Source organism: Haemaphysalis longicornis, unplaced genomic scaffold (genome assembly GCF_048455015.1).
Source record: "Haemaphysalis longicornis isolate Haplotype H1 unplaced genomic scaffold, Haemaphysalis longicornis Haplotype H1 scaffold_6, whole genome shotgun sequence".
Lineage (NCBI taxonomy): Eukaryota > Metazoa > Arthropoda > Arachnida > Ixodida > Ixodidae > Haemaphysalis > Haemaphysalis longicornis.
The window spans coordinates 10,035,135-10,179,313 of record NW_027526407.1 but is presented as its reverse complement, the minus strand read 5'-3'; the positions used below and the strand labels follow the sequence as shown (position 1 = coordinate 10,179,313).

Here is a 144,179-nt window from a genome sequence, read left to right as displayed (position 1 = left end):
ATATTTCGAACAAAAAACTCTAGTTAAATTTTTTGCATCCTAAATTTAGACAGTCAACCTGGGAAATTTTAGAGCAACCTGTTCAATATGCCTTATGCGAAATTCAGAAAAACGGGATGAGAGGAATTTGTAGAACAATCTACACGCAGTTTCAGAAGGCGTGTTAAGATGTCAGCAATGCGCCACTTTTACATTTCGTACATAACAAAATGGCAGGGGTGTTCTCCGTTCTTTGTGTGATGTGCGTTCACGTGGTGAAGTATAAACAGAAATACAATTCGTCAGAGTTGAAATAAATAACACCAATATTCCGCTACACATTACATAACCATTCAAAATTGTGAAACGAACCATTTATTGTAATGCGTCTTCAACATGCCGCATGCTGTTGTGTCGCACTTCCAGAAAAAAATTGTGACCTGCGCATCTTTCAAAAATACCCGCTTTGCTACGATGCTGTATCTTCATTGCCTAATTTTAAAAATTGTAGTTTTATCAACTATACCGTTTGTCCACTCGGGAACCTCAGAATGCATGGAAGAAGCTTCCGCGGGTGGTCGCCGCAGTTGCTCTTCTGGGGAGGACCAGCGCCATGGCCCACGCCGTTGGAGATGGAGAAAAGCGCTTGGCAGGCTGGCTGTTGTTTGATCGAGTGGGCGTGCGCTCACAGCTCAGGGTGTCGAACCAGAACCGGAACCGAACCGAAAACCGGAACCGAACCCGAATTTTAGCCCTGAACCGGAACTGAACCGGAGCCGTATTTTTTACGCCATTTTGGAACTGAACCCGAACCGGAACGAATTGAAGGAACCGTTCCGAACCGGTTCCGGGGCCTCAAAACGGTGATTTCTATTTTTCCATTGCGGTACCCTACCTTGCATCCGAAGATATTTTTACCATTCGCCAGACGGCACCACGCATTATTTTGCATAGTCTGCAGTTCCCAAGGCCCATAAGGTTCGCATCTTATTATTACCCTAAATTTAATGCAAAGTCCATACACACTACTTGTTTGCTTTAGGTATTGCCCATCTCCCCAAATTATCTTTTTGCATTCACAATACCATAAGTTAGAACGCATATTCCGTGGCAACATATCATGGGGTATTCTTTGAGGTTTTTATCTGCAGTGTGTTTAAGATCATGTGAAGTTTTCATGTTGTAATTAGAATGCATGCGTGTCCGCTTGCGAAGGCCTTAAGGGACACAATCAACAATAAATCGGTATCTTCCACTTATTTTAGTTTGAATGGGCACTTATATAAATGCAGCACTGAGACACAAACACTCAAAGTTCTCTACGTCACCTTCACTTTTTCTTGTACAGTGCCGTTGTGTCCTTTGCTTACTGCCCTAGAGAACATGAGAATTGAAACAAAAATGGGGGCCTTGTCAATTTCACTTTTAAGTAAATGCGATAGCATTTCGATGAATGGATTTATATCGATTAACGCGGATTAGCGGGTATACTAGGGTGGTTTAGTGATATGAGAGAATGAACTAATGTGAATCAGTGGGACTGCGGTGTTGATTATTATAAATATGAGGAATTCGCGGGTCAGTTAAGGCGGATTAGAGGGTTGGACCAAATGTCATAGATTTGGGGTCCTTGTAATTTGTAAATTTTACAGCGTTCTTTTTCTCGACCAATCAGGAAAATTAGTAACGCACAAAATAGCCGGAAAGTTATGTGTCGACCACCTGAATGCTATAAAAGACCTTTTTATGCACGTATTACGCTCTTATGTTATTTCTCGCGTACGATGTACATCTCGCACTGAATTTAAAAACTAATTGCCTAATGCATGTCTTATATTCACCAAAAGGTTCTCAAAATGTGTATATATATGAGGTAAGACTAGGAAGCAACTAAACTGAAAGAAAAAAAGGAACGATCCACTGGTTTGATGCGAAAGACACCCGATAGTATTCTCCGATACCTTCTCTTTCTTCGTGCTACCGTTCTGCAGCCTTCCACAGGTGTAGCATCTCAACCCCCGAACACAGCCCCTTCCAAGCTCAGGAAGAGGCGATATCACGTGCGCTTAGCCAAAGGGCCGCCAAAAGTCTCATAACAGACTTTTATCAGGCGTGGGGCGACTTTGCCAACAGCCTATTGCATGTTACAACACTTCGAATAAACAAGCAGAGACCACCAATGAGACCAGGCAGAATTGTATGGGCACCAGCTCATACTGCCATCGCAAGCAGACAAAATCACCAACCTCGTGGCTGCAGATTTGACCCGCTTAGCCAGCGCTGATAAAGCCGAGCCCGAGCGCATGCATCCGGTATACATACCAGGAAATTATTTAGCACTATAGGCTCTCGCGTAGAACGTATTCCTTCCCGCACAGATCACTAGCGAATAACCAGGAAAGATTATTCCGTACACTGCGGATTAACACCTTCCCACACATCACCAGTCTTCAACTCGGAGGCATCGGAGGCACCCGCGAGCTACCTACTGGTCAGGAGGCTACCTGTTTGCCTTCCAGGAGACTGTGGCGAGAACGCATTATTTGGAGACGATGTGCGGCCCGTCACTTCTCGGCGAAGGGAGTGGATCACATGGCTGCAAAGCGGCTACGTAGTGCCATGCGTTAGAACGCAGCCCTTAAGCACCCTCCTCTGTGGTTTCGCGTAGTCCCTTAGCGTTGGACTCGTTGTAACCAAAAGAGCGAAGACACCACCGAAGATAGAGCTAGCAGGAAAACGGAGGTGGCAAGTATCACGAAAGTGTAAGGGGGAGGGCGTAATTCCGTTACCGTGCGAGACGTGATTCACAGTGGCGACCCCTTACAACATAACGACAGAGTATGCAGTGCACTGTCCGGCATTAACTGATGACGCGATCACTTCCTGACGCACAGCATCTATGCGCCGTCGCCTAGAAGACTACAGTTCGCGGTGCACTCAAATTTCGCATTAGCGAGTGTCGTAATCGTCCGTCATTTTCTTCCTCAAGAAAACAACTGCGGGGTATAAAACTGCAGCGTTATGATCCAAGAATAAGTTATATAAAAAATATAAAAATGAAAGAAACTCAATCAATAAAAATAAACTTGCGGCCATAAAAAGCAGGGCTTTCACATTCATACAAATACGGAGTCCTATGTGTCCAGGCAAATTTTGTTATTTCGCTTCAGGTAATGTTGTAATCGTGGACCTACTATAGAAAACATTTTGCAGTACATTTTAAAGTTGAAGGAACTATCAACACTTTAGATAAACGCTCTCACTCTTATCTTCGCATCTGGAAGCACTGAAAAAATTACAGCTATTCCCAGCACAGAGGAGCAGTCCGGGATTTTCTCGTCCCAGCAGAGACGCCTTCAGTTTCTTCTTCGCTATTGTGGTTTGATGTTAATGTGGCAACTTAAGGAAAGCCGGCAAATAGCCGCTACGTCGCTGTAATGACGTCATTCCAGCGGTAGAAGAACGCTAAGACTTGGGAAGAGAGAAAAGCAAGTTTGTAAGTTATCTGATGGGGACAGAGCAGTGCTTTTTGTCTGAGGGACTTTGCGATTCCCTGATCTAAGTACTGGATGTCTTGGTTGACTACTTTCTGCAAGCCTTCAAGATTTCGAACAAAGTTGGAAAAAGGGTTGCAGGGTTGCTTATTTTTGGCCAAAACAAAACTTTTGCACAAAAAAAACCTACATTATGGCTTCGTTTTTGACAAAGAAACCTGACAAGAAAAAGAAAACCGAACACAAACAAATTAACAGGAAAAAACACGCCTGCTTTTTTTCTTCGAACCGGAACGAAATGGTGCGCCGGAACTGAACCCGAACAGAATCCGAAAGCCTTGAACCCGAACCCGAACCGAACCGCCAAAAATTTCAGTTCGACATCCTGTCACAGCTGTTTATAAAACATTGTCAATCAAGGCTTAAGAAGCTTTTAGGTTGTCGTGAACAAATTTATTTTCTTTGAAAGCCACCTCCTGAGTTAGCCGCCGTGGTGGCTCAGTGGCTAAGGCGTTGCGCTGCTGAGCACGAGGTCGCGGGTTCGATTCCCGGCCGCGGCGGCCGCTTTTCTGATGGAGGCAAAAAGCAAAAACGCCCGTGGGTATGAGATTTCGGCGCACGTTAAATATCCACAGGTGGTCTGAATTATTCCGGAGCTCTCCACTACGGCGCGCGTCATCGCCTGCGTTGCGTCCGCGCGTTACACCCCACAATCAATCAATCAACCTCCTCCGTTGAAATTTTCAACCAAGCGCCAATCGTTCAGGTCTCATGCGACTACGTTCATTCCTGCACAGCCGAACTAAAAAAAAATTCTATTTACCTAAGCAGAGACAGAACATTTCAATCGTTTGCGAAGGGCGCCCTTTGTTTATTAACCCAAACATATCGCTTCTAATGACAACCTATCTCCAGGACATAACGATAAACCAGAAAGCTGCGCAATAGCCCCTGTGTCCCAATGCAGTTGTTTTTAAAGCATTATGTCGTTCTCATTGTATAGACAGTCTTTGTTAGATTGAGACCTGCAACCTTTCCAAATTTTAAAAACAATCCCTTCCGTCAGATGGCCGGACGTTTTTTAGAGGATTTAGTGCGTTTTCTATTTCGGGAAATGAATTGTGAGAAATGACTCATCAATAAATTTAAAAAGCGTCCCCTCAAGAGACCGTTTTCCAGTTCAGTTTTTCCCGGCTTTATACCCTCACTAGCATCTGGTTGATAACAGCATTCCCCGGATACAAAAATGTACGTATTATTGTTGCAGGTCGCGTTGATGTTTTACAGTGCAAATGTTGGAAGGTCTGCCAAAGGTTCAAAGGATGGTGTTGCCCCTCTTGACATTAAAGAGGCAAGTTTATTTCAATGGCTTGTTATTTGTTAAGGTTGACTTCAGTAGTTTTTTATATGTGATATTTGTGACATCTGTTCCTAGGATTCTACCATAGTTGCTGATCTTTCGCGCACGCACGTTTACGCTGTGAATTCTGGTTATTTATAGCTTATCTAGGCAGCTTAGAAGCCTGCACACAACTTATATTTCACTAAATTCTAAAACTCTGAATCAAGCAAATGCTTCACATTGAGCCACACTCAAGATAAGAGTGCGGTTAAGGTGTGATCTTTTCGAAATCACAAAGGCTCATGTTAGTATGTATGCCTAAACATCAAATCCACCCGTGCAGTCATGGCTATGCAAAGCATAGGTTTATAATGCAGTAAGGTTGAAGCTCCGGAGGCCGAAGCTTTGAAGGTTGCGTGAACCGTTCTACGAGTGATTCGGTTACCTAATAACGCCAGATAAAAAAACGAAAAGCAAGTTTATCTGAAAATATACGGATTGCATAAAAACTTTTCATGGATATACGTACTTAGGGGGTGAAAGGTACTCCAATACTGTGGCGAATGATTGAGCACATTGTCTAATACTGGGGTCTAATACTGCAGTATGAGACCGTTCGGCGCATCAACGTTGGAGACTGGATTACAGGTGCCGGAACATTGCGTAAATACGATATACACCTAATACACTCGCAAACCGTGCGGACGAAACCGAAGTGGTTGTCAGCGAATCATTTGGCGAAGCCTCGGTACGCTGCACCAAACGAGTGATTGTCAGCGAATCATTTGGTGAAGTCCCGGTTCGCTGCACTGAAAGGAGCATGAGTTGCGGGTCTACGGCAGTTCTGTTCGTGTTCTTGCAGAGCAACGTCCTGGTGGAGGGTCGCTTTCGCAAAGGTTCGACCTCTTCGGCGATGCTCATGGGCGTGTGTGGCAGACACCTGCGCTGAGATGAGCTCAGCTTGTGAAAAGGGAGTGGCACGGTTCGTACCTCGGAACGCGAATGCGTGAACACGCTGCGCTTCACGCTGGCGTCTGTCATCGTAACAGATGAGTCAGGAGAGCAACCTTCGCCATTGTGCCTTACGATTAAGGAATAATCGCCGATATAGCCGCGGTTGCTGCGCTGTTGCTTCGAAACGTGTTGAAAAGTGAATCTTCTCTTTGCCAAGCGCAATCTTGCAGTTTTTACATAAATATCAGTGCTTTTTGGAGGGTCTCAGAATAGTTCAATTCGAATTGGCGCAGTGTGTCAGTGTCCCCGAAGAGATGCTTCTTTACTGTGTAAAAACCAATTTTCTTAGCTGTTCTTACGATTGGAATGAAGATTTTTGTTTATGTTACACATTTCTGGCGTTGTATGCATTATTGTTACTTAAACCAACGCATTCACAAATAACACGAAGCGTAAGGTAATTAACAGACACTGTGCACAAAGCGGGCGCATCATTTAAATCCTTACGCCTCCTGTAGGTACCGCGTTGTTGGGAACCGGAAACGAAAGATCATCTTTCAGGTATACCTATCATACCCCTCTTCTGTTTGCTCTAACTATGCTTGTGGCAACCACCTCTTAGTTTTTGCAAGGTCGGTCGGCGCGTGCGTATGCATGAGCGTGGAAGGCGCTCAACGTGAAAGAATTCACGTGTAATCAAAGTTGTGTTAAACAAAAAAACCATCTAAGGCAAAGGTATCAAACGTAAACGAAGTGCAACCACAATTAAAGGATTTGGGCGCCCATGCGGGCGACACCGGACACGGGAAGCGAGAAAAAGAAGTAACACTTGCTTGCAAGGCGGCGAACGCACTCAGCCACACGTGAATCACACGAAACACAGCAACCAAAATGCGCTACTCCGAGTTCTACACATCAACAATACGTTCACTGCATCCCGGGCAAAAACTGATTAGACCGAGGTCTCATAAGTACCCCTCAAACGCAAATGCTAGGAATGTCTTTGGCGCAACAGTTCAACAACAAAAGTTCTCTAATAATACGAGTCGGTTCCGGCGGGCAGCTCTGTCAGGCTTTTGGGGCCGGAGACAAAGCCTAGATTCCCTTGCGGTCGTAGACGATGATAGAAAAGATCCTGGATCCATCAAGCCTCTCAAGCCGACGTACATGTATTGATGGAGGACCCGCTAAGGACTTGTTAACCACGCTTCCTTCAGCGACTTGCATATAATCAGAATAAAAAAAGAGTGAACCGTTGTAAGTCCTACGCGCTTCTCCGAAACAGAAGCATGCCCATTGATTGCAACACCGCTACGCCAGCGGCAATTGGCTCCAAACTCTCCTCGCTTTCTTGCGTCACACCCAGAGACATGGCCGCCAGGATTGCAGCAGAGTGTTGCCAGCACGCCACAAGTTTGTTTCGAGTACGAAAAAAATAAAAACGTATACAAGAAGGCGGGTTGATTGATTTGCTGAGGCGACCCATAACAACCCCTCCTGACGAGTTAGCCTTGCGGCTGCGCGGAACTGACTTAAAGGGACACTGAAGTGAATTTGTCAAGCTCTCGTTTTTGCTTGCACTGCATAGACTGGCTGAAAGCAGCACACTTTTCATCGTTTATGCCATTGACAAGTCGGTAATTATATTGCAAAGCGCGAAAGAAGAAAAACTACCACGCGAGAGTTGCGGCGACCGCACCAACTAAAGGCTCTGACGACGGGAGGAGACACACCGTGATTGGACGATGCCCAAGGTTAGCAACCAAACAAGTTTTGGTTTCGGTTCTGTAAAACAGCATGCTTGACATCCGACGGCGTCGTTGGATGGGCATTCTCAATACATCAGTAATCGTCGTCCGCGATTCTGCGATGTTGTCGGCGGTAAAATGCATAAGATAAGCCTCCCAGGACGGCTTGGAATCGTAGCATTCACTAGCCCATGCCCACGCTGTGGATGAACGCCCTCCGCGTCACCGCAGACGACCAAATGCCATGTGCGTTTCCCCCATATTTGGAGCTTTCCTTACTCAGGCCTGTATCGTACAAAGCGTGTTCGCACCAGGCCAAGGGTCTGTTGATTCTGGTCTGTGCCATCTGCGCGCAAGCAGTCGTTGCTTACGGCAACAGCACGCCAACGAGAACTCGCTAGCGCGCCAGTGACAGCCCACGCGCGTTCTGTGAACTAGTTCGTGGAGCAATGAACGTTGCGGCCCCCCAAAAAGGTGAACTCAGAACAAAAAACATTCGCGGAAAACAAAAAAAGTGACAAAAAACAACGCACCTGCGTGTATTCGAACTCGTGACTTGCAAAACACTTGCAATAACATACCCTGCGCTCCAGGCCACTCGGCCACAGCAGAGCGCTGCTGACAATGGAAATATAAGGTATGTAATGTGTAGCCAGTTTACCCTTTTATTTAGTTTTAGCATTTCAAGCAGCTTAGGTGACTATATGCTGTATTGCGCTCGTGCAGTAAGCATACCCCAAGTGTCCACAATATCTCAAGTCTAGCAATAGCATTTCTTAGACGCAAATGCGTTCGCAGATGCGTAGTCGTGCTGCTGACCGCTGTGCGTGTTCGCCCAGCGCAAGAACGTACTTCGCGCACCCTAGTTTTACGCTGTACGGTAAAAGTATCAGTTGATTTTCTTTCCTTAGTACCCATATTGACGTCGCTGAATCTTCTCCCGCCTTCAAGAGGCCTTATATTTTCCTACTGGCGTAGCAGTTAGCGAAACGTCGCATGTGGCCTTCTCCAGCGCTTGTGTGAAGCGACCTTTACTTGGAGCTAATTACAATGTACAAACTAACGATGTAAAAAAAGGCACGTTCTTCAATTCACAAACGTGTCCTGGCTTCATTTCAACTGAGCGAATGAATGGCGACGATCCTTCGGCGACCGGCGGACGAAACACTGGGCCGACTGACTCTGTCTGAAGGCCGGGGAGCCGTTCAATAGGACAGACAATTGGAGGCTCATCTCCTCCCGACGTAACACGAAAACGCCACAGAAAGTGGGCGAGGGTGCAGAGAGGAGGACAGCATTTCGAATTGATTTTTCTACTAAAGAAATTTGCATAAATGCGCTCAGATTGGTCGAAACAGGGCCTAAGATCTCCGGACTACAATTTGCGCTAGTAATGCCATGATGTTTACACATCACTTCAGTTTCCCTGCAAGTGCTATGGCCATACCTTCTTAGCAACTAAAAACACCCAATCCGAAAGACTACGTAAAATAGTGGCTATTTGACCGCTAGCTCATAAGAACCTGCCGACAATTTCTGGTGCCAATTGCTCGTGATTGACTAAGCAAACCACCATGGGCATCGTTAGAAGAAACACTCCCTAAAGTACGTTTTACATGCTCATCCACACTTCGTGGTATGGCAACCGGTTCGAAACTGGCATATTACGGTTCACCTCCGGGATTGGGCAAGTTCAATTTTTACTTATTTGAGAATTTGGAGTTTCCTTCATCCCAGTTTTCGTCACTATTGTTTTGTGCTGCCACGGTACAGTTACCATTATTTCAAAAATATTCCATTGATTTCTACAGGGTTAGGTGTAGAATGGGAGGTGTGCGAGGCAGCTATGTTTGCATAGGTTTGGTGGTGTTGGATTACGTTGGCTTAGATGATGATAGATTAGGTGACAATATCCTCCAGTGTTTTACAGTGCCTGATAAATATCCGGGCCTAAATATAAATTCCCGAAAAGGACTGCAAACTAAAATATTGCTTTCTTTTTGTCTCCCAGGATATCGGAAGCACGAACGCTAAAACGCTTTCCCATTGCATCATAAAACGTCTTTTTGTATCCCAATACCGCTTTATTCGAACATTTTATGTTAAGCAGCACCAAAAGGCATAAAAGAATTGCGTTGAATGTTACAGCGACAGAATATTCCTATAGAGATATATATAGAATGAAAGTTCTGCGGTGCTTTTATTGTGGAGTCTCTAAAAGGTAGCAGGTAAATACCAGTAGAAAAGTTGCTACAGGCTGTCGATATCTCTAACAAACTGAAGCTCTTACCTGTTAAACCTGAAGTTACTAAAATATAGTAAGTAGTAATTTTGCTCTACTTACGAAGGATAGAAACTCACATAAAGAAGTGGCAATACTAAAATCCCTTGGCATTCAGGCTGATCCTTCACGCTCAAAATAAAAAAAAACCGCAATAGGCAGGAGGCTTTAAGCTATTTCTTTATTCAATGCAAATAAATGTAGTCTCCTACAAAACCACGCAATCTACGCCACTGCTGTAGCCCATTTTCCGGCGTTATGGTTTGTTTGCTTTTCGTACGCGTGCTTTTCAGGGCAGTACGTTCTAACGTTTTGCTGTTTTTTCGATGTGTTTTGTGGCACTGCACAGTTTTGACTGTGTTGACAAGTATTGTTTTTTCCTCCCGAGTTCGGCCAGCATCGTTCTCTGTCTCTGTTCATGGCGTGACTTTTTTCATCAAGTGCTTTAGCAATCATTTTTTTTCCAGAGCTGGACCACAGGCTACTACTGACTGTGATCCCCGCAAACCCAGCATTATTATCAATTCTACATCCCAAAATAGTTAAAATTGTAAGCGTTTCCTGCGTTTTTGGATGACACCAACCGATTAAGACTATGTTTACTGGCTCCAGCTATGTGGTAGAAGACCAGTATCATTATTGTATTGCATCTTTGTGTCTGCTGAGGGGACTCCGTTTCTCGATTATTAAACCAGTAATCAGTGTTCTCGATCAAAAATGATAAAATTTTATTTCAAAAGTTTAACCAACCGCAGTGGTCATACCGGCATTGAATACTTGTTTTTATATTTTGGAAAATTCACTTCGAAAAAAAACCGTTTAGAACGACCATTGGGCTAGTGTGTAACTGTTCATCTTGAAGGTAGAAGCGTTTAAACAACAGGGATGAAAGTAAAAAAAACACAAACGCATGGCACTAAACCACAACTATTTGTTTTCGCAAAAGAAACAAAAATATATACTTGTACACCTCGCCTCTTGCGCAAATCTCTAACAAGATAAAACCATGAAAGTCACTTTTTACAGAGATTAAGTGCATAGCAGGGTAAACACGACAAAAGAACACTAAGGGCATTAAAAGAGCGAAACCATAAAAAACCAAAAAACGGCAACGATTGCAAAGAGTGGCACACATAAAAGTATTCGTTGTCTGTTAAGAAAATTGACGGGGCACTAACACATCTATCGCCGTAAACGGCGGTATCGCAGAACAGGGATAAACACCCAAGCGTAACGCAGTATTTCCATAGTTGGGAGGCCTGCTTTGTTTTTGCAGCGTTTTTGTGTTCTTTTAGACGTATGGCGGGGCATCGCCCTATTGGACCTACATAGGCGTGGCCACCTATAGGTGTGGCCACCGCAACAAGCTAGTACAAAAGAAGCCGATCAATGAACTAACAGTAAGGCGTACAGTTGAACAATTCGGGATCGCGCTGTAGGATCGTTATTCAGCTCTTAACGAGAAAGCAGAGGGGACGACACAGGAAGCCAGCGACCACCTTACACGCATTATCACGGAGTGCGCAAAAAACTGGAAGGCACGATGCTAGACAGGATACTGGCAAACTTTAAAGAGAGACGAAAGATCTAATTAGGAAACGAAAAACCATGACGATCTCCACCGCAGCTGACAGAAATGAACTAGCGGAGCTTTCAAAATTAATCAAGAAGCCTAAGACAGAAGCAAGTATAATATGAAGAGGATCGAATATGCTGTAAAGAACGGAGGCAGTGGGAAAGCAGTGAAGAGGTGTTTTCGTGTGGGGAGAAATGAGATTTGTGCACTTTAAGACAAGCACGGCAATGTCATCACAAATAGAGATAAAATAGTCAAAGTAGCGGAGGAGATCTACAGAGGTCTTTACTGTAGCCGGGACATCCAGGATAATGCCGAAAGAGCAAGAAGATAAGAGCAGATGGATATCCAAAGAGGAACGGCAGAAGAAGTAAGTAAGGCTTTGAAAGAAATGAAAGGAGGCAAACACCTAGTCAGATAACTGGAGACTTCTTGACGAATGGTGCCCACATTGTACAAGTAGAACTTGGAAACCTGCACACGCAATGCCTAATGACAGCGAGTGTACCGGAATCCTGAAGAACGCTAACATCATACTAATTCATAAGAAAGGGGACATGAATGACTTAAAAAATAACAGGCCAATCAGCTTACTGTCAGTCGTCTACAAGGTACTTACCAAGGTAACCGCTAACAGAATTTCTGCCACCTTATATTTCTGTCAACCTAAAGAATAGGCAGTGTTTCGTAAAGTCTTTTAAACAATGAACCATATTCACACCATCAATCAGGTGATAGAAAAGTGCACGGAGTATACTGAACCCTTTAATATAGCCTTCACGGATTAAGAGAAAGCATTTGACTCGGTCGAAAACTGAGCAGTCATTGAGGCATTACGGAACCAGGGTTTAGACGACCTTTATGCAAGACTACTAGATGATATATACAGTGGGTTCACAGCCATCATCATCCTCCATAAGGGCAGCAGTAAAGTACCTATAAGGAAGTGGCTCAGGCAAGGATACACGCTCTCTTCGATGTTATTCACAGCATGTTTTGAAGATATCTTTAGAACGTTGGATTGGAAACATGTGGCAGTAAGGGTTACTGGAGAATTCCTCAGCAACCTCAGATTGGCTGATGATGTTTCCTTGTTTAGTCACTCGGGGGAAGAATTGCAAAGCATGCTTACCACTCTGGACAAGCAGAGAAGAACCGTGGGCATAAAAGTAATTTGCAGAATCTAAGAGAAAGATAAATAACCTCGGGACAGCATAGCGGTACGAGATATGTGGCGATGCCGTGGAAGTGGTAAGCGAATATATCTACTGAGGCCAAGTTTAGATCCCGGATCACAACCATGAGGCAGAGATTGTTCGAAGGATAATAATGGGGTGGAGTGCATATCGCAGACATTCTCAGATCTTGAATGTCAGCCTGCCATTGTCTCTGAAGAAGAAAGTGTATGATGGCTGCATCCTACCGGTACTGACCTACGGGGAAGAAAATTGGAGGCTCACTTAGCAGATTCAGCTTGATATGAGGATGACCCAGCCCACAATAGAATGTAAGGTGATAGGCTCAACGTCAAAGGACAAGAAGAAAGCGGAGTGGGTCAGGGAACAAACGCTTGTTAAGGACATACCAGTAGAAATTAGAAACGAGAAATGGACGTGGGCGGGGCATGTATTGCGAAGGCAAGATAACCGTTGGTCATTAAGTGTAAGAGAGGGTATCCCTAGAGAAGGCAATCGTGGCACGGAGCCCAAGAAAGTTAGAGGGGCAGGTGAGATTGACAAGTTTGCGGGGATAAATTGGTCGCAGTTTGCGCAGGACCTGGCAATTGAAGAATAATGGGGGAGTCCTTTGCCCTGAAGCGGGCGTAGAGAGGCTGGTGATGATGCTGTGGCCACATGACATCGGTATCAGATAAACAACACACGTTGCAGAAAACACGCTGCTTTACGTCCCCTTTGTGCGTTGTGCAAGGTGTGTTGCTTACGTGATATCGATGTCGTGCGGCCACACATATAGGGAGGACAAACTGGAGGATGCATAAACATACGTCTGAAACAACATAAAAACCCCGCAAAATTAATGTAGGGCTCCCAACAAAGGGAACGCTGCACCACCAATGAGTGTTCACCCATCTTCTGCGGTGCCACTGTTTTGACTTAATATCGAGATGAAAGCACTCGACTGCTGATAGAAGCGTTTCACATTAAAACGTCTAGCGATGGACGTATTAGTTTCCTGTCAATTTTTATTACAAAGAATACTATTATCTGTGCCACACACTGCGATCGTAGCAGTCTCTTGGTGTGTTAGGGGTTCGCTCTTTTAAAACCCTTACCCTTAGATTCTCACCTCTACTGCAGTAAGTATTTTTACGCTGTAAAAAGTGACTTTCATGGTTTTATCTTGGGCACCCACCGTGATGGCTCAATGGCTAAGGCGTTGCGTGTCTGAGCACGAGGTCGCGGGTTCCAGTACTGGATGCGGCTAGCGCTTTTCTGATGAAGGCGAAAAGCGAAAGGACCATGTCTACAAGATTTGGGCGCACGTTAAAGATCCCCAGGTCGCCAAACTTCATCCGGGGCCTCATCACCTGCATTGTGTCGGCGCCTTAAACCACACAACCAATCAACCAATTTTATCTTGGGCGAGATTAACGCACCACATGAGATGTTGCAAGTACATATTTGTGTTTCTTTTCAATAAACAATTAGTTTCTCGTTAGTACCGTGTCGCCTCTGTTTCTTCAACTTTCGTTTCTGTTGTGTGGGCGCTCCCACCTTCAATATAAACAACTGTTTATAAATATAGTCTATAAAGCGTAACAAAATGCCGCGTAAATCAGTTTTCTTTTACAAGCGTGCTTTATAGGACCGTGTCATTTACCTGAAATATTTCATTTTTATATTTAAAAAAGTTGATTTTACAAGATCAAGGAAGCAGTCACAGTTCCTGAAATTCTCTTACATTACCGGCTCGTACTGTATAGGAAAGAGCAAAAACTGTGAACAGAAGAAACTGCTTCACTTTGTACGTAAATGGGGAAAATGATATGTGGCAATAATTTCTGATTTGTTACACTGATCATGTAACCTTCTTTATTATTGTATGAAACGCTGTTTTGCAGCTTTACAGCGGAAGGGGCCCCATTTGGACACTTCGTGGCACATCTGGAGATGCTAAGATAAAGTGCAAGGTAGATAGAAAGAAAAAAATAAAAAACACGCACGTTACATTTGTGCGCATGTTTTTGATAGGAACTCAAAAGTAAGTTCGCATGATTAAGTATTTTTATTCACTAATTTTGCCTAAATGACCAAAATTCTGCAGGCACTTTGAAACTCTCACAGGGACTTTTGAGGAGTACGATGCAAGCAACCACCCAACAGCGATGAACCTAAAATCAAAAGGTAACACAAATGATCTTTCTTACTTTATTTTATGCAACTGCAAAACAAATAACACAAAACTTGTAATTAAAACGAAAAAATACCTCAGTTTGCTGAAGAAGGTCTTAATAATTTACATTGAAAACCTAGCCAAGGGAAACCATAACGGTAATGCATTTTGAGCTGTCATATAATACTATATACCTTCTTACACCAAATTTGTAAAGTCCCCTTTACGTTTGTAGGGAGTCCGAGGGTTGACCAACAATATAACAACAATTCCGCTGGTTTTTACCAACAATTATTCCGTGCATGTCTCCGGATAATTGTTCCGTGCATTCCGCTGGTTTTTATTAATTATTGATTGTTTCTTGAATGGCGCGGATCGTCCCGTGCATGTCCCGTGCCGTAGGTTGTTCTCTGTTCTAACCTTGTTCTTTGAGGCCTTCAGAGAGAAAACCTTCAACTTACATATTGCCGCGAACCATGCATTGGGTTTGTTTGTTTGTGTTTTGCTTTTGCCGCCCGGCTGCGCCGGTCTGTGTTATCTCTGTGCCAAGGGAAGCGCGTGTTCCATTCTTTCTTTCTTTGCCGCGTGTGTTATCTGTTCTGATAGGGAGAGCATTCCGATCTAACGTGTACAGACTGGAATAATCTTCTTGGATCTACAATGTTCTCGATGTGAATCGACGGTTCGAGAACCACGCGCGGAAAGATAAAAACCTGCAGAGCAGACGCCGGGGCATTCGATTCTGCGACGCTCGCCGACGCAAGTCACTTTGTTGACCCCTGCTTCGCCGCCTCTGTATTCTTTTGAGTTGTTAGGGGAGCACAAGTTTGCTCCAATAAACGTGTCTCTCATTCAAGACAACTGCATCGTCCTTGTCTTCGTGACATCTGGTGGAGGTGCTGGGTACGCACCCTTCATGACCACTACAACCTCGGGAAGCCGCCAAGCCAGTCCAACAAGAGCCAGCCTCCGCCTGCCAGATTTACCACCCGAGTCCGGTCTACTACCGGAGAAGACGAAGAAGAAAAGGAACGCTGCAACCAACACCATGGTGCAAGAAACAACGTCGCCAATCGTCCTGCAGCAGCCCCGGGAACCGCCATCATTCCGGGGAGCCCCCGCTGAAGACCCCGAAGAATGGTTGGAGAAGCTGGAGCACTTCCGCATCTTCAACAGGTGGGACGACGAAGAAACTTTCCAGCATGTCTTCTTTTACTTAGAAGACGCTGCTCGAGCTTGGTTCGAGAACCATGAGAGTTTTTTGACCGACTGGACTCACTTCAAAAGAGAGTTCCTTAAGACATTCACTACCGTTGTGAGAAAAGAGCGAGCTGCGCTTTTGCTTGAAACTCGGACACAACACCCCAACGAAGGGGTCGTGATCTTCGTTGAGGAGAAGAAGTGCAACAAGCATTGGGAACTTCTACGCCATCCGAGGTACCCCGAGAGCCACAAGCTATGACATACTCCGCGGCTATTCGTCGACCCCGCCCTGCTCCAACACGCCGTCAAGAGGCCCCGCTGTACCGCCGCCCGCTGTCACCCGCCCGACCCCCGGTAGCCCGAAACCAGACGCCGAGGAAGACGGACGTATGGCGAACTCCCGATAACCGTCCTCTGTGCTACCACTGCGGAGAGGCCGACCACATCTACCGCTGCTGCCCATACAAGAGACTCGGACTGCGTGGTTTCTCCGTCGACGCACCATGCCTCCGACCCGGCCAGCGCCCTACTGAGATCGACGAATACCTGTCCAACACGAAGCGAGGACCTGCCCGCTTCAACCGCTCGCCGGCGCCCTACCGGTACCAGTCGCCAAACCGCCATACACCGCTGACTTCTCACGTGGAAGGTCCCCCAGCCCACGCGGGGGAAACTAAAAGCAGCAACTTCTGGAGGTGAAGTTGCAGTACGGCGAAAAAACGAAAACCCTCCAACCACGCATGGTCGCACCGAACACCGTACCTGTAGCCCAACGACTCGATCTAACCCGGACGTGACTCCCGAACCCGACGACGACACGACGCGACGCGACGCGTACCGACAGACAGAGCCTGCCGCTGAGAAGATGACGAGAATGACGACGCATGGTGCTCGACCGTCAACACGCACAGGCCGACATACAACGCCCCGACGCACCAGAAACTCGAGGAAAGCGGCGTCCGACGTCCAGTTGTCCATCGACGGCTTTGACGTAGTCGCCCTCATCGACACGGGAGCAAACTACTCGGTAATGAGCGGGTCATTCGCGTCTAAGCTGAAGAAAGTTACGACAAGATGGGACGGTCCACATATACGCACAGCATAAGGCCACCTCGTGACGCCAAGTGGAACGTGCACATCGCGCGTCACCATAGACGGCACGACGTACCCAGCGGCGCTCGTCATTTTGCCTAACTGCTCCCGCGACGTAATTCTCGGAATGAACTTTTTGACGGACAACGGCGCAATAATCGATCTGCAGACGAAGTCGATAACTTTTTCCTCCGATCACTCCATGACGCCGGAATCGAACCCCGATCACCGTGCTGCTGTCAGGATCGCCGACGATCACGTCACCCTGCCACCCCGAACAAGCTTGATGATCGCTGTCTACTGTGAGGATGCTGCTCCTGACATCGACGCTATCGTAGAGGGTGACCAAAGGTTGCTTCTCAACCGCGGTGTCTGCGTCGCAAGAGGCATTGCGCGCTTTAAGCAATGCAAATCCCATGTTTTGGTCACCAATTTCACACAGGAGTACCAGCATCTAAACAAGGGCGCTGCAATTGCGTTCCTCGAAGAAACGCAAGAAGCAAGTCAAGTGATCGCGGTCGCTAACTTTGAATGCGCACGCGCAGGTGCTTCCAAGCCGCCACAACCTTTCGACGTGAACCCGGCGCTGCCGCAAGAAAATCAGGACAGATTGCTGGATTTGCTCCATCGCTACAGCGAGTGTTTTTCGGCAACCTCAAAATTACGTCAGACACCCGTAGCGAAGCACCGAATTATAACCGAAGATGGAGCCCGACCTACCCGACAGTCACCGTACCGCGTCTCTTCACACGAGCGGGAAGCCATCCGTACTCAAGTCGACGACATGCTCAGCGACGACATAATACAGCCATCGAAAAGTCCGTGGGCTGCGCCGGTCGTACTCGTGAAGAAAAAAGACGGCACATTAAGGTTCTGTGTTGACTACCGGCGACTGAACAAAATCACCAAAAAGGACGTGTACCACCTGCCACGAATCGAAGACGCCCTCGACCACCTCTGCCATGCGAAGTACTTCTCATCGATGGATTTGAAGACCGGCTACTGGCAAATTGAAGTGGACGAGAGAGAACGAGAGAAGACTGCATTTATAACCCCGGATGGCCTATACGAGTTCAAGGTGATGCCTTTCGGGCTGTGCACGGCGCCAGCAACATTTCAACGAGTCATGGACACGGTGCTAGCTGGCCTGAAGTGGCACACCTGCCTCGTATACCTCGACGACGTTTTCGTATTCGCCCGGACTTTCGACGAACACCTCGCAAGGTTGGAGTCTGTACTCGAGGCCATTCGTACATCGGGGTTAACGCTAAAGCCTGAAAAGTGCCGTTTCGCGTACGAGGAACTGAAGTTCTTGGGCCACGTCGTCAACGCCGCGGGAGTCCTACCTGACCCAGCAAAAACTTCAGCCGTTGCGAACTTCCCGAGGCCGAAATACAAGAAGGGCGTGCGAAGATTTCTCGGACTGTGCGCATACTACCGGCGCTTCGTCGCAAACTTCGCACGCATTGCAGAGCCGCTCACAGGCTTGACGAAAGATAGCACTCCTTTCAGCTGGGACAGCGACCAAGAAAAAGCATTCTGCGAGCTGCAAAAACGCCTGCAAAGCCCGCCCGTCCTCGCTCATTTCGACAAAAACGCCGAAACAGAAATACACACGGACGCCAGTGAGATAGGCTTGGGTGCCATCCTCGTCCAAAAACAAGGCGGGTGCGAAAAGGTAATCGCGAATGCCAGCCGTGGTCTGTCGAAGGAGGAGAAAAACTACTCTGCCTCTGAGAAAGAGTGCCTGGCAATTATATGGGCGATTTCAAAATTTCGCCCATACGTGTATGGAAGACCATTCAAGGTTGTGAGAGACCACCACGCGCTGTGTTGGCACGCCAATTGGAAGGACCCCTCTGGCCGTCTTGGGCGGTGGAGCTTGCGTCTGCAGGAGTTCGACGTTACAGTCGTTTATAAATCCGGCAGGAAACACTCCGACGCCGACTGCCTGTCCCGCGCCCCCGTCGACCCACCAGCACAAGACTCTGATGAAGACAGCGCGTTCTTCGGAATCGTGACGGAGACCGACATAGCCACCCAGCAGCGTGCCGACCCTGACTTACGCGTCATAATCGACTATCTCGAGGGACGCAACGTTGCCGTTCCTAGGACCTTCAAACGCACCTTACCAGCATTCAGCCTGAGAAACTCCGTCCTCGTGAAGAAAAATTTCAGCCCCGGAACGAGAACGAATTACCTTCTTGTCATCCCCGCAGACCTTCGTGACGAAATTTTGGAAGCGTGCCACGACGACCCGTCTTCCGTACATCTCGGCACAGCCCGCACAATTGGAAAAATCAAGGCGAAGTACTACTGGCCCTGCCTTACATCCGACGTCACCCACTACGTCCGGAGCTGCCGTGACTGTCAGCGACGAAAAACGCCACTGACGAGACCTGCGGGACTTCTGCAGCCGATCGCCGTCCCATCAAGGCCCTTCCAACAGATTAAAATGAACCTTCTGGGCCCGTTCCCTACGTCACGATCGGAGAACAAGTGGATTGTCGTAGCAACAAACTACATGACGCGCTACGCGGAGACCGCTGCTCTTCCGAGGGGGACTGCACAAGAAGTCGCCAAGTTTTTCATAAGACAAGTTGTGCTGCGACATGAAGCCCCTGAAGTCCTCATCTCGACCGCGGAACGGCCTTTACTGCGGAGCTGATGCAAAGAATCTTACGCTACAGCAACACGGATCGTCGAAGAACGACGGCGTACCACCCACAAACGAACGGACTAACGGAGCGTTTGAACAAGACGATTGCGGATATGCTGTCCATGTACGTCGACGTTGAACATAAGACTTGGGACGAAGTGCTCCCGTATGTCACGTTTGCGTACAACACGGCTATCCAAGAATCCACGCAGATGACACCGTTTGAGCTCGTCTATGGAAGACGGCCGACTACAATGCTTGACGCCATGCTGCCGCACGTAGAACACCACGACCTGAACGCCGACGTCCACGGATGCCTTCAGCGTGCGGAGGAGGCCCGCCACCTCGCTCGAGTTCGTATAAGAGACCAGCAGCTGGTGGATACCGGCCGCTACAACCTCCGACGCCGAGGCGCCGAGTACCAACCAGGGGATCGTGTGTGGGTTTGGACTCCCATCCGACGACGCGGACTGAGTGAGAAACTTCTGAGACGGTATTTCGGACCCTAAGATTCTACGACCTGTTGGCCAACTCACCTACGAAGTGATCCCCGATGGTGACTCCGGCACATCACGACGACACACGCGGCCCGAAGTCGTCCACGTGGTTCGCTTAAAACCTTTCTACGGACGATGACGAACTTTATTTTTATTTGTTCGGACTGTCGCCTATGTTAGCATCGGGTCGATGCAGTCTTAGAGGGGCGGCAATGCCGCGAACCATGCATTGGGTTTGTTTGTTTGTGTTTTGCTTTTGCCGGCCGGCTGCGCCGGTCTGTGTTATCTCTGTGCCAAGGGTAGCGCGTGTTCCATTCTTTCTTTCTTTGCCGCATGTGTTATCTGTTCAGATAGGGAGAGCATTCCGTTCTAACGTGAACAGCCTGGAATAATCTTGTTGGATCTACAATGTTCTCGATGTGAATCGACGGTTCGAGAACCACGCGCGCCGAAAGATAAAAAGCCTGCAGTGCAGCCGCCGTGGCATTCGATTCTGCGACGCTCGCCGACGCAAGTCACTTTGTTGACCGCTGCTTCGCCGCCTCTGTATTCTTTTGAGTTCTTAGGGGAGCACAAGTTCGCTCCAATAAACGTGTCTCTCATTCAAGACAACTGCATCGTCCTTGTCGTCGTGACAATATTGCCACCACCTAACCTTGAAGATTCTTTCAATGAAATGAGGAAAACTTTCTCAATTATTTTCTTAGAATGGAAACAACAAATGTGGCTCTAGGCGGCGCATGGAAGATGTAAGCACACCACTCGATCTTCGAAATATTGGCCAAATACCTAAAATATCTCCTAACAAAACAGACAAATACACTTCTCGTAAACTCCTAAGCACACATTTCAGCGCGTGACTGATGTTCCGCCGTCCGTCTTCTGTGTTTATACCCTTTTTTCCTGTTTGTGGAATCGAGGGCGGGCGGCGGCTGCAGAATCGAGGTCACAAATAGGCTGGGGAGAGACTACTTCAATATCCTGTGGCCAGCCGTTCACAGTAAAACAACAAATGTTGCGCTGTACTTCGTGTGGCAAATGCGTGCACACAAATTGTGCACGCATTACACTGCAATATTTACACTGCGACATTTAGACTGCAACATTTGTCGGAAAGGGACACCACCCGCCAAAACTGGCAAGAACTCCATCCAGGCGGCTGATGCAACAGCTTCTGCCTCGTTTCACCTCGTTCCCGGCCTCCTGGCATTCTTCCCCTGCTTGGACTACCTTTTCAGCCAACTGTGCAGGATGAATTAACTTTTCGTCAACGCGGCGGAGGGCATTTTGTTCCTAACCGATGCGCAAAGGCAGCTACTGAAGGAGATCGCCCGTCTTTGAAGGGTTGCGACAAAGGCAATCGGAAGTACCAGTGGCCTGGACCCCGTGGGACGCCGTGGTTCGTCGGATACCGTGGCGCCACTCCGCAGTGCTTCACGCACCTGCTAAACAAAGTTTTTTTCTGGTACAGACACGGCATCTTCACCTACTGTCTATACATCCTCGCCCAGTGGCTTTGATGGCGCTTCCGCGTAGACCCCGCCCCGCCCGGGCAGCTTGTAGAAAAAGGAATGCTGCGATCGCCTCCGCAACGCTTCCCTCAGGGAGACTAAAAACATTCAGCTAGTGATCGTTCGCCGCCAGCCCCAACCCCCCTTAATAAACCCTTGTTTGCGTCCACTAGGACGCGGATACCTGTGTGTCTAGTATGACCAAACTTGTCATGGCTATTGGCAAAGATAAGAATGGTGTTTGCACGCTTCAAGTCACGTTGATTGGGAGCCATTTTGGTCTTCACCTTTTAGAGGATCTGAAGTATGACCTAGAGAATGCTTATTCTCCAATTTGATGGTATCGTGAGGGAAGGCTGTGTTCTGAAGCCCCACCAACATAAAAAATTTTGAGCATTTCCTTTTACTACCTTAGAACTTGAGTCCTACCTTCAAAAGCGCAACAGTTCTTTGATAATGTTATTGCTTTAAATATTGGTGTGTATTACCAAAACGTGGTTGTCGGACCACATTTCTACCACAGATTACTTCCTCGACGAGTCGAGTATCTTCGACAAAGACAGAAATTACGAGCGCACCTGCGAAAAGTACGGTGGAGGAGCTCATCCTCTATGTTAAAATCTATGGCCACGTTTTGCTGTGCTTACTTATAGTTTGAGAACGAACGCATTTGTGTCGAAGCAAATGCTAAACGCGGGAAACGCTTGCTGATTGGCAGTATTTTCTTTATATAAATGTACACATTCTTCCATTCGCGTTTGTTTTTCAGCACTTCTCAGAAACTGTAGACCTTTGCGAGAACAGTCTTGTTGGCAATTTTACAGTAACTAGCACTTATAGAATTCAATAGAAAATGTTGGGAATTTTACATCTCCTTATTACTCGGATACGGCACATTCTTGACTACCTCGTAACTGCACTGGAAACGCCCTAGACATCGCTTACCCCAACATCACTTCTTAGATCCTAAGCAGGCTATAAAAGAACCATGCTTGGGTCGTACTAAGTCACCAACCTATAAAGTCACGTTAATATCGGTTGTCATAGGCGGCACAGGAAGACGCAATTGTTTTTCTTTTCTGTAGTGCTATTATAACACGCTATACAGAAAGCTGAACGAGATGTACTGGTGTACACTTCGGCATAAGCTTCGAGACGCTCTGACTAATGTTAAACTACTTGCATACATAACCCTAATTAAACCTAAACTAGAGTATGCTTGCGCTGTTAGGGACCCTTCTACATTCAAGAATATTGACTTATTAGGAAAGATCCAAAGGAGAGCTATTCGGTTTGTTTATTCAAAACAGCATCGCACACATTCGGTTTCCGAGCTCATGCATGACTACAGAATTCCAACCTTGCAGTCAAGAACACAGTTTCTCCGCATTAAATTATTGTATTTATTTTATCACCGCAGACTGGCTTTGGACTGTAGTTCTTATTTGAAACGCCTTGCAACTCGCCTTACTCGTCATTCCCATTCTCTGTCCTTAACCCCAATGTTCGCTTCCACCAATCTGTTTAAATTTTATTTTTTTCCCCCACAATTAATCATTGGAACAATGCACCTGAACATTGTCTAAACTCTCTCGGTTCATTTGAAGCAAATGTTCAGCTGTGCCTTTGTAGTTGCCTCTAGCGTTCACTGTTTTATACTTCAGTTCTTGTTTCTGCTTTTTGCTGTTTACTGTTTCTATTTAAAAATATTTAAAAATAAAAAATAAATACGCGACGCGGCAGTTTAGAATCTAAAAAAATTGTCAAAACAGCATTTATCAGCACACACGGATAGCGGTTGGGCGCCTTCGCCAAATTGCCTTCATCTTTAGCAAAGAACTCTGCAGGGATTTGTGTACAAAGTTTAAAGTCTACAAGCAAAGACACTTACAGAAAATGCGTCCGCCTCCATGAGATTCAAAGAACAGCGGTCAGTTGTGAAACCAATCCTCGCACGCGCCAAAAGTATTTTGCGTGCTTGACGAAATCTTCACTTACCCGTTCCCGGGACACTTGTGGCGGAACGTAAAAATACGCGCTAGTAAGGCACCGGACCGGATATCTCTGCACAAAAGCGACAGTGCAGTGTATGAGGGTGTCGTTATCTATCGGCTTGGAAGGGGTGAAAAGACGTTTCTCGCATCTCCTCTCTGTGCCACACTTCGCAATAAAAATATCATTATATGTACATCTTGAAGCGACTAAACCTGGAAGTATTACAACTGGTACACAGGAACCGCGAATTATATTTTTATTTTAGGTGTATGGATTAATATTCGACAGCCCCAAACTCGTTAGCTCTGTTCGACAGGGGCATCATTACGAGCACTCCGTCCCCAAAAGTGCTTTGATGAACGGCCACACAGGTGTTGTCTCCAGTGGCCCGTGTGCAGCCACTGTGTAATAATGATTTTTGTGTCTCCTGGGACGTGTTTTCTGGCAATAATAAGTCATTAAAATGTGCTAATAAAATTCAAACTATATATATATATAAATATATATATATATATATATATATATATATATATATATATATATATATATATATATATATATATATATATATATATATATATATATATATATATATATATATATATATATATATATATATATAGTGATCATTCGTTAACTTATACTGGGATATCTCAAATTTTCGGCTACCTGCCCTAGGCGCCATGTATTGGCCTCATGTATCTTAAAAAGCTCTTGGTGGGACCACGGCTGTCTAAAACTGTTGGCCTATGCTGACAAAGGAAACACGCAAAAAATTCCGCTAGAGACAGCTAATAAAATCTACGTTCGGACACTCAGCTCGCACTCCTTGGCATACGCGGTCATTAGCAGCGAATTTACGCTCTTCGACGTTGATACTCCTGTTACCGAAATGCTTTCCGGCTCTTAACTAATCGAGGACAGCTGTGGTTGGTGCAGCTGATGATAAGGACGAGAAGGAGCCCGGAGGAGGGCGTATGACGACATGAACAGCAGATATTGTACGCCTGCATCGCAACGAGGTATTTCGTATCGGTGGCCGCCACCAATTGATGCGATGCACTCGGCCGCTCGAGAACAATTTTCTGGGAGCACATAAGAACGCCCAAAAGCCCAGCATCAGGCCGGTATTTTTACGGGAATGCTAAATCAGTTCAGGAATGGTTGTACTCACGCGCAAGGCTTGAATGGAATGCCTGTTTCAGGCTAGCATTGCCAGAGACAGTTAACTTACATTATCATTGTTTATTTGCAGAGTTGCTCCGCTGGTGATCTTCATATACATCGAAAGGGTCTTAGTACTCTTCGCGGCGAGTAGTAGATGCAAACTCTTCCTCAGCATTGTAGACTTCCGCCCCCTCTATCATCGACTGGAGGCAGCAGTTGCGGAATCTGAAAGTCGCCTCAGGAAAGAGTCGTGCTCTCGTAGGCACGTATCTATTTATTCATAAGGTCTTCTAGAGAACGTAGTGAACTCGGTGACGTTTGCAAAGCAGGGAGTATTTTGTCTTTAGCAGATATTTTCACTGGGGAGCCGCACGATGCGATCGCATTCCTCATATGCTCCGCCTTTGGGCCTGTGTCTCCCTTTTACATTTGCATTTGCATTTCCAAGTTGTCATTTCGTGCAAGTTGTCATTTTGGTCACACAGGTTCAGAGGGCACCAAAAGTATGACCGTGTACCCCCGCGACCATCAGTTGGAGCCTTTTGTGAATCTGTCACGCTACCAGCTGCGCTACACCTGACAGACGTAGTGACGCCGCTGTCGTCGCCAGCGCAACACTTGCAAGTGGCCGCCCCTCCTCCGGCGCATCGCCACTGAGCGCAATACCCAACCAGAAAAACCTCGTGCAAGGAGAGGGTACATGCTAAATAAAAGCGCAGAAAAACGCGGGGAAAGCGCAGAAAAACGCTCGTCCCGTGTACTTACTCTTTCTATCCCGCGTTTTTCTTCGCTTTTATTTAGCATATCTCCATACCAACATTCCCACTTGTCGGTGCTCCCAAGGAGACGGTACTGACCCCGAAGAGCTCCAGCAGCCCAGGTGGGTTATACTCCGCAACCGGCAAGATGTCTTACAGAGAGATGCCTTACATCACGTTCTTTCAAACGGCAAGAAGAATGAGCTTCGACCTCAAACACCTCAGGAGCTTCGCGTGTAACCAAGCGAGACTACAAGCCTTCTCACCGTTCGCGCCGCCGGCTTCGCCTCTCTTAAAGTGTCATATAAAAATAGTGTTTCGCCCTCAGGGAGAGAGAGGGTTAAATTTATTATTTGCAGTAGGTTTAGGGATCAGGGTGGTCGTAGGCTCCAGCAAGCCGGCGACTATCGTAACCCTGTCCTCGAGGGAGAGTTTGTCCCCAGGTCAGAACTACCCAGCGCTCCATTCCACTGCTCGTCAGAGGAAAGTCGAGGGTTAGTGTCGATAAGGCAGCCCGACATGGCTTAGGGTACAGTGAGGAGAGTGGCACTCCGGTGCAGTCTCCATGTGCATTCTTGTGCGACGATGCCCTAAGAATGGACAGGCAGATAGTCGCAGTGGGAGAGGGGGTAATGACAGACAATGTCTTTGTAACTTATCCGTCTCTCCCTGGCAGATATAGCCCCATTGTACAGAACGATGCTGGGGCCCGCTCGGATTGCCAGTCCTCGAGCGACGACGTGGGCGGCCTCATTTCCAAACAAGCCAGCATGAGCCTGGGTCAAAATTAGTTCTGTTGTGTAGGTTGGAGATTTTTGATCCAGAAATTTGAAGGCGGGTGATGAAATAAGGCCACGAGGGAAAGTCTGAACGACCATTTGAGAATGTGTGACTTTTATCAAGAGGGTCAGCCTGTGTGACAGCGCCAGCACTATGTCCGCCTCCTCTGCATTTCCGGGCTCAGCGGTGTACTCCGTGATGGGGTTAACGCGAGGGATGTAGGGCCTGCTGATCCTGGCTATCGCATAAGTGTCGTAGACGTGGCCATTGAGGAGGACGTGCATGGTAGTGGATATCGAAAGCAACTCTAGCCGACGCAGTGCAGGGCCAAGCAGTAGTGGCGCCTAAGCGTGGAGATCAGATGTGGTTACATTGCTGGGCTGGTTAGCTCCTGATTAGCACACAATAAAAAGACCATGCCATCCTGTACGCCGGAATTAAAGTCCTAATGCCTGGCCGTCAGCAACACTAAGTACCCGCTCACGTGTCCGCACCAGCTAATACCACCACGGGAGTTGTCTTCAATGTCCCCCAGGACCTCACATCGGAACGAGTACTTGACAGTATTTTGAATTCTAACCCAAACTTACCAATTCCTGACGTTAAACGTCGCGACCCTCACACATAGTTCCAATCTTGTTCGTCGGCCTCCGAGTCCCCTTCTCAGTGCTTTATAGGGCGGCCGCCACCGGTGCAATTCCTTTTCGCCTCAATAAGCAAGCATGCGTGCGTGCTATCAAGCTCGGCACAGGCACGATATGTGCCCTAACAGCAAACGCCCCTTAAAACACTCCGCTGCTCCAGTCGTGGCACTAGAAATCCCACTGAGAACCACCTGTGAACTCTCGGATGTATAGTGAGCGAGCGCCCTTACCTCACGGGCTCCGCGTACCATCCATGACGCTTTCAACCCCGCAAGCGACCCCGCTCGTCCACTCAGGTTAGATCAATACAAGGAAAAGCAGCCAAGAATCCGAATGACCACCCAGCCGATATTACTGTCCTCGACCTCGGAACCCACACGACGAACCTGAGCGCCACTCTGGAGTTCCGAAGCTGAAGACAAACTTTTAGGGGTACAGTGCATGCCTCAGAAGTATCTGCCAACTGGAGGGCGGTATAACTCATCGATATACCATAGCACATAGTCTTCTGCCTTGATGACCAACGGAAGTTATACAGCTGCAACACCCACTAATCCTCCACAAACTGGAGAAAGACCCTCAACATGTACATGCGAACCACTGACGCCTGCCTTCCGATTATGCCCCACCACCGAATGCGCCTCACTATACGCCAGACATCCTCAAACAATTACAAGCCTTACTCGCCAGCATTCATAGGTAGGCTAAGAAAATATCCTCCTCAAACAGGAAAGCATCGCTCTCTTCAGTACTTTTGCCACCACGAGCACCACGTGCCTCCCTCACTGCCCATGCCTTCCGACAACCACATGAAGCCTAAAGCATCCTAAGCCCGTCCCCATAAATGTAAAGCCCCGTAACTGGAAAACTCCCAAACTCATAACGATAACATAATGGATTACCACATCTGCTCCAATAAATTTTACCTTATCAAGGGCAGGAATATCTTCACTTACACCACAACTTCGTCTTCGCAACGAGGTCTCCGCGAAGATATACACTCTTGAATGCGGGTGCTCGCGTAAACGCTAACCTAGCCCCAACTGCGCCGGAAGACCCCCTGACCCTTCTGATTCTGAGAATGAGCAATTTTTAATTTATTATTCTAGACTTGCAGTAAAAACGCAGTGATTTTGTCCAGAAGCTTCACAATATATCTACTGACGACTCAAGTGCTACTATCATGGCGCTTCATGCACAGGGGATCAAAGTAAAACTGAAGAGCTATCAACCACACAATCTCCTAACAACTCAATTTACTTCTCTACTCACATGCACCACGACGTCTTGGGTGTGTCCACTCCCACTGATACTACCGACATTCAGCACGATATTTTTTTTCCAAATCCTCTTGGTGGGTAATTCCTGCGCATCAACGTACTGAATGTTTACAGAAGCCATATTCAAAAACTTCAACTTTCTCTTTACTCATGTTCTCCGAGCAGGATAGCCTCGCACTCTTCTAATTCTTGGCGACTTCAACGCTACCCATCTCGCCTGGAGTACCATCGCGCCACACCCAAATGCCGCCGTCACCATGTCAAAACCAAACGCCTAACTAAATAATGTGGCTCGACCACCTCCACCCGCTAGGGAAATAGTGTGCAACGCGATACCATGCCTGATCTCTATCTATCCCGCGACATTCATTCCTTACGCTGGCATAGCAAACCGCATTCGCTCGACAGCGATCACTTTATCATTGCACAGGACCTAAACCGTAGACCAATTTGCATGGAAACCACCTCAGTATATCTTGCCAACTGGCATTAGTTCTGCATAGAAATTTAACAGATCCGCCAGCAAGAAACATCGACGCCAAGTCACAGAACTCTTGAACCGCAAAACTCCTTGCAGCTAAATGAACTCAAGACAGACCCCTCTACACTGAAACTCCAAGCGATGTTGTTTACACTAGCCTTTATCATCTCTGGGAGGCATATAGAAGTATTGCGCGAAAGGGGCGATCGTGTAAACACGGCCGCCGATCGCGCCAGATTATCACACCTACAAAAAAAATATTGAGGCCCACCCCTTAAACTCGCCCCACCCCAATGGGTACAACTCTGCGATCAGATGCGAAGAAAGCTCTCTAGGTGCCGTTCCTGGTCTCTCCTTAGACACCTACTGTGCCCTAGCTTCGCCGAACGTAAGCCCAATCACTACTCACTCAGCTCCTCCCAAAATGTCGCGGCATCAATACCCAACTTCCAGATTATCTCCAAGCTGCATACTTCACACACGGCCGCACTTTTATCGCTCCTACTGCTGCAGATCCCTAAACCCTGATTTAAATAGAGAAATCCCACAACCTGAAGTACACGCGGCCCTCCTCAAGATCCACACCACCTCAGCGCCCGGCCTCAACGAAGAAACTAATCAGCTTCTACGAAAGCTTGATGATAGCTTTAAAACCACTCTCACCAAATACCATATTCACTTATTGATAACTGGCACTCTCCGCCTCGCATAGAAACGTGCTATAGTATCCTTCTTTGTCTCCTTGCATTTCTTTCAAAGCCTTCTTAATTTCTTCGGTCGTTACTGGTTTGACCTTCAGCCACTCCGAACACCTTCCTCGTGAGTTGTTATGCTCGATGTCTAAACTACTGTACAGATCGCTATAGAACTACTCTACTACTACAACTGTATTATTTTTAATGCTGATGACACTGCCTTGCTTGTCTTTGTTTGCCTACATCTGATTTCTCCCCATGCTTAGATGCCTCTTCTGTGCTTTCAGTCTGGCTTCATGATTTACAGCATGCTCAGCCCTCTCCATAATGTACTTCAGTATGTCTACTTTCCTAATCTCATTGATTAACTTCGAAAGCTACAATAGTCCTATTCTGTCGGCTGCTGGGGATATTTTACATTCTTTGCCGCTTCCTAAGTGAGCATTGCGTCTCCTTAGGAGGTTTACCAGTATCCTGTGTAACGATCGTACCTCGTTTACTACTGTACACTCTGTGATAACGTGTGTGAGAGTGTCGCTTGCTTACTGTGTCGTAAAATCTATGGCCTTGAGTACAGCTGAATATCGGTTCTACAGCGTGACCCTAAATTCTTCGACTTTACGTCTTACTGTTATCCTATTGACCAGTTTCGTAGTACTACCTTGTTACACTGCCGCCTAATTTCCAGCCTAATTCGAGATGTTACCATACGGTGTTCACTACGCCTATCCCTTCCGAGCCCTTCCACATACTAAACAGCGCCAGGAGTATTGCATAGTGTGAAGTATATTTCGTTTTTATGCTCCTTATTCGTGCTCTTCCAGGTCAACTTCCGGCAGTCATTTTTAGAGAAGCAAGCATTCATTATGTGTAGATTAGCCCATCCTGGGAGCTCTACTAATGAGTCCCATCTGTTATTTCGACCACACAAACCACAGTTCCCAACTGACTTGTCACCAACCTGCGTGTGGTTACTTAAGCAATAAGTCTCCCATAACTATGGTTTACTGTGTTTTTACTGTATCCATTGCCGATTCCACTTCTTCATAGAAGCCTTCAACTATATGGTGGTGGTTGCTCGATTATAGGAGAGTTTCTTGTACCACCTTGATTGTGTACCACTTATTATGCCAATTCAAAAGACCGGGCTACCATTTTGTCGATTATAATATTTTTCTATGTAGCGAGCTGTACTTTTGTTGAGTAGAAATCGAACTCCCAGTTTTCGTCTGTCCACTATACCATGGTAAAATAGGACTTGTCTATATCCAAGCACGCTAAAGGCTTAACCAGTACACCGAACCTGGCTAAGCGCTATTACATCTAATGTATGTCGTGCACTTCCCTCGAACAACACCTCTTCACTCGCCCGGCTAGATGATGTTCTTGTGTTAAGCATTGCCAGGTACAGATTTCAATAGCAGTCCGTACGGATGCAGGGATTCCTAGCACCGTAGAAGGGCAAAGCCGCTCGTGATGTTCAGACAACGGCAGCGCTCTTAAAGATGGCGGGCGGATTGTATTACAAAAACTGGCAAACCTGCACACGCGACACCTTATGGCCGCGTTTCCCACCAGGTGGGATAAGGGGGGGTTTGAGTCGTTACTTGACAACATTCAGTGAAACGTTTTACTTCCCCTACTGTTGGTGTAATGGAGACAGAGAATAGAGATCACTTTCCCGCATTTTTGTGCTTAGATACTAGATACATAAACATTACCAAACTGATTTTCAGGTCTTTCTGTGACCGAGATACTCGTCCCCTATCATCAATTTCTCTGACGCTCAACTTGCCTTAGACCGGTTTGGCACTGACATTAATTGTGCGGTCAATAGCTACGCTACCATATGTCAGTCGACTAGAAAATAATCTAGTCCGCGCGCCCTATGCCTTGCAAGTTCTCTCTTTCGTTCCTTGCGTTAGAAGGATAACCTACTTTAAAACTGAACGATTACCTTTTACGACAAGCTTAAAAAGGGCTTAAATAATTATGCTCGAACCCTTTCACTTGTACTCAAAAGAGGTAAAGGTAACTATTACGAAAATAGCATTCAGGAGTCAGGCAATGACGTAAACAAAAATTGAAGAATACCTAATCCTGATATCTAAATCTATTACCTAATCCTAACCTTTTCCGTTTCTAGCCGTAGTGCCATGCAAATAAACTTTCAGTCAACGTACCGAAAACCTGTTTCGTACCATTCTACACCCCCCCAAAGATAATTTCCCGACATGAAAAGGTTGTATAAAATTCTCCGCAACTTCTGATACATGAAAAAGCTTCTGTCTTGGATATGTTATATACAGGTACCTAAAAATCCGTATTCATGTCGTCTCTACCTGTCAAAATTGCTCATAGAGTAAGAAAACTTCTGAGGGCAAGGCATTTCTTTAACGCGCGATATCTCACTTGTTTGTATTTCGCGTTCATTAACAGTCATTAAACTATTTCATTTCAGCATGGGCAATCGCATCATCATTACCTTCATAAGCATCATCATCATCATGAGCCTGTTTGTGTCCAGTGCCGAACGAAGTCTTTTCCTAAAGATTTCCAGCCATGCCTATCAAACCTAGCAAACACCAGCTCAGCCCACGTTTCCCTTCCATTTTTGTAACTCATCTCGCCATCTCGCAAACTAGGGATCGCCAAAGGCGATCCCTAGTGCGTTTGTGGTCTATTGGCATCCAGTCTGTCAAATGGATGATCCACCTCTTGCCCTCATTCACATTACGTGACCAGGCCATGCCCTTATCCTTGGCCTGGAACTAGCGCATAAAATGTTCATTTTAGCCCGATAAAAACACTGAAAAGAAGTCATGTGCATCATTACTTTCTACCCCCTCTATCACCATCGTCACCTCTATTTTAAAGCAATGCGTTTTACCTCTACCCACAAGGGTGCTTTTGCGACCGTTGGTGTCAACAGAAAACTGCCGCGAAGAAATAAAAGAATTTCCTGGCACCGCCAAGAATCGAAACCTGAACTAATGGAGTAACAAAGCCAGAGCCCGCTGTTTTAACAATTTAGCGACGAGCCCACGCGGAGACGCGGAAGACAACTGGTGCACTCACCAAGCACTTCTACGGGTGTAAACCCTGAATTTTCGCTGAATGCGACGTGATAGCGTCACAGGACCTCTCGCACCGCTGTGCGCGATCGCTATGGGTTACAAAAATAAAGGAAGCTCACGCCAACACATGGAATCTCACTTCGGGTATGCCAATATGCTCAAGCCTGTGGCTTCCAGTGTTCATTTAAAAAATCTCAGCTCCTCTTCGTCCGCCCTCCCAAAACACGATGCCTCAAGAAGCACATTCAAATATTCCTTGATGGCCAGGCTATCACTCGAAGCCGCAGAATCAAATCCTGGGCCGGGATCTTCAGGCCAACACCAAGAGTGGTGTATCCTTGCAGCGCCGCAAACACAGCAAAAATAAAATCATTCACATGATCAGGCGAGTTGCTACCAAGAAGCGAGGTCTCAAAGAATCCGATAACTTTCGATCAGTTCAAGCTTTTGTCCTCTCGAGAATCCCTTACGTCAAACCCTGTCTTCTTCTCGGCAAGGAGGACATAAAGATATGTTATATAGTGATTAGAAGGGCGGTTGAGCGAGCCAGTGATCGTCCCATGAGTGCGTCCACAGAGAGGATGCTTAGTACAAGGCTGTACAATATGGTGGAAGAGCTGATAGATGACCGTCTTCCTGTCCCGAAGCTCTGAATGAGCATAACTGTGGCGGATCGCCGCAACCTTCCACAGAATGGCTGGGCAGCACAGAATCTCACTCTGCTTGATGTACTCTTTGAATATTGTCTACAATAACTAAAGATGCTCCCTTTCTTTAAGAACTATGAACCCTTCAGACGATGAGGGTCACCGACAGGCACGGGCTCAAGCGCTCAACACCACCCCCGTAGGGATCATGCAGTAATCTACACAGATGCTTATCAACATCTAGGGAAGCAGTACGCCATCATCGTGGCTACCGCCAGAACCAACCTCCTTCCTTGTGCCTCACTGAAGACCGAAGACATGACGGCAGCAGAAGAGGCTGCCATCGCCTAGGCTCTCACTTGACCAGGGGTTCAGAAGGTAGTCTGCGATTCCCAAGAAACCTGGCAAATTTAACAGTCGGGCTCGGTGTCCCGACCTTCACTCCGTGTGCTAAAATCCATTCCCCAAATGGTTTGATTCAGCTTATCTGGACATCCACTCACGCCTCCATGGAGGGCAATGAATACGGCCACCAAGCTTCTCTTTTACTCCCCGTGCTACGGAGCTGCATGAGGACAGTCACCCGCTTGTCCCGTTCAGGGACATAACCCAGCATTATCGCCTTCTGAGACAGACCCTACCTTCGCCTTCCCCTGAACTTTCCATAGAAGAGGAAACTCCCCTAGGGCTCATAAAATCAGGGTCCTTCCCACACCCGACGCGTCTTCACTTAAAGGGGCCCTAAATAGGTTAGTGAAGGTCGCCATTTAAATCGCGCAATCGCTATAGTACCCCCTCACGACAATGTGTACCAAATATTGCACCTCTGAGTAAAGCAGGGGCCGCACAAACAGGCAACAAAGGTGCCTTTTTTCTTCCTTGCTCACCTACCACTTCCTTTTAGCCACACTGCACCGCTCTGACATGTGAAAGAGCGCTTGTGACGCACCCGTGTGACGCACGATGCTCGCAACAGTACGGCTGCGCTATTGGTGGGCCCCGTTATATGCTGTAGCCAATCAGCGTACCCGGCTCTGGGAAAAAACGCGGTTGCGCGGCGCTCCTGCACCGGCGGCACGGCGTATGCACCAGTGGCACAGCACGGACGAATGTAGATCGTCGCCATCGGTTACACGAGCTTAGCCGAGTTTGTAGATATAGCGCGTCGTTTACAAGGTATGAATAGCGCTGAAAAACAAGGAGCATCTCTGCGGGCACAAACGCCCACTGCACGCGCGACCGCGGCAAGCATCTGCCTGCACGGTAGACAAGCAGCCCACTGTGCGGTGCATGCACGATAGGCATACACCGCGGCAGCAAAAACTTGTCACCGCCCGCCAGAGCGGGACTATTGCTGAAAATCAGTTTGCAAATATGTGAAAGCGAGTGATAGTGCAGTGAAAGATTGCGCGGGGGATAGTCGTCGTCACGGCCTAGCAAAGCAGTGTTCGGATAACTGCGGCGATGCTAAGCCTTTTCCCCGACCTCGTTGGGACGAAATCACCGCGACAGCGCCGCATGCCGAAACGCTAGCGAGCCGCTATAGTCGTCGGTGGCAATCTTCAATTATTATCGTAAACGAGCATGTTGAGTTTGGAAGCCCCCTATCTTGCCTTCGAAGGCTTGTTTCCGCTCGTTTCCGCCGACGCGAGCACGGCCGGCGCGAGGAGCCGTTCGATGCGGGCCGGCCACCGACCGACCCCGCTGATCGGTAGCGAATGTAGTAGGCGGAACTTGGCCGTCATCTCTACAAGAAGCGTGACGTACCGCCGTGCGGAGCCAATGGCTGCACGCTTCTCGACGCAACCCTGTTTGTCTTGGTGTCACCTACCAGGTCTTGCGCCTGATCGGTGGCGTCTCCGCTTCCTCAGTGCTTTGGAGGCGCCTTGAAAGAGCCAATGTGCCAGGCCTTGTTGCGGGCCCTTTTCAATGAACGATAACTCGGCTAATACTGAACGCTTGTAAAACATTTTGCAGCAGGACGTTCTTTCTATAGTACTCCAACAATAGCGCACGTAAAATCTCAACCTTTGGAACCCTGTTTAGGGCCCCTTTAATGCACCCGAATTGCTACGACGCCGAATGTAAATTTTGCTCAGAAGTAGGTACCCTCCGCCACATAAACTACCGAACAAGTGCAATGGGAGATGCTGCTGTGCTGCATCCCTCTGCCTACCCAGCTTCAGCTGGTGGACAGAGCACTGGCATCGCGGACTGCATATACCCTCCAGTGAAGCAGGAACCGCTCCCCTGGGTCACACTCTGTGTCGTTCAGAAATCCTAATTGAAATGTTTCCTCCTTCTCATCCGCTTCTTCATCCTCCTCCTCCGTCTGTGCCACCGATCTGGTCGCCTTCTGAGATCTTCTAACAACGGGTTTCAGATTCTTCTAATTTAAAAAAAAAGTTTGCATTCATGTGCCACACCAATGCTACTCAACCAATCGCCGTTCATGTATCATGCATTATTTAAACTTACCAAGAATATCTTTTTGAAGTAATAGAGGGTGTCGTCAAGTGCATTTCCCTTCTCTCTGGTTTCACTATTTGTGGAGCGACGTGAGGGAATTGAAGGGACGCCGCATGGGTAATCGTTCTGGGGGCCGTAACAGCCTTGCTTTAGAACCACATTCACAGGGTGCATTGGCGCGATATTTTTTTTCAATTTTATTTCTTCCCCTTTCAATATTTTATTCAGATAGCGTAGCCACCATGTTACTCTGATCACACATAAAGACCTCGTATTCGACATGTTCCATCTCATTTATTGTACAACCGTAATATTGGACATTTTGTATAACAACTTAACCAGTTATTGCCTAAAGTACTAACAAACTATGGAAAACAAACTTTCACATTTTCCGGAATAAGCTTTGGGAATACTTGAGGGATTGACTTAAAAAACACTAAATCCCAGTTCTTCTTTAAAACGTGTTCACGCATAAATTAATTGGACTAAAAGGATCTAGACTATGCCACTGCACAGCCGGCCTAGAGCGGCGGCGTGCGCGGAACACAGCGCGCGCCGCTGCTCTAGCCCGGCCGTGGCCACTCTTGCAGGTTTTGGTTGTGAAGAACACTTCAGCCAGGTTGTTTTTTTGCGTGTACATATGCATAAATTCTTTGTAATAAAAATGCAATCCCCCTCATTTTTTTTCTCAGTTTTTGTATTTTTCTTGCATGCTTTGCTGTCATTTGTTCGGTGCAGTATATGGATTTGAGCCATATTGTATGTATACTTTGCTATTGTTTGTTTTGGGGTGTTTCCGTACCGCCACTACATTTTTTTGCCATTATACGCTAAAGGATTGCTAACTTCCAAAAATGTATTTTTACATGCTGGCGATTTATGATGTAAAACCATACGAGTTGCTTCCCGCGGTTCCTTACCTCAATACCTCATCTTGTAGACTTACATTGTGCAATCGCACATCGCGTATTTTTTGAAAAAATCTCTGATAAACCTTCGAAACAACTTGGTGTTCCTAATACAGCTGAGAAATCTATCAGTGCCCACCTAATGAATCAAAAATTTCTTCCAGCATCATACTCTGCGAGACTACCAATTCTCCGACGATTACACACCACACCTTCGCTAACTCTGCCCACCCGATTCCCCCTACCATTCTAAAAAGTATCCCAACCTGGTTGCTTCTCCACAACATGCACCCTCACAAACCGCGTCGCTCGTAGAGAACAACGAGCAGGTTACATGTCCGAAAAATGCCCCATCAAACCGACAACCCACTAGGTGGATGCCACTAGTTACCGAAAGTGCACAGCCTGTGCCTTGGGGGTCCTCAACAGTCGTAACTCCCCCGCACTCGCCTCTCTCACCATCAGAACCCACTTAGCTACTGACGCAAAAGAGGCGGCAATAGCGCAAGCTATTTCTCGGAGCCGTACCTCAAGCCTAATTGTGCCCAGTTCAGAATCTCCCGCACAAAACTATGCCTCGGGCATATCTCAGCCAAAGCTTGATCCCAAACGTCTGCCCTATGACCCCAACATGCCCTGTGAGGTCGTTGGGACACCTGCCCACACCGGCTTATACGGTAATCATGTGGCCCACACAGCAGCTCGAGAATTTAGTACCCGACCATGCTCTCGCGTTATCATTAACCATAGAGCATTGATCCGTTAAAATAGCCTAATTACGTACGCAGCTATAACCGCGCACTACCGCCTCGTCTGCCATAAATACCCTCAAGCTCCCAACTAATTTTCTACAAAAAAGGAGGCTTCTGGCGTCACCTTCAAACTAATACTATTCAGTGCCCCGTACACTTCAACGCATATACCCACATCAGTAGCCATCTCCCCTATGCGTCAACTGCGTAGAAGTCGCAACCATCTGTCACACTACACGGGGGTACCCTCGAAACCCCGTGCCCCTCATTCCACGCGTTCATCAATGGGAGACAGCGTGGGGTGGCTTTGAAGGGCCAATAAATTGTTGGTGAAACGTGCTGTCGAAATCACGTTGAGCTGTGCCAAGTGTTCAGCACCCGCCCCTAAACTGCATACTGCAAGAAAGTTTATTCCTTATCCTTCATCTTTATCGTTAGAACAGAAAATATTCCTTTTAAAATATCGGTAGCACCTAACGACAGCACTAAAGTCTTTTTTTTTTGCAAAAGACACTTCGCGAGCCAACGACTCGGCGCTCACCCCGGGACGCCCGCTACTAAGATCTCCCCATTTTCTGGCTCTTCGTGGTTATAGCCAGATTTTTTTGTTTGTTTTCAGCTAAAGTCAGGGCGCGCGCTAAGGACGCTCAGGCCGCGCCGCCAGGCACGCGCTCACAAACACTCGCCAATTTCTTTAGATTTTTTTTTGACGACGGCAAACTTATGGCTTATAAAAAAGCCCCGCTGTTAAACGAACGGATGGAGAGGAGGCAAATCACATATATATTGGTATGCGTCTCAATATTACAAGAGCTGAAGAGAGAGAACGAGAAAGGTACGCGACGGGGCTCTTTGGTGGACGTACGCTGGTGGTGCGCCTGCAGAGAGCAGCGAATTCAGCCATCGACGGCGCCCGTGCTACGGCGCTGGGACGTTTTCAGGTTAACCACAGTCCCAAACCGTATCCGCCAGCGCACAGGGCCACAGCGCTGGTATACCTCTACCGGCGTTCTTGCTGCACCTGCTTGCATCGCTTGTAGTTTCGGTCAACGTGGTACCATCGACGTCACTCGTTACGAAGTCACAACGCGCTGCCCAAGTGAGACCTATCTGTTCTTTCTTCACGCTTGTCCTCCTTTTCACCAATGGGCAATAAACTGAGACACTGAAGGACTTGAAGGACGGAGGACGCTCGGCGGTCGCCGTCAAGCATGCGCTCCTTTGTATTTTTTTTCTGTAATGGTGACCTTACGGTCCGCAACAACAGCTCCGCTGCTGAGTTTTATTCTCAATCTGAACACTTTTGCCTTTATTACAAGATTTCATCAGTGTAGTTGGGCTCTTGTTACCGGCATTAGCTCTAGTTGATTGACGTGTAGTCACATTTCGCAGCCGCTTTGACGACTTCGCCTTACGAGGAAGAACTGGATATGTTCATAAATAAACAAACATATGCACAAATAAACATCAACACAATGACGACATCTTTGGGGCAGAACGCACCAGAGCCAGAAGAACGAAACACGAAGACGAGGAGTGTAATCAGTGGGGTCTCTGAATAAGCTTCATCCGGGAGAATCCGTTTGCATGAGATTCAGCTTTGGAAAGATTCATTTGTTTAAGAAGATGTTGCCAGGGTGTGAGGTAGTAGGGAGAAGTGGAGGGCCATCTGACGTTTGTGGCCTCCTTGAATCGCTAATATTTCTTGCCTTGATGGTTACAATGGCAGAAATTGTGCGAATGAGAAGATGAAAGGCATTTCTGACCATTTTTTGTAGCAAGTGGCCCATTTTATCTTAGTCGTCGTTGTTGCTGTCAGCTATCCAAAACGAAACAAAACGTGCGAGCTTTTTTCTGGCCGACAGCTGTCGGCGGAGAGGCTGGCCTAACGTCTCTGTAGCTTCTTTTTAGACACCTTCCAGCTAACTCCGTTTCGCGTATTTAATATCTGCCCTGCTCTTCAGAAAAAAGACCACATTCGTCAGCAAGATATTTTGAATTGAGATGTAATGAGCCTTGACACGGCCGCACTGAACCATACGTACACAATGACGTCATCTTTGGGGTTAGAATGCACCAGAGCCAGAAGAATGAAACAGGAAGACGAAGAGTCATCAGTGGGGTCTCCGAATAAGCAGGTTGGTTGTACAGCCGATGCAGCGCATACTTAGAAGATCCGTTGTAGATAGTGGGTGCACCGGTGACTAACAGGCGATCGCGACTACTGGAAATCAACCAAAAATGTTTCAGGACGGCGCGGGGAGGTTTTCGGTCGGCAGGAGTTTCAAATTCATACGAAACTGATAAGTCGGGTGGCCCAGAAGACAGCCGATCACACAGCGTCCCTATTGTTCATTGTCCCGAACCAGACGTGCCAACCCCTCATTGCTGATTCGACATCGCCGCCTTCGAGGCTAACACCAAAGCGCACTTTGCAACGTATCGAGGTGGATATTACAAAAAATGTATTTTTAAGGAACCTTGATTGATGTGATATGCACTTCAGAAAGTTGTATGATTTGATAGGGTACTGTGTTACTAAAAACGTGGGGTGAATACAGGCTGCACACTATGTCCTTTTCTTACGTCGTTCTGACGGGTTGTCCACGCATTGTTAAGAATAAGGAAGAGTAAAGTCGCTACAGGAATGAGCTCAGGGTACAAAAACGGCCATACTAATCCAGTTTCAGTAAATTGTCTTTATGCGCCTTCGCTGAATTATTGTGTTATTACGGTGGGAAGTAACTGCATCTGATACGCACATATTCGCTGTTCAAGCAATTCAGCAGAGTATATTGCAGCAAAAGTTCCACTGCGATCCAGTATATGAGTGGCATTTTTTTAGAAACGAGCAAATTTCACCTAAAGCGTAATTGACAAAAAAGCAAACGCTTTTGCCAGACGTCAGCAACATTGTCAAACCTTTCCTATGATATCTTTTATTGGCTGCTAGAGGAAGTTTACGGTTAATTCATAACAATTTATGCGGTGAATTTGAGCATTATTAGGAAGATAAGTTTGGATTTGGTTCGTATTGAACAAATACACTTAATCTGATGCCGAATTTCTGCGGAAACATTATTAAAATCAACATTTAAGACTGGTACATTTGATTTCTGGCGGAAACGCTATCAGACACGTGGCAGAGGGCGTCAACAAATCTAAAACACCACATAACAAGAGCACGCAAGTCCTCTGGGCAGCATAAACAGGGCCCTTCAAATTCACCCCAGGAAGAATTTCTTGGCCAAGCCAGAAGTCTATGAAGAAGTAAAAAATTTTTTAATTGCCTTGCCACGAATTTTCCAAATGCTTCACAAGAAGGCTGCAAACATCTTCTCAAAATAATGAAGTGTCTCGTACCCTCAGAGAGAGGGGGATTTTCTCGGAATTATAAGCGGTGGCCATTTATTTTGTGTTAAAATGGTTTAATATTGGAGTAAAAAATATGAAATAACCAGATATTATTCGTAGGGACAGCAAAGACGAGACAAAATTATTGTTTCATATCTCTAAGTTTTAATTTTTTACTTCTTGTGTTCACTTTTTCGTCGACGTCTGGGGACAGATGTTTATGTTTATCCGATCTGCTAATACCATATGCAGTCATTTTAAGCCTGCTTTAGAAAAACTTCTGATTGCACTCACGAAACAGTCCGAAGATTCACACAAAGCCAACTATGATTGAGCAAATGCATTTGGCTCATTTTGATCAGTGGTGCTGCAAGACCTGGCTCCGTTTGAATACCATAGTCGGCGTACACGTTTATAGGGAGTTATCTCATCTATTTTCTAGTCATGTTTTTCTAGGAGAAAGAGTTCGAGTTTCTCTTGCCACTGCAGCTTTATGCGACTTAGTTCCGGTGTTTGGGTTTGGTACATTTGGAAAAAAAAATACGCCTTAAACGTCTGACTACACCCACCCACCCCCCAAGAGATTTCATTCCGGTGACGCCACTTTACTCGGCGCCGCTAGAGCTTTCATTTTTGCAACAACCGAACCCCCTTTCACAACTGCTATCACAACTATTTCTCCCCTAGCCACCAGCCATTCCTCTTTCACAGTTCAACGATCGGTTGATCATGGTGGTAGTGACGTTATTAGATGACTACGAAAAATCAACAGAAGGTAGAAGGGGCGCAAAAAATGCAGTCACTATCGCTATGCCAGGTAGTCCTAAATTAGTGCGCAGCGCGAACTGCCGTCTTCTCGGTCACGGCGCATAGCTGCTTTGTGTCGGAAAGTGGTCGCGTGATCAGCGGACACACGGCAGCATGGGCTACCCTGCTACTATCTTGCAGCGCGTCGGTAGCCTCCGCCTACCATGTTGTTTCAAACCGCGTTGGAACCCCCCCCCCTCTTCCCCACGAAAAGGTCACGTGGTTAGGATGAGCACGCACGAATTATCAGCGTCTGCCGAAAGTGAAAGGGAGGGAGCGATATAGTTGCGCCAAATTCTCAGACGCCAGGTGCTCCGACCAGCTAGGTGCCCGACGGGCGTGTCGTGCTGTCTCAGAATCCCCAATTTCTCCATTCCCGCAAACTTTCGCCACATTTCCGGCCGCCGTTTGCTTGCTTCCTTCGCTCGCTTGTTTACAACGCTTACGCTGTCGCCATTGCCGCCGCCAAACAACAGTCGTGGCCGGCAAAGTACCTGCACATTGAAAACGAGGCTGTCACTTCCAAACATGTAGCCGCCGTCGTTTCCGCCTCACATTCCACTTCCCCCAGTGGTTTATAATTCCTTCTGGATGAGGAAAACTATCGCTCATGGAGCGACAATGTGGGCCAAGATTAGTTGCTCAGCCTAAAGGTTTTTTGGAGCTACAGCTCTCACGAGGTCCTTCACAACTCAGCGAGTGCACACAACCAGTTGCCGGTTTAAACGTGCAGGGGTGAAAGTGGACCAAAAATGGGTCGGGTATTTGAGGGAAAAGAGCGGGCCCGCTGAGGTGTAGGTTTAGTGCGCTTACTGATAACATGTATGCTTTGCAGGCGGGAGGTATCAACGGGCAGTCAAACGTCCGCATTCGACCAGTCCGGTGTCCTCAGTGGTAACGTGGATTGGGCTGTGTCTTACACCGAAAATAAGACGCCCATGACGCGGGAGGGAACACACAGCTGTATGTTTGCCCACTGTAATAGGCTGCGTCTTTCAATTTAATTCAGCAAAATGGCTAGGACGTATGATCAACCGCAAATTACAAACACTGGTTTATAATTTTCTGCACTAAGCGGACTGCTTCCACATTACGAGGTCGGCCTTCTTCACAGAGAGGAAGGGCGCTAGATTTGATTGTTTGAGCACGTGCACAAAAATCGCGTTCCACTATGGGGAAAGACAACGATGCCGCAACTGGAAGCTTTCCAAACTCAAGTTAAATGCCAAACGCACCAACGCCAAAGGGTGTACTTGTTGCTTATCGGGACGGTTTACTACACTGCGATTGTGCTCTCTACTGCTTTAGAGATAAGCTCATTTCATGGCTTTCTATAGCGTTCAACCATAGAACCACAAAAAGAGATCAGCAAATGTTTTTTTAAATTTCCTCTTGCACGCAATCCTCCCCATATCTGAACTACTTCGACATAGCGGGAATTGGCCTTATAGTGCCAGGGAGCCATTCTCTATTCCGAAAACGGGAAGAGCGTAAAGTTTCTTCCCATCAAATTTTTTTACCATAATCGCAAAAATGTTGGTTTTGTGACGTGGGTTTCATGTGGACTACAGCCGACATCACGAAGCGTCTGAAGGCTGGCTCTGAAAATGTGTCCTTAAACATATTTTTGGTTTGACACCCAATAGCAATGATGTACTGATCTTTTTATATTTTTTTTAACAGAGAGCGGGGTCACAATTTATGAGAAACTACTATATCAGGATGAACAATACACGTGCGGAGTAATGCTGGTCACTTTAAAAAAAAATACAGGTAAGTTTGATGTGTAATACAACTGGGCTATTTCCCCCGTTCACAGCATAGGCGCAGATAGTATTGTATGAGACAGAAATATTTATTTTAGTTTTTTCTTTTAATGAAGTACCGAGTTGAATTCACACCGTGCACGCAGTATTGAAAGTCGTTGTGTCGATTTATCAGCTTCCAAAATGTCGGCAAATCAAACATACTGAGTAAACGCTTATAAAAAGTTAGAACCTATGGCCTCTCTTTTACGCTGGTGTATAAACATGGTTCTGTAATAGCACCAGGACAAAATAAATATAGTTAACAGCGCTGTTCTGTGGGGTTTCCACGGAAATAGGAGAGTGTTAAATGATCTTTTTATGTACAGAGCAACAAACACTATTGTGGCTAGCGAGGTGTCCTGCCATTATGTGCCATGGCCCAAATAGAGCCCCAGGATGCTAATTTCTAATGCTAGTATTTGACTGCTTCCAGAACTTGTTAGGTGTGTTTCTACTTATTTGTTTTGGCTGAAACACCGCATACTCTAAAGACACTGCCTATACAAATGTTACATACTAGGTGATATAAAAATATTTGCCAAAAAAGGAATAATTATTTCATGACCGTAACAATGTTTTGTTTCTAAAGGAGGGGAAATATCATGTTTTAAATTCTACTTTCTATCCCTATAGTGTGTCCGATGGTTTGAAAAAATTGTGCAGTTTCTTCAAATATGCCCCATCCAGTGCGGATTTGTATTAAGGTGTCTGATAGAAAGCAACAAATTTGTGGCATTTTTCGCAAATATATACGAAATATAAGGCATTGTTGATCGGTACCAACGTGTGTACGCATTGAGAAATAAAATATGTATGGCTTTGACGTGAAGGCTTGAGAAGAACATATTTCTTTGAACTTGCTAGCTACCCTCGATATCTCTAATAGGATGATATAATACGGATATATAATTTGGTCACGTCAACCGTTAGAATTTAAAAAGAACAGAATTTATAATACTTTTTAGGTTGAAGGGAGAAGAGAAAAAATTATTTGGATTTCATAGTATGCGTGAATCCTGCGTGATTTTGTTTTGTATTTTGACATCTCTTCACGGTCTTTCAGGGGGAACGAAATCCGTGTGCGAGCTGCGAGTGAGGTCTAAAAAACGTCCGCCGGTACCATCCAAGGACTGCAGCTATGCATTTGAAGTAAAATGTCAACGACCATATATACAAGTTTACGAAGACACGTGCCCCAAGAAATAAAGATCCAAATTTCAAGATCTTACTGTTACATTTGTCACAGTTTCAAGTGGTGCTAAAAACAAAATGAAAAAAAAAACATTCAGGACGCGAATTACCAGTCACGAGAAAGTGGCCTTTTTATGCGTGTCTTCCGCCCGCAGCAGGGGAGCGATTGAGACAAATAAATAAATCGGAGCGGTAACAACATGACATTTATATATCAACAGTAAGGACATTGTACAGACCGAATCAAATAAACATATAAACTTAAACATAAATTTTTAATTGGAACAGAGAGCGAACAGTTACAGAATTTGTACAAACGAGGAGTCCCCGAAACCCAACATTTCCAAGTGAAAAATAACAACCTATGAATTTGTTGCCCATGTAAAACACTAAAATTCTGCTATGTTAATGCGATGTATACTGGCCGGGTTTATTTCGTACCGCTGTCTGGAGGTGAATGTGGCTACCGGAGAAACGTCGCAGTTTTGTAGGATGGGCTACGCGATCACAATCATGGCAGCTCAGCTACCCAGGTGTATTTCTGGCTCTTCTAACACACGCACCGACAATTACGGTTTACGTACAGAGATCGAGACAGCTTGGGGTCAGCATGAGCATAATTTTTATAGCTTCGCTAACGCAGTTAATGAAAGAACTTTGCTTGCTTCGCAATGTATATTAAAACATCGAGGAAACAGCGGAGCTTGTAGCCTTTATAACCTTTAACTGGGTTTTTTAAAATCAGCCATTCTAAGCGGTAGATCGGACACAGATTGAGCCGAACGCACGCGTAAGTCCCGAAACAAGGAGAACACCTGCATCTTCTAGAATATGTCATCACCAGGTGCAGCCAACCCTCGCCGCCGGCCTCCACAAGCGAACATACGAGCTGTGAAGTGCTCCACACATCTTCTCTTCTGCTCCTTGCCCAGAAGGCATTTCCCCTTATGAATATTGTCCTATCATTTTCCTCCTTTCCAGTTTACTGAGGCTAGTTTAGAGGACGCTCTGCTATGCCGCGAAATGGAACATCTGCGCAGCGACGTGATTAGCCCACACCTGCTCCTCGACTTTTAAATGCATGGCTTTCTGGCTCTACCAGCCAACGGTTCTTTCGTGGCGTGAGGGAAGACATACTCCCAAAGCGGCGTCGGCGGTGGCGAGGGGGAGGACAGCAGGAGGGCGACTTCTTTCGCGGACCACAGTGTAGATGGCGCAGTAAATTTACTCAGCGTTTCTCGCGCGGAAGCGTCTGCTTTGAGGCGACAGCGTTGGCGGTACGGTTTTTTTTTTTGTCGTCTGCTTTAACAATGATTGTTTTGGCCCTGTTTTGGCGCAGCTTCACGTTCATTGAGCGCTGCCTTGCATGGTTGAATAACTGGTTCGACAACTCCTCCAGGGTAACCCGCGCCCGACGGAATTAAGTGGTCTTTCGGCAAACATACGTTAAAGAAGCCATGAAGAGAAAATACAACTTCGTCTAATTTGAAAGAACTAGGATTCAGTATCTCACACAGCTGCATTCAGGCCAGAAAAGATGCTTTTTAACGAAAATAAACCAAGAAGTATTTATTACCTTCAAATTTGTGCCACAGTGGCGTGTTATGAGCAAGAATGACGTCATACGGGCCAACAATAAAACATATTTTTCAGTGCGTAACTGCACGTTAGCATTCAAGTGATGCAGTCAAGGGGAACTACAGACCCCATTAAAGACGTCCAGTCACGTGCCGTCGTGACAGGTCAGTTAGGCGGCCACCAATCGCACAAACGCGGTTCCGTGACGTAATAAAAAAGTGCCGAGAAATTGGCTAGGGGGTTGCAACTGCTTCACACGTTTTCTTTATATCTCCGTTATTTGTTCGAAGATTGCGATGATATTTATATCATTGTTATCGGGACTAAGAAGTCTTTCTAATAAACCCAACTTGTATTTGGTCTTCATGGCTCCTTTAAGGATTCCTTTGCAGTGCGGAAAAACGAAATGTACAAACTACATACAGACATCTTGCCGCTGGAGGAAGGCTGTGTTTTAAGCACTTGTTTCCACAAATGGGACTTCGTTTCCTGAATTCGGGGATGCTGATTCATTTGTGTAACGGGTATTACAAAAGGCAAACGTTAGAACTGGTTCAGATAAATAGTGATTATATAGGTTCTTTCATCTTTCTCGCGAATCTCAATTTTGCTAAACTAACTAGTTTAAATCGAAATAAGTGAGAATCACTAAGCTCCCATGCCGAATTTTTTAGATGTCTGCGCTTGTGATTCGCGGTAGTGTAGCTCCGTGCTAGCACATCGGTATGGCTAGGATACGCTGTCTCATCTTCCGAAAGACGGTTCTCTTCGTTTTCTTTCTCCCGACTCACGCGGGCCTACAGTGCACCATCCACCGTTCTCGCCCCACCGTAGCCTACGCTGTTTTGTTTCGTTCGGGACGCCGCTCCCGCTAATTCTAGGTAACGGCTGGCAGATTCTCTGGTTTCACTCTTTGTAGCGCCACGTCTGCAAATTTAGGTAACGTCACGTGGGCAATTGTTTCAGGCGTCGTTTAAAGCTTGGCTTTCCGACCACCTTAACAGGGTGGATTGGAGCCAATTGTCTTGTCATCTACACTGTGCTGCATCAATTGTTTTCGGCAAGCCCCACGTGACTGCATTTTTTTTAAATATGCATTGCTAAAACATGAAATACATTTTGTGCAGTGTGACAGGATGGTTTATCTTATCCCTCGCTGTTTTTTCGAAACGTATGTCTCCTACCAGATTGCAAATTATACAGCCCTAATGGAAGGGCTGAATTTTACTTGTGGCATTCAGGTGAGCGTCCACCACGGCTGCGTAAGTCACCATATCCGTTCGTGTGCGTGGTGGCGCCGGGCACGTACCGGCACGAAAGAATAAGCGACTCCCCTGCATGGTGCTCATTTCTGATGTGGGTCTACAACGTTTGGGACGTTCACCCGGCTTGTAAGAGGAATAGCCCATCACAATTGGAGCGGCTCCAAACTGGCATGAACTTTTAGGGGCGAAGCTCCTCTTGATCTGGCCCTGTATCGTTCACTCGTTGCTGCTGTGTCCGGCACATTATTGATGATTGCAGCAGGATTCCCCTGGAGATTGTCCAAGCAAAGATTGGCCGAAGAGGTCAAAACGTTCAACGCGTTCCTTGCTACCCAACAAGGAGGAGAAGAAGAAGAGGTTGTCGTTCGTCGCCTGCGAGCTCAAGACACGTAACGAGGGTACGCGACACAAGGCAGTCTGCAGAAGGTGACGGCCAAGGCGGGTAAAATCTCACACACCGAATTTGCCAACTTACCAATGGAGATTCTCATCGTCCCAAACAAGCCCTGCATAATCACCACAAACATCGACGTCGTCGACGCGCTTCTCAACGGAGCGGTGGTGAGCTTGACGTGTCGATTCTTTATATGATGTGCGGGCGAACGTTTCACGGTATTCCCGATAAGCATTTTAGCTTCGACCCTCTTAACATCATTCACTTCGTAAAGATGGCGGGATTTTTTTACGGTGGCAAGCCTCGCCCATTGCTAAGCCTGTGCCATTCCTGCTTCTCTACCCCAGATCAACCGGCGCCGCCCTCAGAACCAATCATTGTCCGAAAAGTTACACATCCATTTTGCCGACTTCCCTTAGTTGCATTGGTCTATCGACTAGAGGCCTCGGGGCATATTGAGTTTGGGCAGGCTACCCATATTGCATCTTACGTTTCATGATGTGCTTGGCCCCTGATCGTAAGAAAAGATGGCTTCACGTGCGACGAAGAACTTCCTTGGTTTCCTGCGCAGGTCAGACCTAGTTAACATTCTTTAACAGTGCGATCAACATGTGCTACAGGACCGTGGTCATCACCTTTCCACTCTCAAACTGGACGTCGTGTCCAAGTGAACATTTTGGGGTTGTGTTCAGCATGGCTGCTATGCTAGCGCTGAACGTGCCATAAACTCCGTGGTTTTCCGAACTGTGCTCAAATTCAAAGCGAACGTTTCTGCAGTGGTTTTAGCAGTTCTTTTATTTTTACCCTAACTTTGTACGGCCCACTGGCCTATCGCTCGAAGGATGCAATATCTCTTAATTGTAGAAAAATGGTGGCGTTCTTCTCCATTTGCGGTTCCAAATTTCTGATTTTGCTGGCTGTTTTTGCCAATCACGTCAATACTTTTGGCGTAAATTATCCATCTCGCGGAATATTCGAAAATACGTTTTACAATAAACCAAAATTTTAAGTGCAGTTTACCTTTAACTAAGGGAGATAAAATCAATAATGATGACCGTGTTTTTTTCTTCGCAAGTTTCGATTGATGGCATCTTCTGTACAGACACAGAGCTACGATTGGAACATGGCACCATCCAAAATAGACAGTTTTTCTTCTATAGGATATGCCGGGTTATGTAAAATAATCTTGATATTATTAAAAACAGGTTGAAAAAAATGGGGAACGTTGCTAGGCAGGGTACTGTAGATGTCCAGATAAATACTTCATTAGGCCATCCACACAAGTTTTCCGGCTCAAGATATTCCAAGTGCATTTAATTTAGTGCAGCACCAGCCAATACTCAAGCGTCATCTAATTTAAAACAGGCGGGAGATATCCGAATCCAAGTAAAAACCAAAATGTTGTCGGCACATTCAAAAATAATCCCAGTACCAGATGGTTGGGCATGACTGTTTTTTTTTTAAAAAATACGAGGAGCTTTGCGGCCATTTTTAGGCGTTTGTGACTGTTTCGGCATGTATGATTGCGTCTTGCACCCGATGAGCATGGATAAAAATTATGAAGGCCAAAAACTGCAACAGGAATGCTTTGACCACCGTGGATACGGATGAAACACAAGAAGAGCCATTTCAGTGGGGAATGTTGAAATGGCCCTTTTTTTTAAAGGCCGGCAGGAATATTGTCACAAAGGCATTACAGTGCGCAATAAAGATAGTAGTGTTGCTTAGGGACACGAAACGAGCAATATAGATTAGCGAAAAACCTCGAGTAGAAAATACTAGTTTTAATTCGGAAGAGAAATGGACTTAGTCTGCATAGGACTACAACAAACTGATAGCAGGTGGACCACGAAAGCAAAAGAGTGGGCACTGAGAGTCCCGAGTAGAAGAAGGGGAGGACCATTAAATTTTGGGAGAGACAAAATAAGAAAATTCGGAGCCAAACGCCGTACAAAACTGGCCACGCAGAACAAAATCGCATGGAGTTCAACGGCAGATTCCTTCGTCTTCTAGCCCCCAAAACAAGCTGAGAATGATGATGATGAATGACACTTCAGTGACTTTAATTCAACAATCTCAAAATATAGCGATCCAATTTCGCGTGTTCCAAAGGAGTCGAGAAAAATAACCATTTGAGTTAATTACGTGGTTGGTCGAAATGAAGTTATGACTGCACTGCTGGAACTACCCAAAAAGACACGTGGTACATTACTAGTTTTATTCAGACCTTAGGGCCGTAAATACTCCCTAGACACCTCGCCACTATCACCAGCACGCGACTATTCAGATTTGGCCGAGGTATGACATCGAAGATATAAAATAGCATATTTGATTTGATTGTTTTCATGGCAGATCATCCAGATGACGGATGCGGTCATAATGACTGTAACTCGTCCAGCTAAAATTTCTCATTAGGTAAGACTTCCACATTACAGCAGAAGTTTTTAATGTGTCTATGAAGAACAATTTCAGCAGTCTTATGAAATCTCATGAGTTCTTGAGGTGCCCTTTGTAGCGACATAGTGAAGGTGCTTCCCCGTGCTTTATATTGATTACAGCGCGAACAATATAATAATTACGCCTGTGATCCGCTGTACCGTCACTGCGGCTTATGTGCTGTATTTTGCCTCTTTTGTGGCATTCACAAGCACGGACCGACGGTATTTTTTTACCTGCGATCACAAGCAGTAGTGCTTCTCAACGTTCGCAAAAAATTCTGAAGGAATGCCTTCGGTCAAATTGAAAAAAAAACTATATGAGGCGGTCAGAAACCAATCTTGGGCCACAGCCAAAGCCGCCACTCGCCCCGTTAATGGAATGAAGTGTTATCAAAAAAGAACACAACTAGGCGGCCAGGATTGTATTCAGGGCTTCCTGCGATGATTCTTCCAAGACTTCGTTGAGAACGGCCCAGTGTACATGGTCGGCAATAATCTGGTGGATCATCTATTGAGAGCAGGATGTTTCATTTCTATTTGGTGCATGTCACTAGTTTATAGCCGGATATACCCTCTGATCAGAAAAAAAACTCCAATCACACCGCACATGACAATTGGCCTCATCAATGGGGTGGCGCTACAGCATCGTTCTCTCATTCTCGAGCGATGGCGGGTAGGGGTAGCCGGAAGTGCTGTAAGTAGGTGGAATGGCTGTCGAATATGGCATGACGGCACCTGCAGTGATTCTGCGTGCTCACGGCTTATTGTCTTGACTTCATGGCTCTTTCTCTCGGCCGACGTTAGAAAGAAACAACTGGCACTGTAAAAAATGGCTCCGATTCACGCTCTGAAGGTAGTTTGAAAGCAAAGCTCTAAACGGCACCAACAACAAATGCCGACGCGACGCCACTTAAATTCACACACGTGGCACACCACACATGGCAATTGGCCTCATCGATGTGGTGGCGCTGCACCATCGTTCCCGCATTCTCGAGCGATTTCGGGTAGGGGTAGGCAGAATTGCTGTGAGTAGGTGGAATGCCTGCCGAATATGGCATGACTGCATCTGCAGTGATTCGGCGTACTCACGGCTCATTGTCTTGACTTCATGGCTTTTTCTCTCGGCCGACGTTAGAAAGGAACAACTGGCACTAAAAAAAAAATGGCTACGATTCACGCTCTGAAGGTGGTTTGAAAGCAAAGCTTTAAACGACACGAACAAATGCCGACGCGACGCCACTTGAATTCACACACGTGGCACTAAAAGAGTAGAACTAGAGATTCTGCCAGCTGTTACCGAGAATTAGTTTGGCGCCGTCCACAACTCAGCAGCAGCGTCGCCCACGGCCAGGCTAGAGCCGCTGTAGGCCGGTCTTGAGTCGAGAGAAAGAAAACGGAGAGGAACGCCTTTCTAAGGGTGAGGGAGCGGAACATAAGCATTCTTATCTTCGAGCTTGGGGCTACACCACCGAGCTACACAAGCGCAGCCACCCAAACAATTCGGCATGAGAGCTCAGTGATTACCATTTATACCAATTTAAACTAGTCATTTTAATAAGTTTGAGAATTGCGAGAAAACTCAAGCAACTTTTACAATCGCAATTTTTCAGAAACAGTTGCCTGTTTCGCCTTTTGTAAAACCTCCTAAAACACAATGAAGTGGTGTACACCAATTAGGAAAACGGATTCCCATTTGTGGCAAGCAGTGCGCAAGAGGTAGCGTTTGTGTAGTGGCAAGATGTGTGTATGAGGTTTGTACATTTTCTTATGCCGCTCTGCAAACCAATCCTTAACGTTTGTTTGCCACACGACCACTTGATTTTGTATGGTGCGGGATACCCTTGAAGCGTGGTCGAACGAGTCAATCAAGCCGTGCAAAGGCAGTGCGCGATTGACACGAAGCTGCGCCAACACAGCTCCAAAACAACTGTCGCTAAAGCAGACGATAAAGCCGGACCGAAGGTGCCGTCGACGCCGAGCAGGCCCTTCGGCGTGGGGTACGGTGGGTAAATTCACCGCGCCACCTACAGCGTGCTCCGTTAGCGAAACCCTCCTGGGAGTTTGTTTTCCCGCACGCGACAAAAGAACTGGTGGCTGGTAGAGCTAGAAAACTTCGTTTCAAAAACATAGATTCAGCATGCAAATACAGAATTTAGGAATAGTGTTTTATCAGAGCAACTTCCCTGCGTATTGTTACGCGAAAAGACGATTTTGGCACAATGGCCGGCAGACAGCTCTCCTGGTCACGGTACGTTTTTGACTGTATGTTGAGCTCTACGCATCAGAGTTTTTAGCAGAAAAAGAATGAAACACCAACGTTTCCTACAATATTGTAAAAGCTCTTGCTATAGAGCTCTCCATTTCAAATGTCAACACAGCCAAAATCGTTGAGGATATCAGCGCAATGCCGACTTAAAACTTCTCATCAAGATGTTTGGCATAAACGTCAAGATTGCTACATTTATTTCAGTATCAAACTGCAGCACCACAAATAAACGCGGTGCTTTATCAAATAATTTGCACAAGACTGTCGTGCACGCACTGAGCGAAGTTGTTTACAATCACCTTTTTTTATGCTTTCTGAGACCCAGTCTGACCTCAACAAAGCCATGCCAGTCATTGAGATTAGTTCCCCCAGCTTGATTAAGTGGTTTAACTAGCATGGTTATAACGTGCGTTAGCGACGGTGAGAATAGTCGAGAGAAACATCCTGGCAGTCCCGGCAAAGCGCCGTAAGTAAGGAAAATGGCTGCAGAATGAGGGCGTTATGGTTAGCGCTACTAGAACGGTGAGGTCCAATGATTGCGTGGTGCTCATGAGCAGTGTTTTGGCAGACAAAGGAGGGCTTGGTGGTTGTAAAACCTGTTAGGGGCACCAAAGAAGAAACATAAGCAACCTGAACCCAATCTTGACCCACGTCATCCTTCCCAAGAGTATTGCCGACAAAGTAGACAGGGCTGAATTCACCGATTTCCGTAACGAATCTTCTCCGCAAGCCCATGAACACGACCCCAACGGCGAAGCTGTCTTCATATTTGAAAATGCTCCAGCCCATTCCCGGGCTGATGTGGCAACTTTGGCCATAATTCAAAACACAATTCGAATGAAATAATGAGTGGGAGACTGACTGTAGAAATTTATTGTCGTCCGCCAAAAGAAGAACAGCCAAGCCGCAGGCGTACTGTGTCTCACCAAAGACTGACACCGACATATCGGGTGCTGTGGGTGTGTAGACGAGGCGGATAAAGGACATGCATTTAACAGCGAAGAACGAATGGGCGACGATAAATATGAACATATATACAAGTAATAACACTGGAGGAAAAAGGCACACACATGAACACCTACATGCACACACGACCACACTTCCGTTCACTACCGGGAGGGTACGCTAGGCTACGGGAGGAGTCCCGAGACGCCCAAGAAGGAACCCAAGCCCTCATGGCCTCCGTCTCGCTCCCTGGCATTGTCTGGCAGCCACAAGACCTGCCTAAACCACCGATCTCTCCCCCGGATGGTGGCAAGCAGTTGTTCCCTCCCTGCTACACACTGTGGACACTTGAGCAGGCGTGTGGCATGATGTGGACGGTCACCTGGCAGTGCTTGCAAGACGGGTCATCGAACAGCTTCAGGCGGTGCGTTCGCTCGGCCGTCCACACGCACCGCACGCGAAGGGGCAGGACAGACGAACGCTGCGGACTGGGTAGCCGCACGGTATGCGCGGCCCGCACAGGTGGTGGGGCCTCCTCAACGACAAGCGGCGGATCCGTGTGCAGGGCCCGCATCTGTCACTTGCTGTCCTATATTCCTTTCCTGAATCCTACCGCAGAAGTTTCGCCAAAATTCAAATTGAACGTGAAGGCTTACATCGATGAACATTGCAAGCATTCCATACTATTTGAGCAGGTTCAACAATAACAAAAAACCGTCCATGCTTTTAAATGCCATTGAAGGGGCAAAGTGCAACACGTCAGTCACATTAAGGGTGCATGCATGACGGGCAAAATTAGTCTATGTTGGCGCTGCATTGAACAGAGAGAATAAGTAAACACGTTGACTAAATCACTGCAAATGACACTTGGAAACGTCTTGAGATGTCGTAAGACTGTTTGCTTGTTTCTTATACAATGCAGACCACATATCACTGCTGTAAGGTGAAACTCTCGTGTAATATAAACTTTATCCCGGGTGGGTCACACAGTCATCGTGACTGCATGAGATTTTATGACATTAAGCCACCTTTTTTCATTTCCTCTTTGGAGTGTTACGCACTGCTGTAGCAGGTGCTTTCTTTAGCAATCTAAAGGCAAAATTGTACTAATTGCCCATAGAAGGTGTTTCAAAAACCTAGGTATGCAGGCAGTAAGTGAGCGACAATGTCTATTTCATAGCAGCAGTGAAAGTGTCTATACTTAAGTGCAAGTTGAGAATAGCAATAGCTCATGTAGTGTATGACCGTGCTGAAGCAAGGCTAAAACGGGGGCTTGTTGGTTATAAATGTTCTTGAACCACGCTGCAATAGAACTTTACAGACAAGAGAAGATCACACACAAAGACGGGAAGAAGCGCGAACTACCAACAGGTTGATTTTTCATAACAGACACAAATATACATCAATAAATACGTGTGCAAATCAAGATTATAAATGGATAAGGAGAAATACCAACCAGTCAAAAACACCCCTCTCGTCTCAGCACCTCTGCGCTTGCGTAAGCAATTCTACATTGCTATCTATGAGGGTAACAGATGGCATACTTATGTCAGCGTCTATTTTAATTGTGGCGAAGGCATCTAGAATCTCGCTTTATATCTTCTCTCTGCCTGGGCCGATGACACTTGTCTTGGTAAAATATGGAACGCTGGTTCATTGGCGGCAATGATGACAATGATAGACGTTCCAGATTTCACCAAGACAAGTGTCATCAGTCAAGGAAGAGTGAATATACCAAAGAAGATTCTAGGAGCCTTCGCCATCATGAAAATATACGATTGCATAAGTATGCCGTCGATCACCCTTCGACATTTTACAATAACAGGTAACAGCATTCTATAATAACAATGGACAAGGGCGCACAGAATTCCATTATTGCCTTCCTGGAACTCCAGCGTCAGAATTCGCGCGATCTTTTTAAATTTTTGTGGCCCTACTTACAGGCACAAATAGCAAGTAACAACTTCAATTTTCCCTATTTAAAGTTCTTGGGAGCTTATGGTTGCCTTGTCTTTTTTTTAGGTGCAATTTGAATTTGGTGCAAAGGAAAACGGACGTGCGGGAAGCAAAGCTTCCTAGCATGCGTAATGTGTACATCGCCAACACGCCAAAATATATAGTGGCTCCTCTTTTGTGACCCTGGATGGGGAGAAAGACAGCCCACAAGGGAGAATTCTTGGAATACACCTGCTACGATGGATATAAGGAAAATATTAAGCCTGTGTGCGCGGACCATACAGTTACCCATCGACACACGAGAGTTGACAATAGATTGGTGCCCTGTGTAACAACATGAAGAGGAAAAAAACCGAATGAAATAAAATTCAGCGTTGCCTCTGTAAAGAGCTTCGAAAATATTCTGCAGTAGTGCCAGTGTCAGGAGCGGCGCAATACCAGCGCAATCCAGCACCAGCGCACGTCCTGGGAGCAGCTCAATGCAGCGTAAGCGCATGCGCAATGCACCGCAAACGCACGCGCTTTCCAGTGATAGCACCCGCTCATTCCAGCGCCAGCACCAGCGCATTGGCGGGTTAAGACCAGTACATTTCAGCGCCAGCGCACGTGTTTTGCCGCAGCCAGCGGTGCCGGAAAACACGTGGGCTGGTCCGGATATCAGGCGCGCGCTGGGCGCTGCATTACAGCATGGTGACTTTTGCAATAGAGATACCATTCCAGCCTGCCATGGCCTATCAGTTAAACTTTTTTTACGCAGTATTCTAAGAAACATCCCTCATAAAACCTGTTCATCGTCATTGTTTCCTCATTACCGCGCAGCATGCACAATTGGCACGACGCCAGAGGCAAGAAGCCCCACCCACACCTATTTCAAAGGATATTATAAACAAATCTGGCGTTGCCTACACAGATGCTGACAGATATCAGCGGATTCAGTCCGTGACTCCTGTTGTAGTCATGAAAGCGCAACACCGCATTACTAGAACTATACCACAATACAACCAACTGCAATCGGAAGTAGAAGCACTTGCCATTGCAGCGAGTCAAAAAATATGTGCTGTCATAGTCAACCCCCTCGGAGCAGGCATGTGCGTATTTAAACAGAACAAGCAATTATCGCACAACAACCAAAATTGTCACTCAAAACTCCCATATTGTTTCATGGTGATCATGTGGGCCCTCCTCATCTCGTCTTTCTGACAACTAAAGCGTCACTCCTTTTGCTCAATAGCTCTTTGAATGAGCCGCTATTCAAGGGCGTCAGCCTTCACACATTACCCTCCGTGGTGGCTCAGTGGCTAAGGCGTTGCGCTGCTGAGCACGAGGTCGCGGGTTCGATTCCCGGCCGCGGCGGCCGCTTTTCTGATGGAGGCGAAAAGCAAAAACGCCCGTGTGTACGAGATTTCGGCGCACGATAAAGATCCCCAGGTGGTCGAAATTAATCCGGAGCCCTCCACTACGGCGCGCCTCATCGCCTGCGTTGCGTCGGCGCGTTAAACCCCACAATCAATCAATCAATCAGCCTTCACACATTGACAGGATGACCACGTAAAATCACATAACACTAACTACTAAGGGGACCACTTTACCCCCCGCACAAAAACAATCCCCATGAAAGCAGGCGCTACTGTATCATGGCCTCCGTGAAAATAATTTTCACCACTGGATCAGAAGCCACACTTTGGATTCTACCTATGTCCTAACTCCGTCAAGATTCACCGGGACTTCCGGCACACTGTACTGCATAGTCCGAAAGTGAAACACCCCATTGGTCTCTTCGGCATTGGCTATCCTATTCAAGAGCTTTGACAAAAAGCCTTGGCCAGCGACAAACTCGAGGAACGGCGTGGAATGGTCGAGGGTGTTGTTGACGCGGCTCGTTCATAAGCTATCATAGACTGAGGAGGCCACCTCTTGGACTCCAGTGTTCTCTCAATGAACATATGTTTTTCACTGTCAGGAACTGTTCTTGGGAGACATAAATTGTTGTCAATCTAAATTGACGCGTCCAGTAACTAGAGCAGTACATACCAGGAGTTGGCAACCTGTTGCATACGTTGCGCATGCGGCCCTCGGGGAAGAATAAGCGCCACGCAGGACGTTGCAAGAACCTCCTCTCTTACTCTTGTCACTTTCAATCTTAAGGCTGACACGCCAGTTTCGGCTACATAAGCGGTTAGATGGAAGACAAGAACAGAGAATTGATCACTTTCAGTTGGCACTTTCCCAATCTTCTTCACACTTATCGAAATTATTGTCAATTATTGTTAAATAATATGGGCAGTTTCTTCATTTCAAAAGTTTGCCTACCCCTGCGCCAAACAAAAGCTCGCGCGCTTTGCCTGGGCAATTCATTCGGAGACGATTTGGTGCGCACGTTACTCCCTTGACTAATTATGTGACGATTGTGTTTTCTTTGTCTTTATAGGGGGGGGGGGGATCACTTCGATAAACCTCTACATTGAAGAAACCCTGGCTCGTTCATGTCTTTGGGAGAATATTATATATCATAAACTATAAAAACATTATTTACTAAAATTGTGTCACTCTTTGAATTGAGAAAAGTGCACCATGGCGTCTGAACGTAAACCATTCACGTATTTTTATTACCAAATACTTTGCACGTGCGCTTGGTAATATTTGACTACCTGTAATCAACTATAGCATCCACATGAATTTTGTAGCGAGCTATATTGTTTGGAGCGGCACAATAGTTGCATGTCACTCATAGAGTCAATCAGTCAGGAAGTGACAGATATTTTTTCAATGGTTCTTTTGTTTCAAAGACAGCGTGAACGTTGCATTATTTATTCGGAATTTTATGTAGCATTGTTTTAACATTTTCGAGGTAGACGCATAACAAATGGCTTTTTTGTGATCACAAAGAAAAGTTATACCGGAGGCGGTTCAAGAGGTTTAGATGCGGGAACGCTAGAAATATGTGGGCACGTTAACGGCCATAAGCTACCGTAGTGAATATGAAGGTACGGTGGTTACAGGTTACTCTTATGATGCTTCATGGGCCGTTAATGAGCTGCTATAAAAGTCCTCAAGAAGATGTATCTCCGCTAGACATAAAAAAGGTAAGCACACCGAATTACCTGAAAAATATGAACCTGCTGCACTACATTTTGAGTGACATTCAAGGATGCTATGGACCATATGCTGTGTATAAAAGTAAAAAGAAATGCTCCATATATTTTTATTTTAGTGTAATGTGTTCTGATTTGTACTAGGGCGAACCCGTATATGTTGCGGAAGAAAGTTGTGTTAACAAGAAAATTTTTGTTAACGAGGAAACTTGGTTTACGTGCTTTGAGACCGACCTTCCCTAAAACAAGGCTTGTGTGCTTTTAGATTTTGAATGATACATTTCAAACTTTCCAGAAGACTATTATTTTTGTTGTAGCTTTTGTATTTCGAAACATTCAAAAGACAGCAAAAAATACAAAGAAATGGCCGGACAAATAGTTTGGAAGGCTTATATCCAAGAAAAAATATCGAACAAAACAGCCTTCTATATACAGTAGAAAATACAGAAATTCCCGCGGCAACTAAAAACCTCAAACCTGATTCCCTGTGGATGTTGCATGCATCCACATGCAACATCTCAAATTCTAGCGTATAAGAATTTTAAGGCGTGACTTTTCACTGGTTGCGTTTTAAAGTGACACGAGAAGTTAGTGCCACGCATCGGTAGATTTGCGCTTAGGAACTTTTCCAAGTTTTTGGCTTTTGTTTTAAAAATGTGTCAGAATGGAAATCATTACATCTTAGGTTTAACGAAAAGAACGGAACAACTGGCACCTTGCAAGCCCAAAACAAAAGTAATGATCATGTTTGGTATTTTTGTGTGGTTTTCACGTGTCGCCCAAGCGTGAGGTGAATGTTTTTAAAATTTGGCTTTGGAATAATGTCATAGGGCATTTTGCCATTATTATTTTTTTATTCAATAATGGGACAGCATAAGCAAACTTCGTACGCAAAGCGTATGTCGAGGCTGCCATGCACATGGACAATTTAATTAAAGAAGGCCTATGAAAAAATATGCTTAGGGCGTTGATGCAAAGCAGCAGGACGTGTGGTTGTTGCTTTTATTGATCCAAATACGTACGTTGCCTTGAAAACACTGATCCTGAAATGAAGCCTCCACACCGATTTCATTCTATGCTGAAAAAGCAGGGTGAAATTTGCGCTCCTCTTTGCAGGAACAAAGTATTTTGGGCATTGCGAAACAGTTTGGCTAGAAAAAAATGGTGGCTAAATGTTGAAGGTGTAAAACAATATGGTGCATTCTTGTTTCTTAGGCTTCGTTGACATTCAGCTTCCTAATTAAGAAGTTGTCCGAAAACGAAACTGGTTGCCTATTTTTCGGTGCACGTTTCCACTATCGCTGGAGTATACTAATTAACACCAACATTAACACAGCTCGGCTTGTTGTCTACAATGATTTTACCGATTTAGTAACTCGAAAAAAGGAGAAACAATTTCCCACTCTCAATATACTTTAGTTTGCGGAAGCGATATGTGGTGTATTCGATGCCACTCTTCAAACTTACTAACAGAAGGAAAACACACGAAAACAATTTGTTGCTTTGGACAGCTGAACGTTTCTTTACCACTCGGTCGTACGCTCACTTGCAAAAAAAAACGAAGTTCAAAGACATTGCCCACTGTAAATAAATTTCGGCATCATGCATGAACTACAAAAGCGTTTAGACTTTTTTTGCTACCCGTATCAAAAAGAGATATGCCATCAGTGATACATATCAGCGGGCAGACCCCTCCCATGGTGTTTAAAAAGCAGCTGAAATTTACTGAACACTTGGCGTTTAAACTCCTTGATGTCCAGGGGTTTTTAGTGCGTAGCCTTTATATTAACTAGGCCTTTAATTGTTGTACACTGGACAAATGTTTAATCACGTTAGGTTTAGTTTGCGCCCATATAGTGAACTTCGAAAGAATATTACAGAAATAAAAAGTACTGGTACATTAGGGCAAAGTGGCACGAATGAATTTCGTTACATTATGTTGAAAAAAGAAGGAATCGTAACATTTTCGAAGACCACTGTTACAAAAACTAAATATATTTCACTAGAAAAAATAGCTAATTAATATTGGTTCAACGAATAATGGCCAAAACAAGGTGGCTATAATTTGTTTGAGACCAAATTTATGAGGTGAAATAACGGTCTTCAATTACTTGTTACATATGATTCGGGGTTTGGTTGAAGCAGCTTTAATGTTCACAAGTGTGTTTGGGTTTGATGTGGTGTCTTTTAACGCCCTGTTACATACAGAGGGTACCAGTGTTCTTGCAAAAGGTGGCACGAGGATAAAACGGCAAAGGGTCACAAAAAATACAAAGAGAATGCACAAAATAAACCCTGCAGTGAAGGTTCGTTTCAGATTAAGGGTATGTGGAATGCACAACTGGGGCAGCAAGCTGAGTAATGTAAATTTAGTCAGATTTTTGCCCTCCTGTGTTTTATTCCAAAATATTTATAAATTTGAACTATTCAAGAACGTTGCAGGTACTGGATTTGTAATATTGGGCATTAATTTACCTTTTCAGAATACATACAAAAGGGGAATAATTATGTTATTAAAGTTACCAAACCCAAAGTTTTATTTTAAAGACGTCTACATAATCATTAGGTCTAAATAACGAACAATAACTGGTAAAGCTTTCGCAATTTTTGATACAATGCGGGTTTTTTTCTGAACTCGGGATTTGTAAGAATACTAGTGTTTGTCATTCGGAACTTCCGGGCATTAATTATTTGTCACGCTGCCTAGTTCGCCGCCGTATCTTACCCCATCAGCTTATCTAATACGCCCAATATAACCAGAAAGGATCCCGATTCCGTGCAGCCGCACATAGTATTTATTGTGGTACCCGAACGAATCGTAAAATTTATTTTATTTTGATGTCCTTTACACCAAGTGGTGACATGACATTTAGGTGAAGTTAGTAACTATTGCTCTATAACCAGCAAGGAAAACTCACGCGTCAACATTATGCCAATTTTCTCAATCAATCGCTATTGTTACAACCTGACCTGAAGGATCAGAACAGGTTCCCTGTTTTTTGTGTGTCAGATTAGCTGTGTAAGTACGCTTTGTAAAAAAGTCATACCTCCATTGGACAATTTCAGTCAATGTAGCACGAAACACATGCAGTTATCGTGATAGCCTCCGTGGGTCAGTTTTTATTTGTCTATAGTTTTTTGCGTTTCTGCCAGTTTTCAATGTTGAATGAAGATAATAAGCACCCTTGTAACTTCAAGATTTTCCGATACACATTTTCTAGCTGATACGCTCGCCTATAGAAAAAATAGATTCGAAAATTTACGTTTGCAGAAGTTAAGGGCTAGTTTTAATGCCTAACACTAACATGCACAGTGAATAGCACAGCTGGAAATTTCATTTGGACTATTTGAGTTATATGGTCCTCAGAAATGGTAATATAACAAAGTTTATGCAATAAGTAAATGTTCATACTCGACGTATTAGGAACCGTATTTTATTTTTGGTTCAAAAGGGGTTAATAATTGTAAAATAATAAGGATGTATATGTTCGAATTTTTACAGTTTTACACCTCATGCGGGTATGTTTGGACTGTGCTGGGAACGTGTGAAGACCAGGGTATTACATGCAAGGTCGACCAAACAAAGAAGTTCTGGGGGAGTAGACGTCTCCTCTACCGGTGGTACCAGAAAAACCAACAGAAGTATGAACACTTGTCGGAAAAGTATTTGTTCAGTGTGACAAATGTTTATAAATGTTTACAAATGTTTGTTACAGACATATTGAGAAATTTATTGTCCATTTTGAACAACACAAAAAGGGCGGACACCCAACAGGAATGTACCTCAAGTCTAAAGGTAACAATGCACTTATCGGTATTCTGTTTTGTTAATGCACTTCTTGCACAATTTCTGTAAATTTCCTGGAGGGAGTTCCTGGAAACACCTATATTTGTATAAAATATCGGCAAAACCGACAGCAAAAACGTGCATTGATTGATTCAGAAGAAGCGATCCTTACGAATACCTGAATACGAATGCTTGGGTTTATTTTTGAACAAATATGCACAATAGACGTGGGCCAGAAAACTTCAGATATTGTTGCTTCAGATTACTGGGTGTCATTCGCCGCATATAAAGCATTGATGAAATTTCCACTTTTTTATTCACAGCAGCCTGTTCCTTTTCGGCACGATAAGTATAAAATAGTACCTACAATGCATGTTTGGAGTGGCTCTTGTTATCATCGCTGTTTTCTGGCGTCATACTCCTCCTGCATTGGTCGCAGTGATTTATTCCTTGGCCAATTGCCAATGTTAGCCAGCCGTCTTCGCCATCACCCGAAACGTGCTTAGCTGCCAACTTAGGTTTCACTTGTATAGAGCACGATTGCACACTGTGGTGTAGTAATTGCTGTAACCTCCATGATTACACCAATTACCCACGGCCCTCAGTCTCCAGTGGCTGCGAAGCAACTGACCACTGCACCGGTCAAACCTGTAATGCAGCAGATGGTGCTAGGAATCCCTGGAACCGGACAGGCCGCCATTGGTATCTGAGCCTGGCAACATATAACAAGCGAGCTTCAGCTAGCCAGGCGAGTGTTGTAGCTTTAGAGGAATTCGAGGGCATTAACTGGGGTATAATAAGGCTAAGTGAGGTAAGGGGTAAAGGGGAAGCCTTTACGGTGCTGAAAAGCGGACACGTCCTATGTTACCATTGTCTAGTAGACAGAAGGGAACTGAGAGTGGCATTTTTAGCCAACAAAAACACACCTGGCAACATTGACGAAGGGTAAAGTAATTTTGAAAGGTTAGCTGGTGTTGAATTTATGCTTAATAAGGGATAAAAATTAAAAGTGGTAGAATGCTACGCGCATACGTCCAGCTAAGACGACCAGGTAGCCGAACGCTTCTATGAAAATTGACAAGTTTTTATCACCAATGACTAAAGTAACAACAGAGTATACCGTAGTTTTGGGAGACTAATTCTAATGTAGGCAAGAAGCTGGCTAGAGACAAAGTATTTTGGAACTATGGTCTAGGCTCTACAAATAACAGGGGGACCTGCTATTCGCGTTCGCAGAACGGAATAACCTTCTCTTCATGAATACCTTCTTGTGTGAACAGTAGAGCCAGACGTGGATGTGGAGAGGCGCGGATGAGGAGCAAAAACAGATATATACTTCATATTATGCGATAACCCTGGCCTTGCGCACGGTGTGGCAGTGCTCGAAAGGGTAAAGTGTTACAGGCACCGTGCGGTAAGATCTCTAATTAGGCCAGATTTGCTGAGGAAGGGTAACAAGCTCGCGCAGAAGAAGCGGAACAATAGGCTGACTGTAAAACCTCAAGTTGAAGAACTCGGGATAGTGCTGCAGAACCGATGTTCAGATGTTAATTAGGATGGACAGTTTGCGACAAATGAAGCCAGAGATTATCGTAGAGGCATTATCACGGAGTGTGTAGCAGAAGTCAGGGGCACGATGGCAGGACAGGATTCTGGTAAAGTTGCCAGGAGATGAAAGATTTTATTAGGAAACTGTAAACCATAACAATCTCCAGCCCAGCTGAGAAAGTAGGATTAGCGGAGCTTTGGAAGTTAATCAATGAACGTAAAACAACTCATCTAAGGAAGTATAATACAAATAGATCGAGCATGCTTTAAAGAATTTAGGTGGTCTGAAAGGAATGAAGAGACATCTAGCCTTGAGAAAACTGAATTGTTATCACTTAAAGGCAGCCAAGGCAATGTCACCAGAAATATGAATAAAATAAATATAGTACCCGAGGAGTTCAATAAAGGTCTGTAATGTAGCCGCGACATCCAGTATAATGCCGAACAAGAAAGTAGTTCAGAGGATATAGACATCCCACAAGTAACGACAGAGGAAGTAAGGAAGGCTTTTAAAGGAATATAAGGGGAAAATCACGTGGTGAGGATCAGATAACAGCAGATCTCGTGAAGGATGGCGGGCAAATTTTACTAGATAATAGGCAAGCCTGTGCGGGAAATTCCTAATGACCGCGAGTGTACCAGAATCTTGCAAGAACGTGAACAACATCCCAATTCACAAGAAAGGTGACATGGATGACTTCAATAATTACGGGCCCATAAGCAAAGCGTCAGTTGTCTGAAATGTACATTATAAGGTAATCCCTAACATAATATCTGCAACCTTCGATTTCGGTCAACCTAGTGAACATGCAGGGTTATTCAACAATGGAGCATATAACACAACCAATCACGTGATAGAAAAGGGTTCAACGCCGAGACATATCCTTCACTAATTATGAGAAAGCATTTGACTCGGTCGGCATCTCAGGAGTCATTCAGGCATTACAAAACCAGACTGTAGACGAGCAATATGCAAGAATACTGGAGGATATCTACAATGGGTCCACAGCTATCATCGTCCTCCATAAGGAGAGCAGTAAAATACCTAGGGGGAAGGGAATCAGACAAGGAGACAATCTGTCTAAGACACAATCTGTCTAATGTTATTCACAGTATGTTTAAAAGAATATTCAGAACATTGGAGAGGGACAGTGGGAGTAATAAATAAAGAAAACCTCCGTACCCTCACATTTGCTGATCCCCGCACGGGGCCCCTTGAGTATTCATGGCGACGGTGAGCAGCGACACCGCGGACCCCGACCTCCCATTCATAAGCTGTGTTTAACCGTGGCGAGGTGTTGAAAGGTGAAGAGAAGAAGCCGTAAACCGTGGCCGCTGGAGCCTTGGTCAAACTCCGGCCGATGGGCTCCTTGCCTGCCTACCAGGCAGGGAGCTCTGGGACCTCTTTGACTACCAGGGTAAGGGCAAAGGAGAACGTACCCCCTCCTCCTCCCTTCCAATGTATTATATGTAATTTTCCAAACCCCCCGCCCCCAAATGATCGGCCCCCAAAAAGGTGCCCACCGAAGTTTCCTTTCCACCACTTCCTAACTTGAGTATTCTGAAACCGAACAAGTAGTCTCGCTTCCTAGTGATAGAATCAGCTGGCCAGTTGAACCCTCTTGCTTCAAAGTCTGTATTTCTCGTCTCCAAATTTTCTGAAGGTGCCATCGGTGAATCATATAAAACCAAAAACAAAGAAACGGTGAAATCCCTGTTGAAATTATTAGTCAGGATGAGGCTGATAATCTTCTCGCACAAACCAGCATCGCCGATCTGGCCATCCGAGTCACGCCCCACCGCAGCCTGAACAGCTCCCAGGGCATGATCTCCGAACATGACATCTTGAATGAAACTGAAGCTGACCTGCAGGATGGCCTTTGTGGTCAGGGCGTAACTGGTGTCACGCGTATAGCCATACGTAGAGATGAGAAGCAACTACCCACGAAGAACCTCATACTTACCTTCGACAGGCTGACCCTCCCCGAATGGGTCAACAGAGGCTTTATCCGATGCCCAGTCTGGCCTTACATCCAGAATCCGTGGCGCTCTTTCAAGTGCCAACGGTTCGGGCACGGCACAAACTCCTGCCGTGGCAGACGTAACTGTGCAAAATGCGCCCAGCACGACCATTCATCCGACAACTGCAATACTGACAATTTCACCTGCGCAAACTGCCAGGTTCCCCACGCTGCATACTCACAGAAATGCGAGAAGTTCACACAAGAAAAGCAAATCATCAGTGTGAAGGTCACGGAAAAGATCACCTTCCCCGAGGCGCGAAAGAGGTTCGCCTTTTTCCCCCTGGGGAGGTATGCCGACGCTGCTCGCCGGGTGGTGTAGCGGCGTCTGGTGTCCACAGGGACACATTTCAGCGGGTCTGACCTGATCCCGCCCCCGAATCCCGCTGGGTTGCCTCACGGAGCCCAACCCGGCACCAGGCCGCTTGCTGAGGCAGCAGCACTTGTGGTGCAAAGCACTTCTGTCGGGACCGGTGCCGCTCCCTCCTCTACCTCCCCGTCTTCCAGTGCGTTGGAGGGTGCCGAGGGGATGGACACCACAGGCCCCGCACCGGCTCCCACCACCACCGCACCGCCCGTGCCACCCCTGGTCCGCGGAAATCCTGTGCGGTGGTTGCTCAAACAAAGGGCTCCCGAAAGGGGGCCAAGTCCAGGGGGCCCGGTCCACCCGGCACGCCTCTTACATCCGACGAGGAGATGGATGTCGCGCCGTTCCTCCCTGCAATGCATCGCAAGGAGCGGCCTCCGATGTCCAATCCGACAGACAGGCACAAAAATGCCAGAATAACAACCCCGAAAGACGACACATGAACACACACGCACACACACACGCTCCAGTTATTCCTAAATTTAAATATTGGGAACAGAAAACATCATCCAATTTAACTCCAAAGGCCTCCTTAAAAATCTTGACGATGTGTATGAGATGCTGCATGCCAATCAGCCAAGTATCATGTGTGTCCAGGAAACCCACCTCAGCTCTAAACAGAGAAATTTCTTAAATACGTACATGGTATTTAGAAAAGACAGGGCTGGCTGCACACACTCAAAAGGAGGTGTGGCCGTTGTAGCCCGGAAATCATTCGCATGCCACCCTCTCTCTGTGAACACTGTCCTTGAGGCTGTAGCAATTCGTACGATAATGTTTAATAGTTTGATAAGGTATGCTCCATTTAAATCTCCTGATTTTGCACTTCTGAGCTCCGATTTCGAGTCACTGGTTGACCAGCTGCCAGAACGATACATCCTAACAGGTGACCTTAAAGCGCACAACTCACTTTGGGGCTCCTCCAGAACGGATGGCCGAGCTGGCCGGATACAGACGCTTCTTACGTCCTCTGAAGCATGCTTTTTCAACAAAAAACAGCCTACATACCATAACTGAGGACACAATACATACTCACATCTTTACTTGGCTATTGGTTCGGCAGTTCTCTTTCCATGTCTTGAGTGGGGTGTGGGCACGGACCCATAAGGTAGTGATCCCTTGCCCACTTCATTAACGTATATAGTTACAGGCCCGAGCAGTCCATCTTCAGATAATAGGTTTAACGAACCAAAAGCAAACTGGAGCACATAGACACAAATATCTCAACTACACCACACATCCATAAAACACTTACACGTGGAGGAAGCCGCCCAACTCGTCACGGCGCACATCCTCGACGCCGCCGAAAAGTCCATTCCCCACGCCCCCAGTGCTCCGCGCAACCAGCGGAGGCCGTGGTGGAATGAGGACTGTAGGCGGGCGCGAGATGCCCAGAACAAGACGTGGGGTGTCCTTCGCCGGTGCCCAACGTCAGATAACCTCATTTCTTTTAAACGGGCAAAGGTATTGGGAAGGGAGTGCGTAGTGAGCGAAAAGGGAGAGCTGGCGCACCTACCTCACTTCCATCAATTCATACACAGACACACACGAAGTCTGGACACGAATACGAAAACTAAAAGGACAACAGACCCACAGCCTGCCCCTGGTTAGTACAACAGGAGAAACATTAGAAGACCAGGCTAACACACTCACACAACACTTCTAACACGTGTCCAGCTCTGCACACTACATAAACACTTCACTGAAATATAAAATCGCTTGTGAAAAAAAGTCCCTACATGAAATTAACAGGTCAACATATGGTTACAATTCTGAATTTACACTCTATGAGGGTTGCGCTGAGCACATGTAATCCTTCAGCTCCAGTGGCAGATAAGATAACACATACCGTGATACAACACCTACACCCAGACACTCTTGAAACACTCCTACACCTATACAAAAAATATGGCTTTCGGGGCACATTCCACACTCTTGGAGGGAGGCCATAATAGTGGCGTTCCTGAAGGAAGGGAAAGACCCTTCCTCTCCCTCCAGTTATCATCCCATCGCCCTGACAAGCTGCCTGTGTATGTTGCTCGAAAAGATGATAAATCGCAGGCTCGTGTACTTCCTTGAGTACAACGGTCTTCTCGAGAGCTGCCAGGCAGGCTTCTGGGTGGGGCGATCTACCAACAATCAAATTGTTGCGTTGGAATCCTTCATCAAAGATGCATTTGTTCCTAAGCAGTTTTTTTGCGTTACGGTATTTTTTGATCTTGAAAAAGCTTACGACACAGCCTGGCGATACGGCATCCTTAGCGACCTCAAGTCCTTTGATGTGTCAGCCAACAAGTTAAACACCATTTCTAGTTACATGTCCACGAGGACATTTCTTGTTAAGGTTCGGTCATCCCTGTCCGCTATACTAATGCAGGAAAATAATGTGCCGCAAGGTGGAGTTCTAAGCTGCACAATGTTTATAGTTAAGATGAACTCCCTCCGAAAGGCATTGCCATCAACCATTTCCTGTTCCATCAATGTAGATGATTTGCAAATATCTTTAAAATCCTGTAACCTGTCAATTTGCGAACGTCAGTTTCAGCTCTGTGTTAAGAAACTTGCTGGATGGGCGGACATTATCGTTTTAAACTAAACCTTGGGAAAAGTACGTGTGTTCTGTTCTCCCGTAAGCGCGGACTAAATGCGGACCCTGAGATTACTCTTGACCATCCATCTATTCCTGTTAAACGGGAGCACAAAATTTTAGGTGCCATATTTGATGGTAAGCTAACGTTCACCCCACACATAAAAGCACTTAAACATAAATGCCTCAAAACACTAAACATTCTCAAGGTCCTCTCCCAGAAAATTTATGGTGCAGACAAAGAACTGCTGCTCCGGGTCTTTAACGCATTATTCGGGTCACGGTTAGACTACGGCAGTGTAGTGTATGGGTCGGCAGCAAAATCGACACTAAATATTCCTGATCCAGTACTCCACTTGGGCCACCGCCTTGCGTCGGGTGCGTTCCACACTAGCCCGGCCCAGAGTCTATATGTTGAGTGTAATAGGTGGTGCCTTGAGGACCAACGAACGTACATGGACTCACTCTACGCTTCTAAAATTTCATCGTAGAATAACCATCCTTTTAAACCTGTTTTTAATGATACATATACAACACCACTGTTTGCAAATCGCCCGTCTGTTCCTTTGCCGTATTCCCTTAGACTGAGACAGGAAGCTTCAAATTTCGACATCTCCTTTTCAGACATTTTCGCATCTTCTTTTAAGTACGAATGTACTTTATAAGCGACCCCGAACCTTCCGCCGTCCGCAGTGCGCCTCCTCCTCTCCCCTAGCAACGGCGCGAGGAGCGGAGGGGAGCGTCTGTAGCAACGGCGCAGCGACGTCACACCCCACGTGACTGCGCGCGCCCCGCACCGGCTCCGCACCGCTGCTCGCGCCGTGACGTCACACTCCACGTGACCGCACGCTGGCGCCTTTGCCGTCTGCTCCCCCCTCCCCCTCGCGCCTTGACATCACGTGCTCTGCAGCTGGCGCGCCTCTCCCCCCGCTAGGTTTGCACTCATCCTCGGCGCGTGCCTCTCCCCCTCGCGTGACATCTCCCCCTCGTCGGTACTGCGCCTTCGCGCGCGTCTCTCCCGCCGTCCGCGCTCCCCCTCTCCCCTAGCAACGGCGCGGAGGAGGAGAGAGGGCGTGCGTAGCAACGGTCTCGGCGTAGCAACGGTCTCCTGCTCGGCTTAGCTGCGGGCGGCGCGCCGCTGTGCCGGTTCGCTTCGCGTTCCGTCCGCGTGAGGGCGCTCGCTCGTCGGCTCCGCATTCCGACGCTCGAGGGCGCTTTCCCAAGCATTTCCCAAGTGAGAGGTACGTAACGTGCGAATGCCAAAGACTTTAACATAGCGTCCCTCCGGATCAAATCGGGTAACTTCGGGTAACTTCGGGCAAACTCGGGCATTCGTACTTAGCCATCTTCCCTCTTACTTAAAAATGCTTGACTTTTTACTGACGTCTTACCACCCTGGCAGCTTCAACCTGTCTGTTGTGACTTATCGTTTGTGAAAATTGATAAAACCAGGCTACCACAAAATGTTATTTTGCAGCACTTCTTGTCCCTGCAGTTTAAGTATTAATGTGCAGAGTTTTATAGCGACGCATCAAAAACAGCCCTTTCTGTCGTGTGCGGCGCACGGACCCAATTTCAGAGTCTCTAATACCAAGAATTCGAAAACCACCATTTTTGCATTGGAAGCCCATTGACGTTTGCTTGTTTTAAATCACATAGTGCAACATAATATACCCAAGTCTATCATTTTCACCGATTCACTGAGTGTTGTACATGCATTGTTATCCAAGACGTCTTTTAAAAACCATGTTCAGAATGTAGTGTATAAAACCATTACGTCAGCGTATGCATTAAATCGCGAGGTGATCATGTTTTGGGTTCCAGGACAATCTGGGATTGCGGGAAACGAGACCGCGGATCAGATGGCCGCTGCTGCTGCACATAAAAATACACCGGACATAGCAACAGTACCCTACACTGACCTCAAGCCACACATCAGACAACACCTTCGCGAAACATGCCAAGCACTTTAGAATCAACAGACAGACAACAAACTACACATAATAGAGCCACTCCTGGGACCATACACGACTGACACACACAACAGGCACACTGAAGTTGCCCTTGCGAGGTTACGGATAGGCCACACTCATATAACACACTCCCACCTGCTGACAGGATCTCCAAGACCCCTGTGTAGCGGGTGTGGAGAGGCCCTATCTGTAATCCACGTACTACTCCAATGCAAAGCACTCGACACAACACGACACAAACCCTTCACCCAACTTTACAGACAATCGATCCCGTTACATCCAGCGTTTTCCTCTCTGATATTCCTACATTTCCTGTCAAGGGAGTTTTTAAACATTTTGCAGAAGTTACATTCTTAGACTTATTATCATACCACGCATGATCACAACCTGGCCTTTTACACCAGCCATCCTCACTGTCTTTTATTGATTTTACTTTTGTTCTTGCTTACTTATTTAGGTGTTTACATTCTCACCTCTCATATTTACCCACTGTTTTGGTGTTCTTTGCGCAAGTTGGCCTTGCGCCATTAACATCCAACCATCATCATCATCATCATCTGATTTGCTGATGACGTTGCTTTGCTAATTAATTCGGAAGAAGAATTGGGAAGCATGCTTATCGCACTGGACAAACAAAGTAGAACCGTGGGCCTCAAAATTATACGAAGAAAACTAAAGTAATGATCAATAAGTTTGGGTGAGCGCAACGGTTTGAGATACGTGGCGAGGCTGCGGAAGTAGAAAGTGAATGTATCTAATTAGGCCAAGTTGTGACCCTGCATCCCAACCACGGTGTAAGATATACTTTTAGGTGTGGACACAGCAGCCCAAAAATCTGTCAAATAGAGTTGGTGGCGCCGTGCCATCGCGCGTGGACCTTCGATTGAAAGGACATGTGGTGGCAGAACTATTAACTAAGCTTCGAAGCGACCGAGGCTTCAAGTGAGTTGAACAACGACTGTCAGAAGCCAGGTGGTTTGCAGGCACCAGCGGCATGCGTGCCTGCTCACCGTGTGAGCTCACACAATGCGATCTTAAGGCGTAATTTATTGCATTTTAAGTGTGAATACACTTTATAAGCGACCCCAAACCATCCACCGCCGGCGGCGGCGTTGGCGTCCGCAGTGCTCTTCTATATTTGAAAAAGAAACAGCATCCGGCGCCAGGTTTCGATCCGAGGACTTTGCGGCCGCAGCGCAACGCTCTACCGACCAAGCTACGGACGCGACGGTGATATCAGTGTTAGACGCGCCTTATATCTTTAACGCATTCAAACTACGTCGTCAGCGGCGTGCGTTGGCGACTCAGCGGCGTTATAGCGGCTTGATAACTGCGTGGTGTACACGTGGTACTACAAACCCGATGGAAGAGATGGAAGAGAAGGCGGCGAGGCGGTGGGCTGCGGGGGCCGAGCGCAAGCGCCGCAAGCGGGCCGACAACCGTGCATTCGCACTTTCACATTCTCCCCCTCGGGGAAATGCGGGGTAATTTTTTTACACAGCTGCGATATTTCGGGCGTCCTAAGTTCATTAAGACGCGCGCGCAGCTCCTCAGAACATTAGACACCGGCAGTGAGTTTGACAACATCGATCCGTCTCCGCTGCCTAATGCATGGACTTACCCCTGTTCTGCAACATCATTTACGACGAAGAAACATCAGCGTACTCGCCGCCAGTTTTATCCATTTCAGAAACTTTCCTACTTTCCTTGTAAGTCGGGGCGTTGTTCCGGAAGCGGACACTTTCTTTTACCGCCGCTTGTACGGAGTAGCTTGGGGGCTGTAGCCAACGGTAAAGTCGACGGCACTGCATCGTTTGCGAGCCCACACCTCTTCGACATTCAGTAGTACATCCCCTCCAAGCACCAAAAAGAACCCTTTCGCGCAACCGCACCCTCAGAAAAGTGCTGACCGCAAGAAGCATCATTTTTTGCTGGGGATGGCTGCAGAGCATGCATTCATTCGTTTAGGATCGCAGGTAACGTTAATTACTGTCACGTTTTCTTGCCATCCGTTGCAGTACGTACTCAATAAAACATTTGCACCCCATTTTTTCTTTGCTCAAACATAGAAAGCGCCGCATAAAATTAGAAAGCGCCGCATAAAATATCGTTTGTGTGAGCTCTCAACGGCAACCGCGGTACACATTCCCTTCGGTTTAGTGTTTTATACCTTCTTTTGATTGTTACCGACTGAAAACACAAGCTTAGAACACGTTGAAACACTAGGGTGAGCGCAAAGGCTTTCGCACGACTTTCTTCAAATTATCGTCTGCACCCCCGGCCGGTGGAAACAGCCAAGCTGCAGCGAGCAGAAATCGAGCAGACGACCGGTTACGGAAGCAGCCGAGAAGGCCCGACAAAGAGCCGAAGGGATCCGAAGACATCCGAGTGGGCGGTGCTTGGGAAGCTTTTTTTTTCTGTCGCTGGAGGGCGCTGCAATCAAAGGTCTCAAGAGTTTTGTGGGGAAGTATTCACAAAATGATGGGGTAAGCGTGGTCTGCGGAAAAGAAACAGAAACTATGCGGCACATCGTGCTAGAATGTGAGGGTATCCATCCAAATCTACATGAAGGGAATATTGGGCTGTCAGAAGCCCTAGGATTTAAAGGTATCAAAGAGGAAGTTAACTTCAAGGCTGTCGAGGGGACGAAAAGAAGATTAGAATGCTGGTGGACGAAAAGCAGACAGGGGAATATTGCCTAGGACAGTTACCACTTGTAACAGAAAAAAAAGTATTTTGTGCCTAATAAGCTTTTTGTGCCTGCCCTTAGCAGCGCTAGTATTGAACCAAAAGTGTAAAACATAGGTATATTAGTCTTTTTTGGTAAGATGACATGTCATCACCGCGATACAAAGGGGAAACCAATAGAAATCATCATCATCATCATCATCAACGGCGCCAGTTTCGCGACTTTATCAAAACGAAGAGCACACGTTCGTTTTGTAAGCTGTGTCCTCACCTATTTATATATCTTACACCGTGATCCCAACCATGAGGCAGAGATACTTAGAACAGTAATAGTGGGGTAGAGATCATTTGGTATGAATCATAGGATAAGAAATGGCAGCCTGTCAATTTTTTCTGAAGAAAGAAGTGTATCACATGTGCATTATACCGGTACTTACCTACTTCTTTCTAAACGGCTAACTAAAAGGGTTCAACTTAAATTGAGGACGACTCAGCGAGACACGAAACCAAAGATTATAGGTGTAACGTTAGGGCACGAGAAGAGAGCGGCGAGAGAGTCAAGGGACAAATGCGTGTTGAGAACATATTAGTAGAAACTATGAAGAAGAAATAGATGTGCCCAGCGTTGTATTGCGAAGGCAGGATACGAAAAGGCAATTAAGTAAAAAAGAATGGATCCCTAGATACGGCATGCATGGCACGGTCGGAGAAAGGTAAATGTGCAGGTGAGATCACGAAGTTTGCGGGGATAAATTCGTCGCATTTAGTACAGGGCCGGAATATTTCGCAAATAATGGAAGACGCCTTTTATACTCAGTGGGCGCAAATAAATTGTAGAATATGATGATGGTGATGATATATAGGTGGCATGGGCAATTTTGTTTTGTAGGTGTGTACACGTATGTAGAGTACTTCCGGCAGTTGCAGATCACCACCGTTCGCAAAGATCGCCTCCGTCAACACTATATTTTACGCTGTGGTGGCCCTGTGAATATGTGCTGCTACTCTCGCAAAACAAGCCACCATGGTTAGAATTTCACCAAGAGATTTACTTTAAAATTTTAACTGAAGCAATTTATTCCTAAAGGCGTTTTCCAACGATAGCTGGCAATTTTAGGAATTCTTTGTCCTGTTTTTCAAGTTTGGGCAGTCGGACGTCTTGAGAAGCATCCATCTGACATTTCGCTTATTATACGTCAGCTCTTTCCTAAAACACGCGCGCCAAAGTTTTGACCAGCCGTTTTCAAACGCTTTCAAATCAACGTGCGCATTTCTCTTGTAAATAACAAAGGCCTGAACAGTAACCCTCCCGAAAATACATTTTGAAAGAGCAGATATATGTAAAACAAGATATTTCTGTTTGAAAGTAATAAGAACGATGATTATGTAAAAAATCCCAAGCTACAAACGGTTTCCCAATAAAACATGCACTGTAACCAATCGGAGCAGGTGAACCTTTCATAAAACTTTGTCTCAAAATTTTTATTGTGCAGCAACCGCATTGAAAATAACCTGACATACAAACACACATATATATATGTATAAATATAAATATATATTTATAAATTTATATATATACACATATATATATATATACAGGGTGTATCAGCTATCATGCACCAAGGTTTAAAATAAGAGTAATGGCGTAACTTAAGGAAAACCCAGTGCATAATGTTTGCACTACCGTAGAGAAGTGTACAGTAATTTTTTTCGTTAATGAGCCTTAAATAATATTTGTAAAATTATCTAAGTCGAGAAGTACTGTCGAAATCAGCAAAGTGTCAATGAGGCACTTGTAGGTACCCACGAGGGGCATCTAACTCCGATATTTTCAGCGACGACCTAATTGAGTACCTCAGTCATTCTCACAGATAAAGAAAACCTACAAAATAATATATATATATATATATATATAGCGATTCTGAGCAGGAAATGAGGGGCTCGTTGAAAATAACACCGAAATAAGAGTTGGCAGTCAAGAAAACCTAGGAAAGCAAAGGGGAGGATGTTGTCGGTCACAGAAACAGATAAAGAATTCGGAAAGAAAAAAAGAAAGATAGTGGAGATACAATGCCCGCCAGGTAAAATCCGTGCCTACGAACTCCAGAATACCGGTATTCTGAAGGTCGTGGGTTCGGAACCCACCTGACGGGCATTTTTTGTCCACTTTTTTTTCTTTCTTTCCAAATACTTTATCTGTTTCTGTGACCTACCATATCGTCCCTTTGCTTTCCGATGTTTTCTTGACTATATATATGTATATATCAATTTTTATATATTGTAACGAAGAGTATGAGCGGACGCTACAGAGCAAGTAGAACTAACGCAGCCCTATCCGCCTATGCGGGTATGTGGTGCATTGGTGTAAGAAGACAAAGAAGCAGAAGAACGCTCGGCGTCTCGGCAAGCGGAACCCTGCTCTCGGCTCTTCCGTGTGCACGTCTAGACCATGAATAAACCCCTATCTTCATTACAATATATATATATATAGCGATGAATAGGTTCCGGGATTCGGTTTCAAAAATACACGAGAGGGTAGACACACGTATGAAAACGATGATCGAACTAACGTTTCGACCGGGGTCCGGTCTTCGTCAGACTCTGACGAAGACCGGACCCCGGTCGAAACGTTAGTTCGATCATCGTTTTCATACGTGTGTCTACCCTCTCGTGTATATATATATATATATATAGCGAATCAGGCAATTGGAAATGAGGGGCTCGGTGAAATGAGACAGAAAATAAGGGTTGCCAGTCAAGAAGACCTCGGAAAGCAAAGGTGAGGTTGTGGTGGGTCATCAAAACAGATATAGAATTTTTTTAGTCAGAAAAAAAGTGACGAAAAAATGCCCGCCGGGAGATATCCGAACCCACCCGGCGGTCTTCGAGGTCGGGCGTGGGTTCGCATCCTGCCAGGGTGGCATTTTTTCCACCACTTTATTTGTGACTAAAAAAAACAAAAAAGAACATAGTGGGTCAGGGGAGAAACGCGTGTTTAGTACAAATAAGGAAAGAGAGAGCAAGCAGTAAAAATTTGAAGATGGTAGAGAACAAAAGAAAAGAAAAGAAATCTTCCAACAAGGTAGAAACCACAATTGATCCCAACTTCAGCAAAGAGACTTTCCTTCGTCAGTGCAAATGCTCACCTGGCTAGCACGGTTTATATAGAGGTAGGTCCCCAGGTGAGAGGAGGGACGCGGAATTGTGAACGCGGATTGTTTGGGGTTATGTAGGTGGAGATGTTGAGGGGAAAGAAGGTTGTACAGTTTGAACCGCGAAGTTGGTAAGGGAGAAGTCAGCCGGCGGTTAATATTGCGGGAACTTCTTGGAGAGAAGGGGTGAGAGGGGTTTGTTGCCCCACCGCGCGCCCTATGCAAACGTTCTCAGAAACCCCGGAGGCAGAACAGGCAATGCGAGGACTCCTTATCATAAGCTATCTGGAAGCCCCAGGTCAAAAGAAAAGCTAGAGCAAGTAAAAAAATCTAGGTCAAGGAAAAAAGAAAGACGGAAAAAACCAAACACACACACACACAAAATAAAACGCAAAAACCGCACAAAATAAATGGCACGTGTCGCCAAGAGCAACATTTTTGGAACCGGCCTTTGCTGAACCTCTCAAACGAAAAGATAAAGTTAGGCGTACATACGGGCCTAAGACAAAGCGGAGCAAAAACGACAGAGAAAAATAAAAATAAAATTGAATACCAGATAAAAGTTTGGAGGGATGCCTGTGCGTACAAAACTGGAATCTAAGGGATGAAAACAAAAGGAATTAGGTGGCCAGACATGCAGCAGAGGGAAGGGCCATTGTTTTTTCATAAGGTACAAGCAAGACTGTGCCTGATAATGTATTCCCTGTGAGTATCGCGAGAATTCCAGGTTGCCCCTATATGCATTTTTTCAGCAGGTTTCATGAAGTTAAATTTGTGAATAAATAGCATTCTCGGTATTTTCTGTCTCTAGGAGACCTAAAGTTTGACTGAAGTGTATACTACTTAAGGTCATCAAAATTATGGCCTGGTGGGTTGAAATGCTGCGCTACAGCTATGGAGGGTTTTCTAAGAGTATCTGCCCGGTGACCGTTAAGGCGTAGGCTCATAGGTTGACTCATTTCGCCTATTTACTGTTTTTGCACATTGAGCATTCCAACATAAACACAGTGTTGGATGAAGTGCACATAAACTTGAATAATTCTTGTGAACATAATTACTTGCTGTGCTTTTTACAATGCAGTCTGTCTGCACGTGCCTACAATTGTTCCATTAAGGACGGGAGCAGCTGGCTGTGACTGGTTGCTTTGAAGGCCCTGTTTAACTGGAATTATTCCGTCTAGAGAAAACCTCGAATCCTTGCGATACTCACAGGGAGAACAGCATTAGGCACGGTCGTGCTTGTACCTTATGAACAGAATAAGACCCCTCTCTCTGCTGCTTATGTGGAGACCTAATTCTTTTTGTTTTCATTCCCTAGCTTCCAGTTTCGTACGCACAGGAACCCCTGCAAACTTCAATTCCAGTTTATTTTTATTTTTCTCTGCGTTTTGCTCCGCTTTGTCTTGGGCTCCGTACGTACGCCTAACTTTATCTTTTCGTTCTTTATCTAACTTGATTTAACTTTATCTTTTCGTTTCCTTTTTTCCCTTCTCTACCTTTTCTTTTGACTTGGGACTAGCAGATAGCTAATGACAAGGACTTGTCGCACCGCCTGTTCTGCTTCCAGCGTTTCTAAGAACCTTTCCCTAGGCCGCGCTATGGGGCAACAAATCCCTGTCACCCTTTTTCTCCAAGAATTTCCCGGAATATCAACCCCAGGCTGACTTCCCTCTTACCGACTTCGCGGCTAGAAAGCGGATTGGTTTGGGAGTAAGTCGGGGAAGATATTGAGGGCCACGAAGGTTGTATAGTTTGAGCCGCGAAGTAGGTCACAGGGAAGTCAGCCGGGGGTTGATATGAGGGGACTTTTTGGAGAGAAAGAATGAGAGGGTTATCATTGACCGGCCGCGGGGCATACCGAAAGGTTCTCAGAACCGCCCGAGACAGACCAGGCTGTGAAAGTCCTTATCAGAAACTATCTGCAAGCCTCAGGTCAAAAGAGAAGGCAGAGACGGGGGTAATAACTAGGTCAAGGAAAAAAGAAAAAAGAGGAAAAAAATAAATAAACAAGGAGGGAAGCCACACAAACCCACACACAAAAGAAAAACAATATTCGGACAACTAAAATTGCACGTGTCGGCCCTGGCAATATTCCTAGAACCGGCCTGTCCTGAACATCAAAATCGAAAAGATAAAGTTAGAGTGACGTACGGGGCACAAGACAAAGCGGAGCAAAAAAAGGAGAAATAAAATAAATAAAATGGAATTCCAAAAGCAAAGGTTGGAGGGATTGCGGGCGAGTATTAAGCTAGAAGCTAAAAAATGAAAATAAAAGAAATTAGGTGAACAGGTAAAAAGAAGAGGGAGGGGTCATAGTCTTTGGATTTAGGTATATGCAAGACAATGCCTAATTCTGTATTCTGAATTACGCTCAAACTATACAACCTTCTTTGCTTCTCAATATCTCCCCCGACATACTCCCAAACCAATCCGCTTTTCAATTTCACTTTCTTTTCTCCTCTCCCCTCACCAGGGGGACCTACCCGTATATAAAGCGTGCCTGCCAGGCGAGAGATTGCCCTGACGGCAGCAAGTCTCTTTGCTAAAACGTTGGCAACAATCGTGCTTTTACCTCGTTCAAAGATTTCTTTTCTTGTATATATACATATATGTATATATATGCATATATATATATATATATACATATATATAGACTGAAAAGATAAAAACGCACAGAGCGCGAAAAAAATGAGGTTAGTAGAGACAGAGGCAAACGAGAAAGACGTAGAAAATAAAAGTAAGTTTACTGACATTTCAGGGAGAGGACTCCCTTTCTTCAGAGTACTCTGAAGAAAGGGAGTCCTCTCCCTGAAACGTCAGTAAACTTATTTTTTTTCTACGTCTTTCTCGTTTGTCTCTGTCTCTACTAACCTTATATATATATATATATATATATATATATATATATATATATATATATATATATATACATATGAGTTGGCTGTCAAAAAAAAACTCGGGAAGCAAAGCAGGGAATGCTAGGTCATCGAAAGATATGAAGAATTTTTCGAGTCAGAAAATAAGTGCTGAAAAAATGCCCGCCGGGTGGGATCCGAACCCACGACCTCCAGAATAAGGGTCTGGTGCACTAACAGATATGCTATCGGCGGGGCTGTTTCCTCACCACTTTCTAGTGCAGTTATGTTAAGGTAGTTTTTGTTTCCTGAATTTGGGGGTGGTAGCCAGCGCCACTCGGACTACTCAGGGTGAAGGGGACCTTCTTTTTAACCCCCGGGCCGTGACTGGAGTGTCTACGACATGTGGATAGCTGTGGACCAGCGTTGAACCCTCTTAAGCTACCCTTGGCACCAAGACTGCCAGAACAGCGGCCCTCGCAAAGCATGTAGCGAATCAGAAATTGGAAATCAGGGGCTCGGTGAAATAACACAGATAATAAGGGTTGGCAGAGTTACGTACAGAAGGAAAATGAACCTGAAAGACATTTTAGTGCATGCCAAATGTAGCACTCCCTGGGAACCAGTCATCAGCCCTTGCCTTCGCCCTAGATGCAATACCAGCAAACATGTGCAAACGGATTGCATTGGCAAAAGCACTGCCAGCCATGTTCATAAGAATATTTCAAGCTTCACTTGCAATTCTTCTAACATTGTGTATATGCTAGAATGTTCATTCTGTCAAAAGCAGTACATTGGAGGAACGAGTCAACCTATGAACATAATCCTGAATGCACATTGGGCCGACACTTATAACAGTGCCTCCATAGCAGTCGCGCAACACTTCAACCAGCCGAACCAGAATTTCGATGATCTCAAGCTCTATATTCTGCAGTCAAACTTTAAGTCTCCAAGGAACCGGAAATACAGAGAATCGTACCTAATCTATAAATTCAACTGGCTGGAGCCGGTGGGAATCAATGCTTCGCAAGGCAGCTTAGAAACCTTACGGTATATGAATCGAACAGCAAAATATTGCTCTTACAAAAAGTGGGCCTCTCTATTCGCAATATTCCTGCCTGGCCATCCCCAAAGCTGATACTTGAATGCATTTTCTGTGCTTTTCTTCAGGGCTGTATACAGCCCTGAAGAAGGAGTTTCTAACTCCGAAACTGTTGGCAACAAAAACGGGAAACGTGTCAGCCGACTTCTTTCACTATATATATATTTATATATATATTTATATATATATATATATATATATATATATATATATATATATATATATATATATATATATATATATATATATATATACCGTATTTTCCGGTGTATAAGTCGCGGTTTTTTTCTGAAATTTGCGTTGGTGCGTCTTATCCAACGGTGCGACTTATGTATGGAACAAATCCGGTTCCCGCGGCCGCGCGTGGCCAGCGCATGTTGAGACACAGCTCTATGGTGTAAATAAATCCCAAGCCCACCGGTACGGCGTTTCTCATAGCCCATATGTCGCTTCGGGATGTTACACCAAAGAATTTGCAGCTTTTTCTAGTCAAAAACATTGATAATGACCTGCGACAACTGCGCGCCACTTTACGCCATGCATAGTAACTACAGTTCAGAATAAATTCAAAGTGACATCAAACTGGGTTGCAAAAACAAAATGCAGCATATGAATTATTTCAGAGAGTTACTCTGAAGGAGGTAAACGTGCTGCTAATTTTTAAAATGACAGCTTGCAGATAAGTTTTGTTTTTCGGGCCGCTTCCGGTCGCGTCACTTCTGTCCGCCATGACACCTTTATTGCGCTGATTTACGACAGCACGCAAGAGACGCGCGATGTTTGGAAAGGTGGCCAAATGGGTCGCCGACTCTTGGGACTCCATTTCTACAAAAAACAGTTGTAGCCGGGTTGATAAAGGCCGGAGTAAACCGGTCCGCGAGTGGTAACGATGTTGGCGAAGACGACATCAGAGAGTCGGAGGACGACAGTGATGCGCTGGTGGAACTCCCACTGAAGATGCTGAATTATTTGTTAGCGAGTCTGAGGAAAAAGACTTCGATGGTTTTGCCTAAATGCCGTCTGTAAGTACATGCCATCTGTGTGTACCAATAAGCCATTTTTGAGAAGTTCTGTCTAGACTTTGGATGTTATATGCCCGTGACTAGCCCTCCTTACAGGGGGATGCGTTAATAGGCGGCGGCCGCCGCAACCAGGTACTTTTGCCACACTTTCTAACGATCTGATTCACTATGAGTTCACCTAATTAACCAGTGCGTTTTATATAGCGGTGCGTCTTATACACCGGTGCGACTTATATACGTGTTTTTTCAGAAAAACTGTCATTTTGAGGTGGGTGCGACTTATACAAAGGTGCGACTTATAGACCGGAAAATACGGTATATATATATATATATATATATAAATATATATAGTAAGGAAATGAGGTGAGAAGCTCGTTGAGGAAATACAGAAAGATAGGTCGGCAGTCTACAACGCCTAATGTGGCATAGGGGTGTGGTTAGGGATCTTTACTATATATTCTGCGAAAGCCTAGTGAGGGTATCGGTTCTCGCAGCCTTGATGCCTAGGTAGCCTAAGAGGGCTTCCCGCCAGTTACCCGCTCATGACAGGCTGTGGACGTTCGAGTCACGCCCCGCGGGTTTAAAAAGAGGTCCCCTTCTCCCCGTGTTGTTAGAGTGGTGCTGGCTACCACCCTCAAGCGTCAGGTACACTTCTAGTAAATATGAATAGCCCAGAAAGTGAAGGTGAACACAGTCGCCCAGATAGCCGAAATGGTAAGGCATTCCAGATCTAATCGAAAGGCGTGAGTTCAGTGCCCACTCTGGGCGCGTCTGTTTCTTTCTTTCTCTCTTCTGTATATTTAAAAAAAATGTTAACTTCGATCACCATAGTAAAACAAGAGCCCTAACTACACCCTTATGCCTCCTTTGGCGTTGTAGACTGCCGATCTATCTTTCTATATATATATATATATATATATATATATATATATTGTCACGAGAAGACGATGAAGAGGGCAACGCAGATCGGCTCGGTTATCCCAGACTACTACGACGAAGAAGATCTGTCTGTGCGCTCTGCCTGCGCGGGCTCTGGCTTGGCCGCCATGTAAATAATCTGTAAATAGATTGTTCGACTGTGTCATCGTTCATGTCGTCTGTCCTGCCGCCACGTTACATTTTGGTGGAGTATGCGGGTCCCTCCCCGTGCTGGCTGCAGCTGCACACCTTATCAGCATCCTGGCAATCTTCGAGGGGGCGTGACCCACGTCGGCAGCCCCAGCCCCGCCGCTACCAGCACTCGACGACGTTCCCCCCGCCCCGTATCCCGAGCCCGTGACCAGCCGATTCAGAACCGCCAAGAGCCGATGACGTGACCAGACGACGAATACGTGTCCCCAGCCCAGTAGTCCGACGTGGTTCCGGATACCTTCGACGTTTCGTCGGGACCTTGACGAGGTCGTGTTGCGGGACCAGGCATCGCCTACAGCATCATCTACCTATGTGGCGGCAAGGGCTTCATTGTACGTTGTCATCTCATCTTTCGTCCTCACCACATCGCGCAATACGGTGGCGTCGACCGGGACGGTCGCTTTCAACCGGCGGGCCATGTCACGAGAAGACGATGAAGAGGGCAACGCAACGCGGCTCGGTAATCCCAGCCTACGATGACGAAGAAGATCTGTCTGTGCGCTCTGCCTGCGCGGGCTCTGGCTTGGCCGCCAGGTAAATAATCTGTAAATAGATCGTTCGACTGCCTCATCGTTCATGTCGGCGGTCCTGCCGCGACGTTACAATATGTATATATATATATTGTAAATAAGATAGTCACCAAGCTAATGCAATCCTGTTTGGGGTTATGCGCCACTGCGAGGACAGTGCAACAGACAATCTTCCGTCGGTGAGCACGCACCAGGGTAAGGACACTATCAAGGTCCACTTTTGGTCACGCCCTCTCGCACCAGCTTGTCTCGTGCCCGCCCTGTTCCGACCGGCTGAAACGACCGCTTGGTTTGCCCAGCTCATCGTCGTACCCCTAAAGATCGTACCAATAAATACCATTTCAATTGGGAGAGGTGCGGTTTCACCAGATCCTGACCTTAGCTTGGCGCCTTCACGGTAAACGCCACCCGATCCGCCAGCCTGGAACTGCGCAACCAGACCCTACGAGTCCTAACTGCTACCGCCATGCCTGATGACAACCTAACTGCACCACCGCCTTCGCCACCGGCGATCGTCTGCTCCAGGGCGATTCGACAGCGTGACCCTGCAATCTTCAAAGATACCGGCGACCAGGATGCTGAAGATTGGCTTACCTCTCACGAAAGGTTAAGCGTGTATATTCGGTGGGATGACGCTTAGAAGAGATATAACGTCGGTGTCTGCTTTGGCGAACTCGCCCAACGGTCGCTTAATAACAACGAAGCCAAGATGAGCACATGGGACGCATTCAAGACCGATTTTATGGATGTCTTTGGCCAGCCAGCCCTGCGCAAACTTCTTGTACAGCAGCGTTTAGGTGTATGGGCACAACACGCTTGCGAAACCTTCACCAGCTACATCGAGGGTATTGTCGAGTTGTGCAGGCACCTCAATGCCACAATGCCCAAAAGTGAGATCAAACACATTATGAAGGGCACGGAAGAAGACGCTTTCCAGATGTTGCTGAGCAAAAAGACACAAAATATCAGTGAAGTCGTCAGCTTATGTCAAAGCTACGACAAGCTGTTAAAGCATCATGTCTACCCTCGCCACCGACTAGCTGTAACCCACCGATCCCTTACAGCGCGGTCCTTTGACGACCCTTCACAATGGGAGACAATTAAGGACCTATAGCGTGAAGAGGCAGCCCGGCAACGTTTTCTTTTCTCGTATACACTACCGACTTCGTGTGCTCAACTTCCTAGCGTGGCTTCACCGCTTCATCAGATTATTCGGTAACAAGTAACTGAGACTCTTCATTTGACCTGTCAGCAGACAACTGTGACGGAGCCCCTTCTTATGCCGACATAGCAAGTTCACCACGCCTCCCAAGTTCCCCTGTGCCATAACCTTTGTCCATGACTATTGTTTATGATGGAGTGATACCCAGACCTGGTTACACGGGCCCCCCTTTCGCGCGCTCTACCCCGACCCCAGCACCCCCTCCCCTTCGGGTCACAACGTAAGCCAACTTTAACCCCTGGCGCACTGCGGATAATCGCCCGATATGTTTTGCTTGCCGCATCCTGGGTCAGGTTGCTCGTTTCTGCCGTCGTCGTGTTCAGCCACCCGATTACGCCTACCGTGGTCCCACCTATGACAGCAACCCATATGAGACGCGCCATCCCTACGAACCCACGTGTCCCGCGCAGCCGCGTAGTTCTTTTGCTTCTGACGAACAAAGCCGCCATTGGTTGCCTTCGCCCCGTCACCGTTCCTTGTCGCCGATGCACCGTCGTCCCAGCGCAGCGCCCGAGGAAAATAGATGAGCGCAGTTCCGGAGGCAAGAACTGCGGCATCGTCGAACTATCGAAGTCCTCCTGTTTCTGCTAAGAATGCGATCAAAGTCAATGTTGAATGAGTCGTCACCTATGCCTTTGTCGATTCAGGAGCTGCCGTATCCGTCATGCATGCGAAACACTGGCACAAAATTCGAAAAGTAACAACTCCGGTACCTGGCCTTCGTCTGCGCCCTGCCAGCGCTCAACACGTGGCTCCTTTAGCGGCATGCACGGCCAGAGTGGTAATTTGAAGACGTTCTTTACTTTGTTGAATTTGTAGTGTTGCCGTCATGTTCAAATAATATCACATTGGGCTGGAACTTTTTGTCGCATCACGAAGCCGGCATCGATTGTTCCCGCGCCGAAGTTGAACTGTTTCCCCTGTGTACAACGGCATCAGCCGATAGATATGCCCTCTGTTCTTCCTTCTAAGCTTGTCGCCACTACATATAAAGGTATTCCCTTTTCTCTGCCGTTCTGGTTCCCGTGTCGTGTGCATCTGTGTCCGACTCTGCAATCTTCTTCACTCTTTTCGAACTGCTCTCACGACGCAACAAGCTTACACTGTCTACAGCTGTTCTTTGCCTCAAGAATGGTTTTTCCACCTTCCCGCCTGCAATACTTCCGTATCGATACTGACGTTAACTGCCTAAGAGTGGCTTGGATGCGTTGATGTTATAGACCCACTTTTATGGCCGACGTGTCTGATGATACCCCTCCGCCTGCTGCCAGCGCTCACTACAACCTGTGCATCAACAGCAAGTATTTTTCTACCTTCAATCGGCCCTGGTCTCTCCTCCTCGCAGCGTGATTGCCTCATCACGCTTTTGAACCCGTTCCTTGGCTTATTCGACCATGAGCAAACTTCTTTGGGCCGTTCTTCGAATGTTCGTTACCATATTGACACCGGAACCCATGCACCTTTACGTCAGCGACCTTACTGCGTCTCAGCTACTGAGCCCAACGTCATTGAAGCGCAAGTGACCGATATGCTGCAACGAATTGTTATTCAACCTTCCAGCAGCCTTTGGGGATCACCGTTTGTCCAGGACAAAAAGAAAAACGGCTGCATTTCATTCGGCGTCGATTACCGACGCCTCAACAAAATTACCCGCTAAGACGTATATCCCTTACCACGTATAGACGACGCTCTCAACTGCTTGCAAGGCGCCAAGTTTTTTACATCATTAGACCTGCAATCTGGCTACTAGCAGGTTTCTATGGCGGACGCCGATCGCCCCAAAACGGCTTTTATACACCTGACGGTTTATACGAGTTTAACGTCGTGCCGTTCGGCCTCTGCGACGCTCCAGCTACATTAGAGGGCATGATGGACAGCATTTTGCGTAGGTTGAAGTGGAAAATAGGTTTATGTTACCTACACAAAAAATCGTGTTCTCTCCCGACTTCGACACGCACCTCCAACGTCTGGAACAAGTTTTGAAATGCCTCACTTGGGCTCGGCTTCAACAAAATATAAAGAAAAGCCACTTCGCTGCCCGCAAGCTTACCATCCGTGGCCATGTTCTTTCCACAGAAGGCATTTTACCTGATCCTGCTAAGCATTCAGCCGTCGCAGAGTTTTCCAGGCCGAGAAATATGAAGGAGCTGCACAGTTTCATTGGGCACTGTTCTTATTTCCGCCGTTTCGTTCCTGACTTTGCCTCTATTATTTCCCCTTTGACGCGCTTTCTCGGGAGTGGCACTGACATCACTGCTTGGTCGCCAGCCTGCGACAATGCATTTGCTCGGCTGCAAGAACTGCTTACAACGCCACATATACTAAGACACTTCGACCCTTCATTACCTACCGAACTCCACACCGACGCCAGTGGTATCGGCCTGGGTGCTGCTCTTCCGCAGCGTAAACAGGGAATCGATGAATACGCTCTTGCATATGGCAGCCGCACTCTTACGAAAGCAGAATCTACTTATTCAAAACCGAAAAAGACTGCTTGGCCATCATAAGTGCCATCAACAAATTCCGCTCGTACCTTTACGGCCGCCGGTTCAACGTGGTTATGGACCATCATGCCCTTTGTTGGTTGGCGTCGTTAAAAAACCCTTGTTCGCCTCCAAAAATAAATCATTAACATCATCTACCCCTCCAGCCGCAAGCATCACGACGCCGATAACCTGTCACGTTCTCCTCTATCCGTAGATACTGCTTTGTCGACAAGTCGGGTGGCAACCTGAACGCCCCTTTGTTCGAGGACATGGTCAACGAGCAGCACAAGGGCCCCTTGATTGCTTCCATCCTGCCATATCTTTCCGCTACCGCTCTCGTGTCGAGGGCACTTCATTGACAGGTCTCTGACTTTCCCATTCGGTATGGCCTGCTTTACCGCCGCAGTTACGTCCCCAGAGGCCGCAAGTGGCTACTAGTCATACCTCCCCACTTGCGTTCCACTTTTTGCGCGTTATTCCATAGCGACACCAAGTGCGCTCATGTCGGTGTACTGATAATGTACCAGCGCCTCCATCTACGGTACTAATGGTGCGGAATGTACCGCTTCGTCTGCAAGTTCGTCTGCTCATGCCCTGACTGTCAGCGCCGCATGTCGCCACCTCGTAATCAGGCCGGCCCATTACAGCCCTTGCCTTGCCCAGAGCGCCCCTTCGATGGTGCGGGCATTGGCGTGTACGGCCCACTGCCTTGTACAGCCGCCGGTAACCATTGGGTCATTGTCGCGATTGACCATCTCACACGCCTCGCCGAGACGGCCGCATTACCGGCTGCCACAGCGCGGGACATGGCTTCTTTTATTTTACATCGCTTCATCCTTCGCCACGGTGCCCCTAGGGAATTACTCAGAGATAGAGGCCGCATTTTGCTGTCCGAAGTTGTCGAAGCTCTCCTTACTAAAAGCCGCATTGTTCATCGGACCAGCTCTGCATATCACCCGCAGACCAACGGTCTCACTGAGAAATTTAATCGCACTCTTGGTGATATGCTTGCCATGTACGTTTCTTCAGACCATACTAACTGGGACTCAGTCCTCCCATTTGTCACGTACGCATACAATACTGCGACGCAATCTACTACCAGCATCTCGCCGTTTTTTCTTCTGTACGGCCGTGAACCGACTCGCCGCCTGGACACCATCTTTCCGTACAGAACTGACGTCGCTGAGTATTCGACTGTGTTTCAAGTATCCTCTTATGCCGTAGAATGCCTTCAACTTTCCCGATCATTTACATCCGACGATCAATTCACGCAAAAAAATTGCCATGACAAGGACCTCCCGGAGGTTTCTTTCTTCCACGGCTCACTGGTGTGGCTGCGGGTACCATCCACACCTTCTGGGCAATGCACTAAGTTTCTCTCTAACTATCACGGCCCATACCGGATCCTGGAGCGTACCTCGCCCGTTAATTATCTGGTCGAGCCAGTACAGCCTCCACCCGACCAACGCCGACGCGCAAAAGAGACAGTTCATATGCAACACCTCAAGCCTTACAACGAACCTCTCGTTTGATCGAGCACATAGGCAGCCAGGGTAGCTGCGTTTAGCGTGGGAGTGACTGTAAAGAAGATAGTCACCGAGGTAATGCAACGGACAATCTCCTGTGTGAGGCTAGGCACCAGTGCGAGGACAGTGCAACGAACAATCTTCGGTCTGTGGGCATGCACCAGGGTCAGGACACTGTCATGGTCTAATTTTGTCGTGCCCTATCGCACCCGCTTGGGTCGTGCTCGGCCTGTTCCGACCGGCTGAAACGACCGCTTGGTTTGGCCCAGCTCATCGTCGTACCCCTATCTGTCGTCGCAATAAGTATAATTGCAATATATATATATATATATATATATATATATATATATATATATATATATATATATATATATATATATATCTCAATGACTCTTGAAAGATGGTAGGGATCACAAGAAAATGAAGCTTTGAAAAAGGAAACGTCCACGATTGTTACCGACGTTTCAGCGAAGAGACGTGCCCTGGTCAGGCCAAAGATTCGCCTAAGGAGTGTCCGCCCTGACGACTAGGTATGAACGCTGTGCGTATACGGTCGTACGAAGAAGCCCGTTTCGGACATTCATGACTGAGAACTGGTCTCCCAGAACGTGCGCTCTTATAAACCGGCGGATCTGAAGGAACTTACGGCAGTCATTGCCTTTCTCATTTGCAACGCACGGAAATGCATGGGTTTTTTTCATTTAGTTGGCTGGGCAGATTCAGTCTCTAACTACCACCCACACAAAGACCTTCGCCATCTGTACATACCAATACACAGACACACACAAAAGTGCACAAACAAATCATTACCATCACCATCTGCCTAACTTCACCCACTGAAGAAAAAATTTCTCTTCAATAATTCTCTAATTATCCCGGTCCTGTTCTACCTACGGCCAATTTATCCCCGCAATCTTCATAATCTCAGCTGCCCATCTTACGTTCCGCCACCCCCTGATATTCTTGCCTTCTACAGGGATCCGCTCTTTTACTCCTAATGAGCAGCCGTTATCTTGAATTCGCAAAACATGCTCTTCAACTCCCATTTATTCTTCCTCATTTCAACTAATATGTCTTTATGACGCGTTTGTTCCCGGACTCTAAAGGGACACTAAAGCGATTTGTAAACATTGCAGGATTACTAGCGAAAATTGTAGTCCGGAGATCATATGCCATGGTTAAACCAGTTTCAGTGTGTACGCAAACTTTCTAGTGAAACAAATCAATTCGAAAATACTCTCCTCCTCTCTGCATTCTCGCCCATTTTCTGTGGCCTTTTCTTGTGACATCAAGAGGATATAGCTTGGCTTGACTGCGCTAATGCACGGCTCTTCGACCTTCCCACAGAGTGAGAAAGCCCAGCGTTTAGCCCACCGGCCGCCGGCGGATCGTCGTAATTTGTTCGCTCAATTGAAACTAAGCCACGATACGTTTGTGGCTGAAAGAATGTGCCTTTTTTTACTTTGTTAGTTTGCACATGGCATCGAGCTCCAAGTACAGGACGCTTCACGCAAGCGCTGAACAAGAGCACATTCAACACTTCTCTGACTGGTACGCTAGTAGGAAAATCTAAGACAACTTGAAGGCGCAGAAGAGTCAGCGAATTCAATATAAGTACTACGGATATAAAATCACCTGAAACATTTATTTTACAGCGTAAAACTAAGGAGGAGGAAGCATTTCTTGCGCTGCGTAAACAATCACATCGGTTAGCTACACGACCTGTGAACGCTTTCCCGTCTAAGAAATGCAGTTGCTAGACTTGAGATATTGCAGAAATTTGGGGACGCTAACGGCACGAGCGCTATACAACAAGTATTCACCTAAGCTGCTTGAAATGCTAAAACTAAATAATAGTGTAAGCTTATTATACATTATATAGCCTATATTACCGCCAACGGCAGCGCTGGCCCGTTGCCAGTTGTGCCAGGATGTAAAACATTTTTCTTTCAACTACACACCGAGACACTCCATGTGAAGACACGGATGCAAGAAAAGGGCCTCTTTATTTCGTTGGGGGGAAGGTGTTGGTTGTGCAACAAACCGGAAACCATTGAACATGATTTCATTGACTGTTGGGACTGGGTGTTCTTCTGGGATGTGCTGCAACGTACGCTAAAAAAAGATCTCCCAAACGATGCCATGGTATTCGGTTTTTGTCGAATGAACATTATGATGATGGCGTTCCTCTATATCTTATAATGTTACTAGGTCTGCACAGTATATCAAGATGCCCAATGGCAATCCGCCACTCAGACAATGCACCCAGTAAATTAGTATTTTCTAGAGGCCATATTCTCTTTTCTTGAAGTGCTAAATGCACACCAGTGTGTCCCAGACTGGTTGTCACAAGTGAAAAAGTTAACCAAAATGAAAATATTTCACCAGTCAACACTGTATCTTAGAATGGAACAGTGATTTTATGTCATAGTGCAGTGGGTTTGTTTTGTTGTTTTCTATTATGATTGTAACAGCGGTGTTTGTCTGTCAGGAAATAAAGGGAAAAAAGCCCGTGGCCGAGTGGTTTGGAGTGTTTGAAAGTCGCAAAATCGAATCCCTAAGCGCACATTCTTTTTTAAGGTACTTTTTTTGTTTTAGGACGGTGTTTTCTATACAGAGTTCACCACTTTGGGCACGTAACGTTTATTGCTCAACTAGCAAGTTCAGAGAATGCGCACACACTGACCCTGACATGCTAGTGAGTTCTCCTTGGCGTGCTGTTGCCTTAAGCACCGAGTACTTGCGGGCAATAGACACAGGCCACAATCAGCAGATCCTTGACTTTGTGCGAAGAAGCTTTTTACAATACAGGGAGGAGTGAAGGAAGCTCCAAGGATGGGGAAAAAGCACATGGCATTTGAGCTTCTGTGATGATGCGAAGGGTGTTCATCCATTTCGTGCCCCTAGGCTAGTGATTGCTACGATTCTAAGCCGCCATCGGAGGTTTATCTTAGGCATTTTACAGCCTACAACAGGGTAGAAGAACGGTATGGCGATTATTGAGATATCGAGAATAGACATCCAACAATAACATCGGATGTCAAGCATGTTGTTTTTGGACACCACCCAATCATGGTGCGCTCCTCCTGGCGTGAGAGCCTTTAGTTAGTGTGGCTGCCGCAGACCGTGTATAGTAGTTTTTATTCTTTCAATATTTATATAATATTTACTGAATTATCGCCCAGAAAAACGACGAAAAGTGTCGCAATTTGAGCCAGTCTACGACGTGGAAGCAAAAACGGGACCTAGACAAATGCACTTCAGTGTCCCTTTAATGTTACAGCCGTCATCTTACGTTTCATTGCTCGCTGCGTCGTCCTCAATTTAAGTAGAACCATTTAGGTGAGCCGCCAAGTTTCTGCCCCATAGGTTAGTACCGGTAAGATGCAGCTGCCATACACTTTCTTCTTCATTGACAATGGTAGACTGCGCTTCATTATCTGAGAAGGCCTGCCGAATGCACTCCACTCCATTCCTAACTGTCTAATTATAGGTGCCTCATAATTTGGTATCGGGGCGAGAACTCGGCCAAAGTATACATATTCGCTTACCACTTCCACTACCTCCCCACCTATTTCAAACCACTGTGCTCTCCGGAGGTTCTTGATCATTAGTTTTCTGCAAACTAATTTTCACGAAGGCGGTTCTACTCGGCTTGTCCTGTGTTGCAAGCGTGCTTTTAAATTCTTCCTCGAGCCTGGTTGTCCTCTAGTCTTCTCCTCCTTCTCCTTCATCGACTTAATTCCTCAGCGGTAGATGGCATCTTACTACACTACCCCAGCTTTAGAACGTTGTTGGGGGAAACAACCAACTTTTAAAGAATGATGCCATGCATAGTCCCCCCATTCAAAGTCACCAGATTTATGTTGTTCGCAAGAGTTTAGTTCTACGCGGACGCGTAAAGAAAATCTCAAATTTTAACAAATCCGAAGTTAATATTCAGCCAACGTACAGCCCAGTACGTCCAGGGAGCAATAAAGCAACAGGTTTTCCTAACACACAAGAGTTCCAGCCCGCGTGGGCTCCAAGTAGAAACACCAATCTTTTTGTTCTACTAAAAAGATTGGCGAAGTTACCAAGTTAACCAAAAGTATGAGTTACGAAACTTTGTCCGCAGCACAACGATTTCTGCCCTCGAATATTAAAATTTTTCCTGAATGTCGCTGGTTAGTTTGCTTTACTGCTTTACTGCCAGGAGTACTGACAATAAAAATTCATAACATGACGACCCTGCCGAAAACAATTTGCAGTGGTCTTGTGGAAATTGTCTGCTTGGTTCACTCGTTAAAAAAAAGCTCTGACTGCTACATGACTTTGCTTTAATTCTTTTTCGTCAGTGCTTGGTGCACTTAACAAGAACGTATAGTTCCACAGCTGGAACAGTTTTTGTAGCTAACGTGAAAGTATATTTGCCTTCCTATCCACAGAGGGCTTTTCTTTTTGGATGGATCATAGCTTTGCTGTTGATATATAAATTGTGCTGAACTCCAGCGAGCACAATTTCTGGGCAAGTCTTCCACCACCGGGTTGTGTTTAATAAATTGGGTGCTTATCTTTGGTTTCGACTTGGCAAAGCGGTTATCTTTTTGGGGATTTTCCCCTTACGATGTTGGAATTTATTGGGTCGAACCAAAAATACCGTTTTATAATTATTTTCTCTCTTTCCTCATCGTATTTCTTCAGTGATTGTTTGATTACGTGGTTGCGGGAATTGCCCTGGACTCATGAGACATAGGTAGCTTAAGAGGGTTCAACGCTGGCTGACCACTCTCAAGATGTCGCAGGCGCTTCAGTGTCGGCCCGCGGGTTCAAAAGAAGGTCCCCTTCCCCCCGAGTAGACATAGTGGCACTGGCTACCACACCTTGCACAGGAAAGGAATACCTTAGCATAAATACCCGAGAAAAGGAAGAGAAGAACAGCCTTGCTGGTATCGTAGTGGTCACCGCAGCAGACACGTAGTCTGGACGTCGTTGGTTTGTATCCCACTCGGCGGGCATTTTTGTTCACTTTCTTTCTGTCTTTCAGAAAGCTATTCTGCTTTAACGGTAACATACGACATACCCCAATCTCCCCTTCGCTTTCGTGGGACTTCTTCTTTGCCAACCCTTATTTTGGTCCTATTTTACCGATCCCCTCAATTCCCAATCCAATTTGATGTCTATCCGAGTGGCGCTGGCTACCACCCCCAAGCGCAGGAAACGAAAACAGCTGAACATAAATACCCCAGAAAGTGGAGGCTAAAGTTGCCCCGCTGGTAGCGTAGTGTTTATCGCACCAGAGCGGTATTCTGGAGGTCGTGGGTTCGGGTCCCACGCGGCGGACATTTTTTCTCCACATTCTTATTTCCCAAATTTGTTATCTTGACCAACTACATCCTCCCCTTTGTTTTCCAAGGTTTTCTTGACTGCCAATGCCTATTTCTGTATGTATGTATGTATGTAGGTATATATATATAGACATATATATATATATATATATATATATATATATATATATATATATATATATATATATATATATATAAGAGAACAAAAACTTCGAACAAGGTAACAGCACGATTGTGGCCTACGTTTCAGCAAAGCGAACTTGCTTTCCTCAGGCCCTGAGGAAAGCAAGTTCTCTTTGCTGAAACGTAGGCCACAATCGTGCTTTTACCTTGTTCGAAGTTTTTCTTCTCTTGTGTTCTCTACCATCTTCAAAGCTCTACTACTCCCTATATATATATATATATATAAATACATACATAAATATATATATATATAAATAGCGTACGTTCTTCAGACACTGTTTATTTTAAAATTTTGAAGTGAATTAGCTCTTAGCTATGCCGCTCCCACCCTGAGGCCGTACGAGTTTTACCAAAGCTGTCATACCTGAAGAGCACCTGATTCAGGTCGAAACCTTAAGAAACAGCTTTTGGCGAATGTATGCTTATTTTTTGCTTATTTGTGCAACTAAGGACTACACGCCATGACGATTTATATATCTATATATATATATATATATATATATATATATATATATATATATATATATATATATATATATATATATATATATATATATATATATATATATATATATCTGTGTGTGTATGCGTCTTCGCGGGTGTGTGTGTGTGAATATATGCGTTTGGATGTGCAGATAGAGATAGTCTTCGTGCTGCTGATAGTCATAGACTGAATGCGCCCAGCATATCGCACCAATAAAACGTGTATCCATTTATGGGGCTTATGATAGTACCACTCAGGAAAAACCAGCTCACACGCACGCATACGTTGACAAAGTTGGCGCGGCTCACTGAAATTCGCTCACAATTTTTTTTGAATCACCACTCATTTAAACATAGTGTCAATGCAGCGCTCCTAGCACATCTGCGCTCATTAAAACTCAAACTCACATTGAGTGCAAAACTCAGAACTCACTCGAACTCAAAACTCAAAATGTACTCAGAACTTAAACTGTACTCAAACTCAAAATGTACTCAAATATAAAGAAAAATGTTCTCAAAACTCAAAATGCACTCAAACTCAAAATGTACTCAACACACAAAGTGTAGTCAAACTCAAAATGTAAGCAAACTGAAAATGGACTCAAAACTCAAACTGTACTCAAAACTGAAAATGTACTCAAACTCAAAATGTACTCACACTCAAAATGCACTGAAAACTCAAAATGTGCTCAGAACACAAAATGTACTCAAACTCAAAATGAACTCAAATTCATGATGTACTCAAAACTCAAATGTACTCAAAACTCAAAATGATGTCAGAATTCAAAATGCGCTGAGAACTGAAAATGAATTTAGAACTTAAATGTTCTCACAAGTCTCTCCTGCTAGGAATGTACTGGGGCTCAGATGGACTCTGATTTTATTAGCATTCAGTGTTTTCAAATTCACGCGTGGTAAACTAATTACGCGTGCAAATTTATGAGCTCAAACTCTTGCATTCCCAACGATATGACACCGTAGCTCCTGTGAAGCCGAGAATTTTTTGGTGCAGATTTAATACAGCTATACCTGCTGCCCGTGATGACTACCGCTGGTTGTAAGCAATTGTACGTATATATTTGATAACAAACTCTTGCTGTAGGGTCCGTGCTCGTGTTAATGGCAGAGGCAGTCCAGACTCGATGGTGTGCTAGGTTCCATGGGTCGAAACAAGCAAGATTTGGCGAGGGGACGTGCGCTCACTGCTCCGTTCATTTACGTCGAAGCGGTTTAGAGTTACGGTTCCGTGCATTCTTGCTCTGCATCCTGAAACAAACGCCTTGTATCAAAGCGAACTGTCCCCGCGAATCTCTGAAGCGCGAGTTGTTCATGGAAATGCCTTTGATTTTTATTGCGTAGCATTCTGTGCCGAGTATCCCCACCTTCATCCCCCGCCAGGATCGTGTAACGCCCTGCATTTACGCAAAAATGCAGATGCCACGGAAGTTTAACCTGTAATCATTTTAAAAGCGTAAATGTAGACAATTGATCAAACTAAATGTTAAAAAACTAAAAAAAGAAATATTAAGAAATATATCGATAATGGCAAACCGTGTAACACGGCAGTCAAGGATTGTCTCAGACTGGGTTAAAATTCAGACAGATGTGTTGCAAATGGCAGAGGCAATCCAGACTCGATGGTGTGCTAGGTTCCCTGGGTCGAAACAAGCAAGATTCGGCGAGGGGACGTGCGCTCACTGCTCCGTTCATTTACGTCGAAGCGGTTTAGAGTTACGGTTCCGTGCATTCTTGCTCTGCATCCTGAAACAAACGCCTTGTATCAAAGCGAACTGTCCCCGCGAATGTCTGAAGCGCGAGTTGTTCGTGGAAATACCTTTGCTTTATATTGCGTAGCATTCTGTGCCGAGTACCCCCTCCTCCATCCCCCGCCAGGATCGTGTAACGCCCTGCATTTACGCAAAAATGCAGATGTCACGGAATTTTAACCTGTAATCATTTTAAAAGCGTAAATGTAGACAATTGATCAAACTAAATGTTAAAAAACTAAAAAAAGAAATATTAAGAAATATATCGATAATGGCAAACCGTGTAACACGGCAGTGATGGATAGTCTCAGACTGGGTTAAAATTCAGACAGATGTGGTGCAAAACAATGTGGGGTATCAAATTAAGGGTCTCGAGGAGAGAAATCACTTGGGACTAACACAATAAAACCTCGTTTTTTGCAGAGGCACGTCAATTAGTTTTAATTAGCATTTGCTAGGTGGGATGAGCTCTCGTAGCTCGAAAAGCACCACGCTATCGTTGTAAGCAATTACCGCCACAGTACCAAGCTGTTAACTTCCAGCATGCACGCGTGTGCGAGTGTAAGTGCGTGTGGGCGTGCGTGTGCGCATGCGTTTGCGTATGTGTGTGTCATCCTCTCTTCTGTTCTTTCGTTGTGTTTGACATGTAGTCGTTGGAGAACTGCAGAGCCCGAGTTATTTCTTTTCCTTTACATTGTTATGTGCTAGTTTTGATATCTTGGGCTGATTTCTTATTCTAACAAACTCAGTTCGAGCGCACATCCCAACGGCGCTCGCTCTGTTTCCTCTTTATCTCCAACACTCTAACAAGGAGTTAATGTCTCACATGTATTTGTCCAATTCTTGATTCGAGTGCACGTTGTTACACTGTGCGAAGGAAATGACGGGCACGATACGCGGCCACAAGGCTTATTCATAGAAAATGCGAAATTCGCCTTTCTGACGAGCTCTGACGAACCCTGTTACCTATGGTCGTCCACAATATGCACGACACCATATGTGTCGAAGAATTTGCTTGTTTGTTGGGACACGGGGAAATGGAGGAAGTAACGTTTGAATGGCAGTTATTAGCAGAGAGTTTTTGAGTCTGGTGATTTAGGTTCGAGAGCTTGGCATGACTTTTTCTTTTACCCCATGCCATCCTCGCTGGATGATTCAGCAATTAGACGCCAATATTTCTAGTAATATAAACCGCATTGATAGACATCTCTCGACAAGCCTTCGCATGTATATACCACAACTGACTTACGGGTTGGCAAAGAATTTTGGTTAAACCCGACCCAGCAATTCAAGAAATATACCTTTCGCTATATCATCATTCCTATACCCAGAAAGCCTTTTTATAATTGTCCCACGTGATCCCGCTTGACGAGACCTTTAATTTGATTCCCCACACACTTTAGCAGGATCATACGGAATTCATACCAGTCAAACTAACCATCAAACTCATGACTGTAACCAGGACGCATTATTTAAATACCCGACTTTATTCCTTTAACTGAAACCTTCAATTTGACCCCCCCACATGCCTTACCGGCCTCACCCATGACTCCTAATGACTATCTCATGATTAGAACCAGTAAGCCTGTTTTCATTTGTAACCTGTGATTCCCCTCGTCAAGACCGTAAATTTAACACCATACACGTCCTTGTGGGGTCACTTCGAATTTCAACCCAATATAAGACTCGCCATGACAATCTCATGGTTATAACCAGGAAGCGTTTTTGTATTTCTCCCACGTGATTCCACTCACCAAGACCATTAATTTGATACCCATAACATCCTAGCGGAATCAATTTGAATGTTAAACCAATCAATGACTAACCATGATTATCTCATGATATACTCATACCGAATTTTTGTCCCGCGTGATTTCCCTTTAGGAACCTTCAATTTGATGCCCTTCCCACCCAGTGGTGTCTTTTTGAATTTTATTCTAATCTATGACCCACCTTGGGATGTCATGATAATAATTAGGAAGCACGTGATTACCCTTATCGAGACCTTTAATTTGATACGCCACACCACCTAGCGTAATGAACTTGAATTTTAAACAAATCTATGACTAACCATGACTACGTCATAATATACGCATAACTCATTTTTGTCCCGAATGATTCCCCACATAGAGACCTCGAGTTTGATTCTCCACATGCCCTCGCAGTGTCATTTTGAATTTTAACCCAATCTATGACTCATTATGAATGCCTGATACTACAATAAGGAAGAACTTTTCTTCATTTACACCGCGCGATTCCGTTAATCGGGACCTTTCATTTGATACCTTACACGCCTTAGCGTCATCAGTTTGAGTTTTCACCTAATCTAATGCGCTCATTATTCTGTCAATTCAGCTAATGCATTTGAAACAGCCGAAGGAACAGCCCCCGCCCCCTTTTCCCCTGGCTCTCACCTCTTCCTTTGTGACCCCTACTATATGAATCCGTCAACTGTAGCAGGCGAAAAACCAGCAAGCAAGCACCGCAGTTTGCTTTCCCACCATCCTTCCCCGCCCTCTTAGTGGATCCATCAGGAGGAAAAGTGAAGACAACCCTTTTTTATGGCTTCACCAGTCAATTATCACTCACGCGCCCAACCGCAAAAACTTGGTATACAGCATAAAAATTCCACAAGAAACTAAAAAAAACCCCTTCGTTTCAACTGATCATGCGGATCACGTATGGTGCTGTACCCACAGGTAACCTGAATTCCGAGCCCACAGCGACGCATAAAACTTAACAACCAACAATAGCTGCCTGCTAGGCTACTGATATGTATTCAAACTCAAAATGGACTCAAAATTCATATGTACTCAGAACTCAAAATGTACTAAATACTCAATATGTACTCAAACTCAAAATGTACTCACACTCAAACTGTACTCAAACACAAAATGAACTCAAACGGAAATTGTACTCCGAACTCAAAATGGACTCAAACTCAAAATGCAATCAGAACTCAAAATGTACTCAGAACTCAAAATGTACTCAGAACTAAAAATGGACTCAAACTCAAAATGTACTCAGAACTCAAAATGTACTCGAATTCAAAATGTACTCAGAACTCAAAATAGACTCAAACTGAAAATGTACTCAGAACTCAAAATGGTCTCTGAATTCACTAGGTCTCAGGCGTACTCAAATGCAATCGGAATCAAACTCAGTCGGGCTCACACGGCTCAAACTCACTCAAGCTCAAACTCACAATGCCACACCTGCCTCATCATCACTCAAACTCAAACTCACGCATGAGTTTGAGTCCAAATGAGTCTGAGTGAGTGGACTCATGAGTGCGTTCACCGACCTCTGCACGCGCGTGTACAACCGTAAACACTCAGGCTTCATTTCTAATATAGAGATTGAGAAAACCTGTAATGAAGGCTGAAGAGGTCCTTCTCACTAACGGGAGAGCTAGCTACTCCAGATGGTGTGAATACTGTGAGATAACAGTGGAAATTAGAGAGAAAAATAAAAATAAAAAAGAAAGGGGCTAGAGAGGAGAGAAGCACACATATATAAATTGAATATGTTTAGAGGGTTCACAGAACCTTTCTTAGCCCGGTTTCAGCAAGAAAAGTACGCAGAATGTTTGTTTCCAGTACTGCATCTTTATGATTTTGCCAGGGTTCAAGGAATTGTGAGAGTTCTAGAGGGCCTTCATGTCAGAGTTGCGCAAGTGCTTTCTATGCTGTTGGCTGCTGACTAGCATATCACGGGCAGTGGCTTAAAATGTGCCTGATGTTGTCGGTAGTAGCGCGCACTGTACAGAATGGCGACTCTACCTAGCCTAGAGTAAACAAGACGCTTCGGGGGAATGCAACGTTAAGTCGCATGCGGTGTATCACACCTTGAGTGCACTTTTGCAGACCACGCGGATGCCGCATATCGCATTTGGGGTCTGTAGCATAAGAGTCGCAAAACTTCTCAGATGATGCCGCCAAGCCACCGCTGGAGTTGCCATCTTAGGTCGATTGCAGCTGCAGGACGATTGCAGCTGCAGCTTCATAAAAAGCGGGATTCCAGCGATGAAGTTGAGGTCGTGGTGCTGTCTGGCGGCCGCATCGGGCACCTTGTTGCCCGTTATACCAACAGGATCTGGTAACCACTGAAGAAAAATTTCATGTCCTTTGCGCACCGCACTTAGAAGTATTTTATTTATATCAAACTCAAGTTGGTTGCGACCATCAGGCGGCATTTAGTAAATGCAAGCTTGCCGGTTATTGGAAAGAATTACCGACCGCCCAGCAGCACTTCCGCTTATGTAAAGAAAAACTTGTCGGACAGCTTCTAGTTGAATGGCGGTGGAGGATGTTCGGTGGCTGAGCGTTTCTTTAATGAACCGTCCGGCCGACCGAATCCATTCACCGATTCATCCGTCACGGATTCATCCGTGTACAGTTGAATGAGGTCTGGATAACAAGTTTCGGTATGTTCCATGACAAAATATGTCAAGAACAATGCTGGCAAAGATGCCTTTTGCCTATTCCAGGTACGGTGGGGCACACAAACCATGCCGCGTACAACCATGGTGAAGGAGCAGGCGGCTTGGATGGAAATGTATTTAGACGGTAGGACACGCACCACGTGAGATGCAGAAGTGGCAGCGAGTGGATGACCAAAGCATGGAGAAGCATGTCGAAGGCCTATACGGAGCAGTTCTTGTTAGGAAAACGTGGTGCGGTACTTGATACCCGTTGTACGACGAAATTAGGTTATATTCCATGCTTGAGTTGTCCCTGGTAGAAAAAAGCGCTGTCCCGGCGATCGCACTGGCGGAAAAAGTTCATAGTGATAGAAGAATATGGTAGAACTAGATTCCACACACGCGGGATAAGACGTAGGTGGCCTAACCACAGCTCTACGCAGTGCCTGTGGAAAAAAATTTTTGAATGCACTGTAAGTAAAAAGGAGAAGTTACCAGGAGGAGAAACGAACAAAAATCAATCACATGGGCGTTCCGTGTTCATGTTGGTTATTTCGCAGACACCCAAATCTCACGTGTGTTCGAGATTTCAGTGCACGTTAAAGATGACCAGGTGGTCAATGTTAATTCGTAGCCCTTTAGTACCACTACGGCTATTGGCCGTGTGGCGTGGCCACGTACACCCAATTTTCAATCAATATTTCGGAGAAACGTTCAGTACACCTATGTTCACTGGCGTGCTTCAGTACACGTATGTTCACAGGAACTACTATTCGCTCACCTAGCCACAGTTCTAAATTAATTCTTCATTGCTACCTCCCGTATGTGTCATCCAGATTTTGAGATGCTCTTAAGATATATGCGTTCAGTCTCTATCTAAAGAGCTTCAAATATTCAGCCCAATTTTCTCAAAGAATGACAAATAAAAAGGGAAGTGGGGGATAAAGATTTTATGTCACGGAAAGGTATCTCCTCATAAAAAAAATATTTGACTCACTTAGAATTTAGTTTCTTCTGGTGCTGATTGTATTTATTCCAAATTTTGTATAATATTGAACAAAACTGCTATATTATCCCAGCATAGAATTTTAAGCAATCATTTGAACAAAGTACAATCCCTACCAATTGGGAAATAGAAAAAGTGGTACCAGTGTATGGACATAAACAGTCCTCCTTTAATTACAAGCCAATATCTATCACTAGCATACCATGTAAAATTTTGGAACACATCCTTTACGGTCACATTGCCAGTTTTCTGGCATTCAATTTAATTCGTGAACCTGTGCAACACGGTTTCCAGAAGTACGTCTCATGCGAAACCCGCTAAACCCGCTTAATTTTATTTACCCAGGAACTTCGTTCAATTCTTGAGAACCCTTCATAAGCTGACTGCATATTTTTTAATTTTGCTAATGCATTCGACAAAGTACCGCACGCATTACTCCTAATTACGCTAAGAATTGTTGGTCTCAAAACTAGCTGACTAAACTGGAATAAAGGTTTGTTAGTGCATCGCCAGCAAGTTTTCACAGCTAATGACACCAATTCATCTCTACCCCAGTTTATCTCAGCTGTACCCTGTATCCCAAGAAGCCATCCTTGGGACGCTGCTTTTCATTATCGATATGAATGATTTGCTTAAAAGTATCTCATCATAAATACATTTATTCGCTGATTGTTGTGTCATTTTTTATGAAATACATAACGATACTGATGTGCACGCACTCGAATCTTACATCAATTCCACATGCCGTTGGCGCAATACGTAGCAGATGGTTGTAAACACTACAAAATGTAATCAATATTTGTTTCCAGCATTACTACTAACGCGCACTCATATTTCCTTTATGGTAATAAACTACAACGGTTACTTGTTATCAATACTTGGGTGTTCATAATATTACCGGCCTACCTTGTATTCTTCACACTAAAATCGTACCCAAAAAAACCAATCGCATGCTTGGCTGAATGACACTAAATTTTTATTCCAACACTTTTTTCATAAACCTGCTCCTTTTCAAATCACTTGTGCGTTCACAACTTGACTGTGCATCACCGATGGGGGATCCATGTAATGAAATGTTTAGTCATCAGCTTGAAAATTTTAAATTCAACGTCGTACGTTTTTTTTCTGTCAGCGAGCAGACAGCGTAGGCTGAATGAAAACTAACTGGGGCCTAACATCTCTGACGTCACCACGCTTACCCCGCTTTACTTACTCCATACATATCTTCTCTTTTAGATCATGTTAATAAGGTTGCCGTTCCTTCTTGCAACACCAAGGCCCTTTTTGGTCCTTAATTCCACGTACCTCTAGCGACTGGAACCACCTTCTTTCTGATAATTTGAAAATTAGGAAGCCGGATTGGTTTCGCCCCGATGTGTCTAATATTATCTTTTAGGTCGATCGATTGTGAATAACGATGCATTACTTTCAGCGAAATCAATTTCTCCTATTCATATCTTGGTAATATTTGGATCCTACATGAATGATTGCCAAACCTTATCAAGCATGCATACCTCAGCTGAAATTATCCCGTCACTGCAGAAAGACTGAAACCTGATAAATATGTATAACCTTGGTTTGTGAAGGCTATAAATACTTCGATTTTGCTGTTTGTACTGCAGGTTTCTCATTTCTTGTATTGTGTTTACCCACGCCCTTCTTCGATGCAATAACTTGAGGGTATTCAAATAAAAATAAAAAGTGTCACCACCTACATCCCAGAACACTTTCCCATTAAATGTATGTCAGGGAAATTAGGCGCACTGAAGTATTTTTCACACGCCAAAAAACGCCCCGGGCGCCAGTATTTCTAGTAAAGTGTTGCGTCGAAGGCATGAAAGCAACTTCTGGAGTTTCCATGACACAGTACGAATAATGTGATTTTATGTCAAAAAACAAACGGTTGCTTCTATGTATTTCCTTCGAAATTTGCTTTTCTCACATTCTCTGCTCCTGTTACAGGGTCATAATATTTCTTGTTTAGCAGCAGCTGTCTCTTCATAGCCATTAAGTACTTTTATATTAAGTTTACACAATGAAACAGTTCCCACTTGCCTTAGGAATGCAACTTCATTAAAATTTCGAATGCGGTACTTCGCCAGAAGCAAATACAGCTCTCCACCGATGAATTGTTGACATGGTTGGACCACGTTTTCGGAAAACGAAAAAAGTTTCGAAAAAGAATTAAGGAGTTTTAAATATCCTCTTTCTCTGTTTTCTCTTCAACAGAAACTGGAATGACGTTGTATGAAAAGGTTCTATACCAAGACGAAAAATATACCTGTGGGGTGTTTGTAACCACCGTTTTAAACTGTGAGTATTCCGGCCACTGGCATTGCATAGACTGAGTAGTCTCCCATAATGGCGATACTTCTAGGAGCAATACCTGAAGATTAAAAAAAAGACTTGGGCTGCGCTTAACAGGAAGCGAAAATATATACTTAACAAAACGCAGCTAGAATGGTAGCCTGAATAAAAGCTAACTTTAGCGGAACCGGTGATCTGAGGAGCACCTACGGTTTTAAAGGCACATTCTCACTAGCCGCGCCTTCATTTAGAACCCCATTCGTGGCCGCCGCTTAGCTTGTTCTTGTCGTCACTCGTGTATCCGGAGCTTCTGCGATCCCAAGCCCATCGCCATGGGTTTAATATTAACCCTTTTGAAGCCATGTGTGGCCTGAAATTCTCGTTGTGTAGCTAACTTGCGCCGCCACAGGTGGTCACTGCATACACACACACGAGTTCAGGCTTCCTAGCAACGTCTACAAGCCTGGTTGCCCCCGTTCGGCAAAGAGCAGCCAGTGCATATGAACTGATGCGGGCATAATATGAAACAGCGTCTCGGCCGCACAATTTAGGAATAACAAACAACCGGTATAATATAGTTTAATTTTGTTGCCTTTCTCAAAAAAGCAATGTAACGCTTTCTTGGCAATTTTTATTCAAGAGTGCTTTTTTGATAGACAATTATGTCAACTTCCCGCATAAAATATTTTTTGCTGAATTAAAGTTTGCCTATTTGATTAAAACCTTCTTACCCATGAAGACCCCAACGTCATAGTGGTTTGTTATTTAGAGTTTTCAAAAATATACATACTCTAAAAATGACCCTCAGGTAACTATTTTTTTCTCACCAAAGTGCACTTTTCTTGTTGTGCTCTATGATAAGGAGCAAAGAATTTACGGCTACAATTTTGCTGGTGTGTGAAAAAAAAAGACTTCATTACCATTGCGTGTCTTGCTAGCATCTACATACGACAGTTATTTGTTAGCGCTAGCGGCTGTTCCCTGCTCACAATTTTATCTGAGGACACCTGGCAATCCAGCCATTCTTCGAAAATGTTGAGAACAAACCATTTAAGAGCAACAATCATCCAGTGAAGCTAGATTTTCCCAAAATATGTCTTCGCACGGGTGCCGCACCCCAACGCTTCCTCCTTTTCAGTCATGTCCATCTTTCGGCTCTACAGCAGCTGCCGCTCGTCTCTCGGAGTTCACGGGTGCTCGAGCATCCCATATTACGCCATACTCTCCACCAGTCACAGGTGCCCCTCCTCCAACATGGAGATTTGAAAAACGTGGTTGCGACGCCACAAGCAGCGCAGACTATCATGTTACAATACCACACAATAGCTAGCGCTGCTTCCTTCTTCCGGAGAAGGTTATGAAACACCGCGAATGTTTCTCGCCAGCAAGATGTATGCCGCACGCGCAATAGACAAGCTTCGCTTCGGCGGGTCCTTGGAAGAGCACGACGAGATGTAATTGGAACACATAAAATTCGCCAGAACAAATCAGAAATCTTTTCTCTTGCCTGAAACGCATTTTGTAAAACAAAATCTCGGCCATCGAACACCCACGTCGCTTAAATATATCATAATCATCGAAGCCACGCCCGTACCACTCTAATCCATAGATGGTGGTACTGAGATTTTGTTCTGAAAAGTTGTACACGGCGAATATATCGACCTCTCAAAACGTCTTTCAAAAAATAAGTTTGTGCCTGTACTATGGCGTCACTCTGCCATTATTTGAATGTCTCATATTTCGTAAGACCATACGGAATATTTTTTCCAAGTGGTAGAAGACTGAGACCCTCATTTTCGTCTAACTTTTGCACGCCGGATTTGTCATACAGGATGTTTTTTCTTAAAAATAACTGCGTAGGTGGTATATCAAGGATATTTACCTTAGAGAAGGCACCCAATTTCTCCTCGTCGTCGTTCATTCTTGTATTTTTGCGTCTAATTGTCACAGTGTGAAGACATTCAGCAATGCCATCGTCACCGAAGTGTGAAAAAGGCCATTCTCTCCTATAAAATTCGCAAAAAATTTTTATTCATTCATTTATTCGTACCGCCGGCCAAGATGCTGGCGCATGCAGGAAGGCCAATACAGAGAAAGAAAAGAAATACAAAACACGCATGAACTGGATGCTGCGTGCAACATGCTACAAAAACATCCAGATACTTGGTTCAGCACAAGAACCCCTACATAAGAACACCACAAATGAATTCCCAGTGGGGCAAAACGCCTTGTCCCAAAAACACAGCACTAATAGAACAAAATAGCCGGTAGTTTTATTATGGAGTAGAAGTGCTCACAAGCACTGGTTAAGATTAGGCTCATTCATAAGGCAAGTAGATTTCAAATTCTTGTGAGAAGTTTCTTGATTTTGAAACCTCAATGGCAGGAAATTGCCTTCGTCAATGGTACGCACAAGAAAGCAATTCATGTCAGAATTTCTATTGGAAAACATCGGCGTCGCAGATAGGTTATGTTTATGTCTTGTTTATTGTTATTTAAAAAAAGTTACTTAAGACGGTAGCTTAAGTGCGAATTCCCCACTTATTACGCTATGTAAACCCTGGAGATTACAAATTTTGCGCCTGCGTTCTAGCAAACTGATTTTATTTGTAAGTATTATAAGGCGGGGGAATGCTCTCTTGTATATTTCCCAAAGGTAAATTTAACAGCCTTTCTTCGTACGTGTTCCACATTCATAATGTCCTTTCTAGTAAGCGGGTCCCCAAAAACCACCACGTATTCCATATTCGATCTCACGAAAGCGTTGTAAGCTAACACTTTATTTTGTGCAGGTGCCTTTCGGTTTCCTCTTCAAGAAATACAACTTCTGTAAGGCAGCTAAACACGTTAGGGAAATACGCTCTGACCGAGATAATTTATTAGCAGATGTAACACCTAAATATTTCCATTTTGTACTTCTGTTAGGGCCATTAACAAAAATGAGTGAGCGTTTTGTAAAGCTATTTTTTTTAAAATGACGCTATAACCTGCAATTAAAAAAATATTGCTGCATTTCCGACCTGGCTCGAAAATTCTCTAACTCCTCATTCTGTAAACCACAACTTATTAGCCCTTCCTGTGGGTGGTGTACCGGTAAATGCTTTAGTTGAACAGGCGCCGCAGACTTTTGCAAGCTGCCAGAGAAACTTATACGGAGCATAATGCCATATTCATGTGGGCAATGTCTCCCTCGGTATGTGCTCCGCTGGAAGGACGCTGGTCGATGACCAACGGAATGAATAAAAGGTACACGAAGTAAGAACTTCCACTGGACTGGGTTCCCGCCATCAACCCGCCTCTGTCCCGGTGACGAGGGTGTCTTTTGTAAATACACCTTCTTCGTGGCAATCTATCTCTGCGTTGTCACGTGACAATATACACATTACCAGAAATTTCCTATATATATATATATATATATATATATATATATATATATATATATATATATATATATATATATATATATATATATATATATATATATATATATATATATATATATATATAAATATATAAATATATATATATATACATATATAAATATATATATATATCTATATATATATATATGTATCGATATATATATCTCAACTACACGCGGTCTTAATACTTTTCCTTGTGGTACACCCGAAGTTCCTTGATGGACACTAGAGGAACATTTTATATTTTTCTACGGAGGGCTGTCTATGTCGGAGGTAAGCCTAAGTCCATGTTATGATAATTAAAGGGAGCCCAATGCACTCGACCTAATAAGATATTTTTTGAGGAGGGGAACCTTATCGAACACTTTAATATAATTACAAAAAAGCATATCGACTTGTCCAGATGAGTCGAGCGCTTCCGAAATTTTAAGAAGTGACACAAGCTGAGTTGAAGTGAACAAGCCCTTTTTAAAAGCGTGATGTATTGCAGCCAAGAGGTTGTATTTCTCGAACACTTCAGACTGAAGCCTGCTACAATATGTCCCAATAATTTTCTGCAAGCGCTTGTAATAGAAGTTGGACGAAAATTTGACACTGTGAGGTAATCGCCCTTTTTATGAATGGGAGCAACTCTTGCATTACGCCAGTTTGACGGTATCTCTCCTTATAGAAATGATAACTTGAAGATCTCCCATTTAAAATCTGCATATGTGTTGCTCATACCTTCTAAATAAGCTTTCAAGATCTGATTAGGGGATGCGGAATTTCTGACATCGAAATTCAAAAGCATTTCCAAAACACCTTCTCGAGAATTCGTAATATCATGTAAAAAAGACCTAGCTGTATAAATCGTTCAACTTGGTCATTTCGCAGCCATACTTCACAAGTAATCATTAAACTGCCCTGCAATACTGGTGGCGTCTTGTACAAATTCCTTGGTCACCATTTAATTTATGTATTACTTTTTTGAAATACCATAATGGCGCCATAATTTCTCCGGAGCGTTGTTAATCAATTCATTTAAGCTCTGACTGCAATATTTTTTTCTTTTGCAGCTTCACTTTTTTATTACTTTCACTTTTATTCTTTGAGGCATAAACTGCATTCTTTATTATTTTTTCATTCCTTTGAGTTTTTACTTGTTTTTGATGACATCTCTATTTATCCAATGGTTGGATTGAGGTTTTTCCACCCCCTTCAATTTATTAAACTTTTAGATACTATAGGTAACATTGTCGTAGACCTGTTGCCATAATAGCACGACATCATCGTTGACGATAGAAATGTGAAAACCGAAGTTATGAATATTTGATTCATCTTCTTCTTTATTATATATCCCTCACCTAAGATTTATCTCGAGGTAGCCTGACATTATACACGTACATGTGTTTTGACGTAATGGAAAGAAATTTGGGATTTGAGATCTCAGTTTTAATTTCAACCATCCCTTCACTGAACATTTCACTGAGCAATAATAGATAAAGAATATTTTCTGCCCTATGATTGCTAAACGCGTTTAGATTGAGGTTTAACAATCTTAGGGCACTCGCTAAGTTTCTTCCTAACCTTCCTTTGTCCCGTCACGTCGGAATCTCTGGTCATACATTTAACAATTTGAAGGTAACAATAATTGAGTTCAATTCCAACAGCAACCACGCGAAAGAAGTTCGCGAATCATATCTCATATTTAACTTCACAACCACATCCTGTGGGTTGAACGAAAGCGTGGACACGCTGACATGTTTGCCACAGTAATTATTCGCCTTTCTTCCAGTCGTTTCTTGCGGGACCAATTATCTTTTTAGTCATACCAGCGCCGTCTTCATCCTTCCAGGTTTGTTCTTGCCGGAAATCAAGTCTTGCCGGAAACAATTACCGCGTAGTTTGTGACTTGTACTTCGCGTATTTTTCTGAACTGCGTCCTCCGGGATGGGATTGGGCGTCTGTGCACAGCGGTTAACCCGCAAAGACACTTTCAATTTACTTCTTTAAAAGTATCGCAACTTCCCCACGTAATCGCAAATCCAACTCCTCCAGGCATCTCTCGTTCCGCTCCCCTTCTGTCTGTCCGGTTACGGTGAATTCTAGACTGCCTCAGTCTCCCGCGGGCACGACGTACGACCCTTCTTATCCACTTTGTAACAGCTGGTGAAGGGGCGATTTCTTCTTGCCGACCACAGCGTGACGCATTCCTAAGACGAAAAGCAGGGTGTGCTCACGCGCGTTTTCCAGTTTTTTATCTCTTTCTATCGCCTGTATTCATTTCTCTCCCCTTCGTCTGTTAATTCACATAAGAAGGGGTGCCAATTTACCTCCTTCGTAGATGTCCCTTCGCATTTTTCTTTTCTCTTTGTGTTGTACTACGTGTCAAATATTACTTCTAAGCAGGTCGCAATGTAGCGCACCTTTTCTCCCAAAAAAGAGGGAGGGCAGTGCGTACCCCCTTATGTGTATGTCTACCGTTTTTTCTGGTTTTGCTGAATGATGACGTATGATTTCTTTTAAAGAGTGCGCACTGTAGCGCCACTGACTCTCTACACGCACTTTGAAAAGCATGCTGCAGTGTACTGTAAATGTTACCCCGACCTGCAGTCGATACGTTAGTAAACGTTTTTGTTTTTGTTTTATGAGACGTGCGTCAGACTCTACCTACATATATAAATTTATATATCTATATATATATATATATATATATATATATATGTATATACAGAAAGAAGTGCCGGAAGTCTACTCCACTCTGGGAGCGTGGTTTTCTTTCTTTCTTTCTTAAAAAATAATGTAACGTCACTAACAGTACGAAATAGTCTATCCATTCCCCTATGCCTTCTTTGGCGTTGTACACTGCGGCATTTCTTTGTATAAATATATATATATATATATATATATATATATATATATATATATATATATATATATATATATATATATAAATATATATATATATATATATATATATATATTTTTTATACATACATATATATATATACATATAAATATATTTATACAGATATTTCTATCTATATAAGTATGGATCTATAGTAAGGAAATGAGGGGCTCGTTGAGGAAATCCAGAAAGATTGGTCAGCAGTCTACAACGCCAAAGGAGGCATAGGGGTGTGGTTAGGCTCTTTTTCTTTTTTCACTACGGTTAATGAAGTAAACATTTTTTTTAATATACAGAAGAAAGAAAGAAAGAAAAACACGCGCCCAGAGTGGGGACCGAACCCACGCCTTTCGATTACATGTCGAATGCCTTACCAATTCGGCTATCTGGGCGACTGTGTCCTCCTTAACTTTCTGGGCTATTTATATTTACTAGAAGTGTATCTGACGCTTGAGGGTGGTGGCCAGCGCCACTCTGACTACACGGGGAGAAGGGGACCTTCTTTTCAACCCCCGGGGCGTGACTCGAGCGTCTACAGCCTGTCATGAGCGGGTAACTGGCGGGAAGCCCTCTTATGCTACCTAGGCATCAAGGCTGCCAGAACCGAGACCCTCGCTAGGCTTTCGCATAATAATATAGTAAGGAAATGAGGGGCTCATTGAGGAAATCCAGAAAGATTGGTCAGCAGTCTCCAACGCCAAAGGAGGCATAGGGGTGTGGTTAGGCTCTTTTTCTTTTTTCACTACGGTTAATGAAGTAAACATTTTTTTTAATATACAGAAGAAAGAAAGAAAGAAAAACACGCGCCCAGAGTGGGGACCGAACCCACGCCTTTCGATTACATGTCGAATGCCTTACCAATTCGGCTATCTGGGCGACTGTGTCCTCCTTAACTTTCTGGGCTATTTATATTTACTAGAAGTGTATCTGACGCTTGAGGGTGGTGGCCAGCGCCACTCTGACTACACGGGGAGAAGGGGACCTTCTTTTCAACCCCCGGGGCGTGACTCGAGCGTCTACAGCCTGTCATGAGCGGGTAACTGGCGGGAAGCCCTCTTATGCTACCTAGGCATCAAGGCTGCCAGAACCGAGACCCTCGCTAGGCTTTCGCATAATAATATAGTAAGGAAATGAGGGGCTCATTGAGGAAATCCAGAAAGATTGGTCAGCAGTCTCCAACGCCAAAGGAGGCATAGGGGTGTGGTTAGGCTCTTTTTCTTTTTTCACTACGGTTAATGAAGTAAACATTTTTTTTAATATACAGAAGAAAGAAAGAAAGAAAAACACGCGCCCAGAGTGGGGACCGAACCCACGCCTTTCGATTACATGTCGAATGCCTTACCAATTCGGCTATCTGGGCGAATGTGTCCTCCTTAACTTTCTGGGCTATTTATATTTACTAGAAGTGTATCTGACGCTTGAGGGTGGTGGCCAGCGCCACTCTGACTACACGGGGAGAAGGGGACCTTCTTTTCAACCCCCGGGGCGTGACTCGAGCGTCTACAGCCTGTCATGAGCGGGTAACTGGCGGGAAGCCCTCTTATGCTACCTAGGCATCAAGGCTGCCAGAACCGAGACCCTCGCTAGGCTTTTGCATAATAATATAGTAAGGAAATGAGGGGCTCGTTGAGGAAATCCAGAAAGATTGGTCAGCAGTCTACAACGCCAAAGGAGGCATAGGGGTGTGGTTAGGCTCTTTTTCTTTTTTCACTACGGTTAATGAAGTAAACATTTTTTTTAATATATAGAAGAAAGAAAGAAAGAAAAACACGCGCCCAGAGTGGGGACCGAACCCACGCCTTTTGATTACATGTCGAATGCCTTACCAATTCGGCTATCTGGGCGACTGTTTCCTCCTTAACTTTCTGGGCTATTTATATTTACTAGAAGTGTATCTGACGCTTGAGGGTGGTGGCCAGCGCCACTCTGACTACACGGGAAGAAGGGAACCTTCTTTTCAACCCCCGGGGCGTGACTCGAGCGTCTACAGCCTGTCATGAGCGGGTAACTGGCGGGAAGCCCTCTTATGCTACCTAGGCATCAAGGCTGCCAGAACCGAGACCCTCGCTAGGCTTTCGCATAATAATATACTAAGGAAATGAGGGGCTTGTTGAGGAAATCCAGAAAGATTGGTCAGCAGTCTACAACGCCAAAGGAGGCATAGGGGTGTGGTTAGGCTCTTTTTCTTTTTTAATTACGGTTAATGAAGTAAACATTTTTTTTAATATACAGAAGAAAGAAAGAAAGAAAAACACGTGCCCAGAGTGGGGACCGAACCCACGCCTTTCGATTACATGTCGAATGCCTTACCAATTCGGCTATCTGGGCGACTGTGTCCTCCTTAACTTTCTGGGCTATTTATATTTACTAGAAGTGTATCTGACACTTGAGGGTGGTGGCCAGCGCCACTCTGACTACACTGGGAGAAGGGGACCTTTTTTTCAACCCTCGGGGCGTGACTCGAGCGTCTACAGGTAGCATAAGAGGGCTTCCCGCCAGTTACCCGCTCATGACAGGCTGTAGACGCTCGAGTCACGAAAGCCTAGCGAGGGTCTCGGTTCTGGCAGCCTTGATGCCTAGGTAGCATAAGAGGGCTTCCCGCCAGTTACCCGCTCATGACAGATGTAGACGCTCGAGTCACGGCCCGGGGGTTGAAAAGAAGGTCCCCTTCTCCCCGTGTAGTCAGAGTGGCGCTGGCCACCACCCTCAAGCGTCAGATACACTTCTAGTAAATATAAATAGCCCAGAAAGTTAAGGAGGACACAGTTGCCCCGATAGCCGAATTGGTAAGGCATTCGACATGTAATCGAAAGGCGTGGGTTCGGTCCCCACTCTGGGCGCGTGTTTTTCTTTCTTTCTTTCTTCTGTATATTAAAAAAAAATGTTTACTTCATTAACCGTAATGAAAAAAGAAAAAGAGCCTAACCACACCCCTATGCCTCCTTTGGCGTTGTAGACTGCTGACCAATCTTTCTGGATTTCCTCAACGAGCCCCTCATTTCCTTACTATATTATTATGCGAAAGCCTAGCGAGGGTCTCGGTTCTGGCAGCCTTGATGCCTAGGTAGCATAAGAGGGCTTCCCGCCAGTTACCCGCTCATGACAGGCTGTAGACGCTCGAGTCACGCCCCGGGGGTTGAAAAGAAGGTCCCCTTCTCCCCGTGTAGTCAGAGTGGCGCTGGCCACCACCCTCAAGCGTCAGATACACTTCTAGTAAATATAAATAGCCCAGAAAGTTAAGGAGGACACAGTCGCCCAGATAGCCGAATTGGTAAGGCATTCGACATGTAATCGAAAGGCGTGGGTTCGGTCCCCACTCTGGGCGCGTGTTTTTCTTTTTTTCTTTCTTCTGTATATTAAAAAATTGTTTACTTCATTAACCGTAGTGAAAAAAGAAAAAGAGCCTAACCAGACCCCTATGCCTCCTTTGGCGTTGTAGACTGCTGACCAATCTTTCTGGATTTCCTCAACGAGCCCCTCATTTCCTTACTATATTATTATGCGAAAGCCTAGCGAGGGTCTCGGTTCTGGCAGCCTTGATGCCTAGGTAGCATAAGAGGGCTTCCCGCCAGTTACCCGCTCATGACAGGCTGTAGACGCTCGAGTCACGCCCCGGGGGTTGAAAAGAAGGTCCCCTTCTCCCCGTGTAGTCAGAGTGGCGCTGGCCACCACCCTCAAGCGTCAGATACACTTCTAGTAAATATAAATAGCCCAGAAAGTTAAGGAGGACACAGTCGCCCAGATAGCCGAATTGGTAAGGCATTCGACATGTAATCGAAAGGCGTGGGTTCGGTCCCCACTCTGGGCGCGTGTTTTTCTTTCTTTCTTTCTTCTGTATATTAAAAAAAATGTTTACTTCATTAACCGTAGTGAAAAAAGAAAAAGAGCCTAACCACACCCCTATGCCTCCTTTGGCGTTGTAGACTGCTGACCAATCTTTCTGGATTTCCTCAACGAGCCCCTCATTTCCTTACTATATTATTATGCGAAAGCCTAGCGAGGGTCTCGGTTCTGGCAGCCTTGATGCCTAGGTAGCATAAGAGGGCTTCCCGCCAGTTACCCGCTCATGACAGGCTGTAGACGCTCGAGTCACGCCCCGGGGGTTGAAAAGAAGGTCCCATTCTCCCCGTGTAGTCAGAGTGGCGCTGGCCACCACCCTCAAGCGTCAGATACACTTCTAGTAAATATAAATAGCCCAGAAAGTTAAGGAGGACACAGTCGCTGAGATAGCCGAATTGGTAAGGCATTCGACATGTAATCGAAAGGCGTGGGTTCGGTCCCCACTCTGGGCGCGTGTTTTTCTTTCTTTCTTTCTTCTGTATATTAAAAAAAATGTTTACTTCATTAACCGTAGTGAAAAAAGAAAAAGAGCCTAACCACACCCCTATGCCTCCTTTGGCGTTGTAGACTGCTGACCAATCTTTCTGGATTTCCTCAACGAGCCCCTCATTTCCTTACTATATTATTATGCGAAAGCCTAGCGAGGGTCTCGGTTCTGGCAGCCTTGATGCCTAGGTAGCATAAGAGGGCTTCCCGCCAGTTACCCGCTCATGACAGGCTGTAGACGCTCGAGTCACGCCCCGGGGGTTGAAAAGAAGGTCCCCTTCTCCCCGTGTAGTCAGAGTGGCGCTGGCCACCACCCTCAAGCGTCAGATACACTTCTAGTAAATATAAATAGCCCAGAAAGTTAAGGAGGACACAGTCGCCCAGATAGCCGAATTGGTAAGGCATTCGACATGTAATCGAAAGGCGTGGGTTCGGTCCCCACTCTGGGCGCGTGTTGTTCTTTCTTTCTTTCTTCTGTATATTAAAAAAAATGTTTACTTCATTAACCGTAGTGAAAAAAGAAAAAGAGCCTAACCACACCCCTATGCCTCCTTTGGCGTTGTAGACTGCTGACCAATCTTTCTGGATCTATATATATATATATATATATATATATATATATATATATATATATATATATATATATATATATATATATATTGCCGGGAACCATGTATGTGTTTGCTTATTTATTGTTTGTTTTACTGCAGGGCCACGCCCGGCTGTGTTATCACGTTCCAAGCAAAGCGCGCCTTCCATTCTTTATTTTTATGCCGCACGGGCTTTCACATTCAGATAAGAAAACTGTTTCGCCATAACATCACTAGCCGAGAATCATCGTCTATGATCTACAATGTTCTGTATGTCAATCGACGGTTCCAGAAACACTCGCGCCGAAAGATAAAAAGCCTGCAGAGCCGACGCCTCGGCATTCGATTCTGCGACGCTCGCCGACGCAAGTCACTTTGTTGACCGCTGCTTCGCCGCCTCTGTATTTTGTTTTAGTTGTTAGGGGAGCACAAGTTCGCTCCAATAAACTTTCTTCTCCTTCAAGACAACTGCGTCGTCCTATGCTTCGTGACATCTGGTGGAGGGGGGGGTACGCACCCTTTATACTCTCTACGACATCTGGAAGCCGCTAAGCCAGCCCAACCAGAGAAAGCCGCCGACTGCAAGGATTGCTACCCGAGTTCGGTCTCATGCCAGAAGGACCCAAGAGAAGGAACGCTGCAACCAAAACCATGGTGCAAGAAACAACGTCGCCAATCGGTCTGCAGCAGCCCCAGGAACCGCCATCGTTCCGTGGAGCCCCCACTGAAGACCCCGAAAAATGGTTGGAGAAGCTGGAGCGCGTCCGCATCTTGAACAGGTGGGACGACGAAGAAACGTTCCGGCATGTCTTCTTTTACTTAGAAGATGCTGCTCGAACTTGGTTCGAGAACCATGAGAGTTTTTTGACCGACTGGACTCAATTGAAAAGGGAGTTCCTTAAGACCTTCACAGCGAGCGAGCTGCGCTTTTGCTTGAAACTGGAACGCAGCACCCCAACGAAGGTGTCGTGATCTTCGTTGAGGAGATGAAGTGACTTTTTCGCCATGCGGACCCCGAAATGACCGAAGAAAAGAAGCTCAGGTTTCTAATGCGAGGAGTGAAGTAAGAGCTTTTTGCTTGTCTAGTCCGTAACCTGCGGAAGACGGTGGTTGAATTCGCGGCGGTGCCGGCCGAGATGGAGAAGACGCTAGAAGTTTGAACGAGGCAGTACGACCGCCCTGTCAACGCGCTTTTCTCGGAGACCATCGGTGCCGCAACTGGAAGCTCAGACATTGCGCGAGACCATTCGAGCAGGGGTCAAGGAGGAGCTTCAGAAGCTTTTTCCAACAACGCTGCAACCTCAAGTGGCTTCTCTGACTGACGTCATCCATGAAGAGGTTCAACAGGCACTGGGAACTTTTATGCCTTCAGAAGCACCCCGTCCGCTCCAAGCGATGACCTACTCCGCAGCTCTTCGTCAACCCCGCCCTGCTCCAACCCGTCGTCAAGACGCCCAGCCATACCGCCATCCAATGCCGGCCGCCCGACGCCCTGTAGACCAATACCAGACGCCAAGGAAGACCGACGTGTGGAGAACCCCCAAAAATCGCCCGCTGTGCTACCACTGCGGAGAGGCCGACCACATCTACCGTCGCTGCCCTTACAAGAGACTCGGTCTGCGAGGATTCTCTGTCGACGCACCACGCCCCGACCTGGCCAGTGCCCTACTCACATCGACGAATACCTGTCCAACACGAACCGAGGACGTGCCCGCTTCAACCGTTCGCCGTCGCCCTTCCGGTACCAGTCGCCAAACCGCCATAACACCGCTGACTTCTCACGTGGAAGGTCCCGCAGCCCACGCGGGGGAAACTAAAAGCAGCAGTTTCTGGAGGTGAAGTTGCAGAACGGCAAAAAAACGAAAACTCTCCAACGACGCATGGCCGCACCGAACACCGTACCTGCAGCCCCACGACTCGATCTAACCTGGACGTGACTCCCGAGCCTGACGACGACACTACGCGACGCGTACCCGAAACGACAGAGCCTGCCGCTGAGAAGATAACGAGAATGACGACGCATGGTGCCCGACCGTCAACACGCACAAGCCGAGATACAACGCACCGACGCACCAGAAACTCGAGGAAAGCGGCGTCCGAAGTCCAGTTGTCCATCGGCGGCTTTGACGCAGTCGCCGTCATCGACCCGGGAGCCGACTACTCGGTAATGAGCGGCTCATTCGCGTCGAAGCTAAAGAAAGTTACGACAACATGGGACAGTCCGCATATACGCACAGCAGGAGGCCATCTCGTAACGCCAAGTGGAACGTGCACATCACGCGTCACCATAGGAGGCACCACGTACCCTGCTGAGTTCGTTATTTTGCCTAACTGCTCCCGCGACGGAATTCTCGGAATAGACTTTTTGACGGACAACGGCACAATAATTGATCTGCAGACCAACTCGATAACTTTTTCCTCCGACCACTCCACGACGCCGAAGACGAAACCCGATCACCGTGCTGCTGTCAGGGTCGCCGACGATCACATCACCCTGCCACCCCGCGCAAGCTTGGTGATCGCCGTCTACTGTGAGGATGCTGCTTTTGACATCGACTCTATTGTAGAGAGTGATCGAAGGTTGCTTCTCGACAGCGGTGTCTCCGTCGCAAGAGGCATTGCGCACTTAAGCAACGCCAATCTTAAGTTTTGGTCACTAATTTCACCGAAGAGTACCAGCATTTAAACATGGAAGCTGCAATTCCGTTCGTCGAAGAAACGCAAGAAGCAAGTAACGTGATCGCGGTCGCCGACTTTGAGCGCACACCTGATGAAACCTTCAAGCTTCCGCTGCCCTTCGGCGTGAATCCGGCGCTACCGCAAGAACAACGGAACAAATTATTGACTTTGCTGCGTCGCTACAGCGAGTGTTTTTCGTCTAGTTCAAAATTACGTCAGACACCCCTAGCGAAGCACCGTATTATAACTGAAGATGGAGCCCGACCTACCCGACAGTCACCATACCGCGTCTCTTCCCACGAACGGGAAGCCGTCCGGACTCAAGTCGACAACATGCTCAGCGACGACATTATACAGCCATCGAAAAGCCCCTGGGCTGCGCCGGTCGTACTGGTAAATAAAAAAGACGGCACAATAAGGTTCTGCGTTGACTACCGGCGACTAAACAAAATCACCAAAAAGGACGTGTATCCCCTGCCACGAATCGAAGACGCCCTTGACCACGTTTGCCATGCCAAGTACTTCTCATCGATGGATTTGAAGACCGGCTACTGGCAAACTGAAGTGCACGAGAGAGACCGAGAGAAGACTGCGTTTATAACCCCGGACGGCCTATACGAGTTCAAGGTGATGCCTTTTTGTCTGTGCACGGCGCCAGCAACGTTTCAAAGAGCCATGGACAGTGTGCTAGCTGGCCTGAATTGGCACACTTGCCTCGTATACCTCGACGACGTTTTGGTATTCGCCCGGAATTTCAACGAACACCTTGCAAGGTTGGAGTCTGTACTCGAGGCCATTCGTACGTCGTGGTTAACGCTGAAGCTTGAAAAGTGTCGTTTCGCGTATGAGGAGCTGAAGTTCTTGGGCCACGTCGTCAACGCCGCGGGAGTCCTACCTGACCCGGCAAAAACTAAGGCCATTGCGAACTTCCCAAGCCCGAAAGGCAAGATGGGCTTGCGAAGATTTCTCGGACGTTGCGCATACTACCGGCGCTTCGTCGCAAACTTCGCCCGCATTGCAGAGCCGCTCACACAGTTGACGAAAGATAGCACGCCTTTTAGCTGGGAAAACAACCAAGAAAAGCCATTCTGCGAGCTTCAAAAATGCCTGCAAATCCCTCCCGTGCTTGCTCATTTCTACGAAAACGCCGTTACAGAAATGCACACCGACGCCATCGATATAGGCTTGGGTGCCGTTCTCGTCCAAAAGCATAGCGGTAGCGAAAAATTAATCGCCTTTGCCAGCCGTGGTCTGTCGAAGGAGGAGAAAAATTACTCAGCCTCTGAAAAAGTGCCTCGCAGTTATATGGGCCATTTCAAAATTTCGCCTATACATAAATGGTAGGCCATTCAAGGTTGTCACAGACCACCAAGCGCTGTGTTGGCTCGCCAATTTGAAGGACCCCTCTGGCTGTCTTGGGCGGTAGGGCTTGCGCCTGCAAAAGTTCGACGTTACAATCTTCTACAAATCCGGAAGGAAAAACTCCGACGCCGACTGGCTGTCCCGCGCCCCCGTCGACCCAACACTACTAGACTCCGATGAAGACAACGCGTTCTTCGGAGTCGTTACGGGGAGCGACCTAGCCGCCCAGCAGCGTGCCCACCCCGACTTGCGCGTCATGATCGACTACCTCGAAGGACGAAATGTCGCCGTGCCTAGGGCGTTCAAGCGGAACTTGCCAGAATCAGCCTCAAAAACTCCGCCCTCGTGAAGAAGAATTTCAGCCCCGGAACGAGAACGCATTACCTACTTGTCATCCCTGCAGAGCTCCGTGACGAAATTTTGGAAGCGTGCCACGACGACCCGTCTTCCGGACATCTCGGCACAGCTCGCACCATTGCAAAAATCAACGCGAAGCACTTCTGGCCCCATCTTACATCCGACGCCACCCACTATGTTCGGAGTTGCCGTGACTGCCAGTGACAAAAAACGCCGCCGAGAAGACCCGCCGGCTTTCTTGAACCGATCGCCGTCCCGTCGAGGCTCTTTCAACAGGTTGGAATGGACTTTCTAGGCCCGTTCCCTACGTTACAATCACAGAACAAGTGGATTGTCGTGGCGACAGACTACATGACGCGCTACGCAGAGACCGCCGCTCTTCCGAGGGGCACTGCACAGGAAGTCGCAAAGTTCTTCATAATCCAAGTTGTTCTGCGACATGGAGCCCCGGAAGTCCGAATCACGGACCGCGGAACGGCCTTTACTGTGGAGCTGATGCAAGGAATATTACGCTACAGCAACACGAATCGCAGAAGAACGACGGCGTACCACCCCCAAACGAACGGACTAAGTAACCGTCTGAACAAGACAATCGCAGATATGCTGTCAATGTACGTTGACGTTGAACATAAGACTTGGGACGAAGTGCTTCCGAATGTCACGTTTGCGTACAACACGGCTATCCAGGAGACGACGCAGCTGACGCCGTTCGAGCCTGTCTACGGAAGACGGCCAACTACGATGCTCGACGACATAGGTTGACTAGTCAACCCATGAGCCTACGGCTTAATGGTCACCGGGCAGATACTCTTAGCAAATCCTCCATAGCTGTAGCGCAGCATTTCAACCAAACAGGCCGCAATTTTGATGGACTTAGGTTATATATACTTCAGTCAAATTTTATGTCTCCTAGGGACAGGAAATACCAAGAATCTTACTTAATTCACAAATTCAACTCCATGGAACCTGCTGGAAATAATGCGTCTAAGGGCAACTGGAATCCTTGCGATATTCACCGGGTATACAGCATTAGGCATTTTCGCGCATATACCTCATCCAAAGACTATGATCGTTCACTGTGTTCTGTACCTGGTCACCTAATTTCTTTTTTTTTTCATTCCTTAGTGCCTAGCTTAACACTCGCCCTCATCCCTCCAACCTTTGCTTTTGGAATTCAATTTTCTTTATTTTATTTCTTTTTTTTACTCCGCGTGGTCTTGTGCCCCATACGTCACTCTAACTTTATCTTTTCGTTTTTTAATTTCAGAACAGGCCTGTTCCAGGAATGTTGCCGTGGGTGACACGTGCCATTTTAGTTGCCGGGTCATTGCTTTTTCTTGTGTGTGTGGGTTTATGTGGTTTCCCTCCCTGTTTTTTTTCTCCTTCTTTTCTGTTTTTCTTGACCTAGTTAGTTTCCCCCGTCTCTATCTTTTCTTTTGACCTGAGGATTGCAGATAGTTTCTGATAAGGACCCCACCATCGCCGCCTGGTCTGCCTCCGGCGGTTCTGAGATCCTTTCCGTATACCCCGCGGCGGGTCAATAAACACCCTCTCATTCTTTCTCACCAAAAATTCCACGAATATCAACCACCAGCTGACTTCCGTGTGACCTACTTCGCGTCTTAAACTAGACAACCTTCTTGGCCCCTCAATCTCTCCCCCGACTTACTCCCAAACCAACCAGCTTGCTCAATTTCCCTTCCATCTTTCCCTCTCCTTTCACCTGGGGTACTACCCCTATATAAACCGTGCCTGCCAGGCGAGAGATTGCCTTGAGGAAAGAAAGTTCTCTTTGCTGAAACGTAGGCCAAAATCGTGCTTTTACCTTGTTTGAAGTTTTTCTTCTCTTGTATATATATAAATATACATATATGTATATATATATATATATATACACAAAGTAGAAGTACGCTCTTCGGAGACTTTATTTCCAACGTTTCGACCTGAGACAGGTCTTCCTCAGGACAGACAGGACAGGACAGACAGACAGGACAGACAGACTCAGGACAGACAGGTCTGTCTCAGGTCGAAACGTTGGAAATAAAGTCTCCGAAGAGCGTACTTCTACTTTGTACGTATTCCTGCAGCAACTAAGGACTCCACTTCACGACTATATATATATATATATATATATATATATATATATATATATATATATATATATATATACATATATATATATATATTTATACATTAATAGAAATATAGGTCGACAGTCTACAACACCAAAATAGGCATAGGGGTGTGGTTAGGCTCTATTTTTTACTACTTTTTTCTTTGTTTTTCTTTTTGCTTTTCTGTGTTTTTCTTTCTTTCTTCGTTATATTTAAAAAAAAAAATTTAACTTCATTAACCGTAGTAAAAAATATAGCCTAACCACACCCCTATGCCTCCTTTGGCGTTGTAGACTGCCGACCTATGTTTCTGTATTTCCTCAACGAGCCCCTCATTTCCTTACTATATTATTCTGCGAAAGCCTAGCGAGGGTCTCGGTTCTGGCAGCCTTGATGCCTAGGTAGCCTAAGAGGGCTTCCCGCCAGTTACCCACTCATGACAGGCTGTAGACATTTGAGTCACTCCCCAGGGTTTGAAAAGAAGGTCCCCTTCTCCCCGTGTAGTCAGAGTGGCACTGGCTACCACCCTGAAGCGTCAGATACACTTCTAGTAAATATAAATAGCCCAGAAAGTGAAGGAGAACACAGTCGCCCAGATAGCCGAATTGGTAAGGCATTCGAGATCTAATCGAAAGGCGTGGGTTCAGTCCCCACTCTGGGTGCGTGTTTTTCTTTCTTTCTTTCTTCCTTATTATAACAAAAACCTTAACTTCATTAGCCGAGTAAAAAATAGAGCCTAACCACACCCCTATGCCTCCTTTGGCGTTGTAGACTGCCGACCTATGTTTCTGTATTTCCTCAACGAGCCCCTCATTTCCTTACTATATTATTCTGCGAAAGCCTTGCGAGGGTCTCGGTTCTGGCAGCCTTGACGCCTAGGTAGCATAAGAGGGCTTCCCGCCAGTTACCCACTCATGACAGGCTGTAGACATTTGAGTCACGCCCCTGGGGGTAAAAAGAAGGTCCCCTTCTACCCGTGTAGTCTGAGTGGCACTGGTATCTACCCTCAAGCGTCAGATACACTTGTAGTAAATATAAATAGCCCAGAAAGTGAAGGAGAACACAGTCGCCCAGATAGCCGAATTGGTAAGGCATTCGAGATCTAATCGTAAGGCGTGGGTTCGGTCCCCACTCTGGGCGCGTCTTTTTCTTTCTTTCTTTATTCGTTATATTTTTAAAAAAATCTTAACTTCATTAACCGTAGTAAAAAATAGAGCCTAACCACACCCCTATGCCTCCTTTGGCGTTGTAGACTGCTGACCTATGTTTCTGTATTTCCTCAACGAGCCCTTCATTTCCTTACTATATTATTCTGCGAAAGCCTAGTGAGGGTCTCGGTTCTGGCAGCCTTGATGCATAGGTAGCATAAGAGGGCTTCCCGCCAGTTACCCACTCATGACAGGCTGTAGACATTTGAGTCAAGCCCCGGGGGTTGAAAAGAAGGTCCCCTTCTCCCCGTGTAGTCAGAGTGGCACTGGCTACCACCCTCAAGCGTCAGATACACTTCTAGTAAATATAAATAGCCAAGAATGTGAAGGAGAACACAGTCGACCGGATAGCCGAATTGGTAAGGCATTCGAGATCTAATCGAAAGGCGTGGTTTCGGTCCCCACTCTGGGCGCGTGTTTTTCTTTCTTTCTTCCTTATATTAAAAAAATATTAACTTCATTACCCGAGTAAAAAATAGAGCCTAACCACACCCCTATGCCTCCTTTGGCGTTGTAGACTGCCGACCTATGTTTCTGTATTTCCTCAACGAGCCCCTCATTTCCTTACTATATTATTCTGCGAAAGCCTAGTGAGGCTCTCGGTTCTGGCAGCCTTGATGCCTAGGTAGCATAAGAGGGCTTCCCGTTAGGTACCCACTCATGACAGGCTGTAGACATTTGAGTCACGCCCCGGGGGTTGAAAAGAAGGTCCCCTTCTCCCCGTGTAGTCAGAGTGGCACTTGCTACCAACCTCAAGCGTCAGTTACACTTCTAGTAAATATAAATAGCCCAGAAATGAAGGAGAACACAATCGCCGGATAGCCGAATTGGAAGGCATTCGAGATCTAATCAAAAGGCGTGGGTTCAGTCCCCACTCTGGGTGTGTGTTTTTCTTTCTTTCTTTCTTCCTTATATAAAAAAATCTTAACTTCATTACCCGAGTAAAAAATAGAGCCTAACCACACCCCTATGCCTCCTTTGGCGTTGTAGGCTGCCGACCTATGTTTCTGTATTTCCTCAACGAGCCCCTCATTTCCTTACTATATTCAGCGAAAGCCTAGCGAGGGTCTCGGTTCTGGCAGCCTTGATGCCTAGGTAGCATAAGAGGGCTTCCCGCCAGTTACCCACTCATGACAGGCTGTAGACATTTCAGTCACGCCCCGGGGGTTGAAAAGAAGGTCCCCTTCTCCCCGTGTAGTCAGAGTGGCACTGGCTACCACCCTCAAGCGTCAGATACCCTTCTAGTAAATATAAATAGCCCAGAAAGTGAAGGAGAACACAGTCGCCCAGATAGCTGAATTGGTAAGGCATTCGAGATCTAATCGTAAGGCGTGGGTTCGGTCCCCACTCTCGGCGCGTGTTGTTCTTTCTTTCTTTCTTCCTTATATTTAAAAAAAATCTTAACTTCGTTAACCGTAGTAAAAAATACAGCCTAACCACACCCCTAAGCCTCCTTTGGCGTTGTAGACTGCCGACCTATGTTTCTGTATTTCCTCAACGAGCCCCTCATTTCCTGGCTATATTATTCTGCGAAAGCTTAGTGAGGGTCTCGGTTCTGGCAGCCTTGATGCCTAGGTAGCATAAGAGGGCTTCCCGCCAGTTACCCACTCATGACAGGCTGTAGACATTTGAGTCACGCCCCGGTGGTTGAAAAGAAGGTCCCCTTTTCCCCGTGTAGTCAGAGTGGCACTGGCTACCACCCTCAAGCGTCAGATACCCTTCTAGTAAATATAAATAGCCCAGAAAGTGAAGGAGAACACAGTCGCCCAGATAGCTGAATTGGTAAGGCATTCGAGATCTAATCGTAAGGCGTGGGTTCGGTCCCCACTCTCGGCGCGTGTTGTTCTTTCTTTCTTTCTTCCTTATATTTAAAAAAAATCTTAACTTCGTTAACCGTAGTAAAAAATACAGCCTAACCACACCCCTAAGCCTCCTTTGGCGTTGTAGACTGCCGAACTGTGTTTCTGTATTTCCTCAACGAGCCCCTCATTTCTTTACTATATATATATATATATATATATATATATATATATATATATATATATATATATATATATATATATATATATATATATATATATATATATATATTAATATATAGATATATATTGCGAATCAGAATAGGAAATGAGGCGCTCGTGGAAAATAACCCAGAAATAAGAGTTGGCAGTCAAGAAAACCTTAAAAAGCAAAGCGGAGGATACGGTAGGCTATTGAAACAAATAAAGAATTTGGAAATAAGGAAAGAAAGTGGAAAAAATGCCCGCCAGAACGGATCTGAACTTACGACCTCCAAAATACCGGTCTGGTGATCGCACCAAACCGGTATTCTGGAGGTCGTGGGTTCGGATTCCACCTGGGGGCATTTTTCTCCACTTTCCTAAATATATATATATATATATATATTACTGGGTAAAATAAGGAAGCGTTTGCGAAGGATATTGTTAATGCTCTGGACGATGATTGAGAAATAAGTTTTTAGGCAGGCGGCCTGGTGCTTTCGTCTTCACGCTGTTTGTTGAGCACCACGTTCCTTTTGAGATTGAATGTACTTCCCTTTTGCGTTTTACTGCAAGAAAATGTATCTGTCCAGATACATTACGTTGAATAGCCTATCGGCCAGACCCGCGTAGTCATAAAACCAGCCAAAAAGGGTGGTAGCTTAGTTGTGATAGCAATGATAAAATGACGGGAAGCGTATAGGCAGCGTACCAACCATTGCCACTTCAAGCAGTTAGGTAACGAACCGAGCCAGGAGTACTGCCTAACAATCTTAGAAGCCTCACAGAGCTTCGCTCTAGATAATTAATGAAGATTACTCACGTAAAATTCATCAAACCGAATAATAAGCATGTGGGACGCTGCTATCTTCTTCCAACTGTTACAAATTTCTGTAAAATAAGGGTTTACGGCCGACGTTTCTGTCAGACCAATAGCTTAAAATCCTGCCCCTGCGGGATCAATATCTCCTTCTCTCAATCATTACCTATCCAGCATTCCGGTTCTCCTTCATTCAGACAATTAGGACACACCCCTTCTCATCCGCAGAATATAAGAGATAAATAATGGTGGGCGCCTACACAGTGAACACCTCCAAGTTAATCTTGATGTTTTGCCAGATACACAAACATACCTCTCATCGAAGAAATTGAAGCTATTGCAAAAGCTTTATGAGGAACCTGAACCAAGTTAGGCCAGAATTGTACGTACCATTTTTTAAGCAGGAGTTACCTCTTCATTATATGGAAGTTGACTCACCTTACCTTTTGCACATTTTTAGAACAAGCACAGGTACTCCTTCCGCACCGACGTTTCTGAATATTCCATTGGATAACTTGAAGCCCCCCTGTAAACCTCTTTTCCGAATAAACCTAAGGATTACCTCCGCGACATGCACGACCATTCATCATTTGGGAACAGCCATGCGCGAATGCAAAAACGTTGTTTATCTCATGGCAATTCCTCGCTTTCGACATTTAAATTCTAATGCGAGCATAATGAAAAGAAGTCAATTTTCTAAGTACTACCTTCATAATACACAAAGGTAAGCCTAAAACCACAATTTTAGAAAACCAACAGACAGGCACCAGAGTCTACAATACAAAACGCATCCTCCGGAATACTGCAAACAAGGGAGCTTTCTACAAAAAGCCACCAGACATAGAAACGTATGTAGTGGTGATAGTGGGTACGTGAATCGTCTAGGCGAACTCAAGTCCAACCTCGTAAACAAAAAAACTACGACAAAAACTCGCTCGATCTGGTGTAAAAGTGTCGTGGTGCTCCACATGCAGCGTGAAAACGAAAGCGCAAGGCCACCTCCTTTATTAACGAAATGCTTAAACACCCTCCCTAAAGTAAACAATATCCTGCGGAAATACTAACCCCTTTTAGCCAGTAAAAACCAACCTAAGAAGACATTCCGGAAGCACCAAGGCTTACTTACCGCTGAAATAAGTATTTTCAAGATATTTTAGTGCAGGTTAAAATAGGGCCTACAAAGCAGCCAGTCATAACAGTCATAGGCGTAATAAAAGTCATAAGTAAATCTGAGTTGCATGTGCTTTAGTCAAACCTAAGTCTGCTGGGGACCGGCAATACAGTGAATATTATTTATTTACCAATTGAATACCTGGAACGTGCTGGAACTATCGCTTTCAGAAGCGACTTATATCTTTCTAATATTCATTGGAAATACCAGATCAGCTATTGTCTTGCGAGTACCTTTATCCGAATAACTTGACCCCCCCTTCTTCAGCTGTGAGTGTGATCGCATAAATTCTTTTGCTTTTCAAGTTTAGCTCCCACTTTTTTAAGCAATGACACTTATTCAGCCATTGATCCGGAATTCTATTCGCACTCCCTTTCTTGCACCTCTTTGTCCAGCGCCCCACACATGGTACCAGCTTTGTGTTTTTTGTTCTTTTTTTTTCTATAAAAGGCGCTCACTGGGAATGTTGCTGTTTGTAGCATGTGCAAGTTCAGATATGTTGTTTTTTTCTTTTTCCTCAACCTGTTCGCTGGCTCCTTTTTTGACCTCTAGCTCTCCGAAACCTTTTGTTAATGCCTTCCCCTTCCACGTTTTTGACTTCGTGCGTTTCCGAACAACATGCTCTAGGCCACGTGGTGGGGAAAATACACCGTTTTACTTCCTTTTTTCTGAATAAACCAAATCTTACACCCCTCTTACCGTCTACGGAGCTAAAACTCTGCACCCTTGCTTCCTGCTCAACAACCCCGGTCTCACACTCACATACCAATCCTCCTCCACTTGAACGCCACATGAAGGCCTCATAGTGTAGAATAGTGGAAGCCCACATAGGTTCTGTATTAAATTTTGGTGCAAATAACCATGTGTAAAGTAGGCCTCGCGGAAAGCTAGTGGTGCTTTTAGACTAACAATTGTAGTGTGTTCTGCAACTAATAGACCTTAACTGATTTCTACAGGTTCGAAGCAACCTTTGTGTGAACTAAGAGTCAGATCTACAAGCACAAAGTTCCCAATCCCGAAGGACTGCAAATATGCCTTTGAAGTGAAGTGCCCCAGAAGACCATACGTACATGTCTTCCAAGATTTCTGCCGGCTTCCATCAAAATGGCCATTTTAATAAAGGTACCTTATTAACGCACGTTTGAATGTATCTACTCGCTCAGAAACTAAATGAACAGCGCTCGTTCAACAGCAAAGGAATCGGGAAGGTATTACAGGGAAAGCCCTAGGTGTGTAATTCTGCAAAAAATTGTGCCATTCTGCTTGCTATTCTTGTCTGCAAAATAATATCGGCGCCCATGAAAAAAGTGAAGGGAAGAACAGTGAAATCTGATGGCGTTCAAAGTAAGGTATGCAGAGTAACAGACCCATGCTCTACGAACTGCACCATCTTGGATTTTACCTAAATAAACCAAAAGGGTATGCGATTTCTTTCATTGTGGCCGTACAGGCTTGGAGGAGTGACCCAACAGCTGGAGCCATGAAGGCGAATCTGCCACCTAAATAAAAATCAAAAAATTGTTTCTGAATTTTCTTCCACCAATACAAAATTCGAAATTCAAAAATTCAAAAATCAAAAGGAGGGCGCAGGCACCTTGCGTGCGCAGCGACCACGGGTAGGGGATCGAATATTATGGATTCGGTGTTTGCTACGCGGCGCATGGGCTCCAACAACCTAATGGTAAAGTTTTCGCTGTGGCGCGTTTTATGCTGTCTTCATTAATGTACGTAAAGACAGAAAGCTGTTGCACCGGACCAATGTACCCAATCTGGCCTAAACTTGCGTGTTTTTGGGCTTCGGTGAAGCTGAAGGTCACCTTGAGGTTGCGTGGTCCACGGTAGGTAAACGATGCCGAGTCGAACATGTCTTGTAATACCTCGTCACGCGTTTTTTATGTGTCTCTTTCAGGGCTAGCGTGCCAAGACTATTGTAAACGTTGCGCTGCTAAAACGGATGTTTGTAAAAACGGTCTAACAGTGACGGGCGCGGCGCCCATGGCCAGTTTAACGTAAACCAGCGTTACAACACACCGCTAGTTTCAAATTTGTGTAGGGTGTAATCTTTGCGTCATTGGCACCGAAGCGTTTTCAATATTCAACATTATCAGCATCATGTAGTGTGTAATACAGGCAGTTTGGGGTGAACTTAATGAGTATTTGGCATATTATAAAGTTTGTCCTATATCTTACTCACATGTGAACACCCTAATCTTAGCCACCACTTCCTTCTACTACACAGTCTAAAAAAATTCGTCTCTAAAATTCCAAGCTCCTCCGCAGCACAATTTAGCCATCAGCTATCGCACACTGTAAAGCAACTATACAAAACGGCTCCTAGAGGGTGGCTTATGAGGTTATATAAGACATCCGTAGTTCGGTAGCCAGACAAGGCTTTGTTTTTCCTTCGCTTAGTTTGATGTTGCCGACAATGAGGCACCATTTATCGGCAATGGACTGAACTCATCGCTGAACTGAGTCAGTGAACAAATTTTTTTCACCCCAGACGGCGATGGGCAAAAAAGGGTACCCGAATCCTCTGCAACACCCTTCGCCCCACCCTCAGATAGTGTAGCGGAAAAGATTAACCTAGTGAGGTAGTCCTCAGGGTGAGAATCGCTTAGCCGCGCTAGCGAAATAATTGGTGCTGAATCTGCCGCGACTTCAGACGCAGCAACGGTCCAGATGAAACTAATAAACAGCCACCGCAATCGCAAGTGTCAGTGACACTTTCCAGTATAGAAAAAAGGCATACATACGGGCAGGTAAACCACCAATGCTTTGTTTTCCCCTGCGGCCAGGTGGAAGCTGTTACAAGCCTTGCAGCGCAGCTACAGATTGGTGGTTGTAATGTGAAAATATATGAGTTGTCTAGCTATTTTGTCCCAACTAATTCGTCCAGCCGAGGAGGCATTCGAACTTGAACTAGACCTAGAATGATGCATGATTGCGAAATTGGTGTCAGCTATTGGAATAACTTATCTTTCCTACGAACAGTGCGAGGCATGGCTGACCAACTGCGACTTTCTGTCCCGGGTTCCCAAAATAGTTCCCAAATGTGTAGCGACAATGCCTGCGCGATACCTTCGAAGGGCATTTTAGGCAAAGTAGTTGTCGCGACAGGAGCGGCATGACCGGCGTGCACGCGCTGCGGAGGGGAAAGAAGTCCCGGGCCGGGCACCGCTGCCACTGAGCACGCTGGTACGTTTGCCCCTCGTCAATGGAAGGGTCTATAAACTGTCATCGTTATCTCCACCACCAGCCTATCTACGCCCACTGGAGGGCAAAGGCCTCTCCCATTATACTCCAATTTCCCGGTCCCGTGCTAACTGCTGACTGCGACCAATTTATCCCTGGAAACGTGTTGATCTCATTAGCCCATCTAACTTTTTTCCGCCCCCTGAAAGGTTTGCCTTCTCTAGGGATCCAATCTTTTACCCTTAATAACCAACAGTTATCTTGCCTTCGCATTACATGCCCTCCCACGTCCATTTTGTTTTCCTAATTTGTACTAATATGTCTTTTACACTCGTTTGTTCTCTGACCCACTCCGCTCTCTTCGTGTCCCTTAATGTTACACCTACCATCTTCCGCTTCTTTTCCCGCTGAGTCGTTCTCATTTTCAGTTGAACCCTCTTAGTGAGCCTCCAAGGTTCTGCCCCGTAAGTGAGTACCGGTACCGGTACTATAAACTGTAATCCAGGGAAATGAAAAGTAGTAGGTTCAGTGTGGCACCCCAAGTCCAATGCACATGAGTAAACCGGAGCACACCACTTACACAGAATCGAGGTTCAAGGGAAGATGTCCTGTGTTCTGGTTGCGTTGCTGATGAATTTGCACCCTAAGACACAGACACGAGGGCAACGAAAGATGCATTGTATGCGAACCAGACAAATCTAGCAACGCCTTTAAATTAGGGAAACAGAAAATGGAAGAAAGAATTACAGATGGATGAGCTAGCAATATTCAGGCTAAAATAGCACCTTTAATTTTGTACAATACATTCCCGTATACAATGCTGTGAGTAGTCTTCGGTATACATCGAAGAGTACCTTCGAAGGACTACACATAACGCAAAAAAACTATACCAATTATTTCAAATATATTTATACGTGATTATACCTTCCCATACTATGCTCAGAAATGAATAATCAATATGGAAATGTTGTATAAGTTTCCTTTGTTGTATATGCGTTTTGTCTAATTATAAGGAAATTTGGAAGTCTTCTTTTGCACAAAAAATACGTAGACACAATAACAGTTTAGGAATGAAAGCGTTGTAAATAAAAAAGAGGTAAATATGGTATTCAAATAGTCTAACAGAAATCGCAAAAATTCTGAATTTTTATCAATCGCCTAATAGCTCTTGCCTTTAGGAAAATAACCAAAAGGAATTTCCTCATACAGTCGTTATTTTTGTGTACATTTGGTTTTTGCTCTCTTCAATCCTAAAGAACACGTACTCTCTTGATCCTAATGGTTTTGTGTCACGTTGATGATGAATATGTTGACTACTAATTGAATTAAATTGATGAATGTTAACTATTATTTGATGTTGACTACTAATTAAATAGAATTGATGAATGCTGTATAGTGTTTGTTACTCTGTATTTGTTCTTAGTATGTATGTGACATATTGCACTATGTTTAAACGGTTGGTATTTCGTTGGATATGATATTCGATAAATGTGTGTTGAGTGTTTGAGAGTTCTGTTTTCAAGTGTGTTGCGCTACTATTGTCTGATGCGGCTATTGTTTGCTGTCAAGAGCTAGTCAGGTGGTTTTCAGTGCCACCTCATTCCATGGCCCCAAGGCAAACTACTCTCCACCGTACTTAGGCAAACAACAATCAAATAACTCAACAAATAAATCTTTTTTTATATATTGACTTGCTTTCGCCTTCAAAGCACTTGGGCAGACATAAGTTTTGTTACCAGTGCTCTAGCCAGAAATTTTTTTCAGGTGACCTTATGTGTTATTACAAGGGAGAACACTTGGCAAAAGAACAATAGGTATTGCTCAAACCAAAACGAACTTTAAAAAGTCGTAGCTGCCGTCAATTTCAAAACCACCCCTTTGGCTTCATCCTTAGCTCTTAGGTACTGCGACTGAAAAAACCACCAAGCGATAAGATTAGTTGTAATAAATGCACACGTGCGTAATATTTTTAAAAAAGAAATGAAAGTAACATATAGACACATTTAGTGAAAGGTAAATACTGGTTGCCAAACCCACTAAAATGCTACTTCCTCATAACTTCATGCAACATTCCAGCTCACCGAATGTAGCGCCACTCCTCCTCGCTTACCTAATGGAATTATCTAATCGATAGTTTTTTGCAAGTTGAGGGTGACTAAACCGACTTGTAAAGAAAGAGTAACAGAGAACTACTCGAATTCTAACCAGATTTAAAATACGGAACGAGCAGCAGCCACACAAGGCGTTCAGTCCCTCGCCGCCTTTTTAGCGCTGTTTTGGTTTAGGGTAGTGTGCAACAACTAGCCAAATCGCCATCTGAACGCCGTAAGAAAAAACTGAGGAAACTTCAAAAACTACGAGTCCGCTTACGAAACATAAACGGCTTTTCGAGCCATTGATCTCAAGATAATAACGCCGAGAACGGCGAAAAAGTGACGAGTGTGCGCTAACAAAACAGCCCTAAAGGCTGTGGTTGCAATCAGATCTCTTTTGCGTTCGCGTGCACTGCGGCAACTGCACCAGTTCAGTGTCGGTAGTTTGTGCAGCAGCGAAATTCTGATCACGTTCTTTGCGAAGTATCGGCGGACAACACAGGGTCCTTAAGACACACTTTTATCAAGGAAGTTTCGAAACTTAGTTTTACCACGTGGAAGCGCTCCAAAGTTTACGACTGGTGTACCAGATACGTGTAGTACACCAAAAGCAAAATGAAATATTAGAGAGTACTCCAGTGAACACTCATGAGAAATTAATTCTGCTGATATATTTTCTGATATTTTCTATTGCATTGATGCCTTTTGGGGAAAACCATCGCTTGATTCCTTCGCTCGGCCAGCTGGGAGACTTGTAATATTTATTATAACAAAACCACCTCGTCACAATCAAAGCCGAAGGCCCAATAATACATGTAAAAGCGGTTTGCATACTGGCTTTTAAGCTGAATTGCACAGAAAAACCCACGTCTATGTTTGGAATAATATATGCCGCCTTCTTAAAAGTACTTTTCATTTCATGCTGACCTGGAAACCGAAGATCTTGACTAACACTAAGGTCGAAACTTTTCACGGTACCCTTATATAACCAAAGTTGTTCTTAATGGCTCAAGTTTGGTAAATTTTTGTTCAGGTGAACAGTTCCTTCTCAACCTAAAAGCTTTCTGCACCGCCAACGCATCAGGAGAGACAAGCAGAAGATGTCTGAGTTCCTCGATTGCATGAAAGCCTTACGTTAAACAATGTTACAGTATTTGCTGGTAAGACCATGGGTATATTTAAGGGTAGTGTGTACTCCCTCTTATTGATTTTCTTGTTTTTCCTGTTTAATATACCTGAAGCGGTTATCTCCTTTACGCACACGGCTTATACTGTATTCTTTCGCGCTTGTCTATCCTGTGTCCACAAAAATAGATCCGAACTACGATGTATGAACAAATGATTCTATTTTAAACTGATAAGGTTGCGTCACCAATGCCCTGAGAGTGGATTTTTTTGCGCTGAGTTGTGCATCAGGCAGACAAGTCGCCCCACAGTTTGGATTCTTATAACAAGGAATTCATTGTTGTTGTTTCCAACAGCCTCTAAGGTAAACGTCTAGGTGCATTTTGAGCCAAAAACCTCATTGGTTCAGTGATTAGGCTGTTGTGCTGCTGAGCCCAACGAAGCCGCTATAATCACTGCCACTTTAGCTGCTATTGTAATGGAAGCCAGAAGCAAAACCACAAGTGGGCGTATATGCTAATGGGCGTAAAGATCGGCGAGGGGTCAAAATGAAGCTGGGCGGTCTTCTGCGGCCTCCTCCTTGCAGAGGTGTAATGTCGGTGTGTTCAACCCCACCATTACTATCAAAGCTGAGCTTTAAGCACACCCTGTTCTTTTAAAGCTACTATGGCTCACTCTGGATGTCTGCTGAGATGCTATTTGTGTACCAGAAGATATTTGTTCCAACATATACACTCTTTTGACAGTAATATTAACACGTCTTATCTCTATTCGAGGCGTGCGGAATTCTTGTATCCACTTCGCTTGGAAAGACGCTGATGAGCACCTGAGACAGCCCTGGCCGATGCCAATTACTGAATCTTGAGTAAACGTTTTCTGTTCGAGTTAAAATATGTGCCAACACCCCCAATGTTCGACGTAAAGAATGACTGTCTCTTTCATGACAGCATTTGCAATTTTAGGTAGGCTTATTGCGATAATAACCAACTAGTTAGGCCACTTGATCGCTTGCCATAGTATGCAGACATCGCATTGAGTCTGCCATCTTCGAGTCGACGATAATCCTGCAAAGTGTAATAAAGAAGTGTATGAACCATTGTCAGCTATCCTACTTCATACTACCCTTTGCGTTTTCGCTGGTTACCGAATAATTACTAAATGACTATCAGCTGCTAAGGGCACTGTATTATTTGGCCGAGTTCTAGTTGCCAGTCGTAAATGCTAGGACAATAATGACCGGAATCTGGATAAAAGAGCCTCCCAGAAGGAACGGCACTCCTCAGTTTGCATGAGTAATTGATAAGAAATGATGGCGGTGTTGAAAACAAATGGTCCATTAAAGATGCGGAATTTCAATCAACAATTGCCAACAATGATTGTTAACAGTGACCTAACAACAAACAGTAAGCTAAAAATAATTGTTAATGCCGCAAAATTGGGAACATACACGCCTAGCCTAAATGTTTGGTGATGTCAGAGAAAGCAAGTGGATGAAAAAATAAATTATGGGATGTATGTGGTACCTTTTTTCAAGCTGTGTGAACCGGAAATTGCGCGCAAAATTGAACAGCTTCATTAACATTCGCAAAGTCTTCGGAGCAATTATGGTGGGACGGAGTGAAGCATCTGAAAGAATAAAATGAACGGCACTGTCTTTCGGAAATTCAATTTTGTATACTTCATTGTAATTGTGTCAGGCTGAAATAGTAGCTGCGTTTTTAATGTTGGGCTTCATAGTAGTTGCGCAGCCAATCTTGCAAATGTATGATGCCGTACGTTTCGATGTTGTAGTTAGCGATGGCAAGACTGGTTGCACGACACACGAATGACGTTTGTATGATCACTTCGAGTCAAGACACATGGGAGGTTAAGAATAAATCAATTGTTAGTGTTTCAAAATCTCTCAAGTTTATGAATAAATGTCTATGATTATGATAAACATCTCTGATTAATGTATGTCAATCTCAGCTACACGCTTTGTGAATTATTTAGGCGAAGTTTCACAATTGCTTAAGAAGAATGGTAAAGAAGAACAAAATGTATGTATTGAGCAGGATAAGGTTTGAGTACTCATTGGAGAAGGGGGCAGTTCCCACAGCCCTGCTCGTTACACATCCCTCAAAAGCGGCTAAAATGCATGAGAACACTTTGGTTGTTTACCCGACGTGATGTGTGCTTAAGTATGTGACCTGCGCTGTGCCTCGGCGGCTCAGGTGCTGCAGAGGATAAGATGTTGTACCGCAAGGAGGAACAGCATTCGGTTGCATTGCGTTGCACCAATATAACGATACAGATGCATAACAGGGAAGTATATCTTCTTGCTGCTAAGCTCAAGTGCAAACTGTTCTTGAACATTAGGTTGTGTGATGTGTATGACAAGCGGCCGGAATCTGCATAAAAGAGCCCCCCAGAAGGAACGGCATTCTTGAGTTTGCATGAAATATTGATAATAAATGATGGCGGAGTTGACAAAAAATTTGTGGAATGTTTCTCCAGTTTCTAAAAATATTACACGCCACTCTCTAAACCACACACCCAACATTTTTAAGGTTTCGGCAAAGCATTCTGAAACAAAACACCCATTCGTAAGCGGAGCTCGCGCATATGAATTGTTCAATATAGGGGACAGTTGCACGTAAAAAAATGAGTTAATAAACCATTTTTCTATGAAAATAAACAACCTTCAGAGCCTACAATTTTTTCGCTAGTTTTGATGTTCAGCAACAAAAGATTACGTATGCATTTTTTTATGTTCTTTGTTGGTTTTATTGCAAAAAGCGAGCAAATATTACTCACACCTATTTGCATCTCAGCTGTTTGTAATCCAAAGGATTATTACTGATTGGTTAAGTCATAAAGCAGTTCACTTGAATGCTCGCACTTGGTGGTCCTTAGGTATCAGGAGAAGTTACAGCCATAGAACATTGAATTATAAGGTTTTTCGTGCACCACCACAATCTAAACCGATGTCTCTTGAATGACAAATATATCACTCACTCAGTTATCGAGGTTGCACATGTCAATAAAGAAAGTAAACATCGGGCTATATGTGCTGGCTTGAAATTATCGGCTACGTTAGTGAATGTTTTCTTGGAAAACCAACTACGCATGTAAAAGTTTCGCCTAAATTGCGCTCGCTAATCTTTCTATGAGCAACTATTTAGAGGAAATATTTTAAACCAGTAGCTGTTCTCGCCAGGGTAAAAAAACCCACAAACGTTTCCACTTTTTAGAGATTTATTCATGAATTGTTTCTGTCTTCATCATATCTAGAAATTCAAAGCATGTCTGGATGGGTTTTCTCGGGTTTCTTGAAAATTGTCTTCATTCCGCAGGGAAAACGGTCTGCTTTGGATTTTTTGTTGTACTGTTTGTGAAGCTTTCTTTCTGTTCCAGTGGCTTTTTCGCACACAATTTTTTCAGCTGCTCACTACAAAGGGTGAAACAATAACATGTATGTTCAATATTTGAAACATCACATATTTCCTATCGCGAATATTTATCGTAACCGTTAGCATAAACCACTTATCTCAGCAATTTATTTAACTAATCTATATCAATCTTCATACAAGAAACTTGTAGACGTCATGCCAATGTGCACTAACGCTAAATTCCTCTGTGATGACGCTGTGTCTACGTAGGTAATAAGCTTTACGTGTTTAGGTTTCTAACCAAGTGGGCGTAGTAATAAAAAAGTGACACCCAACAAGTAGGTTTTAAAAGGCCCAACTTGCGTGCTTATCAACACAAATAAGGTCAGTGGCATTTATTTTATGCGTGTAGGAGATTGTGTGACCAGCTGTTCCACAAAACAAATATACATAATTGGTTCGCAACCATAAAACTTCAAAGGTAAACAAGACATTCGATTTCGAGCTTTAAAATATATAGGTCGGATTTAACATATGGCTAGCAAACAAGCAGTGCTTCGGGGAATTATATAAGACATATTACTGATCATCTTCGTTTAAGTGTAGTAGAGAGAACGATTATTGGGCCTCTTGATGCAAACACGTTTAACAAAGAAAAATTCAGCTAAATATATTAAAATTGTTTCTTGTAAATGCCTTTATTTCAGGGCTGTGTATTAAACAGTATGCCTTAGGAGGTGAGGTTAACGTCACGAAAAACATTTGAATTCAGAAAAATAGAGTCAAAGCGTTCATCTGTCCTTCGGAGAAGATAAAGAATTTGAATACTTGAATGTGTTAGGTTGGTATTGCCGCCATCTATGTCCTCTGGGTTCTTGAACTACTTGTTTTGTTGACAGTGTCTTGCGCGCCGATGTATTATGGCTGTTAGAAGTGAAGCGGGCAGTTCCTCCTTTTTTTTGTATACCGCGCAAGTTACCTGATTTTATAGAAAAGGGGTATCGCCTCTCGAATGTTATTTTCCATCGCCAACGTTTGAGATCTGTTTTAATGGTTCTCGAAGAATTAACGCTGAGAAATAAATGCTTGCAAAGCAGACAAATGCGTATTTGATTCGGCGACACCCGTATGTGTTCGTCACCTTGTTGACTCTTTCTTTGCCGGGGTGTAAAGTTTTGATTTTTTAGTGCATCGCCACGTGGCCCAAAAAACTTTCATTCACCCAAGATACATGCGCAGCCTTTGGCTCCGTGGGCACATAATATAATGCAAACTTGATCAGCAATAAAAAAGTGACCACGCAAAAGCTTTTGCATAGTGAAAATAAAAATAAAAAGAATACAAAATTAAAACTTCCGTTCTAAAAGCGCGAAATTCAGGGTTGACAAATAAATGCCTTCACAATTATTTTTTGCGGCGGATTTTGAGCAGGAAGCATTATGTGAGCGCATTCCATCTTCGCCTTGTTTAATGTTTCTCTCCATTGTAAAAGGTCAACAAGGAGACACGATGCGCACCAGTGGCATAGTTTTTTATATGATAAGTTGGCCGTTGAAATGTAGCGCGATGTAAAGAAAGCTTCATAACAGCCGGACACATGCGTATCTCCGTAGCACTATTCTTGAAACACGAGTGCCCCTATTTCTGGAAACGCAGTTCCTGCTTGAAAGTTTGATTGTATATTTTAGTTTAGGTTCTCGTCAGAATGCGGTGTCACAATAACTGTTCTTCCTAGTATAAGGGTTCACGCAATGGCTCTCACGAGCCTCCGTATTATCCCTCTGGTTGTTTCACGCACATACCTTATGGTTCACTGACACTGCATTTCATGCTCATCACTAGTATAATAATTCATTACTAAGGTACACAAAAAATTGATTATATTTTTCTGTTTTCACGTAGACATCGTTTGAGGTGATGGTTTTCTGTTTTTTAATGATAGTGCACGCATTAACTACAGCAATCCTTCGTATTACGAAATCGCTTTACTCGAAATATTGCTTTATTCGAAATTTCATCTGGAGCAAACCCAAACCCAAGCATTTTGGACCGCATTACTCGAAGCGCCCGAAAAGCGTGACCCGCTTAGAGTGAAAACGCGAGCGGGGGTGTCTACGAGTGGCGGCGACCCAGCGGCGAGTCAGGCTGCCAAAATGGCGGGCCAACGCAAGCTGGTCTTTCCCCGGCAATTTTATCGAACCGGTCATGTGCAGTTCACGCCAACCGACTTCAGACAAACGGTCCAAATCCGCAGTAGGGTGATTAACTTTTGTTCCTAGACATCGGTCAATGGCATGGACGCGAGGTTGCGCGTACAACGGCACTCGAAGCGTGGAGTTAGCAGCGTCGTCGACAACGGGCGCCGAAAAACTCTTGTTTTGCAAACATCACGCCTGCACGCCTCGGAAACAAAATTGTCCAGAGACCACACAAAGTCCGTAGTGCAAACCCGGTATGTTTTCATGATTTCGCTCTGACCCAGAATGAGCGGGTAGTCGCTTTTTGAGATCACAAGCACAACCTCAGACTCAAGCCATGGCGTTTGCGGCATTTGCCAGAACAAAAATCTCGTAGCGTTCCGTGACGCCCGCTTGCTCCTATGAATGATGCTACTGCCTTTTCTTCTCATTCGCTCTCCAGTCTGCAAGGTTTTCGGACGCCAGCCACAGCTCTTCACGGCGCTCAATCATGGCGACCACTGCCTCACTCAAGGCGTCGTCAAATTGGAGCAGGATTTGCTCGCGCCCGACAAGAACTTGAAAAAGTCAAAGCTCACTGCATTTTTACACTGGAAATGACGTTTTGCTTCTCTGAATACACTATGTTTTCATGCCTTGCAGTTGTGGCGAAAAAAAGCTCAACTCATTTATTTTTTTACTGGACGCTTAGATCATAATACCGTTTATCACGAACTTTTTCGCCGACCCGCTGCCCGCTGACTTCGTTATAACGAGAGGATTACTGTATGTATATATATATATTTATACATATATACATATATATATATATATATATATATATATATATATATATATATTTTATATATATATATATATATATATATATATATATATATATATATATATATATATATATATATATATATATATATATATATATATATATATATATATATATATATATATATATACAGATATATTTACATGTACAGTACAGTCTACTTTACCCCGCAGATGTTTGCGTGTACTGTGCAACACCACGGACACCGAGCACCCACGTTTAGCCAATGCGTGGCAGCGCCATGACCGGGGAAAAGAGGGTCCTGGTGGTTGAGCTGACGCCGAGTGCTTGGACCTTTAAGGCCCCTTGCCGAAGGCAACACACCACTTTGGCCTCCGCTTCTCGTAGACGGCACCTCCGGTCTGACCCGCCCGGGGGGAATCTGCAGTCGCCTTTTCCTGTCCTTCCCTTCACCTTTCGCTTTCGTGTCTCCTTTCTAACAACTTTCCTGTCGTCTCATTCTTTCTCAGTTTCCCTTTTTCCTGGCGGCTAGGGATAGCCTTGTTTGGCGGACGACTCTGAGTTCAGCCATATTAGGTTATAGTCGTGGTGTACAGCTGGCGTGGGCAGGACTTGCTCGCGAGTTCCTGTCACGTTCCCTTGTTGGGCTCCATGGTGGGCGGCTGGCACCATGGCCGAACAGATTTTTCATTTTATGGCTGCTTTTTTTCGCACAACTGATCCCTCTCGTAAAAGAGGGGGCACCGACATAACTGCTAAGTTTTTCACGAAGAACATTACCAACTTCCCACGCTTCCACGTGGTTCACAGCAACGATGAAGAGAAAACTGCCCGACTTTTCTCACCATTTCTGGTCGCAAAAACGCTAACTGCCACCATTTGCGAAGGCTACAAAGTAAAAAAACTAGCTAATGGAGACCTCCTACTTGAACGGCTCTACAAACACCAGTGTGACAAACTGCAAGGACTAACACCTTTTGGTAAGATCCCTGTAACTGTAATCGAACACAGGTCACTCAACACGGTCCGCAGAGTCATCTCCGATGACGACCTAAAGTACGTGTATGGAAGGTCTGAAAGAACAGAACGCCACAAATGTGTATAGAATCAAAATCAGTAGAGAAAACAAAGAAATCCAGTGTAAACACATGGTCCTTACCTTCGCATCCAGCATACTTCCAGAATCTGTAGAGGTAGGATACACAAAAATGAAACTGAGACCGTATATTCCAAATCCTCGCCGATGCTACAAGTGCCAACGATACGGTCACGGGCCAAGACACCCGCGCCAAATTCGCTTCCAATGAACACCTTGCTGAGAACTGTGAAGAATCCGAACAACTCTGTGTGAACTGCAAGGGCAACCACGCAGCATACTCTCGTGTTTGCCCAGCGTGGAAAAAAGAAAAAGGGATCATCACGCTGAAAGTGACTGAAAACCTTACATTTCGCGAAGCACGGAGGCGACTAACACTAGCGCATACCCGATCCTACTCCGTTGTGGTGCAACAGGGCGCGGCATCACAGCTGTCTTCCGCGCCCGCTAAAGCCACACCGAGGGAGGCTGAAGCAAGGCCCCCCGCGCCCCCGGTGGAAGCAGCTAGTGCGGCTCCACCACCCCCAAAGCGGGCTGCCCGGACCCCTGGTTTGGCAGTCCCGAAGGCCTCTGCCCACACGGCTAGGTCCAACTCTTCAACACCCGTGCCTTCTGCACAAACCTCCAGCGTCTCGGAGGAGACAATGGACACAACTGAGGGAGGTTCTCGGCCTTCTACTTCGGTGGTGCGGCGGAACTCCCTTGAAAATGGAAATAAAGGAAAAAACCGTGTCACGGGACCGAAAACGTTGTTTTCACCTCCTACAAATATAACATGGCATTCCTAGTCCACTGGAATTGTAGAGGACTTTTAAATAATTTAAATGGCGTGAAAGAAATATTCGCGACTCATTCACCTGCAGTTTTGTGCGTTCAGGAAACAAACTTGGGTCCTAAACATAAGAACATACTGAAAGGATACTAGGTCTTTCGTTGTGACCGAGAGCAGGCGAATAGGCTCTCTGGTGGTGACGCCATAATTGTTCAAAATGGTATTGCAGCTCAAGAAAATAACTGAAAACTAGGCTAGAAGCAGTGGCTGCCACCATGCTTGTATTGAAAACAATCACAGTCTGCTGTGTGTACTTGGAACCACAACTCACGGTAACACTGCTTGATTTAGAAGACTTAGTAAATCAGTTACCAGAACCGTTTTTAATAGTGGGTGATTTTAATGCCCACTCATCCTTTTGGGGAAGTGAAAAAACTGATGTAAGAGGCCTGATTTTAGAAGATTTGATTTTGACCAATAATGTCTGCTTACTGAATACTGGCAGGCGTACATACTGCACCCCAAGCTCAGGAAAGATGAGCTGCTTAGATTTATCCTTTAGTTCACTATCTGTTTTTAGCGATTTTAAATGGGATATCATAAACAACCTATATGAGAGTGATCATCTACCTGTACTCATTAGCGTAACATCATCACCAACCATTATCCCGACGAAACCACGCAGGTGAAAACTTCAGTTTGCCGACTGGGGACTTTTTGCTTCGGAAGCAAATTTAGATCAAGTTTTTTCAGACACTCTTAGTATTGACGAGTTGAATGAAGTGTTTACATCCCGCATTGTTAAGGCTGCACGCATAGATATCCCACAGTCTACGGGAGTGGTGAGGCGGAACCACAAAGTATGGTGGACCCAAGAATGTAAGGAGGCAAAAAAGCAGCAAAATAAAGCATGGGAAGTCTTTAGAAGGTACCCAATCCAGGAAAATTTAAAAAATTGAAAAAGGTAAGAGCTAAAGCAAGGTACATTTGCCGAAAAGCTGAGAAAGCCTCATGGCAAAATTATGTCTCGTTCATAAACAGCTCCGTAACATCAAAGATGGTATGGGAGCAACATCATAAGCTAAACGGGACGTACTCCCCCTTCACACTTTCCCTTTCAACAGCACCAGATGTGCAAACAAGCATAGAAGAACAGGCAGATATACTGGGTGAATACTTCGCCAAAGTATCAAGTTGCGCACACTACACACAAGCTTTCCTAAAGTATAAAAACACAGCTGAGAAACAACGACTGCCAAAAACATGGTGGCACAAACGAAACATAGAACACTTTAATTACACTTCAAGAATTAAAAAGGGCTCTTTTGGCTGGTAAGCAGACCTCCGCCGGGCCAGATAATATACATTACGAAATGCTCGCTCATCTATCTGGTCCTGCTGTAGAAGCACTTCTGAAGTTTTTTAACAAAATTTGGGTATCGCGAAAAATGCCGGGAGCTTGAAAAAAAGCTTTTATTGTAGCATTCTTAAAACCCGGAAAGCCACCAACCTCCCCTAGTAGTTATAGACAAAAAGCCCTTACGAGCTGTCGGGCCAAAACTTTTGAACTAGTTGTGAATGCCAGGTTAAATTTTGTACTACAATCAAATGAACTTATAGACATTCACCAGTGCGGCTTCAAAAAAGCATGCTCAACAACTGACCATCTTGTCCGCCTTGAAAATGCCGTACGAGAAGCATTTATACACAATCAACACTGTCATGCTGTCTTTTTTGATCTCGAGATGGCCTATGACACTACATGGAGGTTGGAATAATGAGGGATTTAGTGGAATTAGGCATACGTGGAAGAGTCTGAACTGCCTGAATGATTTCTTGACAAGTCGTTCATTTCAAGTGCGCCTGGGCTCAACCCTGTCAAGAAATTTTGTACAGGAGAACGGGGTTCCTCAGGGCTGTATTCTTAGCACAACACTGTTTGTCGTCAAAATGAACTCCATATCAAAAATAATTCCAAGGTCGATTATGTATTCTGTTTATGTTGATGACCTTCAAATAGCTTGCACATCGTCCAATGTAACGACACGCGAGAGACAAGTACAGTTGACCATAAATAAACTGACAACATGGGCTGACAGAAATGGTTTCCAGTTTTCAACACACAAAACAGTCGCTATTCTTTTCTCACTCAAACGAGGCCTGCAGACAGACTCCACCCTACACCTAAAAGAAATAAATTTGCCCATACAAAATGAACACAAATTTCTTGGCATAACATTTGACAAAAAACTAACTTTCCTGCCTCACATCAATATCTTGAAAAAGACAGCATCCGGGGCTTTAAATTAACTTAAAGTTCTGTCTAGTGAACACTGGGGTTCCGACATATCATGCCTCCTACAAGTTTATCGCTCCGTTGTACGCTCTTGCCTAGAATATGGTTGCATTGTGTATGGCTCAGCAAGGCAGTCATACTTAAAACGACTGGATCCCGTAGATAATTAAGGTTTACGACTCTCGTCTGGTGCACATAGGACATCACCCATTAGCAGTTTTTATGTTGAAACCAATGAACTGCAACTTACATACAGAAGACTCATGCTCACGTGCTCATACATCCTAAAGATCCGTTCACTACCGAAACATCTGTGCTATCCCATAGTCACAAAATGCCCATCTAGGACACTGTTTATAACAAACCCCAAGCTAGTAAACCGTT

The 144,179-nt window shown here is 45.2% G+C and overlaps 1 protein-coding gene, 1 long non-coding RNA gene and 1 other non-coding gene across 4 annotated transcripts; 2 read left to right on the top strand and 1 right to left on the bottom strand.

The window, feature by feature from the left end:
- Window positions 1-4,565: 4,565 nt before the first annotated feature.
- Window positions 4,566-44,536, top strand: LOC144142228 (uncharacterized). Of its 2 annotated transcripts, none has more exons than XM_077673588.1 (5): window positions 4,566-4,824; window positions 14,457-14,596; window positions 14,660-14,739; window positions 43,188-43,277; window positions 44,376-44,536. In XM_077673588.1, exons 1-5 carry the CDS (start codon window positions 4,720-4,722, stop codon window positions 44,516-44,518), a joined length of 558 nt encoding a protein of 185 aa, XP_077529714.1. In that variant the 5' UTR covers window positions 4,566-4,719; the 3' UTR covers window positions 44,519-44,536. The 2 variants fall into 2 exon arrangements, with proteins under 2 accessions (XP_077529714.1, XP_077529715.1); XM_077673589.1 differs by having other exon boundaries at window positions 4,567-4,721.
- A 13,712-nt stretch (window positions 44,537-58,248) lies between these two features.
- Window positions 58,249-128,003, top strand: LOC144141383 (uncharacterized). Its single transcript, XR_013316569.1, has 5 exons — window positions 58,249-58,428; window positions 61,940-62,079; window positions 62,154-62,233; window positions 103,852-103,935; window positions 127,822-128,003. It is a non-coding gene; the product is annotated as an uncharacterized LOC144141383 (long non-coding RNA).
- Trnat-ugu (transfer RNA threonine (anticodon UGU)) lies at window positions 112,495-112,566 on the bottom strand. The gene has a single exon. It is a non-coding gene; the product is annotated as a tRNA-Thr (tRNA).
- Window positions 128,004-144,179: the final 16,176 nt, after the last annotated feature.

What these genes read in the sequence shown, in the direction of transcription:
- LOC144142228 (XM_077673588.1), top strand. Translation starts at nt 4,720, where the DNA reads ATGTACGTATTATTGTTGCAGGTCGCGTTGATGTTTTACAGTGCAAAT. An exon ending in CCCCTCTTGACATTAAAGAG is followed by an intron (nt 4,825 to 14,456) that starts GCAAGTTTATTT and finishes GCTGTTTTGCAG; the next exon opens with CTTTACAGCGGAAGGGGCCC. An exon ending in CACTTTAAAAAAAAATACAG is followed by an intron (nt 43,278 to 44,375) that starts GTAAGTTTGATG and finishes ACGGTCTTTCAG; the next exon opens with GGGGAACGAAATCCGTGTGC.